The sequence below is a fragment of the Liolophura sinensis genome, chromosome 2 (genome assembly GCF_032854445.1).
Source record: "Liolophura sinensis isolate JHLJ2023 chromosome 2, CUHK_Ljap_v2, whole genome shotgun sequence".
In the NCBI taxonomy this organism is placed as follows: Eukaryota; Metazoa; Mollusca; class Polyplacophora; order Chitonida; family Chitonidae; genus Liolophura; species Liolophura sinensis.
The window spans coordinates 26590459-26712354 of NC_088296.1; the positions used below are offsets into that span (position 1 = coordinate 26590459).

The 121896-nt window shown below is 40.7% G+C and overlaps 3 protein-coding genes across 4 annotated transcripts; all 3 read right to left on the minus strand.

The window, feature by feature from the left end:
* Positions 1-13489: 13489 nt before the first annotated feature.
* LOC135462624 (retinaldehyde-binding protein 1-like) lies at positions 13490-21985 on the minus strand. Its single transcript, XM_064739848.1, has 6 exons — positions 21849-21985; positions 20745-21093; positions 17222-17337; positions 15848-16069; positions 14987-15097; positions 13490-13687 (listed from the first exon to the last, which is right to left on the minus strand). The coding sequence occupies exons 2-6, from the start codon at positions 21019-21021 to the stop codon at positions 13490-13492; spliced, it is 924 nt and encodes a 307-aa protein (XP_064595918.1). The 5' UTR covers positions 21022-21093; positions 21849-21985.
* Positions 21986-57248: 35263 nt separating this feature from the next.
* Positions 57249-91027, minus strand: LOC135462667 (LHFPL tetraspan subfamily member 2a protein-like). Of its 2 annotated transcripts, none has more exons than XM_064739892.1 (4): positions 90628-91027; positions 60780-61347; positions 58400-58513; positions 57249-57879 (listed from the first exon to the last, which is right to left on the minus strand). In XM_064739892.1, the coding sequence occupies exons 2-4, from the start codon at positions 61225-61227 to the stop codon at positions 57737-57739; spliced, it is 705 nt and encodes a 234-aa protein (XP_064595962.1). In that variant the 5' UTR covers positions 61228-61347; positions 90628-91027; the 3' UTR covers positions 57249-57736. The 2 variants fall into 2 exon arrangements, with proteins under 2 accessions (XP_064595962.1, XP_064595963.1); XM_064739893.1 differs by lacking the exon at positions 90628-91027 and adding an exon at positions 86052-86146.
* Positions 91028-98854: 7827 nt separating this feature from the next.
* On the minus strand, positions 98855-109158 carry LOC135462981 (cysteine dioxygenase type 1-like). Its single transcript, XM_064740305.1, has 4 exons — positions 108816-109158; positions 108031-108299; positions 104289-104458; positions 98855-99159 (listed from the first exon to the last, which is right to left on the minus strand). The coding sequence occupies exons 1-4, from the start codon at positions 109046-109048 to the stop codon at positions 99112-99114; spliced, it is 720 nt and encodes a 239-aa protein (XP_064596375.1). The 5' UTR covers positions 109049-109158; the 3' UTR covers positions 98855-99111.
* Between the last annotated feature and the right edge of the window lie 12738 nt (positions 109159-121896).

Consider the following 121896-nt stretch of genomic DNA (forward strand, 5'->3'; position numbering starts at 1 on the left):
CATACTGGTCCCTGGAAAAGATCAATCTCTCCCATCTTCATATCGGCTCATAGCTCTAACGTCATGCATCTGTAAAACTATGGAAAGAATGATTAATTCCCGTCTAATATATTTCTTAACTAAAAATAATGCTTTGAGCTCCGAGTGGCTTCCGGCTTGACATGTGTACTGCTGATCATGTGATAACACTCAAAACCGATATTCGTAATTGTTTTTCAGTTGAAGAATGTTTATTTGCTGTTTTTGGACATTCAAAAGGCATACGGTATGATCTGGAGGACAGATGCGTTGATGAAACTGAGGGATATTGCTATATGTGGGAAAATGTTCGTGAAAAAATCGTTTTATTTAAGTTCATGTCGGTCGGCATTTTTCTCATTTCTCTCTCTGTAGAGAATGGGGTGCTACAGGGTAGTGTTTTATTACCCACTCTCTTAAATATAGCTATTAATGATCTCCCGGAATCTATCCCTCCTAGCCTTAAATGCTCATTGTTTGCTGATGATAAAGCTTTATGGATTCGCTCTCGAAATATCATTGTTTGCAAGAGATATATTCAGCAAAGAACAGATGCCATCATCCAATGGAGTAATAAATGGGGGTTTAAATTCTCGTCTGCGAAGGCTGAAGATGTTATTTTTACCAAAAAAAAACTGTTAACGATGTGGTTGTCAAACTTAACAATTTGCCCATTAAAATATTAAATTCTTTCCGGTATCTTGGGGCATTGCTCGATAGGCATTTAACTTGAAATGCCCACCTCGAGCAAATAATTAATAAATCTCATAAAGAATTAAATATTATGAGAAGTGTATATCTGGGAAATCCTGGGGGGGGGGGGATGGGGGGGGGGGGTACAGATAGACAAATCCTTCTTTTGTTATTTCGTTTCCATAATTTGTTCTCAGCTTGACTACTGCCGTGAAGCGCGTACCTGTAAGACACTTAAGGGTGGGTTGAATTCGGTTCAATGCGCTGCGCTGCGGATTTGTACCGGAAGTTTACCATCGACGCCCTTAAACGTTATGTACGTTTTCTGTAAGGAGGGCCCCTTGTACATTCGTCGGTGTCAGCGCACTCTTAGATTGTCTCTCATCTTTAAGTAATAACTCTGCCTCTGCTGTTCGTCAGCCTTCATCTTGTGATTGTTTATAAGATTTACAGGGTTCTCATGCAATGCCTTTCAGTTTAAGATCCACACAAATTTGTTTTATTGTAGTGTAATGATTTAAATCTTCACTTATCTTTTGTACCTCATTTCCTCCTGTGAAAGCTGCACATACCATATACATCCACGGAACTACCCTCAAAGATCAGTAAATGTGACAATTCAGCTGTGTCTCTGTTATGTGCCAAGGATCAATCTCATTGTAATTGGTCACACTATCACTTTCCTTTCCTGACATTTCTATTCACGCTCCGTTAACTTTACCTGAACGTATTAGTTCTATTACCCCTATTTTTTTTGATATGGGGCAACGAGACTGGGGCAAGTCTGAAAAGGGTAGAATGTTCTATACACATAATTCATCCGTGTCTCTCGATTACAATTAACCCTTACGTTGCTGCCATGATGAAATCCTTGTTGTTAGATTATTATCTGGTCATATACCAACACATTTGTATTTATTTCGTTTTGCCGTCCATGACACAGGCCTCTGTGAGAAATGTGTTATAGAGGATAGCATTAACCATTTACAGTTCCATTGTCACCGTCACACATATCGTCGAAATTGACTTTACAGAGAATTACGTGCCCTCGATATTGTGAAGATCAATACAAGATCCAGTTTATGTCCCATCAACAACCACAATAAGGTTTTTCAGGCAGTTGCCATTTTTTAAAAACCCGTTGCCATCGATTTAACTTTGTCCTATGAAACAACATTCTTCTAGTCAATAACATAAGATATTATTATTATTGAGATATACTATTCATGCACAGTTTTTTAAAAATATGTTGGATAGTTATATAGTGCTATGGGAAACATTTGAACTGTGAATTTTAACTCTTTCCTCCGCTACCAGTTCAGCTCAACTATACTCTGTGTAGCTATGCATCTACATGTGTTTCCCGTATATGTCTTTAACTATGTATGCTAATATCTGTCCCCCTTTATATATATATATATATATATATATATATATATATATATATATATATATATATATATATATTCTACCTATCATCTCTGTAACTTAATTCTTCTGTTAAGGTCTGTTCCCATTATTATGTTTTGAAATTACACCCATCATGTTTAAAATTGAATTCTCAATGAGGTCTGCGTCCAGTGTTATACTTCATAATTACACCCATCGTTTCTAGAACTGAATTCGTGATTGAAATCTGCGTCCAATATTATATTTCATAATTATGTACATCATCTCTATGACTGAATTCTTCACTGAAGTCTGCATCCAATATTATGCTTTGTGGTATGTAATATATTTGTCATCTCTATAACCGAATTCTTCACTGAAGTCTGAATCCAATATCATGCTTTGTGGACATATAATATACGTGTCATTTCTATGACTGAATTCTTCAAGGTAACCAGTTGAATCCTTCAACTTGTTTTGGAGTTGTGAGAGGTTGATTTGCCAGTGCTCGGTATTCAGGCCACGTGTGTAGTCATATAATATTTTAGCAAGAAATTCTTGAGAAATTAAATATATGTACATGTACCTCTGAGTAACACCTGGTGTTTTCTGAATTTTGTGTAAGTTTTACGTACAGAATGGAAGACTCCAGGACGGGCTATAGAAAAAACCAAGTATGGAGGAGAACGTTAATTTGCTTTCTTCTGTGACGTAGTACAAGTATTTTACAGATACCGATTATTATGACGTCATAAAGGAAAGGACAAGAGTCCATGGCTTTGAACTCTTTTGTTACAGGCTGAGAGGACGGACGGATGCGCAATCATTGTGACTTTTGACCTTGGACCAGCCAAGTACAATCGTATAAATGAAGAAAATGACCTGCGCAGATCTTACTCGTATTTGATATGATACGGTTCAAGGCAATGATCATGTTTCACCCAGTCTACAAACCTTCGTGAATCCTTTCGGCCTAATAATACTCATGTGGATGAGCTAACAACCGCCCGGCGTTTTAATTCTGTGCATTTGTTGCTTTATTTGAATCATTCCTTACTTTTTTCTTTACTGGACTGATGTTCTACGTCGCATTCAATGCAATATCCCTGTCAAGAAATGGGCGACGAAGGCAAAAAACGGGCGACGAAGACAAGAAGAAGGAATACAGATTAAAACACCATACCCTGTCATATACCAGTATTTTTACACAAAGCCGTAGTGAAGCTACGGGAGCAAATTTCAAGAAAGTTATCAAAAGTTCCAAAGATTTGATATTCTGTACGACTGTTAAAATTCTGGTATGTTACATTTTCTTGATAAAACCAGGTTTAACAGTTTTTTTCATCCTTATCTCGATTATATCACTATAAACTGGCTCCTTATTCGTGTTAAAAAAGTCTCGGTCCCGCTGAAAACGTGTTACAGTTGTACATGTACAGAGAGATGGGTCTGTGGTCACGTGGTTAAAAAGCTTGCCTATCACGGACACTGGAGCGCACGAAGTGTGGGCACACAGTCGACACTGAACAGGGACAGTTGATTGGCTTTAATGGTTTGTGGGCGTCTTGGCAACAATCAGTTCGTTGCGCAACACATGGCGTACGCCAATCTGGCCTGCATAGTGTATATGTACGGCACATGTTGGAAAGTTTGTCAGTTAGTTGCCAAATTTGGTGCACATTTGTATACTTACGCACAGATGGCCAGTTGTTTTCTTACCAACGTCTCAATGTGCCACAGTATAATGACACACCTTCAACCAATACTTGGCCAAACATTTTGTGCTCAGCCTGATCGATTCATCAGATAGATACCGGAGAATATTTCACTAATATGACGGTGGCCAGCATTATGGTTGGTGGAACCGGATAGAGCCCGAGGAAAAGCCACGATCATCCGCAGGTTGCTGGCATACCTTCCCACGTGCGATCGGAGAGGAAGTCATCATGAGCTGGACTTGAGCTCACAGCGACTGCATTGTTGAGAAGTTCCTGGTACAATTTGTCACAATGACACGATTACCATTCCACCACACTTACCATTCCACCACGCTTACCATTCCACCACACAGGTCAAGGCTGGCGATTGCCGAAATCTCGGATATCCCAGTTTCAATGACTAAAGTGCACTCCATTTTTGTGAGCATTGTTGCCATAAAATTCAAGATGATGATGTTGAATGAAACGTTTGTACTCGTACAAAGTACAAGTTCCGCAACCTTGCGCTCGTTTTTCTCACTTTTCCTACAAGAAGTGCTGGGAACTGGCTGGGTAGCTATTACTCAATCAGATGAATGAGCTTTGACGGAGAATCGGTATGGAATTCCCCCACTCTCCTATCTTTGGATTACACTATGCTAATGTTTACAACGACAGGATGTATGCTTTAACTGTGCTTTAATCAAGCCAAGCACAACAAATATCACACGACAGTTACAGTTAATATATTGAAACCTGAATAGCAGCAACAGGCAGTTTCACATTCATGGAATGTACATTTCACCAAATGAAAGCCCGCAATGTAGTACATGCAATATATATATATACATACATTCTGTGATACAAGTAAAATATGTGGCAAGTAATTTTCATCAATACCTCCATAACATTAAAGCCACTAGATAACAAACATGTAAGTAAACATACAGTTGAAGCACAATATTGACACAGATTCAACAATAACAATCCATATTTTATGGAAAAGACCACAAAATATATAGAATTCTGATTCATTTTTTGATTTTTAATTTTACCCTATATAATACGCAAGGCACAAATACATTCTGCTTAATGAATTCCTGTATGTTTTGAGAACCTCACCTGTTCAGGCAGAGCACCTTTAGCCAATTTTGGCATTTTTCTGTAAAAGTTCATTTTTCAGCATTTTTTATAAGACTGTACCAAGTCACAAAAGTAATCTCTATGCAGAAAACGTACTATGAAAATACATGGACCTGACATCTCAAAACACAAGGAAAGAATTTTTAAAATCCTGTTAAGTACAAACATTCATTGGTTGGTATTCAGAATACTGATATTTGTGTACATTAAGGATGAATTGTCCTACAAGCAGGGAAGGATTACAATATCAACAAGAAGGATTACAACATCAATGGGAAAGGTTGCAACATCAAAGGGAAGGATTGCAATGTCAACAGGAAGGATTACAATATCAATAGGAAGTGTTACAATATCAACAGGCAGGATTGCCATATCAATAGGAAGTATGACAATATCAATGGGAAGGATTGCAATATCAACAGGAAGGATTACAATACCAATAGGAAGTGTTACAATATCAATAGGAAGTGTTACAATATCAACAGGCAGGATTGCAATATCAACAGGAAGTATTACAACATCAATGGGAAGGATTACACTATCAACAGGAAGGATTACAATATCAATAGGAAGAATTACAACATCAACAAGAAGGATTGCAATATCAACAAGAAGGATTGCAATATCAACAAGAAGGATTGCAATATCAACAGGAAGGATTACAACATCAATAGGAAGTATTCCAACATCAACCAGGAGGATTAAAATATCAGTGAAGAGGCTTGCAATAAGTACAGGAAGGATTACCATATCATGAAGCATTACATTACCACCAGACTGGATTACATTCATTACAATATCGACCAGAAGGATTAAAATATCAGTGGAAAGGCTTGCAATAAGTACAGAAAGGAGTACAACAAAAACAGGAAGAATTGCAACATCAACAGGACAGATTACAACATCAACAGGAAAGAACTGCAGTGTCAACAAGAACAACAGAAAGGACTGCCATACCATGAAGTATTACATTACCACCAGACTGGATTACAGTGATAAAATGAACGCTTGCAAGACCATCAGAAAGAATTACATCATCAATAAAAATGATTATGTATACCCACACTAACAGGAAAGAATGTATTAAATATAAAGGATAGCAATACCAACAAGAAGGATAGCAATACCAACAGGAGGGATAGCAATACCAACATGAGGGACAACCATACCAACAGGAAGGATAGCAATACCATCATGAGGGACAGCCATACCAACAGGAAGGATAGCAATACCAACATCGGGTTACAGCCATACCAACAGGAAGGATAGCAATACCAACATCGGGTTACAGCCAAACCAACAAGAAGGATAGCAATATCAACATCGGGTTACAGCCAAACCAACAGGAAGGATAGCAATATCAACATAGGGTACAGCCATACCAACAGGAAGGATAGCAATACCAACATCGGGTTACAGCCATACCAACAGGATGGATACCAATACCAACATCGGGGAACAGCCATACCAACAGGAAGGATACCAATACCAGCATCGGGGTACAGCCATACCAACAGGAAGGATAGCAATACCAACATCGGGGTACTGCCATACCAACAGGAAGGATACCAATACCAACATCGGGGTACAGCCATACTAACAGGAAGGATAGCAATACCAACATCGGGGGTACAGCCATACCAACAGGAAGGATAGCAATATCAACATGGGGTACAGCCATACCAACAGGAAGGATAGCAGTATCAACATGGGGGACAGCCATACCAACAGGAAGGACAGCAATACCAACATCGGGTTACAGCCATACCAAGAGGAAGGATAGCAGTATCAACATGGGGGACAGCCATACCAACAGGAAGGATAGCAATACTAACATTGGGGTACAGCCATACCAACAGGAAGGATAGCAATACCAACATCGGGGGTACAGCCATACCAACAGGAAGGATAGCAATATCAACATGGGGTACAGCCATACCAACAGGAAGGATAGCAATATCAACATGGGGTACAGCCATACCAACAGAAAGGATAGCAATACCAACATCGGGGTACAGCCATACCAACAGAAAGGATAGCAATACCAACATCGGGGTACAGTCAAACCAACAAGAAGGATAGTAATACTAACAGGAAGGATAGCAATACCAAAATCGGGCTACAGCCATACCAACAGGAAGGATAGCAATATCAACATGGGGTGCAGCCATACCAACAGGAAGGATAGTAATACTAACAGGAAGGATAGCAATACCAAAATTGGGCTACAGCCATACCAACAGGAAGGATAGCAATGTCAACATGGGGTACAGCCATACTAACAGGAAGGATAGCAATACCAACATCGGGGTACAGCCATACCAACAGGAAGGATAGCAATATCAACATGGGGTACAGCCATACCAACAGGAAGGATAGCAATACCAACACGGGCTACAGCCATACTAACAGGAAGGATAGCAATACCAACATCGGGGTACAGCCATACTAACAGGAAGGATAACAATACCAACATCGGGTTACAGCCATACTATCAGGAAGGATAGCAATACCAACATCGGGGTACAGCCCTACCAACAGGAAGGATAGCAATATCAACATGGGGTACAGGCATACCAACAAGAAGGATAGCAATACCAACATCGGGGTACAGCCATACCAACAGGAAGGATAGCAATACTAACATTGGGTTACAGCCATACCAACAGTGAGGATAGCAATACCATCATGAGGGACACCCATACCAAACAGTAAGGATAGCAATACCATCATGAAGGACATCCATACCAAACAGTAAGGGCTCCACTAAATATGAAGGATAGCAGGGCTCCACTAAATATGAAGGATAGCAATACCAAGAAGGATAGCAATATCAACATGAGGGACAGCCATGCCAAACAGTAAGGGCTCCACTAAATATGAAGGATAGCAGGGCTCCACTAAATATGAAGGATAGCAGGGCTCCACTAAATATGAAGGATAGCAGGGCTCCACTAAATATGATGGATAGCAATACCAAGAAGGATAGCAATACCAACATGAGGGACAGCCATGCCAAACAGTAAGGGCTCGACTAAATATGAAGGATAGCAGGGCTCCACTAAATATGAAGGATAGCAGGGCTCCACTAAATATGAAGGATAGCAGGGCTCCACTAAATATGAAGGATAGCAATACCAACAAGAAGGATAGCAAAACTAACAGGAAGGATAGCATTACCATCATGAAAGACATCCATACTAAACAGTAAGGGCTCCACTAAATATGAAGGAGAGCAATACCAACAAGAAAGATACAATACCATCATAAGGGAAAGCCATACTAAAAGTAAGGATATGAAAGATGGCAATACCAACACGAAGGATAGCAATACCAACATGAGGGACAGCCATACCAAAAGTAAGGGCTCCACTGAATATGAAGGACGGCAAAAGCAAGAGAAGGACAGCAAAACCAAGAGAAGGACGGCAATACCAACACGAAGGAGAGCAATACCAACAAGAACAATAGCAATACCAACAAGAAGAATAGCAATACCAACAAGAAAGATAACAATACCAACAAGAAGAATAGCAATGTCAATATGAAGGATTGCAATATAAACTGGGAAGATAGCAAACTAACACAGAAACATTTGTAACTGTTAAACATTTGTAACTGTTAAACACTTGTAAGTGGTAAACATACATATTTATCCAAACTGTTTTACGTACCAATTCAACGTTATAATCAAATGTTTTGATACCTTAAATTCATATTAAATGGTGAATGTATTATCACAATTGTGTGATTTGGTCTAATGCTGTTATAAACTGTTTCCACATCAACAATATCAGGTCTAAAACAAAGATTTACCAAAAACAAAAACACAAAATCCAGTTTTTTTTTAATAGATACGAAGCTGATATTCCAGTAACATACTGGTTCATTAAATATCACTTTTATTACTCCCCAAGCCCTTCAAAAATCTGATAAAATCTACACGTATTATATGTAAATACAGCTGTATTTCAATGGTGTTGATGCTTCATGAACATAATGGTGTTGATGCTTCAATAACATAATGGTGTTGATGCTTCAATAACATAATGGTGTTGATGCCTCAATAACATAATGGTGTTGATGCTTCAATAACATAATGGTGTTGATGCTTCAATAACATAATGGTGTTCAGGTTTAGAGATGCCAGCTGATATTCACCACTGACCTCTGACAATATTTTCTACTGCATTGTGTTCAGGCAAGATACTTTAAAAGTATCTTCACCATCTATTAAAAAAGGTCAGCCTGATACAACACATTTGGCAAGAAAAATGAAATATAAATATGTAAAATAAAGTATGTAATATTTTGATGTTTTAAGGCATGCTGGTGCTTTTCTAATCTGTAACCAAGGTAACATCCGAAACTGTCTTGAAGAAAATGTTACATATGCACAAGTTACAGTTTTCGACACCCAGCATAACAGTTGTGGGTTTTCATCTGACTGATCATTATAAACTGTGATAATAACACTGCATTTCGAGTTATTCAAAATGTAACAGTCACACGTAAAAACCTGCCATTAACATTACTGTCCCTTTTATAAAGCTTAATACTGCTGAAATCATTCTGGAAGCATTTACATGAAAAGTACAAAAATAATGAAACTCTAACAGAGAGAAACTGAGGAGAGGCTAATTTCCCTTATTACATACTTTATATCCATTTGCTAACTGTCACATTGTCTTATTACACACAAAAAAACTCTAACAAAGGTAAACTGAGGAGAGGTTGAATTCACTGGTTATGTATATCCATTTGCCAACTGTAACATTGTCTTATTACACACAAATAAAACTCTAACAAAGGTAAACTGTGGAGAGGCTGAATTCACTCAGTATGTATATCCATTTGCCAACTGTCACATTGTCTTATTACACACAAATAAAACTCTAACAAAGGTAAACTGAGGAGAGGCTGAATTCACTCAGTATGTATATCCATTTGCCAACTGTAACATTGTCTTATTACACACAAATAAAACTTTAACAAAGGTAAACTGTGGAGAGGCTGAATTCACTGGTTATGTATATCCATTTGCTAACTGTAACATTGTCTTATTACACACAAATAAAACTCTACCAAAGGTAAACTGTGGAGAGGCTGAATTCACTCAGTATGTATATCCATTTGCCAACTGTAACATTGTCTTATTACACACAAACAAAACTCTAACAAAGGTAAACTGTGGAGAGGCTGAATTCACTCAGTATGTATATCCATTTGCCAACTGTAACATTGTCTTATTATACACAAATAAAACTCTTAACAAAGGTAAACTGAGGAGAGGCTGAATTCACTCAGTATGTATATCCATTTGCCAACTGTAACATTGTCTTATTACACACAAATAAAACTCTAACAAAGGTAAACTGTGGAGAGGTTGAATTCACTGGTTATGTATATCCATTTGCCAACTGTAACATTGTCTTATTACACACAAATGAAACTCTAACAAAGGTAAACTGAGCAGAGGTTGAATTCACTCAGTATGTATATCCATTTGCCAACTGTAACATTGTCTTATTACACACAAATGAAACTCTAACAAAGGTAAACTGAGCAGAGGTTGAATTCACTCAGTATGTATATCCATTTGCCAACTGTAACATTGTCTTATTACACACAAATGAAACTCTAACAAAGGTAAACTGTGGAGAGGCTGAATTCACTCAGTATGTATATCCATCTGCCAACTGTAACATTGTCTTATTACACACAAATGAAACTCTAACAAAGGTAAACTGTGGAGAGGCTGAATTCACTCAGTATGTATATCCATTTGCCAACTGTAACATTGTCTTATTACACACAAATAAAACTCTAACAAAGATAAACTGTGGAGAGGCTGAATTCACTCAGTATGTATATCCATTTGCCAACTGTAACATTGTCTTATTACACACAAATGAAACTCTAACAAAGGTAAACTGTGGAGAGGCTGAATTCACTCAGTATGTATATCCATTTGCCAACTGTAACATTGTCTTATTACACACAAATAAAACTCTAACAAAGGTAAACTGTGGAGAGGCTGAATTCACTCAGTATGTATATCCATTTGCCAACTGTAACATTGTCTTATTACACACAAATGAAACTCTAACAAAGGTAAACTGTGGAGAGGTTGAATTCACTCAGTATGTATATCCATTTGCCAACTGTAACATTGTCTTATTACACACAAATGAAACTCTTAACAAAGGTAAACTGAGGAGAGGTTGAATTCACTCAGTATGTATATCCATTTGCCAACTGTAACATTGTCTTATTACACACAAATAAAACTCTAACAAAGGTAAACTGTGGAGAGGCTGAATTCACTCAGTATGTATATCCATTTGCCAACTGTAACACTGTCTTATTGCACACAAATAAAACTCTAACAAAGGTAAACTGTGGAGAGGTTGAATTCACTCAGTATGTATATCCATTTGCCAAATGTAACATTGTCTTATTACACGCAAATAAAACTCTAACAAAGGTAAACTGTGGAGAGGTTGAATTCACTCAGTATGTATATCCATTTGCCAACTGTAACATTGTCTTATTACACACAAATGAAACTCTACCAAAGGTAAACTGTGGAGAGGCTGAATTCACTCAGTATGTATATCCATTTGCCAACTGTAACATTGTCTTATTACACACAAATAAAACTCTTAACAAAGGTAAACTGTGGAGAGGTTGAATTCACTCAGTATGTATATCCATTTGCCAACTGCAACATTGTCTTATTACACACAAATGAAACTCTAACAAAGGTAAACTGAGGAGAGGTTGAATTCACTTGTTCTGTATATCTATTTGCCAACTGTAACATTATCTTATTACACAGAAATAAAACTCTACCAAAGGTAAACTGTGGAGAGGCTAATTTCCCTTATTACATACTTTATATCCATTTGCTAACTGTCACATTGTCTTATTACACACAAAAAAAAACTCTAACAAAGGTAAACTGAGGAGAGGTTGAATTCACTGGTTATGTATATCCATTCGCCAACTGTAACATTGTCTTATTACACAGAAACAAAACTCTACCAAAGGTAAACTGTGGAGAGGCTGAATTCACTGGTTATGTATATCCATTTGCCAACTGTAACATTGTCTTATTACACAGAAATAAAACTCTTAACAAAGGTAAACTGAGGAGAGGCTGAATTCACTCAGTATGTATATCCATTTGCCAACTGTAACATTGTCTTATTACACACAAATAAAACTCTTAACAAAGGTAAACTGAGGAGAGGCTGAATTCACTGGTTATGTATATCCATTTGCCAACTGTCGCATTGTCTTATTACACACAAATAAAACTCTAACAAAGATAAAGTTAGGAGAGGCTGATGGCTTGTGGGCAAGATCTGCCAGCAATCTGCGGATGTGGGTTTCCGCGGAGCTAAAATTCATGAGCTGGGCCTAAAACACCAAACAAATAAATAAATAAATAAATAACTATAGAAAAATCCATCTGTAGGAAAGGCTTGCCATGCACAGAAAATGTCTCCAGCTGGCTGAGCGGTGTAACAGGTCCTCCCTGTAGAAAGTTGGCTACCCTAACCAGCCCTAACAACTCCTGAACTACTGAAGTTAACATAAGGACGTAGTGTTGTACAATATTACAGTCATCACATCATACAAGTCTTAACTTTAATATTAATATACAGTAACATGTATAAATCACGAATGGAAGAAAAAGGAATGTATGAAACATAAGCTTGTGACAAAACAAAAGGAAACAAAACAATATCAGTGGAAAGGACAATAGCTGTGTAAATGTGGAAACGTAAATAAAATGGTCAGAAAAATAGTTTCACATATAAAAGCATAATGGACTGTACCTGATATAACTGATTCACTGTGTGGCTAACAACGCACTGGCCCTGACACATGAAGGATAGTCCAGCATAGGTGTGTGTCAGTGGGGAGTACAACTGTACAAGGGAAGTAACTCAGTCTTCGACACTTTAACACCAAACATGCCAAACATGCACCAGTCACTGACTTGATGTTATATAGCACATTGTAAGCATCATTTGTGACGTTCTAATAAGCAATAAAACTGGGTAAAATAAATAAGAATAACAAATATTAACTAAAGAGAAACCTTTAGGAGTAATTTCCACAAACATGCGACAACTTTGAACAAATGTGAAATAAATGTTCTTAAATCAGAGTTTATAGATAAACAAAAGAGCATTGTGAATCAACCTCAACTTTCTACCTTGGCACCGATGTACCTGCTGGTCGCATGAACATTAGTCAAGTGTTAACAAGGCTGATAGCCTACTGGAAAATATCTAACATCTGGTGCCAAATGGCATATTTCAGGACATTTCTTTGCCCCTCAACATGAAGTTTTTGGTACCTTCTCTTCACTAGAACAAGCTTTAGCAGAAAGACATTCTTCTAACTACTAAGGAGGACTACTTCTAAGCTTACAAACAGTCCCCTCGCGGAAGCTGTGCAATAGAGAAACTGCAATCTCAGTGGAAGGCAGACAGCTCAAGATAATACCACTTTTCTTCAGTGCAAGAAACAACTCAATCAGCGGAGATCTGAACCCCAGCCAATTTGGCAGTGATGTCGTCTTCCAGCTCTTTGTCCTTGATGGCCGTGTAGAGCTGCTCCGTCATGATCAGTGGGTCGTAGCCCTCAGCATTCCCACCAAACTCTACGGGAAGCTGGTCTCTGTCAAACAGGGAGTAGAACGCGTCCAGGTTGTAGCCATGGACGTGTACCTGTGAGGGGAGATTGAGTTAAATGTGACTGGTGTTTAACTCCATATTCATCAGTTAAACATCACTTAAACATCACTTAAACATCACTTAAACGATGGCAGTCAATTTTATGGGATTTCCTTCTGTAAGTAAATAGAAGTATCCAGTGTAAACCCCTGACCTGTTACTGAGGTCAGGGGTTTTCCCACATGTGATAAACCACCGAATTATGGCACGTTACTGATTAACTTTCCCACATGTGATGAATTGAGTTGAGTCTTAGACTTATGATAATCAAGGTAACTGGTCTCACAACTGTAAGATTTTATGGATGGTATCACAGTGGGTAAGGTGTGTCCGTGGAGAGGACAAAGGTACAAACTACAACACACATACCCTGTCAGCCAGCTGGGTAAGGTGTGTCTGTGGAGAGGACAAAGATACAAACTACAACACACATACCCTGTCAGCCAGCTGAGTAAGGTGTGTCCGTGGAGAGGATAAAGGTACAAACTACAACACACATACCCTGTCAGCCAGCTAGGTAAGGTGTGTCCATGGAGAGGATAAAGGTACAAACTACAACACACATACCCTGTCAGCCAGCTGGGGAAGGTGTGTCTGTGGAGAGGACAAAGGTACAAACTACAACACACATACCCTGTCAGCCAGCTAGGTAAGGTGTGTCCATGGAGAGGATAAAGGTACAAACTACAACACACATACCCTGTCAGCCAGCTAGGTAAGGTGTGTCCATGGAGAGGACAAAGGTACAAACTACAACATACATACCCTGTCAGCCAGCTAGGTAAGGTGTGTCCATGGAGAGGATAAAGGTACAAACTACAACACACATACCCTGTCAGCCAGCTGGGTAAGGTGTGTCTGTGGAGAGGACAAAGGTACAAACTGCAGCACACATACCCTGTCAGCCAGCTGGGGAAGGTGTGTCTGTGGAGAGGACAAAGGTACAAACTACAACACACATACCCTGTCAGCCAGCTAGGTAAGGTGTGTCCATGGAGAGGATAAAGGTACAAACTACAACACACATACCCTGTCAGCCAGCTGGGTAAGGTGTGTCTGTGGAGAGAATAAAGGTACGAACTACAACACACATACCCTGTCAGCCAGCTGGGGAAGGTGCGTCTGTGGAGAGGACAAAGGTACAAACTACAACACACATACCCTGTCAGCCAGCTGGGGAAGGTGTGTCCATGGAGAGGATAAAGGTACAAACTACAACACACATACCCTGTCAGCCAGCTGGGTAAGGTGTGTCTGTGGAGAGGAGAAAGGTATGAACTACAACATACATACCCTGTCAGCCAGCTTTTTCTTGAGGAATGGTTTTACCAAGGCATAAGTCCAGGTAAAGTACCAGGGCTGGTAGATGAAGTGAACACCCTTAAACCGAGCAGGGAAAGCCCCCTGGGGAAAACAAACAGGAAGCATTTAAATGGAAATTATTTTTTCATTGATATTATTCTATTTTCTTTCTATTTACATCTACGTATGATTAGAATTCATATAGTTACTAGGATCCCTTCTCGACAGTAAGGTAAGAGGCAAATGCTTTTTCTAACAGCTTCATTGAAACCTTTATTTGAAGCTATCTACATCCTTTTTTCTGCTTGTTTTTTGTCTTCCCAACATTAAAGATAAATTTGTAATTCAGTATTCTGCAATCACAGTAATTCTTCAAACTTTTCGCATGTTTGCAGGGTGTTTATTCAAGCATGTTACAAAGGCAATATCCTGCATGGATTGATAAAACTCTGGTGAAGACCTGAAATTGGCAAATCCAACTACTGTAGTTTTGTTCCCAAAATCAAATTAAAAATGTGCACAAACTGCTCTGAAAGTTGCTCTTTGATATGCAAAAAGTTTGAGGAATTCGGGTAGTTATCATTTACACAAAACATTTTCCTTCTCTTTTTTTTTTTTGGAGCAATCAAGTGTTGCTTCTTTACTGTATTTTGTTCGTCAGAGAACAACGTCCACTTTCCTCCATGCCAAATCCTAAACGCCGCAGTACACATACCTTTCCTGACTACATGTGTGACATATAGGTAAATATATACATGTAGAAAAATAATTCTTACAGTACTGGAGGGCATAAACTCGACAGGTAACTCTTACATTAAATTTGTAGCCACATAAATGCAAACTACATCCCACCTGCAACATATCCACCATCTTCTTCAGATCCGTGGGTCGCAGCGCAAATGCCTGCGCCATACTGTAATGCTTGAAGTTCTCAATAATGACGAAGCCGTTGATCTGCGCTGACTCGTTCTCCAGTAGCTGTTCTAACAGCAGGATGTACCCCTGAAGAACTGTGTCAAAGCTGTACAGCTTGCTGTCCCAGGTGCCTATAGCAAACACAAGCACTACATGGCCCTGGGAAATAGAGAGGATTTGATTTGAAATATATATATATATATATATATATATATACATATATATATATATATATATATTTAGGAGTTTTATTCTCAAGAATACAGAATGCAATATATGGACAAAAACTTCTAAATGGTACAAAAAGTTTGTAGACGACATGGAAATCTCCTAGATGTTGCAAAAATCTCCAAGATGTTACAAAAATCCCCAACAGGTTTCAATACTATCCTGCTACACAATATCCCCTAGATGCTACAAATATCTCCTAGATGCTACAAATATCGTCTAGATGCTACAAATATCGTCTAGATGCTACAAATATCTCCTAGATGCTACAAATATCGTCTAGATGCTAGAAGCTACAAATATCGTCTAGATGCTACAAATATATCCTAGATGCTACAAATATCGTCTAGATGCTACAAATATCGTCTAGATGCTACAGATATCTTCTAGAAATTAGAAAATAATTAGAAATAATCAATGCTTTAACTGAATGAATCACCTGGATAATTCTTACTTAGAAAATAGGGGTCTTTTCAAGGGCACAGTACCGGTTACCAGACCAAAAGTTGTTACCTGACCAAAAGTGGTTACCTGACCAAAAATGGTTACCAGACCAAAAGTGGTTACCTCACCAAAAGTGGTTACCAGACCAAAAGTGGTTACCAGACCAAAAGTGGTTACCAGACCAAAAGTGGTTACCTGACCAAAAGTGGTTACCTGACCAAAAGTGGTTACAGTGGTTACCTGACCAAAAGTGGTTACAGTGGTTACCTGACCAAAAGTGGTTACCAGACCGAAAGTGGTTACCAGACCAAAAGTGGTACCTGACCAAAAGTGGTTACAGTGGTTACCTGACCAAAAGTGGTTACCTGACTGAAAGTGATTACCAGACCGAAAGTGGTTACCTCACCAAAAGTGGTTACCAGACCAAAAGTGGTTACCTCACCAAAAGTGGTTACCTCACCAAAAGTGGTTACAGTGGTTACCAGACCAAAAGTGGATACAGGATCAATCCTTGCTTTGTTGTGTAAATTGTATTGTTGTGTAAAGACTAGACAGAAAACAGATGAAAAATCATATATGTCCCTTCTTTTTACATCAAATCTCCTTCATCAAATTGTCTGAAAGCATTCTACAACACACCTCCTTATCCTTGAATGGTAGAAGACCAGGGTAGCCGTTTTCCAAAGACTTCCTCACAACTTCCGATTGAAGGTTTTCTGATATCTCCGGATATTTTTCTCTAAATTTGATGAAACCTGTAACACACACAGAGACACAGTTGGTGACAGAACCTGAAACACGTATAAAAACACGTGTAATGACAAAACCTGTAACACACACAAAGCCATAACTGATGACGAAACCGGTAACACACACAAATCCGTAGCTGATGACAAAACCTGAAGGACACACAAAGCCATAACTGATGACAAAATCTGTAACACACACAAAGCCATAGCTGAGGACAAAACCTGAAAGACACACAAATCCGTAGTTGATGACAAAACCTGAAAGACACACAAAGCCGTAGCCAATGACAAAACCTGTAACGCACACAAAGCCACAGCTGATGACAAAACCTGAAGGACACACAAAGCCACAGCTGATGACAAAACCTGAAAGACACACAAAGCCACAGCTGATGACAAAATCTGTAACACACACAAAGCCACAGCAGATGACAAAATCTGTAACACACACAAAGCCATAGCTGAGGACAAAATCTGTAACACACACAAAGCCACAGCTGATGACAAAACCTGTAACACACATAAAGCCTAGCTAATGACAAAACCTGTAACGCACACAAAGCCACAGCTGATGACAAAACCTGAAGGACACACAAAGCCACAGCTGATGACAAAATCTGTAACACACACAAAGCCACAGCAGATGACAAAATCTGTAACACACACAAAGCCATAGCTGAGGACAAAATCTGTAACACACACAAAGCCACAGCTGATGACAAAACCTGTAACACACATAAAGCCTAGCTAATGACAAAACCTGTAACGCACACAAAGCCACAGCTGATGACAAAACCTGAAGGACACACAAAGCCACAGCTGATGACAAAATCTGTAACACACACAAAGCCACAGCAGATGACAAAATCTGTAACACACACAAAGCCATAGCTGAGGACAAAATCTGTAACACACACAAAGCCACAGCTGATGACAAAATCTGTAATACACACAAAGCCACAGCTGATGACAAAACCTGTAACACACATAAAGCCTAGCTAATGACAAAACCTGAAACTAACTACCGCACTACTACTATAGACATACAAATACCATGCCATACACTGGTGAGCGAGTTAAGTGCTACACTTACTGAATGAATGAATGAATGCTTACTAGCTGTATGAGTCAGTAAAAGTCCCAAATGATCCTTAAGGTATGTGCCCTGAAAATTCTGCAAGCTCATGGGGCTGACAAACTCACGGGGCTGACAAACTCACAAAGCTGACAAACTCACAGGGATGACAAACTCACAGGGCTGACAAACTCATGGGGCTGACAAACTCACGGGGCTGACAAACTCAAAGGGACAACAAACTCACAGGGCTGACAAACTCACAGGGATGACAAACTCACAGGGATGACAAACTCACGGGGCTGACAAACTTACGGGGCTGACAAACTCACGGGGATGACAAACTCACAGGGATGACAAACTCACAGGGATGACAAACTCACAAAGCTGACAAACTCACAGGGATGACAAACTCACAGGGCTGACAAACTCATGGGGCTGACAAACTCACAGGGCTGACAAACTCACAGGGGTGACATACTCACGGGGCTGACAAACTCAAAGGGACAACAAACTCACAGGGGTGACATACTCACGGGGCTGACAAACTCAAAGGGACAACAAACTCACAGGGCTGACAAACTCACAGGGATGACAAACTCACGGGGATGACAAACTCACGGGGCTGACAAACTCACAGGGCTGACATACTCATAAACCTGACAAACTCACAGGGATGACAAACTCACAAAGCTGACAAACTCACAGGGACAACAAACTCACAGGGGTGACATACTTACGGGGCTGACAAACTTACAGGGCTGACAAACTCACTGGGCTGACAAACTCACAAACAAACTCATGAGGGCTGACAAACTCATGGGGCTGACAAACTCACCCTGCCGACAAACTCACAGGGCTGACAAAGTCATGAGGGTTGACAAACTCACAGGGCTGACAAACTCACAGGGCTGACAAACTCACAGGGATGACAAACTCACAAAGCTGACAAACTCACGGGGCTGACAAACTCACAGGGTTGACAAACTCACAGGGGTAACAAACTCACGGGGCTGACACACTCACAGGGATGACAAACTCACAGGGATGACAAACTCACGGGGCTGACAAACTCATGGGGATGACAAACTCATGGGGCTGACAAACTCACAAAGCTGACAAACTCACAGGGATGACAAACTCACAAAGCTGACAAACTCACAGGGCTGACAAACTCACAGGGGTGATATACTCACGGGCTGACATACTCAAAGGGATGACAAACTCACAAAGCTGACAAACTCACAAAGCTGACAAACTCACAGGGCTGACAAACTCACAGGGGTGACATACTCACGGGGCTGACAAACTCACAGGGATGACAAACTCACAGGGCTGACAAACTCACAGGGATGACAAACTCACAGGGGTGACATACTCATGGGGCTGACAAATTCACAGGGCTGACAAACTCACAGGGATGACAAACTCACAAAGCTGACAAACTCACGGGGCTGACAAACTCACGGGGCTGACATACTCATAAACCTGACAAACTCATAAACCTGACAAACTCACAGGGATGACAAACTCACAGGGTTGACAAACTCACAGGGGTAACAAACTCACGGGGCTGACAAACTCGGGGCTGACAAACTCACAGGGATGACAAACTCATGGGGCTGACAAACTCATGGGGCTGACAAACTCACAAAGCTGACAAACTCACAAGGATGACAAACTCACAAAGCTGACAAACTCACAGGGCTGACAAACTCACAGGGGTGACATACTCACGGGGCTGACATACTCAAAGGGATGACAAACTCACAAAGCTGACAAACTCACAGGGGTGACAAACTCACAGGGATGACAAACTCACGGGGCTGACAAACTCACCCTGCCGACAAACTCACAGGGATGACAAACTCACTGGGCTGACAAACTCACGGGGCTGACAAACTCACAGGGATGACAAACTCACGGGGCTGACAAACTCACAGGGATGACAAACTCATGGGGCGAACAAACTCACTGGGATGACAAACTCACAAGATTGACAAACTCACAGGGCTGACAAACTCACAGGGATGACAAACTCACAGGGCTGACAAACTCACAGGGCTGACAAACTCACCCTGCCGACAAACTCACAGGGATGACAAACTCACGGGGCTGACAAACTCATAGGAGTGACAAACTCATGGGACTGACAAACTCACAGGGGTGACAAACTCACAGGGGTGACAAACTCATGGGACTGACAAACTCACAGGGGTGACAAACTCACACGGGTGACAAACTCACGGGGCTGACAAACTCACAGGGGTGACAAACTCACACGGGTGACAAACTCACGGGGCTGACAAACTCAACTGGTGGACTACACTATACTCACATGCCATCAGCTCGTAGGCTTTCTTCACATCAAACTTCCTGGCTCGCAGAAAACGCAGGAGAAAAGCGTCGTCCTTTCCACCAAACTTTTCCACAATTTTTGCTCCCTGCTCTGTGCTCTGCTTTTCCGCCATCATGGCTCTCAGTTCTCTGAACCCATTCTCCAGTGACTCCGGACTCTCATTCAGTTCACTGCATGCTTTCTCAATGTCAGCATCAGACAGCTTTCCCTCATTTTTACAGAAGAATCTTCTGTAAGCCTCCTTCTGGTTCTCCATTTTAAGTTTCAGTCAAATATCATACAACACGATGACAGGTTGTTGTACTGGCCATGTGCAAAACTGATAAACCTTTTATGTAACAAAAACAAAAAAAACGAGAAAATCCACAAATACTTGTCTGTAACATAAATGAACTTCACAATAACTTTAATTCTTCAATATTTTGGAATTTTTCCATATTTTGGATCAGCAATTTTTTCAGTCATTATCAATACTTCTCATCTTTTCTAACACTGACATCTCCATGAGGAAAGATTACATCTGTAGAAATGGTTAACATTCTAACATGTTTGATTATGTACATGTACCTTGAGGGGTTGGTAGGTTTATGGGGGGGGGGGGGGGTATGGGGTGGGGGCGGGCTGTGAAGAAAAACATGCAAAAATTATTCACACATTTATTTATTTAAATAGTGTTTTCTACTGAATCGAAATACACACACACTTCTAAATTTCCTCCCTGCAGGTACTGACAAATGCGCATGTGCGTAAAGAAAACGTTGGTACCATGAAGTCCATCAATGGTTAAAACATTGCACTTTTTTCTTGCACATCTATCACATCAATTTAAAAAAAAAGAAGAAGAAAAACAAATACTTTTAAAAATAATTGGTAAAACAAATTATTTTGCTCACAAATTTGGCCTGCAAAATGAAGTGTGTTTGTCAGATGCATTCAAAGCCTAGGTTGGTGTAGTCATGCCTACAATGGCCAACCGTCACACATGCCAATAGGCAATAATATCCATAGATGCAACAGGTTGCAGGCTTCCGCCGGAATAGAAGACGATAGACCTCAGAAGTGCTTGCACTGCTCTAGGCTTACCGGTCCCAGTTTCCCCCGTAGAATTGTCCTCGAGATTTTGTCGAGCTGACAGCCAGCATGCGTTCATCTCCTTGATGCCCTGAATCATAAGCCTGAAAATGAGCCCATGAAACACAATTAACCATCCCTGATCACATTATAATATAAACACATGTACAGTTCATATATTCACATTAACACCATTGCATAAACAAGTGCTCAACATCCGGGCGCTTGAATCACGACCTCAGGAAAACGTGACACTGAGAATCTTTTTGATTCGTTACTATGTTGCTGGTGCCAATATTTTTACCGAATGGATTGACCTGTTGTACGTAGGTGTTTTTATCATAGATTTCCATTGGTCGTATTGCGCAGCGACTACCCAATGAAAAGGCGTGTTACAACTCTCCTTCGGCCAAACTTAGCGATCTTTCGGCGTGTTAGGATTGTTACACATTCGAGGGGGAAAAACTTGCAAAACAAGATGCAGGGGCTTGGTAGTCGACTTTTGACGGTCAGTCGACGAGGATTTTCCACTTCTGCTGTAAGAAGTAGCGGCTGGCAACAGCATGGAATCCCCGGATCGGTAAGAAAGATGGAGTCAAATGTCGTAATCGATGTTGTTGTTGTTGTCTCAAGTGTTCCGTTTGTCTCAAGGTCAACAGAAATGGAACTTATCCAAAGGGGAAAAAAAAGCCCAAAATGTTAATGATAACATTTGCCTGAGATGTAACCTTCGTTTGTTGAGTTAACTTAATGCTTGAGGGTCATTGTGTGATCAAATTTGATGTCTTTTGTCCAAGTTTTCGTCTACCAGTGTGTATGAGGCAGGAACAAATACTGGATTGGCATGATTGGTAATTTGTAAGGCTGGGAATGCTGTCTGACGTCATTTCATTGAAGGAGCTGCTTTCCGCGACGCAGACCTGAAAAAGAGGTCGCTGACTAACAATACACAGCATCCTAGTCTTTACAATAACCCTGGATTGGACGGAGTAGCTGGATTGGATGGAGTAGCTGGAAATGCTCATTTAAATTCTGCATTGAGGTCAATTTTCAGCAATTTCTGCACTTCACCTACCTCAACGTTTTATCCTTAACTGGCCTGGTGCATAAGGCAAAAAAAAGTTGACGTTAAAATCAGCCCTGAAATGGCCAGACATGTGGATTTCAAGTGTCACTCAAAAAAAATTACCTCTTTAGGACTAGCTGTTTCTTCTAGGGTACCTGCACCTGATTCCTTCATTATCTCTTGACTTTCCCATTCTTAACCACATTATATCATTGTATGCCAGTGTGTATTGTATCTTAACCATGTTACATCATTGTATGGCAGTGTGTATTGTATCTTTACCACATTACATCATTGTATGGCAGTGTGTATTGTATCTTAACCACATTACATCGTTGTATGGCAGTGTGTATTGTATCTTAATCACATTACATCATTGTATTGCAGTGTGTATTGTATCTTAACCACAGTACATCATTGTATGGCAGTGTGTATTGTATCTTAACCACATTACATCATTGTAAGCCAGTGTGTATTGTATCTTAACCACATTACATCATTGTATGGCAGTGTGTATTGTATCTTAACCACATTACGTCATTGTATGGCAGTGTGTATTGTATCCATCAGATCATCAAATTCCCTGTCCAAGGTCCAGTTTGAACCCACCCATCACATGTTCTTGTGATTGAAAAGCAAGCACCTTAACCACTCGGTCATGGCCTGCTGCCACCTAACGGACAATAGGAATGTTGGCTATTTGTCATGTCCAGTTATGAGAAAATATAACTGGTGATTGTTTTCAGTAGGGTGCAAAGGTACCTAGATGTAGTGAAATGAAGGAACAGAACATGAGGTCAGCTGAAATTCAGGTTGGGAATTGTATTTTCACTCCTGAGTATTTTGTACATCCACCTGCTGCTGACCTAAGTCAGTGATTATCAGCTGCTGGTATTGCAAAGTGCTGGGACAAAAACGCATTCCCATCAAACATTGTCATGCATCTCATAGTTTATCTTCTACTGGCTACAAAACTTGTCAGATCAGGCTGTTCTTCCCTCAGTGCTGGATCAGAGAACGTGGAAAGTAACAAGTATGAGATGGGCAAACATTAACATATTATTTGTCAGTTACCCTGTTGGTAGTAATCATTTTAATGAATATATCAGACATCCAAATTTTTGTTAGTTGTGATGCTGTCTTTAAGTATTTGAGGGCCTTTCGCCCATATCACAAGATATAATTTGTCTGTAGTATACTGTAAAGTACTTAATTTTTGCGTGGAACAAATTTTTTTGCGGATTCCACAGTCAGTAATTTACCACAAAAATAATTGCAGCGAAAAAACTATCCAGTATTGAATCATATACAACAGGTAGTAGTAATAATGAATTGAAATCTTTGCCAGGCTGACGGGAGTAAAAATTAATTCCCACAAATATATTTTTGGAGAAAATCAGCTAAAATAAATTCCAGCGAATAATAAGTACTTTACAGTATACAATTTTAGAGACTCTATGTAAATTCATATGCATTATAAAAAATTACAGTTTTCCCGTTTTACCTGAGGTATAATTCTTTTTAATTGGTTTTAAACATGTCCATATTTTTTATTTTATTTTTGATGTTCTCCTTATCACCTCAAAAACATTTCACTGTTTTCTTGTTGGGCTTTATGTTCTGCAACATTATTGGCATTCAGTCATAATCGTTCAAACAACATAAGCGAGACATCACTAAAAAAGATTACCTTCTCAGAGATTAATACAAGTCGATTTCAGACTGCGGTATTCGGTGGTAAAATAGAGTTATCAACTGGAAATTTGGGTAAAGAAACTTAATTCTGTTTTTTTGGCACAAAGGCTAAAAATTTTGGATGAAAACAGAGTTGCTTTCAACAAAATATGGGTCACAGGGATGAGTGGTCAACTTCAGTCACCAACAACTGCATCCCTGACAAGCCGAAGTGGTCATGTGAATTTTAAATTAAAATTCGGTTTTAAATATATTCAAACTATGGTGGTAGGGTTTTGTGGGTATAAAACAAAATGGGAGTCCATTCATATTTAGTTTGATCAATCTTCGGTAGGCTTATGCAAGAAAAGTAGATACAACACATGCTAGCTTTCAAAAAATGTGGCTTTGATACACGCTATCCCATTGGGTGTGTCTCTCCTGTGGACTAATGCGTGAGCTGCTAACAAATTATGAACTGTGTACAACAAGGCAATGGCCGTTTGATAGCTACGCCATATTGGCAGTTTCTGACTGGCTAAAGAGAACGATTAAAACCAAAGTCATTCCAAAAATATTCGTGTTGCTTGACTGCGTGATTGAGGGGCTCCAATAATGGTGACTTTGTTCAGATGATGACCATTCACTTTGCATGCTGACTAAAAGTAGGCCTACTTGTACTCGCTCGCCAGTCAAAGGCCGGTACGAAAACAAGTGACACGTCTTAGTCTCATTGAATACTGCTCACAGTAGGTGTGAATGTCATCTTGTTACATAGCAGGAATCCATGCCCCGTTGGTTTAATCTCAGATCCAGATTACTAGAATTAGCAACGCCACAGGAAACAAAAAGAGGATTATAGCCACTCCTAATAACACCTGCTTGACGTGCTTGAGTAATTTCGGCCATGTTCCCTTGAATAATTACGTGACAATAAATTACCTCAACCCCATCTTTGAAGTAAATCCGCGAAAATAATTTCCAGGGAATAATAAATGCTTCACAGTATATACCTCTGATCAGAATAAACCTTGCCTTTTGTGTTTGAAGGCTTATATATATATATATGTTTACTCTTTCTGTACTATTAGTTCCTTTCTCTTTTCTAATATTTATAACAACCAACAACTAAACATGCATGGTTTATAAAGTTTACTCAGAGCAGAGTAAGCATCTGTGTTTTGATATAATGTTTGTTAGTTCCTTTCTTTCCTTTAATATAACAACTAACCATGATGAGAAACGAACCTCAAATGAAATTAAACTTTCTCTCACTCCTTTGTATACATATATACACAGTATATCATATATACTTTCGGGTTCACAAACTTACCGGTGGCTAGAGGGGACTTAAACTCTATATATTTATTTATTTATTTGATTGGTGTTTTATGCCGTACTCAAGAATATTTCACTTATACGATGGCAGCCAGCATTATGGTGGGAGGTAACCGAGCACAGCCCAGAAGGAAACCCACGTCCATCCGCAGGTAGTTGGCAGAGCTTCCCACGTATGGCCTGGGAGGAAGCCAGCATGAGCTGGAATTTATCTCGCTTTCAACCCCATTGGTGAGAGGCTCCTGGATCATTACACTCCGCTAGCACACTAACCAACTGAGCCACAGATGCCCCATAAACTCAGTACCAGGTTACAGTTGGTGACCTAAACTCAGCACCAGGTTACACTCAGTGTTTAAAATATAAATAAACTCAATCTCGAAAAGGAAAAAAAAAACTCAATTTTGAATATCAGGTGGTAAAAATTTGGACCTGGATGAATCCTTGCTTTTTAAATGACAGCCATAGACAAAAGGGGCATAAATTTTAGAAGAAATTAGGTAACTCCTACAAGTGTACAAAACACACAAACAGGGGCTAATGACAGCCTCTTAGATCATGAAGATGTGTGTCCATGTATGCATCAGGGTTTGCTGTTCAGGAAGATTTGAGTGCTGCAGATCTGGTAATCTGTCTGTCTTGGCATTGGTCATAACCATTGTTAATGGTTCACAAGAATAGATTTGCTCGCCAGAAACCTAGGCTTTTTGGTATGAAATTTACTCATTTGATAGTCTTAAATTCTTCAAGTCCTCTCACTTTCTAATTCAAAACTTAAATGCTATACATCTGAAGTTTTTCAGAATTTCAGAATTTAGCTTTCGACAACAACGGATACAAGCTGAGAGCATATTTCGTGCGGTTCTTTATCAAACACAAAAGTCTAAAGTTTTTTGGTCGTGATCTCAGAATTGGCCTCTTGACTTCAAGTGGAGTACCCAGCCAATGACAAATTTCTTACTATACTTGTTGTTCTTTAACAAATGTATGTACGACAACTGAAGGTATCCCCTTTGTGCTTTCAGAATTTACCTTTTGACATCAACAACAGATACAAGCTGACAGCATTTTTCTTGCTGTTTTTTGGGTCTGGGTTCAACGCCCCATTTTTCCTGGTCAGACATCAAGTCCTGAAGAAATAATGCAGTAGAAATCCTAGGAAATTATATTAGCATGGTGAGTACTGGTGTTTAAGCATGTATCCAAATATTCATGGCCCATGCTGGCTTCCTCTCCATCCATACGTGGGAACCTACAGGTGGTCATAGCCCATTCTGGCTTCCTCTCCATCCTTAAGTGGAAACCTACAGGTGGTCATGGCCCATGCTGGCTTTTTCTTCATCCTTATGTGGGAACCTACAGGTGGTCATGGCCCTAGCTGGCATCCTCTCCATCCTTACGTGGCAACCTACAGGTGGTCATAGCTCATGCTGGCTTCCTCTCCATCTATATGTGGGAACCCACAGGTGGTCATGGCCCATGTTGGCTTCCTCTCCATCCATACGTGGGAACCTACAGGTGGTCATGGCCCATGCCGGCTTCCTCTCCATCCATGCGTGGGAACCTACAGGTGGTCATGGCCCATGCCGGCGCCACCGCCGGTTTCATTACCCTGCCTGGCAGCTCTGGCTGATAATCCGTGCGACGTGGGATCAGGTGTCCCGACTCGTAAGCCCACACATACATCACTAATTATACCTCGCCATTGCATCGAAGAAACAGTCGATCTCTATTTTAAACCTTTAATTTGCCAACGCTGTATTGATCCATGACTACACCAAACAAGGAATCTTCATGCACAACGTACACAGCTGGCCTCAGTTTGAACGGCAAACCGATTATCATACATGGAAGTCACCTCAGACCAGTACCTGGTCAACAGTTGGCTGCTGAGCACCCTCATCATGCAACACCACAAACGAATTTCACTGAGAAATATGTCATCAGCTTCCGGTATTCATGTAGTTCCAATAAAGTATGTCAGTCTACTTGCCCATGTTGTGTCCTTCGTCCTCTTATTACAGAAGAGTTCCCTGTCCTGCATTTTATAGCGAAACCTCCCTGCAAACGCAGAAAATGTACTCCATGCAAGGTTTTCGAAAACTACCACGATTTACTTTGACCCCTTTTTCAGTAGCTTATCACCTTCAGTAAGAACGTTGATTATCTGTGAAGATATTCGAATACGAAGCTCCATGCAGTATTGAGCTAAGTTTCTAGTCACAAAACTTGAACTCGTTATATGTGGGAAGGGTTGCATGAAGTCCTACACTATTCTGTCCTACATGTAGGCCCATGCACCTATTCGTAGTTGTACGTAAAAATCAAAACAGGCCTATATTAGTGTTTTCTTCACTTACTGACTTTAAACCTATATTACCACACAGACAGGGATATGATCTCCAAGTGAAATACTATCACCTGTTTGTCAGCATGCATATGTCATGTTTCCCCCTCTCTCCCCCCCCCCCCCCCCCACCCCACACCAGTGAAGCATAATTACATTCTTGAACTGTCCACACGATACCCTGACCATCCCTGATGCTCTCCCGCGCAGAGTGGGAGTCGTGGGATACACCTTTCGATTTGTAGGGTGAAACGTAAGGTCATTTACTGCAGTGTCATGCTTTTAAATTTAAGTAAAGACTTATTTGTTTTGGTGATTGGCAAATCAGATGAGGATGGGGAGTAATCTGAATGCCTTGGTAAAGTAAAGGACAGCTAAAATTTGGATTATCTTTTAGACAATTGAAAATTATGCCTAAAAATACTTCCATTTAGTTTTCAAATTTTTTTAAGGGTGTTGAATGGCATTCAAATATTTGAAAAGTATGGTGGGCTTTGAGCCATACCGACGGTATCTAGGAACTCTGACATCAAGTCGCCTTTTTTTCCTGATGTTCACCAGAAGGGAGTAATTTTTAAGGACGTTCTTTTAGTAATCATGGGTAAAAAGAGTTATTCCAGCATTCAGTGTCGTGATTAGAGTTGGATAAACTTCCTGTGGCTTCAGAGTTCTTAACTGGTCCTTAAAGCTCACCATAGAGCTGAGATGTTTGAGTGTCATTAACTCTTAATTCATGCATAGCCTTAAGTGGTCTATTTAGTGATGCCTACTTCGATTTTTAGAGGTCTTTTCATTTAACTATAAAGACCTGTGCTACCCCGGTCCACCACAACAAATACTCAGATACGAAGAAAGTACACCCAACTTTATCAGTCATAAAAACGTGTGCCAGCAAAAACTGGTGTCCTATATACTAGTAATTTCTGTTTTCTTGTGTTTCAGATTTGTCAGTGTTTTTGTGAAGGGAAGTCCCTGTGGGTTACCTGTAGCCAGTTTGCATAACAGCTCTTACCTCAATAAACCGAGATTTTTTATGGAACAGGGTCTGGCAATCCCCAAAAGGATGTCTCATATTGCGCTCATACAAGTTTTAATCTCTTCTAAGTGCTATACTGATCTATTTTCCTGAAGCAGTCCGTGAATATAGAAGCAGTCCGTGAATATATAGAAGCAGTACAATAACCTGATGCATACATGCGTCTCTTGGCAGATGACTGTTCCAGTACACGACAAACGCCTGTCGGTGACGGCATTTGAATTTTCTTTTTTGTTGCAGTGTATCAGGGAAACTTTTTCTTCATTGAATAAATTATTTCAGACTTGATATTATTGTGGTTTTGACTTCATCATGCATTGTTCCAGACGTTCGGCTTTGGTTGGACAAGTTCTATTTCCTAGCTCATCTGGACAAAGTACATGTACAGGCATAGCTTATATTGTACCTTGAGCGTCGGTGTCGGCGTCCAATATTGGAGAAAGCAGTGTTATGGGTGGCACCTTAAAAAGCATTGCTAGTATTGAGCTCAGTGTTTGCACACATGTAGAACGGAATGGCACAGTGGGAGTATCCCATCGTTGAGTGGGCGTGTACATATTAAGTGCCATAAATTATTGAATTCCCGACTCCGTGTATTGCGTATTTGACTCTGTGTTGAACAAAATGTATCACGTTTGTATCCTAAAAAATACTGTTTGTATTGACCGGAATTTTTGTACACGTATAAAGCACAATCACGCTTGGGGGGTGTTCTGTCGCTGATGCGCTGTGAGTATTAATTACCGTAAATCACCAAATTTACGATTTCAGTTTTTTTATGCATTGAGCTGAAGTTTTGCTTTCAGGTGTCGTACAGGCGAGCTCTTTGGTATAGCCTTGGTACCAATTTAAAGTTATGAAAGATGTTTTTGGCCTACCCAAGAAAATCAGTCAATCAGTCTAATGCTGGCGTCGAAAATTTCCTCCAAATGGCTGATTCTTTGTCTTAATCTTGACAAGACACGATTTGACTCCAGGGCTTTTCTATTGACCGTACCCAGATAGCTCATACTGCGTGGAGCTATCAGTAATGCACATGGTAAAGAGCACATGCATAAATCCTCTAGCTCTTACGAATATAGGACTATACATTAAACAAAAGCTTATTTCTCCTCCATGGCCTAGCGGTTAGCCTGCCAGCGCAACACAATGGCCCATTAGCCTCTCACCATGTAATGTGGTCGCTGCGAGTTCAAATCCAGCTCATGCTGGCTTCCTCCCGCGTCGTGCGTGGGAAGGTGTGTCTGGTTTTCGTTCTAAAAGTGAAATGTTCTCGAGTACGGTGCAAAAGCACCAGTCAAATTAATAAATAAAAATGAAAGCAATCACATACCTGTGATACATACATACTGATTCCTGACGCAATGTTAACCAAAGGCAAGGCTTTAAATTTGCGGGCAATCTTAATTCTGTAAAGAAAATACGATGCCCGGTTTCAGATCGTTTCGAATGTTACAGAAATATGTGATTCCAGGGTTAGTATGTAACAGTTTGTTTCTTCAGATAAAGTACATGTATTTAGTTTTGTAGATTTCCAGTTACCAATATTCCGTTTGGTTGAAGTTTTTGTATCTTTAGCGACCGCTTCGGTAGTCTAATGGTTGCAACGTCGGGAGGTCTGATATCAAACCCGCCTCGGGTCATACCAAAGAAATGGTACTTGTTGCTGCATCGCTCGGCACACAGATTGACTCGGTGTCACTGGGTATGGTGTCATGTCTGGTGTCTTGGGCATGTTACATGTAAATTACTTTAGCAGCCTCATGGACTCGCCATGCCACAAGAAGACACCGTACATATACACTCTAACGACCCCTTGTCACCTGACATACATGTACATGCACATACATATGTATTTTGAACTAGCAGTTTGTTTACAAGATGATGGGGACCGTGACTGATCAGTGACGTCCTTAAGCGAAGGCCACAGGATCACGAAGCGATGTTAGACTTTTAAAGTCAAATTTCAAATCAGTTTAAAATTGATTCCTGTTTCGTCCGTCCATGGATGAATCCGACCGCTTTCATAGAAATAAAATTTGCCCTAGCGCGGCGTTAAACTTGTAAACCAAAGTAAATTTTCTCTTGCATGTGCACTTCTAGTAAAAATTCACTTAACTTGATTTCACCGAAAACAGATAGTCTACTTTTAGCACGTCTGTACAAAGTGGGGGCCCACAGGCGTACTTGTACTTGTTGGGTCGTTCCCTGAGCGTCTGTTAAGCAAAATGTTAGGCGTGGTGTCTTTAAAGTACAGCAGGTAATGAGCTCAGGGTTTGCATACATGTAGAGCACAACAACACGAGGGGGTATTCCACCGTATATTCTGCACGTGCATATTAAATACCACCAATTACTGGATTCCTCACTTAATGTAATGTGTATTAGAATCAAAGTTATACAAAATGTTACAGGTGGTATCTCAAAAGGTACTGCCTGTCATGAACTCCGACTCTGTAGGGATTCGATCGCCGATTCGCTGTGTACATAAAGATTACCATAAATTACCAAATTCACAACATCTGTACTTTATGTATTGAGCTGAAGTTTTGCATTCATGTGTCGCTCCAGGCGAGCACTTTGGTAGTCTTTCCTACCAAACCTAAATTCCGGACAACTAACTTTACGTGAAATTAATAATACGTATATTCTACCTATGCTTGATTACTAGAAGGGGGGCCTGCGCCCCAAAGGGTTTCCTGCGAAAGCTCCTTCTGAGTTTTAAGATACCATCAACTGCGTACCCTCTTATTATGCGGGTAACCCACATGCGTCACATGACTCATGACACATGTCTGTAATGGCGAAAAGCTCTCCATATCTCAGCCCACATCCTCGTACCCTTGTATGCTGAGAAAGATAACTACATCCCTGTGTGACTCTACCTGGAAGGCGGCCTACCGGACAGACTATTTGATGTGAGAATGACCAGTTGTCAGAAGCCTGTAGACATTCTCAAAGCGATCGTCGTTATCGACAATTGCTATCTGAATCTCTCTAATTTGCTAAATCGGGCAACTCATTCAAACAGAGTAAAAACATGTTTTCTGTTCCTCCGAATTATAAAGGCCTCAGTCGGCAGCAAAACTGCTGTATTTTCGCTGTTTTAGGTCATGTCTTCAGCAAGGAGGCAAGGCTTACTATCGTAATGTTTTAGGAAGCCATGGCCGGTTGTTCTATTACAAAGAACTTCAGAATATCGAGTTTACCTATTTTTGTTATCATAATGCAGGATAGCCTTTTCCTTTATGTCTTTTTCTGTCTGTGACGTATTTGTTAGTGCATGTTTATGTATTCTTCTGTCATCGCTATTCACCAAGCCTGCATTGTCATCCTGCATGTTACTTATGAGTATCCTTCTGTCATCGCTATTCACCAAGCCTGTGTTGTCATCCTGCATGTTACTTATGAGTATTCTTCTGTCATCACTATTCACCAAGCCTACATTGTCATCCTATATGTTACTTATGAGTATTCTTCTGTCATCACTATTCACCAAGCCTGCATTGTCATTCTGCTTGTCACTTATGAGTATTCTTCTGTCATCCCTAATCACCAAGCCTACATTGTCATCCTACATGTTACTTATGAGTATTCTTCTGTCATCACTAATCACCAAGCCTGCATTGTCATCGTGCATGTTACTTATGAGTATTCTTCTGTCATCACTATTCACCAAGCCTACATTGTCATCCTACATGTTACTTATGAGTATTCTTCTGTCATCACTATTCACCAAGCCTGCATTGTCATCCTGCATGTTACTTATGAGTATTCTTCTGTCATCACTATTCACCAAGCCTGTGTTGTCATCCTACTTGTTACTTATGAGTAATCTTCTGTCACCGCTATTCACCAAGCCTACATTGTCATCCTGCATGTTACTTATGAGTATTCTTCTGTCATCACTATTCACCAAGCCTGCATTGTCATCCTTTGTAACTTATAAGTATTCTTCTGTCATCACTAATCACCAAGCCTGCATTGTCATCCTGCATGTTACTTATGAGTATTCTTCTGTCATCGCTATTAACCAAGCCTGCATTGTCATCCTGCATGTTACTTATGAGTATTCTTCTGTCATCGCTATTCACCAAGCCTGTGTTGTCATCCTGCATGATATTGATGAGTATTCTTCTGTCATCGCTATTCACCAAGCCTGCATTGTCATCCTGCATGTTGCTTCTGAGTATTCTTCTGTCATACCTATTCACCAAGCCTGTGTTGTCATTCTGTGTTACTTAGGAGAATTCTTTTGTCATCCCTATTCACTAAGCCTACATTGTCATCCTGCATGTTACTTATGAGTATTCTTCTGTCATAGCTATTCACCAAGCCTGCATTGTCATTCTGCTTGTCACTTATGAGTATTCTTCTGCCATCGCTATTCACCAAGCCTACATTGTCATCCTGCATGTTACTGATGAGTATTCTTCTGTCATCGCTATTCACCAAGCCTGCATTGTCATCCTGCATGTTATTTATGAGTATTCTTCTGTCATCGCTATTCACCAAGCCTGTGTTGTCATCGTGCATGTTACTTATGAGTATTCTTCTGTTATCACTTTTTACCAAGCCTACATTGTCATCCTGCATGTTGACTATGAGTATTCTTCTGTCATCGCTATTCACCAAGCCTACATTGTCATCCTGCATGTTACTTATGAGTATTCTTCTGTCATCACTATTCACCAAGCCTACATTGTCATCCTGCATGTTACTGATGAGTATTCTTCTGTCATCACTATTCACCAAGCCTACATTGTCATCCTGCATGTTACTTATGAGTATTCTTCTGTCATCGCTATTCACCAAGCCTGTGTTGTCATCGTGCATGTTACTTATGAGTATTCTTCTGTTATCACTTTTTACCAAGCCTACATTGTCATCCTGCATGTTGACTATGAGTATTCTTCTGTCATCGCTATTCACCAAGCCTACATTGTCATCATGCATGTTACTTATGAGTATTCTTCTGTCATCACTATTCACCAAGCCTGCATTGTCATCCTGCATGTTACTTATGAGTATTCTTCTGTCATAGCTATTCACCAAGCCTGCATTGTCATTCTGCTTGTCACTTATGAGTATTCTTCTGCCATCGCTATTCACCAAGCCTACATTGTCATCCTGCATGTTACTGATGAGTATTCTTCTGTCATCGCTATTCACCAAGCCTACATTGTCATCCTACATGTTACTTATGAGTATTCTTCTGTCATCACTATTCACCAAGCCTACATTGTCATCCTGCATGTTACTTATGAGTATTCTTCTGTCATCGCTATTCACCAAGCCTGCATTGTCATCCTGCATGTTACTTATGAGTATTCTTCTGTCATCGCTATTCACCAAGCCTACATTGTCATCCTGCATGTTACTTATGAGTATTCTTCTGTCATAGCTATTCACCAAGCCTGCATTGTCATTCTGCTTGTCACTTATGAGTATTCTTCTGCCATCGCTATTCACCAAGCCTACATTGTCATCCTGCATGTTACTGATGAGTATTCTTCTGTCATCGCTATTCACCAAGCCTACATTGTCATCCTGCATGTTACTTATGAGTATTCTTCTGTCATCACTATTCACCAAGCCTGCATTGTCATCCTGCATGTTACTTATGAGTATTCTTCTGTCATCGCTATTCACCAAGCCTGCATTGTCATCCTGCATGTTACTTATGAGTATTCTTCTGTTATCGCTATTCACCAAGCCTACATAGTCATCCTGCATGTTACTTATGAGTATTCTTCTGTCATCGCTATTCACCAAGCCTGTGTTGTCATCCTGCATGTTACTTATGAGTATTCTTCTGTCATCACTATTCACCAAGCCTGCATTGTCATCCTACATGTTACTTATGAGTATTCTTCTGTCATCACTATTCACCAAGCCTGTGTTGTCATCCTGCATGTTACTTATGAGTATTCTTCTGTCATCACTATTCACCAAGCCTACATTGTCATCCTATATGTTACTTATGAGTATTCTTCTGTCATCACTATTCACCAAGCCTGTGTTGCCATACTGCATGTTACTTATGAGTATTCTTCTGTCATCGCTATTCTCCAAGCTTATATTGTCATTCTGTGTTACTTAGGAGTATTCTTCTGTCAACGCTATTCACCAAGCCTGTGTTGTCATCCTGCATGTTACTTATGAGTATTCTTCTGTCATCGCTATACACCAAGCCTACATTGTCATCGTGCATGTTACTTATGAGTATTCTTCTGTCATCACTATTCACCAAGCCTGCATTGTCATCCTGCATGTTACTGATGAGTATTCTTCTGTTATCGCTATTCGCCAAGCCTGTGTTGTCATCCTGCTTGTTACTTATGAGTATTCTTCTGTCATCGCTATTCACCAAGCCTGTGTTGTCATCCTGCATGTTACTTATGAGTATTCTTCTGTCATCACTAATCACCAAGCCTGCGTTGTCATCCTGCATGTTACTTATGAGTATTCTTCTGTCATCACTATTCACCAAGCCTGTGTTGTCATACTGCATGTTACTTATGAGTATTCTTCTGTCATAGCTATTCTCCAAGCTTATATTGTCATTCTGTGTTACTTAGGAGTATTCTTCTGTCAACGCTATTCGCCAAGCCTGCATTATCATCCTGCATGTTACTTATGAGTATTCTTCTGTCATCGCTATTCTCCAAGCTTATATTGTCATTCTGTGTTACTTAGGAGTATTCTTCTGTCAACGCTATTCACCAAGCCTGTGTTGTCATCCTGCATGTTACTTATGAGTATTCTTCTGTCATCGCTATACACCAAGCCTACATTGTCATCGTGCATGTTACTTATGAGTATTCTTCTGTCATCGCTATTCACCAAGCCTGTGTTGTCATCCTGCTTGTTACTTATGAGTATTCTTCTGTCATCGCTATTCACCAAGCCTACATTGTCATCCTGCATGTTACTGATGAGTATTCTTCTGTCATCGCTATTCACCAAGCCTACATTGTCATCATGCATGTTACTTATGAGTATTCTTCTGTCATCACTATTCACCAAGCCTGCATTGTCATCGTGCTTGTCACTTATGAGTATTCTTCTGCCATCGCTATTCACCAAGCCTACATTGTCATCCTGCATGTTACTGATGAGTATTCTTCTGTCATCGCTATTCACCAAGCCTACATTGTCATCGTGCATGTTACTTATGAGTATTCTTCTGTCATCCCTATTCGCCAAGCCTGCATTATCATCCTGCATGTTACTTACGAGTATTCTTCTGTCATCGCTGTTCACCAAGCCTGTGTTGTCATCCTGCATGTTACTTATGAGTATTCTTCTGTCATCGCTATTCACCAAGCCTACATTGTCATCGTGCATGTTACTTATTAGTATTCTTCTGTCATCGCTATTCACCAAGCCTGTGTTGCCATCCTGCATGTTACTTATGAGTATTCTTCTGTCATCGCTATTCACCAAGCCTACATTGTCATCCTGCATGTTACTTATGAGTATTCTTCTGTCATCGCTATTCACCAAGCCTGTGTTGTCATCCTGCATGTTACTTATGAGTATTCTTCTGTCATCACTATTCACCAAGCCTGCATTGTCATCCTGCATGTTACTTATGAGTATTCTTCTGTCATCGCTATTCACCAAGCCTGTGTTGTCATCCTGCATGTTACTTATGAGTATTCTTCTGTCATCACTATTCACCAAGCCTGCATTGTCATCCTGCATGTTACTTATGAGTATTCTTCTGTCATCGCTATTCACCAAGCCTGCATTGTCATCCTGCATGTTACTTATGAGTATTCTTCTGTTATCGCTATTCACCAAGCCTACATAGTCATCCTGCATGTTACTTATGAGTATTCTTCTGTCATCGCTATTCACCAAGCCTGTGTTGTCATCGTGCATGTTACTTATGAGTATTCTTCTGTTATCACTTTTTACCAAGCCTACATTGTCATCCTGCATGTTGACTATGAGTATTCTTCTGTCATCGCTATTCACCAAGCCTACATTGTCATCCTGCATGTTACTTATGAGTATTCTTCTGTCATCACTATTCACCAAGCCTGCATTGTCATCCTGCATGTTACTTATGAGTATTCTTCTGTCATAGCTATTCACCAAGCCTGCATTGTCATTCTGCTTGTCACTTATGAGTATTCTTCTGCCATCGCTATTCACCAAGCCTACATTGTCATCCTGCATGTTACTGATGAGTATTCTTCTGTCATCGCTATTCACCAAGCCTACATTGTCATCCTACATGTTACTTATGAGTATTCTTCTGTCATCACTATTCACCAAGCCTACATTGTCATCCTGCATGTTACTTATGAGTATTCTTCTGTCATCGCTATTCACCAAGCCTGCATTGTCATCCTGCATGTTACTTATGAGTATTCTTCTGTCATCGCTATTCACCAAGCCTACATTGTCATCCTGCATGTTACTTATGAGTATTCTTCTGTCATAGCTATTCACCAAGCCTGCATTGTCATTCTGCTTGTCACTTATGAGTATTCTTCTGCCATCGCTATTCACCAAGCCTACATTGTCATCCTGCATGTTACTGATGAGTATTCTTCTGTCATCGCTATTCACCAAGCCTACATTGTCATCCTGCATGTTACTTATGAGTATTCTTCTGTCATCACTATTCACCAAGCCTGCATTGTCATCCTGCATGTTACTTATGAGTATTCTTCTGTCATCGCTATTCACCAAGCCTGCATTGTCATCCTGCATGTTACTTATGAGTATTCTTCTGTTATCGCTATTCACCAAGCCTACATAGTCATCCTGCATGTTACTTATGAGTATTCTTCTGTCATCGCTATTCACCAAGCCTGTGTTGTCATCCTGCATGTTACTTATGAGTATTCTTCTGTCATCACTATTCACCAAGCCTGCATTGTCATCCTACATGTTACTTATGAGTATTCTTCTGTCATCACTATTCACCAAGCCTGTGTTGTCATCCTGCATGTTACTTATGAGTATTCTTCTGTCATCACTATTCACCAAGCCTACATTGTCATCCTATATGTTACTTATGAGTATTCTTCTGTCATCACTATTCACCAAGCCTGTGTTGCCATACTGCATGTTACTTATGAGTATTCTTCTGTCATCGCTATTCTCCAAGCTTATATTGTCATTCTGTGTTACTTAGGAGTATTCTTCTGTCAACGCTATTCACCAAGCCTGTGTTGTCATCCTGCATGTTACTTATGAGTATTCTTCTGTCATCGCTATACACCAAGCCTACATTGTCATCGTGCATGTTACTTATGAGTATTCTTCTGTCATCACTATTCACCAAGCCTGCATTGTCATCCTGCATGTTACTGATGAGTATTCTTCTGTTATCGCTATTCGCCAAGCCTGTGTTGTCATCCTGCTTGTTACTTATGAGTATTCTTCTGTCATCGCTATTCACCAAGCCTGTGTTGTCATCCTGCATGTTACTTATGAGTATTCTTCTGTCATCACTAATCACCAAGCCTGCGTTGTCATCCTGCATGTTACTTATGAGTATTCTTCTGTCATCACTATTCACCAAGCCTGTGTTGTCATACTGCATGTTACTTATGAGTATTCTTCTGTCATAGCTATTCTCCAAGCTTATATTGTCATTCTGTGTTACTTAGGAGTATTCTTCTGTCAACGCTATTCGCCAAGCCTGCATTATCATCCTGCATGTTACTTATGAGTATTCTTCTGTCATCGCTATTCTCCAAGCTTATATTGTCATTCTGTGTTACTTAGGAGTATTCTTCTGTCAACGCTATTCACCAAGCCTGTGTTGTCATCCTGCATGTTACTTATGAGTATTCTTCTGTCATCGCTATACACCAAGCCTACATTGTCATCGTGCATGTTACTTATGAGTATTCTTCTGTCATCGCTATTCACCAAGCCTGTGTTGTCATCCTGCTTGTTACTTATGAGTATTCTTCTGTCATCGCTATTCACCAAGCCTACATTGTCATCCTGCATGTTACTGATGAGTATTCTTCTGTCATCGCTATTCACCAAGCCTACATTGTCATCATGCATGTTACTTATGAGTATTCTTCTGTCATCACTATTCACCAAGCCTGCATTGTCATCGTGCTTGTCACTTATGAGTATTCTTCTGCCATCGCTATTCACCAAGCCTACATTGTCATCCTGCATGTTACTGATGAGTATTCTTCTGTCATCGCTATTCACCAAGCCTACATTGTCATCGTGCATGTTACTTATGAGTATTCTTCTGTCATCCCTATTCGCCAAGCCTGCATTATCATCCTGCATGTTACTTACGAGTATTCTTCTGTCATCGCTGTTCACCAAGCCTGTGTTGTCATCCTGCATGTTACTTATGAGTATTCTTCTGTCATCGCTATTCACCAAGCCTACATTGTCATCGTGCATGTTACTTATTAGTATTCTTCTGTCATCGCTATTCACCAAGCCTGTGTTGCCATCCTGCATGTTACTTATGAGTATTCTTCTGTCATCGCTATTCACCAAGCCTACATTGTCATCCTGCATGTTACTTATGAGTATTCTTCTGTCATCGCTATTCACCAAGCCTGTGTTGTCATCCTGCATGTTACTTATGAGTATTCTTCTGTCATCACTATTCACCAAGCCTGCATTGTCATCCTGCATGTTACTTATGAGTATTCTTCTGTCATCGCTATTCACCAAGCCTGTGTTGTCATCCTGCATGTTACTTATGAGTATTCTTCTGTCATCACTATTCACCAAGCCTGCATTGTCATCCTGCATGTTACTTATGAGTATTCTTCTGTCATCGCTATTCACCAAGCCTACATTGTCATCCTGCATGTTACTTATGAGTATTCTTCTGTCATCGCTATTCACCAAGCCTGCATTGTCATCCTTTGTTACTTATGAGTATTCTTCTGTCATCGCTATTCACCAAGCCTACATTGTCATCCTGCATGTTACTTACGAGTATTCTTCTGTCATCGCTATTCACCAAGCCTGTATTTTCATCCTTTGTTACGTATGAGTCAAGGGCAGAACAAGTCTCCCGGACTTTATCCCCGTATTCTGTCATATATTTTGTCATTGTAAATGCAACTTAATTTTAACGAATGAAGGCTCAGTCAAACAATTAAACAGACAATCAGTAAGTTAGAACGTCTGTGCGTGTAAAGCGCTGACCTACATGCACACTGGGCGCCCCTCACCCCCGGGCACTGAGACACAAATATACTACCTGTCGCTAGTCGGGGACAAACACTCTGTTATTGTTTTTTACGCTGAACTATTTACAGCGCAGTAGCTGTGAGGCATAACTGTTTTTCAACGACGTTAATAAAACAAGGACGATGGGTGGAGGTTATAAACAGGTTAGACGGTGAACAAGGAGACGACCCTCAAACATGATGGCCGACACGACACCCGTGAGTTTTCATTCCAAAGGACATGGAAGATTAGCTTGTATAGAGGAGGGAGGCGATAATGGGAATGGGTTTTGTGGGAGGGTGGTGTAAGGGTGGTGTGAAGGTGGTGTGAGGGTTGTGGCGCACACGATCCTCGCTTAAAGGGGTTTGTAAAAGTTTAGTTTGTCTTTAAAAAGTTTAATTGTCTGCTATGTTAAGCCAGTAAGTAATTTTGTTTGCTACATGTATGTATGTGTGTCTGCTACAGGTACATGCGTGTATGTTTGCGTGGTATAGGTACATGTATGTATGTTGGTATGCTACAGGTACATGTATGTATGTTTGTATGCTACAGGTACATGTATGTATGTTTGTCTGCTACAGGTACATGTATGTATGTTTGTCTGCTACAGGTACATGTATGTATGCTTGTATTCTACAGGTACATGTATGTACGTTTGTATGTTACAGGTACATGTATGTATGTTTGCCTGGTACAGGTACATGTAGGTATGTTTGTCTGCTACAGGTATATGAAGAGTGTTCGGGTACAAGTGCATATGTGTCCTCATCCGCACATAGCATAACCTGACCGTAGTTGTATGCAGGGCCTGTGTATGGTGTATATGTGACACATTCACCGAGGTGTCCCGCTAGGATACTAGAGTGGATCCTTAATGACAAAGAGAAATAGTGCATCCCGTGGACCAGTATCTCCATATGTTTAAATGTACGACCCATTACACCTAAATGTACCACCCATTACACTTATATGAACAACCCATTACAGTTATATGGACAACCCATAACACTTAAATGGACAACTCATTACACTTAAATGGACAATTCATTACACTTAAATGGACAACCCATTACACTTAAATGTACAACCTATTACACTTACATACACAATCTATTTCACTCAAATGTACAACCTATTACACTTAAATGAACAACTTATTACACTTAAATGAACAACCCATTACACTCATATGTGCAATAATAACACTGAAATGGACAACTCATTACACTTAAATGTACAATCCATAAAACTTACGTGAACAATCCATTACAATTAAATGTACAATCCATTACTTTAAATGTACAGTCAATTACACTTAAAGGACAATCCATTCCACTTAAATGTACAGTCCATTATACTTAACTGTACAATCCATTCCACATAAATCTACAACTCAGCACACTTAAATGTATAATCCAGTTCACTTAAATGGTAGAAAATCAGGTTTTTAGATCGGATAGAATCAGTTTCAGTAATCGTTACAGCTACAACAGGCGTGTACCTCACGCAGAGCTGTATTTGTGTACTTCACCTATAACTGAATTGTGTACTTCACTTATAACTGAATTGTGTACTTCACTTATAACTGAATTGTGTACTTCACCTATAACTAAATTGTGTACTTCACTTATAACTGAATTGTGTACTTCACCTATAACTGAATTGTGTACTTCACTTATAACTGAATTGTGTACTTCACCTATAACTGAATTGTGTACTTCACTTATAACTAAATTGTGTACTTCACTTATAACTAAATTGTGTACTTCACTTATAACTGAATTGTGTACTTCACCTATAACTAAATTGTGTACTTCACTTATAACTAAATTGTGTACTTCACTTATAACTAAATTGTGTACTTCACTTATAACTGAATTATGTACTTCACTTATAACTGAATTGTGTACTTCACCTATACCCGAATTGTGTACTTCACTTATAACTGAATTGTGTACTTCACTTATAACTGAATTGTGTACTTCACTTATAACTGAATTGTGTACTTCACTTATAACTGAATTGTGTACTTCACCTACAACTGAATTGTGTACTTCACTTATAACTGAATTGTGTACTTCACTTATAACTGAATTGTGTACTTCACCTATAACTAAATTGTGTACTTCAACTATAACTGAATTGTGTACTTCACTTATAACTGAACTGTGTACTTCACTTATAACTAAATTGTGTACTTCACCTATACCCGAATTGTGTACTTCACTTATAACTGAATTGTGTACTTCACTTATAACTGAATTGTGTATTTCACTTATAACTGAATTGTGAACTTCACTTATAACTGAATTGTGTAATTCACTTATAACTGAATTGTGTACTTCACCTATACCCGAATTGTGTACTTTAAGTAAGATTGTATTTCTTTAGAAATCTAGAGGCTTACCTTACAGCATAGGCAATTGTATTTGTGTATTTTACATAGAACAGTATTGGTGTACTTTAGGTAGAGCTGAATTTGTGTATTTTGTTCAGATTTGTATGTGCACTTGACGTCGGACACTACTGTACTTATTCTTAACTCTGTGCACTTCAAATAGATTCGCATATATGTACTCCACGTAGAATTCAACTCTCTCAACCTGCAATTATTTGATATGCTATTGCAAGGGTCATTCCTGTTAAATAATAAAAATGTATTTTATCGCGAAGCCTATGAATGTTTTTAAAAAGGAATTAAATAAGTGCGATAGGAATGAAAAAATACTTACAAACACTGTCATTTACGATAATTCTTTTCTGCGTTTAATGTTGTGTTAAAATGTCTATCGGATGAGCGTTATGCTGAGATATATGCTAAATTATTGATCCTGCTAGGTTTAGTTAATTAGCTAGAAAATTCACATTGATAAGCTGGATTTCGAATAACGTCGTCTACATCTCAGATTTGAACTGACGTGCTTACTTCTGGCTTCTTTACATGCCACGGTTCTTCAACTTTATCGCGTCTTTACAACATGTGTATTTGTGCATTTTCTGACTGAGGGCATTATTCTCTACACATTGCTAACATTATACGTTTTGCGAAGCCCTGGACTTGGCCAAACTCACCCAATGTACTTTTGTTTCCAAAATCAAAGTAGAAAGGTGCATATTTTTTTCATTTCTTTTACTTTACGGCAGCCACCTACGTACTCCGAGTTCTTATATGAGAATCGGGTTTACAATCCGGAAGACTCACCCCCCGGGGATATATCCACACCAGATCCCTGTCCTCACGGGCCGACTATCATCACGCCCGACCCCTCCACCGATGTAAAGTCTATTGTCATAGCCAACCCAACTCCCAAGAGAAAGAACCGAGCCGGCATACATGTTACCCCCGATGAACAGGTAAAGATTTGCGAGTGCTAGTGCGAGAGCGAGTGCTTGAGGTTTAACGTCGTACTTAACTTTTCAGTCACATGAAGACGAAACAGTCCTTAGAATGCATGTAATGCACCTCCTTGTTGCAGAACGGATTTCCACCGCTCTTTTATCTAGTCATGCTTCACTGAGACGACTTACCGAAGGTAAGTAAGCCACCCCACTCAAGCCATTGCACTGATACGCGTCAACCAGTCGTTGCACTTCCGCATAATGCTGTGCGCCATGCCAGGAAGCTACAACTCCCTCTTTTAAGGTTTTAGATGTGACTTGACTCAGGATTGAGCCTGGATCTACCGCCTCCCAAAGGTAATGGTTTGTATGTATATTCATAACAACTGCAAGTATATAGGGATGCATACGTGTACTTTGGGCCATGCCTTAGATTAAACAAAGCACTACATCTGGTCACCTGGATGTGTATATCACATGGATATACGTTAAACAAAGGGATTAAACAAGGCGCTAAATCTGGTCAACTGGTATACAGTACATGTGAATAAGCATGAGCCATTCTGGCAGAGTAGATAAATAAAGATAGATAAAAATAAATAGATAAAAAAAGTAGAGAAAAAATCTGGTCAAATGGATATATAGGCCTACTAGATGTATGAAGCAAAACTATAAATCTATAAGGTCAAACGGATCCACAGGCAATTTCTGACACACCCAAGTGTCTTCAACAGAAAAAGAGTTGGACATTTAAAGACACCGTACATATCCGTATACTAGTAACAGATGATGAAACCTGACAATAAAGGCTGTCAATGTTTTTCTCGACGTCAGAAATGACTTACTAAACCACTACATACAGTTGACCAGGAATAGCCTACCATGCAGTTTAGCTGAATAGCACCTGTACTGTATGATTCTTTTCCCAAATGCATCATATGAAGTAGGGCCTGAGGGTGGCTTTAGTTTCGACATGTCATTTGTTCGTGTGACGCCTTTCGCCCCAAGGCCCTGTTACAGCTACACCGGCAGTAAATTATATGTAGCCATATTAGATTAAGATAAATGTGACGTTAAATGTCACGCTTGACTACTGTTATAATTATAACGGCTAGAAGAAATCGTGTGCTCTATAAGGAGGCCTTACCACATTTGTTAGGCGTACAAGAGGACAGAGTCCCAGTAGGTCACTATCCCAGGGCCATTATCCCAGGGGGACATAACCCAGGTAATCAGTACCCCAGTCCAGTGTTTTAACTGTCCTCCTGGAATTATGATCTACACAAAGATACAAAGATGCACAGTTGGTTTACTTTTATTCTGGTCGTGTGAAGACCAGTATGAAGAGAAAAATCAGCACATATTTTGGCGAATATTATCGTCATGATACATCATAAAACAAAGCACTGTTGCAATAAATGTCGAATAATTGTCAATGTTTTTATGTCAGTACAAATTTAAATCTGTCCATCGGATATGGTGGGTTACAGTATTTAGTGTTTCAGCAATGGTCCGCGTCCTAGCTCTCAACTAGCTCTCTAGGTGATTATTTTATTATTTTTCTGGACAACTGACCTACAGAGTGTTGCATGATCGCAGCCAGTGCAACGCCATGCCCATCCTAAATGGAGGGGTGTGCATGTCCTACGTCATGTGAAAATGCAAGATTCGATGCTTCACATAGATCAAAGACTGTTTAAGAAAAAATCAAAGAAAATATAAACGATGATTTTGAAAAAATATTTTGATTCAAAAGTATAAAAGTACCCTCATTAAATGTCTGAATATTCCTATATAAATACGTTTAGATTAAATCAAATCAAAAATAAACAGATCTGAAATATTATTTACAAAACTATAAACTTGAGCAATATCTCGTTATTATGAAATGTCTAAATATACGTATATAAATACATATAAATACAATTAAATCAGAAATAAACAGTGATTTTAAACAAAATTTCACTTCCTGGAACTAAGTTTCAGAGTGAAATAAAATAAATTTTTATGTTTTACTAGCCCTCACCAATCATTCAACAAGCAAATAAATAAATCTTAAACGAATTTAACGTTTCATTCTCAGCCGCCGTCATATGACGCCTGTGTTGATCCAAACCGAGGTTCTACCGAGTCCACATGTGACGTCATCAGTACAGATAGCCCCAACAGTGTAGACAACGCCAATGACCAGGTGATATTTATATATTCTTAGAACCATGTTTCTAATAGAACCAGAGCCCATATTTTTCAAGCGCCTTAAGTTAAAATTGGTCCTTGAAAAGTTGAATATTTGTACACCGATTCTTTACTGCAGAGCAGTGTACAGTCATAACCTGAGCTCCTTGCCTGTTCTGAGTTTGGCTTTTAAAGCAATTGCAATTTTTGACTTAAGTCTTAGGAAGCTTGATAAATATGATTTTAACTTGCAGTGTTTTCCTGAACTTGTGCCCTGAACTTGAACGGAAATTTTCAATTTTGTACAAGAAGTGTTCGAAGTATTAACGGGAAAAATTACCAAAGGAAATTGCAATTTTAGCGCCGTCGATTGTTTGAAATGAATGAATGATTGTGGTTTTCGTGGCGATGAACTGTGTTGAAACTGAAACATACTGTGACATAAATCTAAGACCGCTTCATGGCTCATATATATTGGCGTAGAGAAAATCATGTCTGAGGAGGGTGCGCGTATCGTCTTCGTTCTTCTAACGCTTCGGTTGGTACTTTCAAAGTGACACCTGCGAACACCTGTCCTGTCAAGTATAGATATTTAGAAAGAAACACATGATAATATCCAGTGCCCATATAAATGTATGATCACTGATTACTATTTCCTGGAAGATAATGGATAGGTCGCACCCATTGTGAAGTTTCAGCAAGACACCTGACCCTCTGGTCTCAAAGCGATCGTAGATTTAGGTCATAATTTTAAATCACTTTAAAATTGATATTTCTAATGTTGGTCAAAATGTTGCTTGACAACGTAAATTTTGGATATGTTATTGCACAAAAATTTCTGTTAAAAAACGGAAATGAACATACCAAATTTAATGATTAACATTTTGACTTAAGTCTAAGATCGCCTGTTGATCCCGGGGGTGAGGTGCACTCCCCTCCTTGTTTTAGTCTCCAGACACTAACAAATAAAGCTGAATTCCAATATTTTTGTAATAATTGATAATGCTACATAGTCATCAGCTGAAACGAAACGTGTAGGCACATTTACGTCGTACTCTGCCACTGTTTGCTCCCATAATACAATCGCCATAGGTGGGCCTTTACAACTTATCGAGTTGAAATGAAAACATGTAAGTACTAATTTTAATCCAATGTGTTTCCATGCTGACGTTTTGGAATTGGACGAATAAATATTGTAGTGAAACAGTTGTTTTGACGTATGAGGTGACAGAATCTGTTTGTTTATTTACCATCTTACAATGTTATTGCCCAGGGAGAGTTTCCTCCCCGTGTCCAGACTGCAGAACGGACAGATGAAATGAACGGATGTGAGGAGAATGATGACGACGAGAACGGCGACGAGAATGAGGAGGGTAGCGAGGCTGACAGCGACGAGGAAAGCCTCAGCGACAGTGGCGAAGAGAGTGGAAGCGACGTCGACGACATACAAAGTGTGGATAGTACAGACGTGAGTATACACATACATCTACATGTTGTTCTAAAAACTGCAGAATGTTAAAATCAAAGATGCCAGTTTAGATCATTTGTAAATTTGACACGAAAATTGGAACGTCAGATCTCGATGTGAATATGAAAGGCAGGGTTTATTATGCGTAAACCCAATTCATGTCATCGGGGTTTATCATGCGCAAACCCAACTCATGTCCTCGTATATAGGGTACGTTCGGCTTCCATGCAAGGTTTTACTATTCCGTCCATTTATGCAAATTTTCACCAATAAGACGTCAGAGGAAGAATATTTACAATCTGTTCATGGACATTTATCAGCGAATTTATTTTAAATCTTCCACACTGGAATTTCATAGTAAATTTAAAAGCACATAAAATAATGGCAACTTCACTGTGTATTAAAATTGTGCGGGCTGCATTCACAATCTGGTTCACTATCGACATAACATATTTTCTTGAAATCGACAAGCTTCACAAGGTTTTAAAAGTATGGCGTGTTTGTAATGGTACATCTAGTGAATGGGTGGCCGAGGGAGATAGCGCGCCAGCACGGCGCAATGGCCCAGGAGCCTCCCACAAATGCGATCGCTATAAGTTCAAGTCCAGTTCATCCTGGCTTTCTTTCCAGCCGTACGTGGAAAGGTCTCTCCACAACCTGTGCATTGTCGTGGGTTTCTCCCGGGCTGTCCCGGTTTCCTTCCACCACAACGCTGTCCGAATTCGTATAAGTCAAATATTCTTGAGTACACCAATCAAATACCGGTAAATAAATAAGTCTACAGAATGGTGTACGGGAGGAGTATGAGGTGAGTAAACGTTAAATCAGTGAGGGGAGTGAGCGTAAAATCAATGAGGGGAGTGAGAGTAAAATAAATGAGGGGAGTGAGCGTAGAATCAATGAGGAGACAGATGGTTAAAACGCCGGATCACTGCGCCTATCAGACACCCGACCACGGAGATCGCGAGTTCAAATGCAGCCGCCGTCGTTTCGGCTGTGGTTTTGAAGCGAATGTCGATGGTTTTCTCCTGGCACTCCGTTTTCCTCCACCCATAAGCCAGACCACCGCCACATGTATAAGTGAACAATTTTTGTCAAACATCAACAAAATAAATAAATGCAAACTATTTCCAGTCTGACTTACAGGGATGGTGGATCTGCGGTGTCTGTTCTCGGTGAAAATCTTGGACTATTCGGAAATATGGAGCACGTGCTCGACGGGGATAACTTACAGAAATCTGCGGCCCGTGGGAAAGGATCTGAATCTCAAGCAACGTCACGTGTTCAAAAGAGACCGATATTAAAGGCACAGGATCACGATGTCTTCTGTGCACCTAAGTATATATCAGTGTGCTATTGTTTAGGTCATTGACCCCGACCTGCAGACCTGGGAATATGTCACTGTTCTGTTGTTCAGGCTATTGGCCCAGTCCTGCACACCTGGGGATATGTCACTGTTCTGTTGTTCATGTTATTGACCCTTGGGTGCACACCTGGGGTATGTCACTGTTCTTTTGTTCAGGCTATTTACCCTAGGATGCAGACCTGGGGATATGTTACTGTTCTGTTGTTCAGGCTATTGGCCCGGTCCTGCACACCTGGGGATATGTCACTCTTCTGTTGTTCAGGCTATTGGCCCAGTCCTGCACACCTGGGGATATGTCACTGTTCTGTTGTTCATGTTATTGACCCTTGGGTGCACACCTGGGGATATGTCACTGTTCTTTTGCTCAGGCTGTTGACCCTAGGATGCAGACCTGGGGATATGTTACTGTTCTGTTGTTCAGGCTATTGGCCCGGTCCTGCACACCTGGGGATATGTCACTCTTCTGTTGTTCAGGCTATTGGCCCGGTCCTGCACACCTGGGGATATGTCACTGTTCTGTTGTTCATGTTATTGACCCTGGGGTGCACACCTGGGATATGTCACTGTTCTTTTGTTCAGGCTATTGACCCTAGGATGCAGACCTGGGGATATGTTACTGTTCTGTTGTTCAGGCCAGTGACCCGGACCTGCAGACCTGGGGATATATCAGTGTTCTATTGTTCAGGTTGCAGACCCTGGAATGCAGACCTGGGGATATGTCACTCCTTTGTTGTTCAGGTTACAGACTCTGGGATGCAGACCTGGGGATTTATCACGGTCCTGTTGGTCAGGTTACAGACCTTGGGATGCAGACCTGGAGATACATCAGTGTTCTATTGTTGAGGTCACAGACCTGGGGATATGTCACTGTTCTGTTGTTCAGGCTATTGACCCTAGGATGAAGACCTGGGGATATATCAGTGTTCTATTGTTCAGGCTACAGACCCTGGGATGCAGACCTGGGGATGTCACTGTTCTGATGTTCAGGCTATTGACCCTAGAATACAGACCTGGGGATATATCAGTGTTCTGTTGTTCATCTTATTGACCCTGACCTGCAGATCTGAGATATATCAGTGTTCTATTGTTCAGGTTGCAGACCTGGGATATATCACGGTCCTGTTGTTTAGGTTGTAGACCCTGGGATGCAGACCTGGAGATATATCCGTGTTCTGTTGTTTAGGTTACAGACCCTGGGATGCAGACCTGGGGATATGTCACTGCTCTGATGTTCAGGTTACAGACCCTGGGATGCAGACATGGGGATATTTCACTGCTCTGATGTTCAAGTTACAGACCCTGGGATGCAGACCTGGAGATATATCAATGTTCTATTGTTCAGGTTACAGACCCTGGGATGCAGACCTGGAGATATATCAGTGTTCTGTTGTTCAGGTTACAGACCCTGGGATGCAGACCTGGGGATTTATGACGGTTCTGTTGTTCAGCTTTGTTGACCTAGGATGCAGACAGTTGTAGTGATGATATACAATTCCTGGAGATACGTTAACAGTCATTTGTAAATGAGTCAAAGAGCATAAACTATAGAGTATGGAAGCCGAATGCGGCCATGAGAGACATGGCCGCATCCGGCTTCCATAGTAGAGAGAATGGTGTGCTTTGCAAACATTATGAACAGTTTAGGTCTGCCGATAATTTCTCTGGAGAGAAGTCAATCAGATGTTTACGGAAGGTGAATGAATGGCGAGCTTTGGTGCAGGACTGACAATCATTCCCGCCATGTAATTATTACTTATTAGCTGGGATCTGCTAGAGAGATTAGTTAGCAAACTGCTTTATAACAGCGACATACAACGTGCATGAAGTAGCCCTCTTACAACTCTCATCCAATCAGTGGAATCTAAATTATAGAGATTAAAATTATGCATTAGAAAAAGCATTTTTCTTTGTGAAATATGGACGTCCCAGAACATTAATGTATACATTCGGGATATTATACATTTAGTAGCCAGTATGACTGATCTTACAGACAGCCGGATATAGGCGGCGGGCTAAAGGAAACGGACTATAGCATGGTACACGATTTGAATAATGATTTCACTCATTCGCCAATACCATTCCTTGCGTCTTTCAAACATCATTGCTGACTGTTCTAATTTCGTATCTCTAGGGCCGATCTACTTTCTTGATTCTTCGGTAGTTTCTGTTAAACGGCGTTTTGGAAATTGACCTTGCGATTGTTGACGGCTGGTACACGAATGTGTTTTGGGAATTGACCTTGCGATTGTTGACGGCTGGTACACGAATGTGTTTTGGAAATTGACCTTGCGATTATTGACGGCTGGTACACGAATGTGTTTTGGGAATTGACCTTGCGATTGTTGACGGCTGGTACACGAATGTGTTTTGGGAATTGACCTTGCGATTGTTGACGGCTGGCACACGAATGTGTTTTGACGCATAGATTCATATGGGCAAAACACCAACGGTTCAGAATGATTGATTAAGTAAGTGTATAATTGTTGACGTGGTTTTCCAGATGACAACAGTCCACATCACTGGACAATGCCACTGCATGCCACCCATAGCGCATTGGTGGATATCTAAATAGATGAATCAGCTGGTTAGCGTTAGGCTGGAATACAATCATGTGACAGTGCGGGCACAAAAACATATGGGCGTGCAGCTAAAGCCTCGGCTGATTTTATTTTTATATTTATTTGTTGCTTAACGCCATATTCAAGAATTTTTCACTTAGACTGGCGTAAACAGCCGACATTTGGAAAGTTACTGTCCAGCTGTAATCGCGAATATTTGTACAGTTACTGTCCAGCTGTAATCGCGAACATTTGGAAAGTTACTGTACAGCTGTAATCGCAAAATTGCGTTTATAGTTTGCACATTTCTCGTAAATAAACTTTCTATCCACGTAGAAGTCGAGAGACCTGGCATCACACCTGGGTCGCATCATACCAAAGACTCTTGGAGCTCAGCACTGAGAGGTTAGATCAAGGAATCAAGACTGGTTGGCCCAGTGTGAGCATAATGTGACTGGGTGGGGTGTCATGTCTGGTGTTTTCGGCATGATACCTCGGTGGTAGCAGCACTTTGGCGACATGGACTCGCCCTGTCACAGGACGACACTATATATGTGCAAACGCCTAATAACTCCTCGTTGTCATATGCTCAGTCAGTTAGCGCGCTAGCTCGGCGTAATGACCCAGAAGCCTCTCACCAATGCGGTCGCTGTGAGTTCCAGCCAGCTCATGCTGGCTTCCTCCCCGTACGTGGGAAGGTCTTTCAGCAACCTGCGTATGGTCGTGGGTTTCCCCCGGGCTCTGCCCGGTTTCCTCCTACCATAATGCTGGCCGCCGTCGTATAAGTGAAATATTCTTAAGTACGGCCTAAAACACCCCTCAAATAAATAAAAAAAGAAATTGTTGTCATATGATTGAAAAATTGTTAGGTACTACATTAAATCCCTAAACATAAATACGTACTTTCTGTGCGCAATAAATAAGTGACAGTGGTTCAGATTATGGACATACAATTTGATTTCTATAATCAATAAGTTGGTGACTTAGTGAAAGTACTTGTGCATGAAGAATACGTGTATTCAGTACTCGTATATTTCTACAGGTTCATAGTATCCTAACAAAATAGAGGCAAGAAATAATGTTATTTTATCCACAAGTAACTGATGCGTGTCCACAAGTAACTGATGCGTGTCCACAAGTAACTGATGCGTGTCCACAAGTAACTGATGCGTGTCCACAAGTAACTGATGCGTGTCCACAAGTAACTGATGCGTGTCCACAAGTAACTGATGCGTGTCCACAAGTAACTGATGCATATCCACACTGCGGTTTACAGAAAGATGGAATTATAATTACCTGTATACAGATCTACATTGACGTTGCCAGACCCGATTATCAGCAGTGCTAGCATAGGCAGATCACACAAAGTACATGTACATATGTCAGGCAGTGTAAGCCTCATAGAATCACGTAATGTACACATGATGGTTCTTTTCTATTCTAATGGGCAACTGATCCCGCGCAGTGACAACTCCGGTCCAAGCTGGATTAATGATTACTCATTGTTCTGAAATGCACGAGGGCTGCAATACCAGTCTGCCATGCATAAATCGTCATCGCAAAGGCGGCAATGAAACTGGGCAGACTGGTATGAAACTGGGCAGACTGGTATGATACCGGGCAGACTGGTATAACACTGGGCAGACTAGCATGATACCGGGCAGACTGGTATGATGCCGGGCAGACTGGTATAATGCTGGGCAGACTGGTATAATGCTGGGCAGACGGGTATGATGCCGGGCAGACTGGTATGATGCCGGGCAGACTGGCAGACTGGTATGATGCCGGGCAGACTGGTATGATGCCGGACAGACTGGTATGATGCTGGGCAGACTGGTATGATACCGGGCAGACTGGTATGATACCGAGCAGACTGGTATCATACTGGGCAGACTGGTATGATACCGGGCAGACTAGTATGATACTGGGCAGACTGGTATGTTACTGGGCAGACTGGTATGATGCCGGGCAGACGGGTATGATGCCGGGCAGACGGGTATGATGCCGGGCAGACTGGTATGATGCCGGACAGACTGGTATGATGCCGGGCAGACTGGTATGATACCGGGCAGACTGGTATGATACCGAGCAGACTGGTATGATACTGGGCAGACTGGTATGATACCGGGCAGACTAGTATGATACTGGGCAGACTGGTATGTTACTGAGCAGGATTTACAATCCGCCATTTTGCGGTGCACCATTCACAGTACTTATAGCAGGTACCCATTTCAGCACATTCAACGATACTAAAATGAGTAACTTGTCAATCGATTTTAGCTGAAAGGCACACAAACTGTATTAAACTGAGTTTGTCCTTCTTTGGTCTGAGTTTGTACTACTCTGCTGTCTCCATTGTTAAGCTGATAGGGCATATCATTTCACCACGTGGACACCATGTGTAAAGGCAGATGTGGCATTATCCAAGACGATGAAATAATACACTTATAAAAAACAAACAGGAAGTGAGCACAATGGTAACAGAACAAACCGCTTTTCCCAGATGGCAAAAACTGTCTCAATATTTATCACACAAATCTACCTCATTTTTGTAAGTAAGTAGTTCTTCAACACACGTTAGAAAATTACATGTACTGTCACGCAGAGTTAAGTATTGTCACGCAGAGTTAAGTATTGTCACGCTGAGTTAAGTATTGTCACGCTGAGTTAAGTAATCGATTCTTTTGTCAACATCACAATATTATTATAAATGTAACGGGGGTTTTGGCTTAGTCTTTTCCGATCATTTCAGCAGTTTTATTATTGATTCTTTACTTACAATATGCATAGTAACCTCACTCGATGCAATATCATTGGTTTCAAACGAAAGAAAGAAAAAATAAAATGACATAAGGTCCTTCCGACGGAGAAGTAAAAACTACGTATACGATGTTGTGAGTATAAATCCAATACATGCAAAGGCCTTGATCCCTGTGTGTATTAACAGATACGTAGCTGTAAACACATGTAATGGAAAAAAAAAAGAAAATGGTAATGAACAAAACTGATCTGTTTAACAGCCTCCGCTGCTATCCTCTATAATCATCCATAATCTATGAAAATGGATAAATCAAGAGTTACAGTATGATAAATCTTCAACCTTTGACAGAAATCTGGACAGGCCTGATGGATAAACCAGGAGTTACAGTATGATAAATCTTCAATGTTCACCAGAAATCTGGACAGGCCTGATGGGTAAATTAAGAGTTACAGTATGATAAATCTTCAACCTTTAACAGAAATCTGGACAGGCCTGATGGATAAACCAAGAGTTACAGTATGATAAATCTTCAACCTTTAACAGAAATCTGGACAGGCCTGATGGATAAACCAAGAGTTACAGTATGATAAATCTTCAACCTTTGACAGAAATCTGGACAGGCCTGATGGATAAATCAAGAGCTACAGCATGATAAATCTTCAATGTTCACCAGAACTCTGGACAGGCCTGATGGGTAAATTAAGAGTTACAGTATGATAAATCTTCAACCTTTAACAGAAATCTGGACAGGCCTGATGGATAAACCAAGAGTTACAGTATGATAAATCTTCAACCTTTAACAGAAATCTGGACAGGCCTGATGGATAAACCAAGAGTTACAGTATGATAAATCTTCAATGTTCACCAGAAATCTGGACAGGCCTGATGGATAAATCAAGAGCTACAGTATGATAAATCTTCAACCTTTAACAGAAATCTAGACAGGCCTGATGGATAAATCAAGAGTTACAGTATGATAAATCTTCAACCTTTAACAGAAATATGGACAGGCCTGATGGATAAATCAAGAGTTAAAGTATGATAAATCTCAAACATTCAACAGAAATCTGGACAGGCCTGATAGAGATAAATCAAGAGTTACAGTATGATAAATCTTCAACATTCAACAGAAATCTGGACAGGCCCGATGGATAAATCAAGAGTTACAGTATGATAAATCTTCAATTTTCAACAGAAATCTGGACAGGCCTGATGGATAAACCAAGAGTTACAGTATGATAAATCTTCAACCTTTAACAGAAATCTGGACAGGCCCGATGATTTTATTATTTATTTATTTCATTGGTGTACTCAAGAATATTTCTATTATATGGCAGTGGGAACATTATGGTGGGAGAAAACCGGGCAGTCGGTAAACATCTAATGGATGAAGAATCTTTGGCAACATTCCATCAGGTAAGAGAGTTAAAAGTACAAGTTGACAAAAACAAAGGTGAGAAACTGAATGATAAGTACAAAGCTACATAATCCCAACCCCATGATTATGGATTGGTTACACAGATGGCACAGCAATCAAAACAAATGCAAGAACAATAACCACCAAAAAAAACAAACAAACAAGACACAGGTAAAAAAAAAAGCACTTAAAACACAAGAACTCCAAAAACAGTCATAAATTACAATGTACATAGCATAAATAAATTCAGTTGTAGGAAATATTTATACAAATCAAAATGCCAGTCCAGACTGAAGCTCTGTGACCTCCCATGACATTTCCATGGTTTTGTTAGACACTTCTACTGTTTCTAGCAGTGGGTTGTTTTGATGACTTCAGTGTGCAATGCGATACTGCCTTGTGTGACTCTGCTTGTCCTTGTGTGACTCTGCTAGTCCTTGTGTGACTCTGCTAGTCCTTGTGTGACTCTGCTAGTCCTTGTGTGACTCTGATAGTCCTTGTGTGACTCTCCGAGTATGACTTTTCAACTCCAATGCAGACCAACCCATTTTTACTATAAACTATACCAATCTACATATATGTAGAGTTACACGTAACCTTTAAACCGTCCTCTGAACACCAATAGGCTACAATGTCATTCAAGACAACAGCAATATTCTTCAGAAACGCACTTGGTAAAGGTCAAGAGTGTTGGATGAGAATGTCAGCTGCTAGTACACATACACTTTACTCTGTCTGTCCCTTCACACCATTGATCTAATGTTAAGTTTGGCAAACACTTTGATTGGCCAAGGATGGCCCCAAACCAAGGTCTGAGCGTTCCAGTCACCAACACTTAAACACCTAATGCAACGACAAACTGCCACAGCATTTTACGCAAAAATTACTCATCAAATACATCTCCAGAACCTTAAATTTGCAGACACACAAAGTCACATGCTCCTTAACTTTTCATCTGTCGATCTATCGCAAGCAACAACAGCAATCACTTGTTTTTTCATCAATTTTTAAGACTGCATTGTCTCAAGACCCTTCGGTAATGCTCTCAAAGCCACCCACAGTGCTGTACTCAGTCTCAAAGCCACCCAATGTGCTGTACTCAGTCTCAAAGCCACCCAGTTTGCTGTACTCAGTCTCAAAGCCACCCACAGTGTTGTACTGAGTCTCAAAACCACCCAATGTGCTGTACTCAGTCTCAAAGCCATCCAGTGTGCTGTCCTCAGCCTCAAAGCCACCCACTGTGCTGTACTCAGTCTCAAAGCCACCCACTGTTCTGTACTCAGTCTCAAAGCCACCTACAGTGCTGTGCTCAGTCTCAAAGCCACCCACTGTGCTGTACTCAGTCTCAAAGCCACCCACTGTTCTGTACTCAGTCTCAAAGCCACCTACAGTGCTGTGCTCAGTCTCAAAGCCACCCACTGTGCTGTACTCAGTCTCAAAGCCACCCACTGTTCTGTACTCAGTCTCAAAGCCACCTACAGTGCTGTGCTCAGTCTCAAAGCAACCCACTGTGCTGTACTCAGTCTCAAAGCCACCTACAGTGCTGTGCTCAGTCTCAAAGCCACCCACTGTTCTGTACTCAGTCTCAAAGCCACCTACAGTGCTGTGCTCAGTCTCAAAGCAACCCACTGTGCTGTACTCAGTCTCAAAGCCACCCACTGTGCTGTACTCAGTCTCAACATATTGACAAGGGCAGGTAACCTATAACGGCCACATGCGCACGGACAAACCTGACGGCAGAGCAGTTTTGGACGGCCCTAAGGCAAATCACCATTCCACATGTAATCTGTAGAAGATTATCTCAAGTGTTCCAGTATACATCACCTATAACAGTCACATGGACACTGACAAACCTGATGTATGTGAAGAAACAGACAGTACAGACATTTACAAATCAGTATGAGAATGAGGTCAAAGGTCAAAGTGCAAGGGGGAAAATGTCATCTTCGAAACAGATCATGAGATAAACATTTTGTAATAACATATGTAACAAGTCTGAATATTATCATAACATCTGATTGATATTCATCACTAAGATGTAGCTGCTGAAAATCAAAGTTTCTGCTGAAAATCAAAGTTTCTGAGAACTTCAGGCTTTGATCAAGATTTGCTGGCTCTTCAGTATTTAGATGACACAGATGAGATTTTTGCCAGCTCTTCATTGTTTAGACGACACAGATGAGATTTTTGCCCTCAAGTATTTCCTCCTCGACTTTCTGGGAGGACGTCGAACTTTCAGCTTGTATGGAGAGAACAGCGCAGAGGAAGACCATCAAAGTACCCACAATGCAAAGGTAGAAGGCCCAGCCTGGTAAAAAAGACAAGGATTTCATTGGCAGACAAAGACAAGAACAACACAACAACCATACCATAAATACAAACACGGAAATTACGATAATGTCAAAATTTTTGGAGGCTCAGGAAAGAGACATCAGTCTCTTCAATTATTCCTCTGCTGGCCATGGTGCATGTTTAGTGGTTATAGGCCCTCATCTCTCAATTGTTAGGACAGATGAGGTGTGAGTTCAAACCCGACCTTCAGCAGGAAATTTGTAAACTTGCCTATTGTCACTGCTTGTGAAGCCTTGGTGATGACAAGCAACTGATGACACAAATCAAACTCTAAAGACATAACAGAATTGTCGCTGACTGGATGGTATGGGAGATAAAGGTAGGTAAAGTCCAATCTAAGGTTTTAAAAGCTGAATTTTAGGTGTGGCACATTTATTCAAGCATGACCAAGGGTGCAGGCTTTAACCCAGGAAACCCTATCTCCACTGTCAACCAATCAGCATCGACTAGGCATCCCTTTAAGATTTCTGCCTTACCTAAACTGCACTGATCAATGCCATACGCCGAGGCCTTGGGTCCACACAGATGCTGCAGCCTGTCCGATCCCCACCCAGCAGGGTACAACAACAACGCCAGGATGCAGAGTAGCCCTGCCAACACAGATGTCACATATATATATATATATATATATACAGTCCACTACAATAATAAGTGCTTTGATATTTGCTTTCACCATTGTCAAGTCTATTTTGTTGACAAGACTGTGAGCATGTTTGTACATGTGGTACTGTAATTCTTTAACCATTTCGCATGTTTGCAAGGTGGTTCATTCAAACATAGTCTGAAGGCCTTATCCTGTGTTGATGGATAAAATTATACTTTTTGAGAAGTTATCAAACTGGCCAATAGGACAAAGGTAGTTTTGTCTCCAAAATCAAATAAAAAATAGGCATAAATTGCAATCAAAGTTGCTCTTTCATGTATAAAAATGTTGAGGAATTAACATAAAAGGATCCAGGAATCTGAGCAGTGTCCTGTAGGAAATATCCACTGAACTCTGTCAAGAACCTGTAAAGCTGAACACAGTAAAGGCACATGTGGCATATGTGTGCTGGCACTGGAGGAAAGCCATGTTAAAGACACCAGACATGACACCTCACCCAGCCACATGTGGCATATGGGTGCTGCCACTGGAGGAAAAACATGTTAAAGACACCAGCCATGACACCTCACCCAGCCACATGTGGCATAGCCTACATGTCATGTGCATACCATGGAGGAAATGCACTGATACAGTATGTGGAGAGTTAGTGACCACAGCTTCATACATGTACATACATGTCAACAGCTTTGCCCAGCACAAATCCAACTGAATTGTTGCTATTATTTAAACATGGCCCAAATAACTACCTTTCACAGCTGTACATGTATGTCAGCCGGCCTCGTGCGTGCATGAGTCACCATTTAAAATGATGGACATTAAAGCGCCCAGAATTTATACACCGGTTCATACGTCACCATTCAAAGTGATGGACAACAAAGCGCCCAGAATTTATACACCAGTTCATACGTCACCATTCAAAGTAATGGACAACAAAGCGCCCGGAATTTATACACCGGTTCACATGTCACCATTCAAAGTGATGGACAACAAAGCGCCCGGAATTTATACACCGGTTCACATGTCACCATTCAAAGTGATGGACAACAAAGCGCCCGGAATTTATACACCGGTTCACATGTCACCATTCAAAGTGATGGACAACAAAGCGCCCGGAATTTATACACCAGTTCACACGTCACCATTCAAAGTGATGGACAATAAAGCTCCCAGAATTTATACACCGGTTCACATAACTTTTTCAATCCTTGAAATCACTATACAGAGAACATGTGTGACTCTGATATGCTGTATTTATTAAAAGGCATTAATTACAGCTAGGGGCCTCCATGGTTGATGTGGTAAGCATGCCAGCACGGAGCAATGATCCTGAAGCCTGCCACCAATGCGGTTGCTGTGGGTTCAAGTCCATCTCCTGCTGACTTTCTCTCAATCCAGAGGTTGTTAGCAGACTTTCCCACGTAAGGCCGTGGGTTTTGCCCAGGCTCTGCCCAATTTCCTTTCATCATAATGCTGGCAGCCATCGTATAAGTGAAATAGTCTTGAGTATAGTGTGAAACACCAATGAAATAAATACACAATTATAGCTATTTTATACAGAAAATTTGATGATTTTTTACCAAAACTGGTGTATCCCCTTTAATTATGTTGGAGAGAGATGTTAGGAATCGCTTTACGCAATCCCTCCCAGCTCAGTAACATGAACTACTAGTGACAGACTTGCCTGCCTATGTCATACGGATAGGGTACATGTGCCTTACTGAGTGTCTCTATTAATCATATCTAAAGCTCTATGCCTCACTCCCTACATACATGTACATAATTACTTTGACATGACTAATCAGTTACACTTTGTGCTATCATACTATACCCTATTTCTAATTTTGAGACACCTGCTCTGCTCATTTTAACCAATGTATATGTAACTCTAGCAGGAATAATGAGTTTCTTTTTTCCCACATGGTTAGACAATCTCATCAACAACATACTTGTATCTTTACTTTTCCAAAAGTCTGGTAAAGAAATGCAATATTCTACTTTCAACACTACTAATATCTGTCCCAAAATTTAAAAGAATTAGGGTAAACTGTGTATTATAAAATCGACACTGTAAAAATACTTTTCCCACACACGGACCGACACCAGAAAGACGGTTCAGCATGTCCATTGTATTTTACCAGTACTCACCAGCTATACTTTGTATCAAGCCTGACAATGTAAAAATACTTTTCCCACACACGGACCGACACCAGAAATACGGTTCAGCATGTCCATTGTATTTTACCAATACTCACCAGCTATACTTTGTATCAAGCCTGACACTGTAAAAATACTTTTCCCACACATGGACCGGACACAGAGACTGAATGTTGCCGTGACAACAGTGAATATCAACATGACACCAGCTGCGGCAAAGAACACCAGAGAGGCTTTCCAGTAGTTGGGGAAATCCTCAGGGTGCATATCAAAGCCCGTGACAAAAGACGCACAGTTGTCGTGGTAGATCCGCCCATATTTCTGCAGCTTGGTGCAGCGGTTAAACAGTCCAATCGTCGGCGTGAAGTACTCCTCATTTGTCGTGACTTCGTAAGGCGTTTCGTTCTTCAGACTCTCCAGTCCAAGCTTCTGTTGTCGCCCAATCAGCCACTTTGGTGTGATCACCGAGGCGATCATTGCCACTGCCGTTGCTATGGTGAGGAGGGTCCAAATGATAGATCTGGTCGTTATGACAACGTAACACATGATGCTGGATTTGTTTAGATATGAAATGAAAGGAGGATGTCTGTCATGTGAGGTCCAGATGGACAGCTATAGCTCTGTCATCAAACGCAAACTCCAATCATCCTCTGTGTAGAGAGATACCTGTTCAGGTAAAAAAAACAAAGAGTTAACTGTATGTACGTGAATAGACAGCTAGACATTCCAAAGAGTGTACACACCGAATATGTATAAAGTTTTCTGTGAATTTTATTTATTACAATGTATCTGACTACTGCTTCATGTTGTACCCATTATACCTTCAGTAAAGACATACTCTACCCATTATACCTTCAGTAAAGACATACTCTACCCATTATACCTTCAGTAAAGACGTACTCTACATACATGTACATGTTGGCCACATTTATATCATTTAAAAACACAGACATCAAAAGAAACGAGAAAAATAAAAATAAATATTTAACTGTGATATTCAGATTGAAATGAAAGTTAATTGTATCCTTAACTTCCTTGCTTCAACCATTTAAAATCTTCCCATTACTTAAATAAAGGGAGACGACTCATTCATGCATTTAATTGAATCGCACTGCTGAGCTATCTCCCTTGGCTCGGACTTCACAAAATATGGGACCACGAGACTTCCATAGGCAACTCATGCAGGCTATACCTACCTATACTACGAAAGCTTTGAAAGACTCTTAAAATTCTAAAAATCATCAAAATAACAATAAAAAAATGAACTGTCTTTCACTTTTGTCACATGTATATATATACAACATAAATTTAAGTTTAATAATAACCTTAGGACCCACTATCTGTCAAGGACAAAATTGTCACAATAACACAGATATTTATTTTGGAATTAAAGTTGACCCTGTGACACTGTTTACATTAGCTTCCTGTAGCCTCATCTCTGCTGTAAACAACCCATGGCTTTGTTTAAAGCTCCCCTGTCAGTTAGAAACCATATAGCTGGGTGAACCCTTGTCTGTTTAGAAATGTTTTCACTTTATGAAATAAACAGCCAGGCTTGAATCTTCAGCTCCCATGGGAAGGACATGGGTGGATTAACACAGGAAGGGGCCAGTACAATGGAGAATGTCAGGTCTAGCCACTGTACACACAGTCCAAAAGCCACAATATAGGCTGAGAGGAAATCTGAAACTTCATCACTCATTACACTCTGTACAATTTTTGACTGTTCAGAGATGAAATTGCAAAAATAATATACATACATGTACACCTACATGTCTACATGTACATAGACCTGCTGTGTATCTGCAGGAACCTGTCACAAATACGATTTCTATACATACATGTATTTACTTATTTGATTGCTTTTTGCTTTTTACCTACACTAAGAACATAGATATTTTTTCACTTATCGTGTGTAATGATGTGTTTGCAAAATGTATATGTATAGAGCTGCTGTACATGTACCTGACGAGACAAAAAGTGACATGTGATTGCTACATGTACATGTACACAGCTGCTGAACATACCTGATGAGACAAAACGTGATATGTGATTGCTACATGTACACATACCTGACAAGACAAAACGTGATATGTGATTGCTACATGTACATGTACACAGCTGCTGTACATACCTGACAAGACAAAACGTGATATGTGATTGCTACATGTACACATACCTGACGAGACAAAATGTGACATGTGATTGCTACATGTACACATACCTGACGAGACAAAACATGATATGTGATTGCTACATGTGCACATACCTGACGAGACAAAATGTGACATGTGATTGCTACATGTACACATACCTGATGAGACAAAACGTGATATGTGATTGCTACATGTGCACATACCTGACGAGACAAAACGTGATGTGATTGCTACATGTACATGTGTACACAGCTACTGTACATACCTGACGAGACAAAACGTGATATGTGATTGCTACATGTACACATACCTGACGAGACAAAACGTGACATGTGATTGCTACATGTACACATACCTGACGAGACAAAACGTGATATGTGATTGCTACATGTGCACATACCTGACGAGACAAAACGTGATATGTGATTGCTACATGTACATGTGTACACAGCTACTGTACATACCTGACGAGACAAAACGTGATATGTGATTGCTACATGTACACATACCTGACGAGACAAAACGTGACATGTGATTGTTATATGTACACATACCTGACGAGGCAAAAAGTGACGTGATTGCTACATGTGCACATACCTGACGAGACAAAAAGTGACATGTGATTGCTACATGTACACATACCTGACCAGACAAAAAGTGACGTGATTGCTCCATGTATATGTACATAAGATACCAACAAATAACAATATATACTCGTAGACCTACATAATGTACGTGTATTATAAAAATGTAGCACAATTTCCACAAACCTCATCACAACCTTACACCAAATTTTACATGTGTTACTTCTAAAGGTAATACATAATTCATTAAGAAAGCACTGGTAATACAGAAAAAAAACACTGAACAACTAAATGATGGCACCATTTTTCAAATTACGTATATCTGATCAGAAGGACTTTCCCAGACATTTTTGTTATGGTTTTATGCTTTGTTGGACATTTTCATTGTATAGTTCTATGGTCAATGAATGGCTGCAACTTGATTCATGATCGGCATGTTTTGTGAAAAATGAAAGAAACATTTTAGTTTTGAATTCTAAATATGTATAGCCATATATACATGTATATACACGCACATGTTCAATAACACTATCTACATTTTTCTAGCTATGTATTTCGTATAAACTGTGAAGTTTAGACTCAAGAGATTACATGTAAGTCTACCTACTGCGAGTCTGTAGACCAAAATATACCAGGTACATGTATTACACAGGAGCAACTGATCGGATGGCACCACAGAAGCAACTGATCAGATGACAACACAGGAGCAACTGATCAGATGACAACACAGGAGCAACTGATCAGATGACAACACAGGAGCAACTGATCAGATGACAACACAGGAGCAACTGATCAGATGACAACACAGGACAAATGTCACCAGTCGACATTTCCACTAATACTCCACCCTCTCTACACTCACACTTAAGTCTGGGCAAGCGCTAAGTGCCCCCTCGTTGAATAATAAAGTACAGAGATATCTGTACCCACTACACATATCCACAGTTACAAGTGTGTGTGGGTACAAGTGTGTGTGGTACAAGTACAGAGATATCTGTACCCACTACACGTAACCACGGTTACAAGTGTGTGGTGGTACGAGTACAGAGATATCTGTACCCACTACACGTATCCACAGTTACAAGTGTGTGTGGGTACAAGTACAGATATCTCTGTACGCACTACACGTATCCACAGTTACAAGTGTGTTTGGGTACAAGTACAGAGATATCTGTACCCACTACACGTATCCACAGTTACAAGTGTGTGTGGGTACAAGTGTGTTTGGGTACAAGTACAGATATCTCTGTACGCACTACATGTATCCACGGTTACAAGTGTGTGGTGGTACGAGTACAGAGATATCTGTACCCACTACACGTATCCACAGTTACAAGTGTGTGTGGGTACAAGTACAGAGATATCTGTACGCACTACACATATCCACGGTTACAAGTGTGTGGTGGTACGAGTACAGAGATATCTGTACCCACTACACATATCCACAGTTACAAGTGTGTGTGGGTACAAGTGTGTGTGGGTACAAGTACAGATATCTCTGTACGCACTACACGTATCCACAGTTACAAGTGTGTTTGGGTACAAGTACAGAGATATCTGTACCCACTACACATATCCACAGTTACAAGTGTGTGTGGGTACAAGTGTGTGTGGGTACAAGTACAGATATCTCTGTACGCACTACACGTAACCACGGTTACAAGTGTGTGGTGGTACGAGTACAGAGATATCTGTACCCACTACACGTATCCACAGTTACAAGTGTGTGTGGGTACAAGTACAGATATCTCTGTACGCACTACACGTATCCACAGTTACAAGTGTGTTTGGGTACAAGTACAGAGATATCTGTACCCACTACACATATCCACAGTTACAAGTGTGTGTGGGTACAAGTGTGTGTGGGTACAAGTACAGATATCTCTGTACGCACTACACGTATCCACAGTTACAAGTGTGTTTGGGTACAAGTACAGAGATATCTGTACCCACTACACATATCCACAGTTACAAGTGTGTGTGGGTACAAGTGTGTGTGGGTACAAGTACAGATATCTCTGTACGCACTACACATATCCACGGTTACAAGTGTGTGGTGGTACGAGTACAGAGATATCTGTACCCACTACACGTATCCACAGTTACAAGTGTGTGTGGGTACAAGTACAGAGATATCTGTACGCACTACACATATCCACAGTTACAAGTGTGTGTGGGTACGAGTACAGAGATATCTGTACCCACTACACGTATCCACAGTTACAAGTGTGTGTGGGTACAAGTACAGATATCTCTGTACGCACTACACGTATCCACAGTTACAAGTGTGTTTGGGTACAAGTACAGAGATATTTGTACCCACTACACGTATCCACAGTTACAAGTGTGTGTGGGTACAAGTGTGTTTGGGTACAAGTACAGATATCTCTGTACGCACTACACGTATCCACGGTTACAAGTGTGTGGTGGTACGAGTACAGAGATATCTGTACCCACTACACGTATCCACAGTTACAAGTGTGTGTGGGTACAAGTACAGATATCTCTGTACGCACTACACGTATCCACAGTTACAAGTGTGTTTGGGTACAAGTACAGAGATATCTGTACCCACTACACGTATCCACAGTTACAAGTGTGTGTGGGTACAAGTGTGTTTGGGTACAAGTACAGATATCTCTGTACGCACTACACGTATCCACGGTTACAAGTGTGTGGTGGTACGAGTACAGAGATATCTGTACCCACTACACGTATCCACAGTTACAAGTGTGTGTGGCTGCAAGTACAGAGATATCTGTACCCACTACACATATCCACAGTTACAAGTGTGTGTGGGTACAAGTGTGTGTGGGTACAAGTACAGAGATATCTGTACACACTACACATATCCACGGTTACAAGTGTGTTTGGGTACAAGTACAGAGATATCTGTACGCACTACACGTATCCACAGTTACAAGTGTGTGTGGGTACAAGTACAGATATCTCTGTACGCACTACACGTATCCACAGTTACAAGTGTGTTTGGGTACAAGTACAGAGATATCTGTACCCACTACACGCATCCACAGTTACAAGTGTGTGTGGGTACAAGTGTGTTTGGGTACGAGTGGATAAGAATTAACAAAAATGATTTCTTCTACATCTGGCCTGGAATTAATTTTGTTAATAGCAACCATAACAATTTGTTAATTAGGCACCCTAATACAAGGGTATTTATTTATTTATTTGATTGGTGTTTTATGCTGTACTCAACAAACACAAGGGTAATACAAGCACCCACTAATACACTCATGCATTGTCACTGCAGTGTTACAGTGGTACAAGCACCCACTGATACACCCATGCATTGTCACTACAGTGTTACAGTGGTACAAGCACCCACTGATACACCCATGCATTGTCACTACAGTGTTACAGTGGTACAAGCACCCACTGATACACCCATGCATTGTCACTGCAGTGTTACAGTGGTACAAGCACCCACTGATACACCCATGCATTGTCACTGCAGTGTTACAGTGGTACAAGCACCCACTGATACACCCATGCATTGTCACTGCAGTGTTACAGTGGTACAAGCACCCACTGATACACCCATCCATTGTCACTGCAGTGTTACAGTGGTACAAGCACCCACTGATACACCCATCCATTGTCACTGCAGTGTTAAAGTTTACCGCACACACGACATACATATACTCTATCTGCATGTACTTCTTGAGATCCAGTGGCCACTTCCCAAATGCTGGGAAGACCTGAGAAGTACAGTGTACCAGTCTTTTGTACAAAGTTTATATGGTACATTAGTAAACACATGATTGGTACATGTACATGTATGTTACAGCTATGTACAATAACATGTACTCTCTAAATGTAAACTTATTGATTTCAATTTATTTGACTGATGTTTTACGCTGTACTCAAGAATATTTCCCTTATACCACAGTGGCCAGCATTATTTTGAGAGGAAACCTGGAAGTGCCCGGAGGAAACCTATGACCATCCGCAGGTTTTGGCTGCTGAAAACGACAGCGTTTTTAAAGCACAATAAACATAAAAAGGAAAAACAAAATTTCATCACCAAGCAAATAAAAGTTGGTCCTTTTTTTTTGGAGGATCTGTTATTTTTGGCCCAACAAACATTTTTGATGACAACCTTATGCAAACATTTGCACATGCACTATCTACCTGTGCCTATATGTGCATCTGTACATACACTATCTACATGTGTCTATATGTACATACACTATCTACATGTGTCTACATGTACATCTGTACATACACTATCTACCTGTACATGTACATCTGTACATACACTATCTACACATGCCTACACATACATCTGTACATACACTATCTACCTGTGCCTACATGTGCATCTGTACATACACTATCTACCTGTGTCTACATGTACATCTGTTCATACACTATCTACCTGTACATGTACATCTGTACATACACTATCTACACATGCCTACATGTATATCTGTACATACACTATCTACACGTGCCTACACATACGTCTGTACATACACTATCTACATATGTCTATATGTACATACAATATCTACATGTGCCTACATGTACATCTGTACATACACTATCTACCTGTACGTGTACATCTGTACATACACTATCTACATGTGCCTACATGTACATCTGTACATACACTATCTACACGTGCTTACACATACCTCTGTACATACACTATCTACATGTGCCTACACATACATCTGTACATACACCATCTACATGTGTCTTTATGTACATCTGTTCATACACTATCTACCTGTACATGTACATCTGTACATACACTATCTACACGTGCCTACATGTACATCTGTACATACACTATCTACCTGTGCCTACATGTGCATCTGTACATACACTATCTACATGTGTCTATATCTACATCTGTACATACACTATCTACATGTCTATATGTACACCTGTACATACACTATCTACACGTGCCTACATGTACATCTGTACATACACTATCTACATGTGCCTACACATACCTCTGTACATACACTATCTACATGTGCCTACACACACATCTGTACATACACTATCTACATGTGTCTACATGTACATCTATACATACACTATCTACATGTGTCTACATGTACATCTGTTCTTACACTATCTACCGGTACATGTACATCTGTACATACACTATCTACACGTGCCTACATGTACATCTGTTCTTACACTATCTACCTGTACATGTACATCTGTACATACACTATCTACACGTGCCTACATGTACATCTGTACATACACTATCTACACATGCCTACACATATCTCTGTACATACACTATCTACATGTGCCTACAAATACATCTGTACATACACTATCTACCTGTGCCTACATGTGCATCTGTACATACACTATCTACCTGTGCCTACATGTGCATCTGTACATACACTATCTACATGTGTCTACACGTACATCTATACATACACTATCTACCTGTGCCTACATGTGCATCTGTACATACACTATCTACATGAGCCTACACACACATCTGTACATACACTATCTACATGTGTCTACACGTACATCTATACATTCACTATCTACATATGTCTACATGTACAGTGCATACGTTTACATCTACACAATGAGAAACATTTATAATATAGGCTAATACTACCTCAGTTCCTCAACAGTTTCACTTATAAAAGAGCAACTTTTAGTGCAATTTATACACATTTTAAATGTGATTTTGGAGAGAAAAACCACACTGGTTGGATTGGCCAAATTCAGAACTTCACGCTATGATTATCACAGTACCAGCTGTTCATCTACAATTTGCATGTGACTGACAATGTCTGTACAAAAAAAAATAGTTCATTAATCAAAAATTATGATTTAATCATAGCTAATTAGCTAGCACCAGATTATACCACAGAACAGGAAGTGTTAATTTTCATACAATGGTAATTCCAATCACTGCTAAGTTGATGTGGAGGATTAGCTCTGTACACAAAGCCTATGCTGATAATGGTGAGAGATTAGCTCTGTACACAAGGCCCGTGTTCATCACATACATACAAAGGCCTATCAACCCACATCCACTACAGCAGGAAATACTTCATAACAATCAACTGTAGGTTATAATTTCCTGTCTATGTAAGTACACATGCACAAAGGCGTTGTTCAGAAATGTACACTACAGACCTGCAGAAATCAAACATACCAGTGGGATGACTGAAGTATGTACATGCAAACATACTGAAACTTTTATTTAAAGTTCACAATGTTCCCACAATGAGTCATTTCTTGCTTTATTATCAATGTGTTCACAATAACATGGTCTAGGGGGAGATTACTATACAGTCCTAGCTCTCACATGAGGGGATTGAGTGTGAAAGGCTAACACACCCTTGACACTATGGGTGGGTAACACACCCTGGACACACTGGGTGGCTAACACACCCTGGACACACTGGGTGGCTAACACACCCTGGGCACACTGGGTGGCTAACACACCCTGGACACAATGGGTGGGTAACACACCCTTGACACACTGGGTGGGTAACACACCCTGGACACACTGGGTAAGTAACACACGCTGGACACACTGGGTGGGAAACACACCCTGGACACACTGGGTGGGTAACACACCCTGGACACACTGGGTGGGTAACACCCTGGACACAATGGGTGGGTAACACACCCTGGACACACTGGGTGGGTAACACACCCTGGACACACTGGGTGGCTAACACACCCTGGACACACTGGGTGGCTAACACACCCTGGACACACTGGATGGCTAACACACCCTGAAAGCACTGGGTGAGTAACACACCCTAAAAAAACTGCCTGGATGTGCAGACATGCACTGTGTGTACCAGACATGCACTGTGTACCAGACATGCACTGTGTGTACCAGACATGCACTGTGTGTACCAGACATGCACTGTGTGTACCAGACATGCACTGTGTGTACCAGGCATGCACTGTGTGTACCAGACATGCACTGTGTGTACCAGACATGCACTGTGTGTACCAGACATGCACTGTGTGTACCAGGCATGCACTGTGTGTACCAGACATGCACTGTGTGTACCAGACATGCACTGTGTGTACCAGACATGCACTGTGTTTACCAGACATGCACTGTGTGTACCAGACATGCACTGTGTGTACCAGACATGCACTGTGTGTACCAGACATGCACTGTGTGTACCAGACATGCACAGTCTGTCAATGAACATGAACATGTACTTGTATAATTATATTTGTAATTTGTATTTTTTGAAATTATTTTCTACATTGAATTTATTTATTTACTTAATACCTGCATTTTTTTTTATCAGAATGAAGAAAAATAATTATGCAGTAAAATGTGAGGTACATCTGCATTCCAAATTTCCGTTCTCTATACACTTCTGGTATACACATACTGTCTGCATGTTCATGGATTTCAGAAAGCCCTGTCAAATTTCCCTGTCCTCTATACACTTCTGGTATACACATACTGTCTGCATGCCCACGGATTTCAGAAAACCCTGTCAAATTTCCGTTCTCTATACACTTCTGGTATACACATACTGTCTGCATGCCTATAGATTTCAGAAAACCCTGTCAAATTTCCGTTCTCTATACACTTCTGGTATACACATACTGTCTGCATGTTCATGGATTTCAGAAAACCCTGCCAAATTTCCCTGTCCTCTATACACTTCTGGTATACACATACTGTCTGCATGCCCATGGATTTCAGAAAACCCTGTCAAATTTCCGTTCTCTATACACTTCTAGTATACACATACTGTCTGCATGCCCATGGATTTCAGAAAACCCTGAAAAATTTCCCTGTCCTCTATACACTTCTGGTATACACATACTGTCTGCATGCCCATGGATTTCAGAAAACCCTGTCAAATTTCCCTGTCCTCTATACACTTCTGTTATACACATACTGTCTGCATGCCCACGGATTTCAGAAAACGCTGCCAAATTTCTCTGTTCTCTATACACTTCTGGTATACACATACTGTCTGCATGCCCATGGATTTCAGAAAACGCTGCCAAATTTCCCTGTTCTCTATACACTTCTGGTATACACATACTGTCTGCATGCCCACGGATTTCAGAAAACCCTGCCAAATTTCTCTGTTCTCTATACACTTCTGGTATACACATACTGTCTGCATGCCCACGGATTTCAGAAAACCCTGTCAAATTTCTCTGTCCTCTATACACCTCTGGTATACACATACTGTCTGCATGCCCACGGATTTCAGAAAACCCTGCCAAATTTCTCTGTTCTCTATACACCTCTGGTATACACATACTGTCTGTATGCCTATAGATTTCAGAAAACCCTGCCAAATTTCTCTGTTCTCTATACACTTCTGGTATACACATACTGTCTGCATGCCCACGGATTTCAGAAAACCCTGCCAAATTTCTCTGTTCTCTATACACTTCTGGTATACACATACTGTCTGCATGCCCACGGATTTCAGAAAACCCTGCCAAATTTCCCTGTCCTCTATACACCTCTGGTATACACATACTGTCTGTATGTTCATAGATTTCAGAAAACCCTGCCAAACTTCTCTGTCCTCTATACACTTCTGGTATACACATACTGTCTGCATGCCTATAGATTTCAGAAAACGCTGCCAAATTTCTCTGTCCTATATACACTTCTGGTATCCACATACTGTCTGCATGCCCACGGATTTCAGAAAACCCTGTCAAATTTCCGTTCTCTATACAATTCTGGTATACACATACTGTCTGCATGTTCATGGATTTCAGAAAACGCTGCCAAATTTCCCCGTCCTCTACACACTTCTGGTATACACATACTGTCTGTATGTTCATGGATTTCAGAAAACGCTGCCAAATTTCCCCGTCCTCTACACACTTCTGGTATACACATACTGTCTGTATGTTCATAGATTTCAGAAAACCCTGCCAAATTTCCCCGTCCTCTACACACTTCTGGTATACACATACTGTCTGTAGGTTCATAGATTTCAGAAAACCCTGTCAAATTTCTCTGTCCTCTACACACTTTTGGTATACACATACTGTCTGCATGTTCATGGATTTCAGAAAACGCTGCCAAATTTCCCTGTCCTCTATACACTTCTGGTATACACATACTGTCTGTATGCCCATGGATTTCAGAAAACCCTGTCAAATTTCCGTCCTCTACACACTTCTGGTATACACATACTGTCTGTATGTTCATAGATTTCAGAAAACCCTGCCAAATTTCCCTGTCCTCTATACACTTCTGGTATACACATACTGTCTGCATGCCTATAGATTTCAGAAAACGCTGCCAAATTTCCCTGTCCTCTATACACTTCTGGTATACACATACTGTCTACATGCCTATAGATTTCAGAAAGCCCTGCCAAATTTCCGTTCTCTATACACTTCTGGTATACACATACTGTCTGCATGCCCAAGGATTTCAGAAAACCCTGTCAAATTTCCCTGTCCTCTATACACCTCTGGTATACACATACTGTCTGCATGCCCATGGATTTCAGAAAACCCTGCCAAACTTCTCTGTCCTCTATACACTTCTGGTATACACATACTGTCTGCATGCCCATAGATTTCAGAAAACCCTGTCAAATTTGCGTTCTCTATACACTTCTGGTATACATATACTGTCTGCATGCCCACGGATTTCAGAAAACCCTGCCAAACTTCTCTGTCCTCTATACACTTCTGGTATACACATACTGTCTGCATGCCCACGGATTTCAGAAAACCCTGCCAAACTTCTCTGTCCTCTATACACTTCTGGTATACACATACTGTCTGCATGCCCATAGATTTCAGAAAACCCTGTCAAATTTCCGTTCTCTATACACTTCTGGTATACACATACTGTCTGCATGCCCATGGATTTCAGAAAACCCTGCCAAATTTCTCTGTCCTCTATACACTTCTGGTATACACATACTGTCTGCATGCCCACGGATTTCAGAAAACCCTGCCAAACTTCTCTGTCCTCTATACACTTCTGGTATACACATACTGTCTGCATGCCCATAGATTTCAGAAAACCCTGTCAAATTTCCGTTCTCTATACACTTCTGGTATACACATACTGTCTGCATGCCCATGGATTTCAGAAAACCCTGCCAAACTTCTCTGTCCTCTATACACTTCTGGTATACACATACTGTCTGCATGCCCATAGATTTCAGAAAACCCTGTCAAATTTCCGTTCTCTATACACTTCTGGTATACACATACTGTCTGCATGCCCATAGATTTCAGAAAACCCTGTCAAATTTCCGTTCTCTATACACTTCTGGTATACACATACTGTCTGCATGCCCATAGATTTCAGAAAACCCTGTCAAATTTCCGTTCTCTATACACTGCGGGTATACACATACTGTCTGCATGCCTATATATTTCAGAAAACCCTGCCAAACTTCTCTGTCATGTATACACTTCTGGTATACACATTCTGTCTGCATGCCTATATATTTCAGAAAACCCTGCCAAACTTCTCTGTCATGTATACACTTCTGGTATACACATACTCACATACTGTCCGCATGCTGTAAACTCTGATAACATCATTACTTAACTAAGATGAATTGTAAGTACAGCTTTATAGAGTACCAGCTAGGCCATGTGACAGCACAACAGCTGTACATGTATGTACATGTACATCACATGTATGGTTGTAGGTCAGGACTGGAGGACTGGCAGATCACTCTTAAGTTCACCCCTCAACAACCCTGAAGTCACCTACATCTCTAGGTTACAAGCATCTTGTTTTAGAATCTCCTGGAGAAATAAACAAGCCATCATCATGATCAAGTCAGGGCTCTATGAGAACATTGTCAACAACTGCTCCTGCTGAGAATGGTGGGGAAAGAAGTCACCATATGGACCCTGTGCTAGCTATCGCCATGGAAACTGGTGGTTACTGCCCCCATCTTCATCACCCACAACAAAAAACCCCATCAACAGTGGCTCTGTATTCTAAACACATTCAAGATGGTGTTTCATGGGACCTGACCTGTGAAAACACTAGATGATTCACGGCCTTACAACCCTGTGAACACAAATGGAATGCTCCATCATAAACATTAGGGAGAGTCTAAGGAAAGGGCTGTGAAATTTGCCATGGTGATGGATCAGTCCATTTGAATAGCAATGGGTCCACACCCATATCCAGTGCTCTGTCCCAGATCTTGATTTCCATTAACTCAGTTTCAACTGTTGTACATGAAGTCTGATATATTGGTGCAGCATGTGGCTGCTATTCCTACCCAGCCCTCTGTTTACATTTGACATGCTAAAATACTTCCATCCATACATGTCGCATTCCTCAATAGGGCTTTTTTTATCCAAAATATTTTTCTTTTCTTCCATCAGCCTTCATATTTTTTTTTGTTGGTCAACTGAATACTTGTTTGTTTTACACTACTGCTTTCAGATTCAAGAAACCTGAGTATATGTACATTAATTTTTTCCTTAGCTTTAACGTTTTACAAACACTTTTTTTTTCCACACACCAAATTTCTCAGCATTGAATTTCGAACTGAAAGTGTCAACAACACATCAGGATTAGAAAAAAAAATAGCTCCTCAGAAAAAGCAGGGGCCTCAGAAAGCATCTGCTCTACATGTAAACTAAATCAGGAACTGCTGGAAAACCTCATTCTAAGATTTTACAGAGTAAGTCCCATTTGGAGTCTAGAAGCTAAAACATGACCTTTAATTTCACATCTGGCTTACATGCAGTTATACATTTTGTCAGATTCTATCGCTCAATCCCCACCGGCAGTGCATGGGACAGTCTGCAGTAACCTGTGGATGGTCATGGGATGATAAGCAAAATATTCTTAAGTATGGCGTAAAACATCCATCAAATAATAAAACAATAATCTATTGATCTCAAAAAGGTTTGTGTTTTGAGGTTTCTGTGGACGACCAATGTAGGATTATGCCCTGCAAGGATGTCAAACTGACTTAACCGATGGCCATATTACAAAAAATGTCATAAATACTAATTTGCTGTCATTTCATTTAAAATGCATTTTCCACAGGACATATACCAATCTGAAAATGATCTTGTCATCCTTCACAAAATGTTTACATACACGAATACATGGAAATCAAGGCCCTGGATCACTAAGTGACCATTCTGCTTGACAATGTACATGTAAATTCTGCTTGACTGTACATGTAAGTTCTGCTTGACTTATATATGTAAGTTCTGCTTGACTATGTACATGTAAGTTCTGCTTGACTATGTACATGTAAGTTCTGCTTGACTATGTACATGTAAATTCTGCTTGACGATGTACATGTAAATTCTGCTTGACGATGTACATGTAAATTCTGCTTGACGATGTACATGTACATGTAAATTCTGGGTAAGTCATTGCAAAAGACATCTCAGTTGAAATAACAGAAAGGAATAGACCAAATTTAACGACCAAAATATTAACTTAAGTATATAAAGATCACTTCATCATCTCGCGCCCAGTGTCTTGATAAAGGTAGTACAGGCTGCTTAAACCTGTTTTAAATAAAATCTACTCAATCCCTTTGCAAACTGGCTCTACTACATGCACAATTACGTGTATAAACACACATACAGTAAATCCCACCCATAGTCACCACGATATGGCGGAAATATTGCCCAGGTGTTGTTAGGCCACAAGTCCATTCACTCATCCTAGCCCTCGCAATACCTGTATATACAGGTACAGGTAGGTACATACGATCTTGTGGGCCCTGCACCCCTCGATCTTGTGGGCCCTACACCCCTCGATCTTGTGGGCCCTACACCCCTCGATCTTGTGGGCCCTGCACCCCTTGATCTTGTGGGCCCTGGACCCCTCGATCTTGTGGGCCCTGCACCCCTTGATCTTGTAGGCCCTGCACCCCTTGATCTTGTGGGCCCTACACCTCTGTGTACCACATACCATATATGTACACATGTACTATTCTGTACAAAGAAAGGGTACAGGTTAGCATAATACACACTGTTTTGTGTATACCTGTTGAGATATATGTCAGATATTGCAGACAAATTTAGACTATCCCCTCCATGTTGTAGCCCCTACAACCCTGTGTACCACATACCATGTATGTACATAGTGTATGTACTTTTCTGTACAGTACCCACATGGCTACCAGCCTTTCTTATCTACAGGTAATCAGTTATTTCACCTGAAGTTTGGCCTGTAATATGCACTTTCAGGAGGCCTTGAAATGATACCTTTGATGCAAACACTTTTAAATTTTTGATAAGAAATTAACCAACTGCAGAAAATCCTTCAGGTGGTCCTACATACAGTGGATAACTCAAATCAGAATCAAGCAGAATGTGTCACTGGACACATGCTAAACTTGAGGGGAATTACTGTACCTACTGTAGATGTGTGTGTACAGCATTCCAGCATAGCTGTATGCATGTATGTGTCACTGGACACATGCTAAACTTGAGGGGAATTACTGTACCTACTGTAGATGTGTGCGTACAGCATTCCAGCATAGCTGTATGCATGTATGTATCACTGGACACATGCTAAACTTGAGAATTACTGTACCTACTGTAGATGTGTGTGTACAGCATTCCAGCATAGCTGTATGCATGTATGTGTCACTGGACACATGCTAAACTTGAGAATTACTGTACCTACTGTAGATGTGTGTGTACAGCATTCCAGCATAGCTGTAGAGCATTCCAGCATAGCTGTAGAGCATTCCAGCATAGCTGTATGCATGTATGTGTCACTGGACACATGCTAAACTTGAGGGGAATTACTGTACCTACTGTAGTTGTGTGTGTACAGCATTCCAGCATAGCTGTATGCATGTATGTGTCACTGGACACATGCTCAACTTGAGGGGAATTACTGTACCTACTGTAGTTGTATACGTACAGCATTCCAGCATAGCTGTATGCATGTATGTGTCACTGGACACATGCTCAACTTGAGGGGAATTACTGTACCTACTGTAGTTGTATGCATACAGCATTCCAGCATAGCTGTACAGCATTCCAGCATAGCTGTATGCATGTATGTGTCACTGGACACATGCTAAACTTGAGGGGAATTACTGTACCTACTGTAGTTGTGTGCGTACAGCATTCCAGCATAGCTGTATGCATGTATGCGTCACTGGACACATGCTTTACTTGAGGGGAATTACTGTACCTACTGTAGTTGTATGCGTACAGCATTCCAGCATAGCTGTATGCATGTATGTGTCACTGGACACATGCTCAACTTGAGGGGAATTACTGTACCTACTGTAGTTGTATGCGTACAGCATTCCAGCATAGCTGTACAGCATTCCAGCATAGCTGTATGCATGTATGTGTCACTGGACACATGCTAAACTTGAGGGGAATTACTGTACCTACTGTAGTTGTATGCGTACAGCATTCCAGCATAGCTGTACAGCATTGCAGCATAGCTGTATGCATGTATGTGTCACTGGACACATGCTAAACTTGAGGGGAATTACTGTACCTACTGTAGTTGTGTGCGTACAGCATTCCGGCAAAGCTGTATGCATGTATGTGTCACTGGACACATGCTCAACTTGAGAATTACTGTACCTACTGTAGATGTGTGTGTACAGCATTCCAGCATAGCTGTATGCATGTACGTGTCACTGGACAAATGCTAAACTTGAGAATTACTGTACCTACTGTAGATGTGTGTGTACAGCATTCCAGCATAGCTGTACAGCATTCCAGCATAGCTGTACAGCATTCCAGCATAGCTGTATGCATGTATGTGTCACTGGACACATGCTCAACTTGAGGGGAATTACTGTAGTTGTATACGTACAGCATTCCAGCATCGCTGTATGCATGTATGTGTCACTGGACACATGCTCAACTTGAGGGGAATTACTGTACCTACTGTAGTTGTATGCGTACAGCATTCCAGCATAGCTGTACAGCATTCCAGCATAGCTGTATGCATGTATGTGTCACTGGACACATGCTAAACTTGAGGGGAATTACTGTACCTACTGTAGTTGTGTGCGTACAGCATTCCAGCATAGCTGTATGCATGTATGTGTCACTGGACACATGCTTTACTTGAGGGGAATTACTGTACCTACTGTAGTTGTATGCGTACAGCATTCCAGCATAGCTGTATGCATGTATGTGTCACTGGACACATGCTCAACTCGAGGGGAATTACTGTACCTACTGTAGTTGTATGCGTACAGCATTCCAGCATAGATGTACAGCATTCCAGCATAGCTGTATGCATGTATGTGTCACTGGACACATGCTCAACTTGAGGGGAATTACTGTACCTACTGTAGTTGTATGCGTACACCATTCCAGCATAGCTGTACAGCATTGCAGCATAGCTGTATGCATGTATGTGTCACTGGACACATGCTAAACTTGAGGGGAATTACTGTACCTACTGTAGTTGTGTGCGTACAGCATTCCGGCATAGCTGTATGCATGTATGTGTCACTGGACACATGCTCAACTTGAGGGGAATTACTGTAGCTACAGTAGTTGTGTGTGTACAGCATTCCAGCATAGCTGTATGCATGTATGTCTCACTGGACACATGCTAAACTTGAGGGGGAATTACTGTACCTACTGTAGGTGTGTGTGTACAGCATTCCAGCATAGCTGTATGCATGTATGTGTCACTGGACACATGCTCAACTTGAGGGGAATTACTGTAGCTACAGTAGTTGTGTGTGTACAGCATTCCAGCATAGCTGTATGCATGTATGTCTCACTGGACACATGCTAAACTTGAGGGGGAATTACTGTACCTACTGTAGTTGTGTGTGTACAGCATTCCAGCATAGCCATATGCATGTATGTGTCACTGGACACATGCTCAACTTGAGGGGAATTACTGTACCTACTGTAGTTGTGTGTGTACAGCATTCCAGCATAGCTGTATGCATGTATGTGTCATTGGACACATGCTCAACTTGAGGGGAATTACTGTAGCTACAGTAGTTGTGTGTGTACAGCATTCCAGCATAGCTGTATGCATGTATGTCTCACTGGACACATGCTAAACTTGAGGGGGAATTACTGTACCTACTGTAGTTGTGTGTGTAGAGCATTCCAGCATAGCTGTATGCATGTATGTGTCACTGGACACATGCTAAACTTGAGGGGAATTACTGTAACTACTGTAGTTGTGTGTGTACAGCATTCCAGCATAGCTGTATGCATGTATGTGTCACTGGACACATGCTAAACTTGAGGGGAATTACTGTAGCTACTGTAGTTGTGTGTGTACAGCATTCCAGCATAGCTGTATGCATGTATGTGTCACTGGACACATGCTAAACTTGAGGGGGAATTACTGTAGCTACTGTAGTTGTGTGGGTACAGCATTCCAGCATAGCTGTACAGCATTCCAGCATAGCTGTATGCATGTATGTGTCACAGGGCACATGCTCAACTTGAGGGCAATTACTGTAGCTACTGTAGTTGTGTGTGTACAGCATTCCAGCATAGCTGTATGCATGTATGTGTCACTGGACACATGCTCAACTTGAGGGCAATTACTGTACCTACTATAGTTGTGTGCGTACAGCATTCCAGCATAGCTGTACAGCATTCCAGCACACATATAACTGTATGCATGTACATGTACATGTATATGCATCACGATATTTGCAATTACCATTGTCCTTTGTACATTTATTTTTATTCTGAAAGAAAAACCGGTTCAAGCGCAAATTTTCAAGAAAACCTGTCAATAATAAAATCATACAAGTTGAGATATAACACTGTTTTAGTCAAGCTTTTCCCTGCAAATTACAGTCAAAAGACCAGTGACAAGCTGGCATGGAGATAGGCTCCAGATGCTGAAGGACTGCATGCTGCCACAGGAGTTATCACTGTGATGTTTTATCAGTTACCACAGGGGGCTCCAGAGGGCGGTACTTATCTTGTCAGGTCAAATGACAGGTTGACCTTAAACATGTCAGAGGCTAAAGAGGAGGGGTCACACTTTGTGGGCCAGGCACTGTGGGGCACACTCTGTGGGGCAGACACTTATTGCCTGATTATATCCAGAACAATTCTAATACTACACTTACAGTTTTTAAACACACATATATTTTCAAAATTTCACACTTTTATTCCTGTGTACATGTACATGAAGGAAACTGTCAGAAAAAATTGGGAAGGAAAGTTTAGAATGGGAGAGTCGAGGACGAGCTAAACAGAAGGTCCAAATGACAGTAGAATGCATCATTTTTTTCCTTGACGTTGCCGTGGGCGTGTACTTCAGGTATGTTGTATGACCACACCCACAGCGATAATTGTGATGTAATAAAGGAGAGAAATGATTTTTCAGCTCTGGGCCCTCTTGATACAGGCCAGAAGGAGTTTTAGGAGTTCCCCATTTGCTCCAAATCAACAATGACTGGGTGGAGTAAGAATTGCCTGGGTGGAGTAAAAGGTGGTTGGGTGGCGCAAGAATTGCCTGGGTGGAGTAAAAGGTGGTTGGGTGGCGCAAGAATTGCCTGGGTGGAGTAAAATGTGGTTGGGTGGCGCAAGAATTGCCTGGGTGGAGTAAAATGTGGTTGGGTGGCTGTAACATGTGATGTAGCTGCTCACTCGCTATTGTGTACACACTAACAATGTACAAGGCTATGTACGAGTTGTTAAGGTTCCCAGTAAAATCTTGAATAACAAGCTGAACGTGACTCGTCCTGTTACATCTCTGCAATGGCACAAAGACTCTCATACAAGTGCTACAGTGGCGCAAGAATTGCCTGGGTGGAGTAAAATGTGGTTGGGTGGCGCAAGAATTGCCTGGGTGGAGTAAAATGCGGTTGGGTGGTGCAAGAATTGCCTGGGTGGAGTAAAATGTGGTTGGGTGGCGCAAGAATTGCCTGGGTGGAGTAAAATGTGGTTGGGTGGCACAAGAATTGGTGGAATAACTACATGAGCTGAACTGAATTTTAAACATGATAAAATATGTCACGGGCTTCAATAAAAATGTGGACGTAGAAAAAAAAAAAGGAAAAAAGGGGAAAAAAAAACCATCCCTATTATAAACCATGTCAATTTATAACCAATCTGACAAATTACACCTGAACATTCTTTTCTTTCTTGAAAACGTTGTAAATTTACTCCCACAGAAAAACATCAAGTTGAAAGTTAATATTAACAAACTATTACCAGTACTTAACTTGAACGTACATACCTGTTGGTTTAGCTAGAAAAGTGCAGAGAGCCCATATATACATGTATATAAGCCATGCATTACCAATCTTGGGATAAAAAAAGAAAGAAAGGCAACGACAATGCTATGATGATACATGTGGTATAAAACATGATTCGAGGAATACTGTATACGTCATCACGTGGAACTTATTTAGACGGTACAATGTATACTCTCAATAAAACAAAGTCAGAGAAAATGTTAAAACCTGCAGATATTGGCTACATCCACATTTGTGATGGTTAAACGTAGCAGATATTGGCTACAATCACATCAGTGATGGTTAAACGTAGCAGATATTGCCTACAACCACATTAGTGATGGTTAAATGTAGCACATATCGGCTACAACCACATTAGTGATGGTTAGATGTAGAAGTACAGATTGTTTCATCAGCTACTGTATGTACTGGAAAATCACCTAAAACTGTATGTACTGGAAAGAGTGAGTGAGTGAGTGAAAGTTTTAACGTCGCCTTCAACAATATTTCAGTTTTATCGTGACAATAAAACGTCAAGTTGTCGATCTACTACAGATAAGTCATTTACTAGTCAGTCACAAAAGGACATCAGAAGTCACATAACAAACACAGACGGTAGTTTAAAATCACAGCTTTCCTGCCATACCAATGGTAAAGAGAAAATCAAAAATAGTATCACTTTCTACAGAATTGAAAAGTTCTGCAAGATAGCTCACGTGAAAAAAGGAATCTCGTGCAGGAGCAAAGTCGCCACAGTCAAGCGATATGTGCTTAACTGTGAACGGTTGATTACAAGCAAAACAATGAGGTGCATCTTCTCCTTTCAACAAATACCCATGTGTAGCACGTGTGTGGCCGATACAACACCTCCTCAAAATGCAAGAGCGGAGACGATGCCGTGAAAGGGAAGGTGCTGGACCAGCAAACTGACGAATATCATGCAGTTTGTTGGTTGTCTGGTCATCCCATTGAGTCTGGAACAAGCGCTTGATATAGGAGCAAATAAGTGAACGCAAGTCGGAATATGGAACGTCAGTTTGAGTAGTAATGGAATGCCTTCGCGGCTTCATCTGCACCAGTATTCCCAGGGATACCCATGTGCCCGGGCACCCAACAAAAAACAATGATAAAGTATGTACTGGAAAATCACCTAAAGCTGTATGTAATGGAAAATCGCCTAAAGCTGTATGTACTGGAAAATCACCTAAAGCTGTATGTAATGGAAAATCGCCTAAAGCTGTATGTACTGGAAAATCACCTAAAGCTGTATGTTCTGAAAAATCACCTAAAGCTGTATGTACTGGAAAATCACCTAAAGCTGTATGTACTGGAAAATCACTTAAAGCTTAAGCAAATGTACATCAGGATAAATGCACTTCAGCATATGGCAAATGTATCAAGATGTCAGGCTCTGTGAGAGCAATCTTGCTAGTACAAGACACCAGAATCTCTACTCTACCGTTCAGTCAGAGAGGTTTGTATCATCAGTGATACCACAACACCATATCACACAGCTACGACCTGTCACAGTTGAGTTCTACCTCACTCCTAATCAGGGGCTGAATTAGAAAAGAAACTCTGAGTGCACTACTGTGTTTACCTGTAAATTTACAAAATAGCTGCACACGTAAACTTTATTATTTATGAAAGTGATCAGTAAGATCTGTACCTGAGTGACAAATTACGTATTTATACAACTTAGAACATTTTATCACTTATTTACCTGAAGAAATCATAGGGCAGAGATCAAAGAGCAATTTGAATATACAGGGGGGGCCTCCGTGGCTCAGTTGGTTAGCGCACTAGCACAGCATAATGACCCAGGAGCCTCTCACAAATACGGTCGCTGTAAGTTCAAGTCCAGCTCATGCTGGCTTCTTCTCCGGCCGTACGTGGGAAGGTCTGTCAGCAACCTGCAGATGGTCGTGGGTTTCCCCTGGGCTCTGCCCGGTTTCCTCCCACCATAATGCTGGCTGCCGTCGTATAAGTGAAATATTCTTGAGTACGGCGTAAAGCACCAATCAAATAAATAAATAAATGAATATACAGGAATCTAAAAGTGGATTTTGATGCATTGTTGCGACATGACAATGAATGAATATGTTTGGATTCTGGCAGAATTGGCAGAAATGAACTTTGGTACATGTAGTTCAATCACAATACTACAAATTATACAGGTACCATCTCACCACACCCCTTCATCTACATGTCTATACATGTATGCGTAATCATTTATTTATTAATATTTATATATTTGATTAATGTCAATTGGTTAATTTACGCCATACTCAAGAATGTTTCACTTAAACTGTGGCGGCCAGATTTGTAGTGGGAGGAAACCGGCCAAAATCGAGCCAGGGGGAAACCCATGATGATCCGTAAGTTTCTGGCGATTCCTTTATGCATATGCCCACAGAGGAAGTCAGCATGCGTTGGACTGATATGCACTGGTGACAGGCTCCAAAGTTATTAAGTCGCGGTCTGGCACACTAACCACTCAGCCACACTAACCGCTCCGCCACGCTAACCGCTCCGCCACGGGGGTCCCCATGTGTAATGAAGTATGTATTCAGTAATTATCTGAAGATTAGGAAATGCACATAAATGGTCCACAGGTTGCCTTGTTCTGAATCAGAAATTGCCTTGATTTTAACCAGCAGCAGTCTTTCCAACCCAACACAATTCCTTGCTAATAATTAAAACACGGTGGAATTACATGCGTAACTTCCTCGAGCGCTTTAATACCGCCTTATTTACCATCCACACAAAATAACCATCATTACAGACATTTAAATGCAGCACAAACAGGAAACAGAAAGCAATATAAGTTTTAAACTTAACTGGATACAAAAATTATGACTAATTTTACATGTGCTATCAACTACATATGTAATCAGACTGCCAATATCATAGATCATGTGGACATGTGGATGTATGACAGAGGTCAGGGAGGTTACACGGACACAAACACGTCTTCAAACTCTCAATAACTACCTACTCAATTAACTCGCATATTTAACTTGTGTTTATCGCTGTGCTGTCATTCTTCAACCTTGCTGTGTTCACGTGCAGATGTTTGGGATCAGGGCTGATCGACCATGTATGGTCTTTTTGGCATATATACCCACGTAAATGCATGACAAAAACAAAACACTGCTTCCAAACATGTATATGGATGTGACAAGGTTGGAGAAAATGTCAAAGTAAGTTATTTTTGTCTTTTTATTTGCTTGGCTTAATTCTAGCATGCATGTTTGTCTGCTTGTCTGTCTAAGTTTTCTATTCTTTTTTAATTCAACATTAGCTCAGCAGAGGACATCGGACAGGACATCTCACCCAGGAATATTATATGGGATTGATGGCACAGAAAGGGCACGTCAATGAGGGTGGTGTGAATGCTGAGCGCCAATCAAAGTGCAACTGTAAGTGTGACTACAAAATATAAGTGTGGTTACAAAGTCTAAGTGTGGTTACAAAGTCTAAGTGTGGCTACAAAGTGTAAGTGTAGTTACAAAATGTAAGTGTAGTTACAAAACGTAAGTGTGGTTACAAAGTGTAAGTGTAGTTACAAAATGTAAGAGTAGTTACAAAACATACATGTAAGTGTGGTTACAAAGTGTAAGTGTGGTTACAAAGTGTAAGTGTGGTTACAAAGCGTAAGTGTGGTTACACACTATGACTGTAAAATTTGACTGTAAGTTTTCAGCTTAAGAAGAATTTCACTTGAGGCAGCACTAGCTCATGCATCCAACACAGGACCAGACGGCTAAGATGGGTAACATTCTATAAAGTGTCAAAACATTCTCTGCCCAGGTTTTAACACCACTGCACAGGAAAATACAGGTAAGTTCCTATTGTCTAGTATAATAAACTAAGCCTTTACTGACTATATTCAGTAAAACTTCATTGTAAATCATGTACACATTACAACTGCTGAGTGCAATGGTGTTAACAGGTAGAGCCGCAAAGTTTAATACATGTACCTGCCATATATGGGCGTTACATAAAGGTGTAACCTACGGCAACATTACCAGTATGTTTTCCGATATGATACCTGTGTGGTTTCTAATATGCTACCTGTATGTATTCTAATAAACTAATATACTTCAGTTCACAGGCACCTGATATTAGAATACACATCCATGTACATACCTGTATGGAATGAGCTATCCTTATTCTAAGCTGGGAGAATTATCTTGCTTAATACAGCAGGTAAGGTTTCCATATAAACCTTTCAGCATTTAATCCGCATTCTGCTACAAAGTCCATGTATGTGTAACGCAGGCTAAACCCAGCATGTCCACACCTGGACCACTTTTAACCACCTGAATGTACATGTACATGTATATCACGGTACATGTCCAGGTCGGTATCAAAGTGCATGAAGGTAAATTTTACTTGTGCTATGTAATTTCATCAATTCATCAAATGAATAATCATGGTATACTAAAAGCGACCTTTCATACCTCCTTGTTTTGAGATTTCTTTCTCCAGGTGTGTTAAAAATAAGCAGATGACACTGGTCCCTGTGTTATGTATTTACACTGTCCAGGTCCATGTGTTCATCAACAAGGCACTTTAAGGCTGTGAGAGCCATACTTAACACGTAGCCAGGCAACCTGTGTTGTAGTAGTGATCCAAGCACTTCTCACATACTTCCTATCTTCATTCATCAGCCCAGTGTGTGTACCTACATACCTACTACAGCTGAGTCATACATGTACATGTAGGCTACACATCCCCCCCCCCCCCCCCACTTCCCAGGTGGAGTAAAATCAGGATGGTATACATGTGTGCCTGTGTGTGTGTGCTAACATCTGTAAGTCTACAGAACCTGTACTACAGCTCCCTTATACAAGCCCAAACTGAACCCATGATATAGCCCCATGAGGAGTGAATCTGCAACGCAAGCCTTACCTTAGTTACACCTACAAAGAATTTACAATCCTCCGCATTTTAGGATCTACCTTGTCTTTTGTATAGCATGAATATTAAATATTTCCGTAGTTTGCAATAGGGATTACTTCTTAAGTATTTAACTACCTTGCAACTTCTATCATAAACATGTTGTTGTTTAATACTATGTATAATGTTTAATTCTACATGTGCCTTAAATTACAACTGAATACATATGTTGATGCAGGCACCTGTAATTAACACACCTCCGGTACAGGTGAAAATGAGGAAAATCCTAAATCAGTCCTGTCAGACATCTGCTCAAGGGATGGCCAAAGTTGCATGCATTTCCTGACAGAAATAAAGCAATCATTTTCATTTTAACAAGCAATGATATACATGCAAAAAGGTGGTTTTCATTTTCTTAAAAATTTTTTTTTTCTCTAAACTACATACAACTTCAACTTTCAATAAAACAAAAATGTAAACAAAAAATACCTATTAAAATTTCATCAGGTACCAATGTACCGTGTAATGAGTGGGCTGCAGTGTAAGGAGTGGGCAACTGTGTACACACTGTAACGAGTGGGCAACTGTGTACACACTGTAATGAGTGGGCTGTTGTGTACACACTGTAATGAGTGGCTGCCGTGTACACACTGTAACAAGTGGGCTGCTGTGTACACGCTGTAATGAGTGGGCTGCTATGTACACACTGTAACAAGTGGGCTGCTGTGTACACACTGTAATGAGTGGACTGCTGTGTACACGCTGTAACGAGTGGGCTGCTGTGTACACGCTGTAACAAGTGGGCTGCTGTGTACACGCTGTAACGAGTGGGCTGCTGTGTACATGCTGTAACGAGTGGGCTGCTGTGTACACATTGTCAGTCTATATGTTAAACACACTGAGTATACACCAATATCTATTCATTAATCTACCACAAGATTCTGACATATAAATTGTGTTATCAGATCCATGATTTACATGTAAATGTTTATCATTGATATGAATGAATGAATTATTATGGCTTAACGCCAGTTTACCATTGATATGAATTACATATATAGAAGCTTTGATCAACATGTAACCTTCAGAAAGGCAACAGGCAGTAGATCAGGTAATAACAGCGGGTATGTAGACAAGAACATGCTGACAAGAAAGCTTAAAACCGAATTTGATTACTTTGTATTAAAATTCTGTCCAGTAGTTCAGGAGATATCTTTAAGACAGGCAGCACACAATGAGAACTGCGAAAAATAGACAAATGAACAGGCAGACAGACAGGCAGACAGACAGGCATGATGTTGTAGTTATGGTCATCGTAATTTAGTTTGCAATCACATTTGCAGATGAAGATATCTTCAATAAATACTCTTAATATCACAGGGATGCTAGCTGGTATGGGATCGACACGGGAAGATGCACCCCACCCCCCCCACCTCCACCGCCTCCAGATATTAAGTTGAATGGAACATACATAATGATGTAAGGACCACATGTCCATGTACACTGTACAGAGGCTGGGTTGTGCTGAAGACGGATGGATCTCAGTCAGTTATACATATATATATATATATACATTCATTCGGGTACACTGTGTGACATTTACATACATGTACATTGATCACTAAAAAGTCTGTAATGGATATTCCAACTGGCTTTCCATAAAAGCCATTAGTCCAAAGTTTTTTACTGGAATTCTGATTGAAGTTTGTCTTACTTTGCACTTGTTTTTTCTTTTCGTCTCTGTGTTAAATTCCTTAACATCCTCATCTTTTATTTCATTATCCAGCATACTGTGACTCTTGGCACATCTGGTTTGTATACTTAAGACATGGCAAAGTTGAGGTAAAATACAGCACAATACCAGAATGTTTGGTATTGGGCTCTGAGTCAAACCATATCAGACTAGTTACTTCTCCTGACTTCATGTTACAGGGCACTTCATGTTACAGGGCATTTCATGTTACAGGACACTTCATGTTACAGGGCACTTCATGTTACAGGGGACTTTATACATACACCACAGGTACACATACAGCACACTTGATATGTGCCAGGGCTGTTTCTGAGGGATCAATGTGACCTTTACCAAAGGTCATCTCCCTGGGAGTGGTCAACACTATAAGGTCATTCCATGCACCCTGACTGGTCTAAGGCCTGGGAGGAGTGTGTCTGCCCACTGATGACCACACAGAATCCTGTACTGTTCAGATGTGCATGTCTTTCACAGTCAAATGGGGTTAACAAACCCCCCAAATCCCATGGCACTGATCAGTCCATCAGATATCCCACAATGCCGAGTTACATGTAAATCCAGTAAACTTAACACAACCTTGGTCCTAAACTGAAAACCCACAGACTGGCTACACTAAAGGTCCAACCTGCAGTAGAACAAGTTGCTTTCTTTTGTGAGGCTACAGTTCCCGTGCTTGATAAACCCCTCAAAAAATGTGACACACATGTAATAAAGGAAAGAACACAAGAGTTCACAGCAATTTGGACGACTCTGTCACAGGTGGGAAGGAGTTTTACAAGTTTTCCATTGGTATGCATGACCAAAGATGGGGTTTGAACTCTGGCCAGGCCACCCCTAGTAGTATACATCATGGAAATCCACCCAGCCTGTTTGCATTCGCTTGTCATCATACCCACCTAAGCCTACACTGACTACACAATGTTATTATGCGCATACATACCTTCAGGCCTATATATTTAACAGGCATGGGTCCAGCCATACGTGGGAAGGTCTGTAGCAACCTGCGGATGGTCGTGGGTTTCCCTCGGGGGTCTGCCCAGTTTCCTCCCACCATAACGCTGACCGCCGTCGTATAAGTGAAATATTCTTGAGTATGGCGTAAAACAGCAATCAAATAAATAAATAAATAAAATTAACAGTCATGGGAATTGGAGGTCAGACAAAAGTCTGAAGTTCCTCAAAAACATTTGAAAATACCTTAGCCTACCTGTAAATTACATGTAATTATTTGCTGAGATGAAATCAGCAGCTTTCTCTTTTTCACATTTTAAACATGAAAGCCTGCAATCAGCAAAATGATGAAACATTCCCATGCTCCATATTATAAGGCCACCTGAGTGACTACGAATCAAATGTGTCTACATGAAAATTTGTGATTTAACAACACATAATCTACCTATCAATTCCTTACTACAATGCATTGTACATGTATATATATATATATATATATATATATATATATATGTATGTATATATATATATATATACACATGTACAAAGCATTGTATTAAGGAATTTATAGGTACATTGATAGGTACAAAAAAACAAATATATAGCAGCCTTCCACAAAACAATCATTCTGATACCAAGATAATCTAATTTCCTGGACCCACAGCCCGCAGTCTCTGTCCTACATAACTATGTGTAATTTTAGCTACGAGAGCTCGCAAATGAATTCTAATTTGAATTTGATAGCTAGCTATGATGAATCACATACCAGTGCTGTAATTTATAAACCTCATGTGTGCATTAAAAGTACACACCCTATAGCCACGTACTGGTGAAAAAAGCCTTCCACACGCCACATGTATTAAATGTCTGCACAAACTTAACAAGTGTTTTTTCAACTTCCTTATTTGCCCGCTGGCACCTGATAAAGGTCAGTTTGACTCGAACGTATACTTCGTCACTGGCCTCAAGATGAATAAATAAAGCCTTGTTTATTATTTCAAATTGTGTCAGAAATCACAAAGCCATGGATGTGTGCCTACCTATATCATATATATGTATACTTTTTCTGTTATCTGTGCATTTATAATGCTGGTAACAAAATGTACTGCTACACAGATGAGGTCCATCAAAATGTGCACACATGGCTGACAGACTGGGTTTGTAGCTACTCTATGTAACTGTCAAACTGCTGTCCCACTTCTGAACTTGATTTTGAATTCGAAACTAAGGTAACACCAGACAACAACATTGGAACAAACCAAGAAGTTCAGTAAGTTTTACACAACGTTGTTTGAAATGACACCATATATCTCCTGATCTCTGATGAACAGCACACTTATTAAGGGTCAGGGAAAACGAAACTAGGAAAGAGTAAACAAAGAACAGGTCAGCAAAACGAAGACAATAAAGCGCAATAAAGACGACTTGCTTACCTTCGCTGTAATAACAACCAGCGGAGCACTAGGTACTCGTAGCGAAGAATTTCTGGAAAATACCACAAAAATGTCACAGCTCCCGTCTGCTGGGTTCTTTATATCGAGTTCCAGAGAGTGAAATGTCAAAGTTTACGGCTGGTTTGGGCGACGGTTGCTGAATGAGTGAATATAAATCCGAGCGTGCAATTTGACTCCAGACCGGCCGATACTTGCTGATTTTCTCCACAACTTCGCTGTGAAATGCTGTCGTTTTCTTATCCGCCTGCAATCATAGATCTGCGTACACCATCCCTAACTCAAGCCGCCAGTCACTCGACAGCTCACTTAGCCTGCTATTAGTGAAACTTTCACATAAATTGACGGAGAAATTTCTCAGGCTGCTGTTTAGAAAATCAGTTCGTACAGCTCACGCGGAGCTAAAAATAGGCACCTAATCTTGCAGCTGGAAATGATTTATCAGAATTTTTGGATATTTTTAAAAAAATTCTGTGTCACAAAGTAAAATATAAATGAAATCCAAAAGACACTTTAAAGGCGTACACAGGGCTTTAGAAACAGCGGTTGCAAGAATAATCATATCCCCTCAAGAAAGTAAATTTCTTTTATTCGATATCAACAAAGGTAGGGGATTCCCATAAGAAGACTACTCGCTTATCTCCCTTTGAGACCAATGCAGGAAAGAGTTTCAGAGTTATGTACCTTGAATTGATACTTTTTAAACCCATCTTTATTAGGTCGGTTTTTCCTTTCCTTTCTCCAGAGCTTTTTTCAACATGTTAAGAACCCAGAGAAATCCTGATGATGACTAACACAGGAATTGCCAGGCAAATCACAAATTCTGATTATGGTAAATACCTGGTCCGAAGTTTTTAACTAGAGCTATCAGCAGATATTAATTTAGTATAAGCTTTTTTATTATTGACACAACATTTACGTCTGCCAGCAATATGGTCGTGGGTTTCTCCCCGACTCCGTCCGTTTTTCTCCCACCACAATGGTGGTTGCCGTTGTACTGATTTCTGTAGGCCTATTCTTGAGTGAGGCGTAATTCAACAATTGCATAAACAAATAAATATTTTATTGACAATTATTCAAATGGATTGGATGGAAGGTGCTACGACTAACACAACCATATCCTTACAACATTTTATACAAGAGTTGACGAACACACTGTTGTAATGTAATGATATAGCAGAAAAATACAACACGGGGACGGAGTGTTAGCAGAAAAGTATAGACGGGTGGGAAAACAAAAGGTGGGTAGCCTATAGTGTGAGTTAATACGGGAGCGCATTGAAAATCAAAATGCACCACTAGTTAAATAAGTTAGGTAAAAGATCTATTTGCAATACATTTATGTACGCTACAGCATTGAAAATCATTGCACTGTTGCCATGGAGATGTTCTGCCACAGTGTTACATCATGTACGCTGGATTACCGCCCATGATGACTAGTGGTGTTAGTTGATCTGGGACCCGTTTCACAGAGCCCATGTAGTGGTACGTCCTCGTAACTACCACGGAGACGTAATAACTACAAGCCTGGTCGACATGGAAGTTAATGCACGTAACGTTACGTGCACTTTGTGAAACGGGCCCTAATGTCCTTGATTGGTACGCGTTGGGTCCTACACATCAAAACTGATAGTAATATACATGTTAAAACAAAAACAGCTGTCTGACCACTGTAAAAGATATTTGTCACAAATATCCCGTTCACATGGGCAAAATTTAATCGAAAGCCAGTTGTAAAAATGCGTGCATTCACAAGACCATGTGGCCAAGCCGGTTTTAAGCCAGTTCAGGAAATTGCCCGTTCACAGGGTCACATTTAAGCCGGTTTGGTAATTTGCAACGTCATCCTGACCTCCACGTATTTTGGGCACAGGGCACAGACAAACAAACTCAAGCCCTGAAACTGACTTAAAACCTCGTCCCTAGCTGGGCTAATATTTTCTGTAAAACACCAATGTTTTGGAGAAAACGTGGAAATGATTTACTGAAAATTTAAATGTGATAGAAAAGATGCTAGCCCTAAACGTATGCGTGTGTATAGGTCCACGATATATATGTTACTAACACATTAATGCGTGTGTCTTTATAAATACATGCCATGTGTCGTTAATATCTGCAGTGTGCCATCTAAACAGTAATTCATAAACTGATGACACTCCGTGTTGAAGGCTTAAGCTAAACCACTAAAGATTAATCAGGAACTATCACCATTAGTTAACCAGAGACTAAAATGTACATGTACATGTATGTATGCTTGGGGTTTTGTCAGTCATGTCACGACGTGGAATCATTAGGCGTGTGTACATAATGTGTCTTCTTGTGGCAGAGCGAGTGCTGCCGCCACTGAATTATTATGCCGAAGACACCAGACATGATACCCCACCCAGTCACATTGTACTGACACCCGGTCAATCAGTCATGTTTCTTTGCTCTGACCTCTCGGTGCTGAGTGCAAAGCGAGGCAGCAGCAAGTACCATTTTGAAAGTCTTTAGTATGACCCGCGTTTGATCCCTGAATCTCTTGACTTGGAAGTGGACGCTTTAGCTATTAGACCACCGAATCGGTTGCGAATAAAATATTTCGATTACTCTGGACTGGTACTGATAAAATAATGCAAGTTATTGATAATAAGTAATTATTTATTTACTTATATATCATTCTTGTCATGAATTTTCCAATGCATGACAACTTGGGCCATAATGCTGTGATTGCTTCCTCTTAAATTGAGTCTACCATAGAGGGCTTTCTTGTTTTTGGAGTTACAAATGTTGCTTCCCTTTAAATGAGCCATGCTATAGTGGGCATTCTTGTTTATGGAGTTACAAATATTGCATCTCTTTTAATGAGCCATGCTGTAGTGGACATTCCTGATTTTGGAGTTACAAAGATTGCTTCCCTTTAAATGAGACATGCTGTAGTGGACATTCCTGATTTTGGGGTTACCAATGTTGCTTCCCTTTAAATGAGCCATGCTGTAGTGGACATTCTTGTTTTGGACTTACAAACATGGCGTCTCTTTGAAAGAGCCATGCTGTAGTGGGCATTCTTACTTTTGGAGTTACAAAGATTGCATCTCTTCAAATGAGCCATGCTGTAGTGGACATTCCTGATTTTGGAGTTACAAAGTTTGTAACTGTGCAGACGGTCTCTTAACCGTATTTATTATTTCACACAGATTTCTGGAATCTGACAATTTAATATCACTTTTATAGGCGACATGTAGCTAACATAATACAACTATCAACAAAATTTGACACACATCGACCATGTCTAATAACATGTTCGACTTTAAATTCATTTTTTTATTTTTTAAGTCAAAATATCTTATAAAATGTACCACCATGATGTGTAGTCCAAATTTTCTATATTTGGCTGTCTTTTAAAAACACGCCCTACTTACTGAAGGCCTAAGTCAATGGCATCTGCTTCTTTTGAAAACAGTCCACCTTGGTTAAAGATCCAAAGACGACTTCATCTGGTCATCTTTCTTATAAAAGTGTTCAACCCAGATTTAAAGTAGACAGACGTACAAATCACTTTAGGTTATCTATTGCTAAATTTCTTGTGAAAACAAAGGTCTACATGTATGTGCCTTTGAAAAGTATAAGTAAGGAAGCAAAACGACGATGCATGATGTTATGATTGGCGGGGAAAAGAGCGAGATGAAACCGAGGCTAGAGTGATAGTGAGCCGAAATGGAGGCTACTGTGTTAACACGAAAGTGTTAGCACCTGGAAAGTAATACGTAGATCTATTTCTGTGACCACAATCAGAAAAGCTGAAACTCAAAAAAGTTCAGAAAATTGGTCTTGATTAAGATCTGCCACTAGTAGCCTTGCATAGCAACTATCCCGGCCTCAGCCACCACCCTTTCCAGAAATGCTGCCACCACTTCCACAACCAAGACGTCCACGTCCACAACACGGCCCTCCACCTCCACAAGTCACGCCTCCGCCTCCACAGCCGTCTCCTCAGCATCGTCATCCCTCGCATTCGTTTAAGCCGCATTCTCCAAATTAACGTCAAAAGGTGTGTCTTCCGCATTTCTTCCACCGAATTTACCCTTGCCGTTCACAGTTTCAAAGCCCATGTAAAGCAGCCATCCACGAGTCCCCGAACGGTTTGTGTGAGCGTCGGCGTGCCCTGCCGTTACAGTAGGACACAGACGGTGAACTGGGACGTAGTGAAGTGTATGACATCGAATCAGTGACGCAGAAGATTCCACTGCAGCGTCAACAGCTTGACGTCACACACGTCACATACGTCACACAGAAATATGCAGAGTGTTCTTCATAGATGAGTCCCCAGCACGTACTACGTTTGACGTCACGCATCAAATAATTACGGCATGGAAATCCTGCATCAGCCTTAAACCATGGTGGTTAAGTGCCTCTCCAGGAACGATGATTGAAATGTAATAGACATATCAATGGACACTGGAATGTAACTGAAAGTATAATTTAAACAAAAAACTTCTGCCAATTTTTGTACGATGTGTTTCATGTGGTGGAAATATACCCCATCGCGGACAATTTTACTTTCCAGTCTATCAATATTGTTAGGAAATATATCATGAAAGTTTTGGTATTACATCTAGAAAGGTGGGGCTCATTTAAAAAAGCTGCCACAACCGCTTTGGTGACCTAATGGTTAGAGCGTCAGCCTCGAAGTCGGGAGATCCAGGATCCAAGATCCGATCATACCACAGACTTTGAAAATTGTATTTGTTACTGACTGGCGCTCAGCACAGAGAAGTTAGAGCACGGAAATATGACTGGTCGGTCCGATGTCAGTATAATGTGACTGGGTGAGGGGTGTCATGTCTGGTGTCTTCGGAATGATGACAGCAAGTAATTTGGCGGGATGGCCTCGACCTTCTACAAGAAGACAAATTACCGGTATATGTACACATATCTAATGACTCGTCATTCGGCTGAAAAGGTACGACGTAAAACCCCAAGCACGTTAAAGCTGTCACAACACTTCGCCCAGTGCGTTTACTCCGGACACTGGGCAACAGCGGTCATATAGTGGGCGTTCACATTCTCTCACCCTATATGAAGGTTACTGAGATCATATGTGGCAAATAATGTATATAAAACAAGAAAGCGCTGGAACAATCTTGGCTTCGATCCGGTAATTTGAATGGATTACATTTTAACTTGATCATGGTATGACATCAGTGCGAGTGCAGCTGTAATTTCACTAAGAGTTAAGTACGAAAAATTAAATGATTAGTCCAGCCATTTTCTATTTCCATCCAGCATTTTGTCGGTTGTGTTGACCATTCAGCTAATGACATTTCAGGAGTATGGTGCTGTCTATCATCAACATTCAAGTACAATTTGGTAAGGGTGATACTCTGTAGACATCAGACTGTGTGCAACAGACAACGCTTTGCCTTCAACATGTAAAGTGATGACTATATGTAAAGTGGTGTACATGTATGTATTTATACATCTGTGACTGCTGCAATGGCGGCCAGCATTATGGCGGGAGGAAATCGGACCTGGGGGAAACCCACAATCATCTGCTGGTTGCTGGCAGACCTTCCCACGCACGACCGGAGAGTAAGCCAGAATGAACTTGAACTCAGAGCGACCACATTAGTGAGAGGCTCCTGGGTCATTGTAGCGCGGCGGCACGATAATCACCTCGGCCACGCCGTTCCCTTGGTGTTTATCTACAGGTGTATACCGATATGCTGTTGTCAGGCAGTGGTGGGGGATGCTCTGAACGGTTTATTTATCATTCTCAACCTGCACCCACAGCTATGTTTTAAACTCTAAATCATGTTAAATATTTGCTGACGATAAAGCTATAAACATGTAGCGCATAATGAAAATATCCGGTTACTGTTTTGTGAGTGAGTGCTTGGGGTTTAACATCGTATTTAACAATTTTTCAGTACTATGACGACGAAGGAATCCTAAGAGTGCATGTAATGTGCCTCCTTGTTGCAGGACGGATTTCCACCGCTCTTTTATCTACTGTTGCTTCACTGAGACGACTTACCGAATACAAGTAAGCCGCATCGCCCGAGCCATTATTCTGATACGGGTTAACCCCAGGATCGACGCTGGATCTACTGCTCCCGAAGCGGACGCTCTACCAACTGTGCTAGAAGGTGGGGGGGGGGGGGATCTGCTGTTTTGTGAATGGGGGGGGGGGCGGTCTGCTGTTTTGTGAAATGTCTCTCTTGAATATTTATTGATCAGTAAAATTCCAGATAAAGATAATGTAAAGGAAACATTGATGAGAATGAATGAAAAAATTTGGTTTGCAACATTTGTTTTAACACAGTATTCTATGCACATTTTCGCCGTACATCGTATGTTCCCGTGATGCATCCTTAAAGAGGTGGTTCTAAGGTAAAAGTGGTAGCTGATAATTTTTCTACTTTCGAAAGGTCTTTTATGCATTAAAAGGGAATTTAAATTTCTTACCTAGATGTGTGGATTGGCCTACCATATAATGCTTTTGGATTTAGTGTTTCGGTATTTGTCAGGTGAGACTCCTTATCCACTTGTGAAAACTTTCAGGTATAGTGTTGGAATTTTTGAATGTTGTCCATTAAGTAGAAATCTATACACACGGAGAAAAATGTCAAACCGCTGGAAAAACGCAAAAATATACATGATTTCATTCTGAATTTTTGGTAATCTGTAGCCACTGTATACCTGTGCTGTACCTGGTTTCCTCCCACAATGATTCTGGCCGCCGTCGTATAAGTGAAATAGTCTGGTTTCCTCTCACAATGATTCTGACCGCTGTCGTATAAGTGAAATAGTCTGGTTTCCTCTCACAATGATTCTGGCCGTTGTCGTATAAGTGAAATAGTCTGGTTTCCTCCCACAGTGATTCTGGCCCCTGTCGTATAAGTGAAATAGTCTGGTTTCCTCTCACAATGATTCTGGCCGCTGTCGTATAAGTGAAATAGTCTGGTTTCCTCTCACAATGATTCTGGCCGCCGTCGTATAAGTGAAATAGTCTGGTTTCCTCTCACAATGATTCTGACCGCTGTCGTATAAGTGAAATAGTCTGGTTTCCTCTCACAATGATTCTGGCCGCTGTCGTATAAGTGAAATAGTCTCTATTACGGCGTAAAACACCAATTAAATGAACAAATACATGTATAGTAACCACTGCAGGCTTGGTGTAAACCTGAACAAATCCGCCACGTTATCAATCAATGTTTAAACCAATCAGTTGAGGGCTATTTATATATGCAAAGAAAGCACCTGTTTCCGCAAACACTCTCGCAAAGTCTGTTTCTCGCAAACACTGTTTTGCCCGGAGTACGAATGGCACGACATGGTGATTCTGCTTTGTTTATCGTGCCGTGTCCTTTAAGAGTTCCAGACTGACCGTTGATTTTAGTTATTGAACAAATTGGCCGAGGTTGTTTAGATCTGTTTGCAGCATTGTCCCGAAAATGTTATGTTTATATCATTTCTTGTCTTTTCTTACGCGACTGTCCTGCACGAGTTAACTGGTTAAGTTTATTAACCCCAGCGAGAGTATCGAGAGGGTGATTCGAACCTTTGACATCTATTATATTGATGATTAAGGCGTTAAAACTCTCTTTTATTGCATATCTATAATGTTTCTATGTAAATTCTTCTTATATATTACGTAGCAAAATGTCGATAATAAACTTCATTAAAGGCTTGAATCGAAGGATTAAGGATCACCCTAAGGAGTCAGACTGACGGGTAACCAAACCCAAGCTGAACAAGTGTGACAAACCACTAGCGGCCTGGTCGTATATCCAAAACAATACTTGGTTCAAAATTGTCTCGAACTTGTATCTGAGTAAAGCTGGGTAACCGAGGCTCATCCAATCAGTGAATGAGGAAGTATCTTTCACAACCAGTTCGCTATGGTATAAAAGACCTATCACTTTGGCTGATTTCATTACTGATTGCGAAAGCCTGTGTTCTTTATGTCAGTAACTCAGATACGGGTTAACTCGCTAGCTCTCACTTAACATTATGTGTTTAATCAAATATAGCATACAACACGTATATGAATATATATATTTATACTACATATTATTGTTACAATTATGGCATTTGTAAATTGTGAATTTAAATTCACAATTTAAATTGTGTGTTGTATGTAATATTACCATTTACCACAGATGTTCAGGTTCCAGAAAAAGACCACACAAATGTGACAAACCAGCTGGAATTTTAATTTTACAGGGTTGTCTTCTCTTGTTACTGTTACAGTTGTATTAAATAACAAACAAGTGAAAGCCGAAGCAGTAGCATACATATACACATGTAAATGTCAAAACTGTGACATATTTTGTGGCGTTCCCTTTACATTCAGTACTAATCGTATCCGTTCTCTTGTTTACACATTTCTAGAAAAATAAATGGTTGAAATTCAAGCCAGGTTCATATGTCTGATCTGTGGCATAGGATCTGTGGTGTTTACCGTCGTCCCAAGGTAGACTGCTAGTTGTTTTCAGCCTGTTGTTGTTGTTTCTCTACAGATGATGGAATCTAGAAAAAAAGGGAAAAGAAAAAATAATAATAGTGATAATACAACAGATAAGTAGAGGGCACTCCAAGAGTGCAAACGTCTGTACGCATGCGCATAACGAGACAGACATACAAACGCATGCAAAGACATAAACGTCTCGGCAGAGGTTGATTAGTGACTATTGCTCACGTGTTTTAGACGACTTGAGGCAGCCGACGGTGCGAAATAACTCATTTCACCATCTGAAAAGTTCAGATTGATTCTTTCATATTTTACGCTATTAATTCGGTGATAAATATAAGAGCATACCCCAAACGAGCAAATAACCCAGCACACAAGCTGAAGCCTAAACACAATGACTAATACATAGGATACTGGCTGGCCGAGATTTCTAATGCGAAATCATTTAATGATCTGAGCCACCGAGGCAACGTTTTAATTGTCTGAGCCAGCAATGTAATCATTCAATGATCCCAGCCAAGCAGGCAACGTTTTAATTGTCGGAGCCAGCAAAGAAATCATTTAATGATCTGAGCCACCCAGGCATCGTTTTAATTGTCGGAGCCAACGAAGAAATCATTTAATGATCTGAGCCACCGAGGCATCGTTTTAATTGTCTGAGCCAGAAGAGAAATCATTTAATGGTCTGAGCCACCGAGGCATCGTTTTAATTGTTTGAGCCAGAAGAGAAATCATTTAATGATCTGAGCCACCCAGGCAACGTTTTAATTGTTTGAGCCAGAAGAGAAATCATTTAATGATCTGAGCCACCGAGGCAACGTTTTAATTGTTTGAGCCAAAAGAGAAATCATTTAATGATCTGAGCCACCGAGGAAACGTTTTAATTGTTTGAGCCATAAGAGAAAGCATTTAATGATCTGAGCCACCGAGGAAACGTTTTAATTGTTTGAGCCAACGAAGAAATCATTTAATGATCTGAGCCACCGAGGCAACGTTTTAATTGTTTGAGCCAGAAGAGAAAGCATTTAATGATCTGAGCCACCGAGGCAACGTTTTAATTGTTTGAGCCAGAAGAGAAATCATTTAATGATCTGAGCCACCCAGGCAACGTTTTAATTGTCTGAGCCAGAAGAGAAAGCATTTAATGATCTGAGCCACCGAAGCATCGTTTTAATTGTTTGAGCCAGAAGAGAAATCATTTAATGATTTGAGCCACCGAGGCATCGTTTTAATTGTTTGAGCCAGAAGAGAAAGCATTTAATGATCTGAGCCACCGAGGCAACGTTTTAATTGTTTGAGTCAGAAGAGAAATCATTTAATGATCTGAGCCACCGAGGCATCGTTTTAATTGTCGGAGCCAACGAAGAAATCATTTAATGATCTGAGCCGGCCAGGCAACGTTTTAATTGTTTGAGCCAGAAGAGAAATCATTTAATGATCTGAGCTACCGAGGCAACGTTTTAATTGTCGGAGCCAGCAAAGAAATCATTTAATGATCTGAGCCACCCAGGCATCGTTTTAATCGTCGGAGCCAACGAAGAAATCATTTAATGATCTGAGCCACCGAGGCATCGTTTTAATTGTCTGAGCGAGAAGAGAAATCATTTAATGGTCTGAGCCACCGAGGCATCGTTTTAATTGTTTGAGCCAGAAGAGAAATCATTTAATGATCTGAGCCACCCAGGCAACGTTTTAATTGTTTGAGCCAGAAGAGAAATCATTTAATGATCTGAGCCACCGAGGCAACGTTTTAATTGTTTGAGCCAGAAGAGAAATCATTTAATGATCTGAGCCACCGAGGAAACGTTTTAATTGTTTGAGCCATAAGAGAAATCATTTAATGATCTGAGCCACCGAGGAAACGTTTTAATTGTTTGAGCCAACGAAGAAATCATTTAATGATCTGAGCCACCGAGGCAACGTTTTAATTGTTTGAGCCAGAAGAGAAAGCATTTAATGATCTGAGCCACCGAGGCAACGTTTTAATTGTTTGAGCCAGAAGAGAAATCATTTAATGATCTGAGCCACCCAGGCAACGTTTTAATTGTCTGAGCCAGAAGAGAAAGCATTTAATGATCTGAGCCACCGAAGCATCGTTTTAATTGTTTGAGCCAGAAGAGAAATCATTTAATGATTTGAGCCACCGAGGCATCGTTTTAATTGTTTGAGCCAGAAGAGAAAGCATTTAATGATCTGAGCCACCGAGGCAACGTTTTAATTGTTTGAGTCAGAAGAGAAATCATTTAATGATCTGAGCCACCGAGGCATCGTTTTAATTGTCGGAGCCAACGAAGAAATCATTTAATGATCTGAGCTACCGAGGCAACGTTTTATTTGTTTGAGCCAGAAGAGAAATCATTTAATGATCTGAGCTACCGAGGCAACGTTTTAATTGTCTGAGCCAGAAGAGAAATCATTTAATGATCTGAGCCATCGAGGCATCGTTTTAATCGTCTGAGCCAGAAGAGAAATCTTTTAATGATCTGAGCCACCGAGGCAACGTTTTAATTGTTTGAGCCAGAAGAGAAATCATTTAATGATCTGAGCCACCGAGGCATCGTTTTAATCGTCTGAGCCAGAAGAGAAAGCATTTAATGATCTGAGCCATCGAGGCAACGTTTTAATTGTCTGAGCCAGAAGAAAAAGCATTTATTGATCTGAGCCATCGAGGCATCGTTTTAATTGTTTGAGCCACAAGAGAAATCATTGAATGATCTGAGCCACCAAAGCAACGTTTTAATCCTTTGAGCCAGAAGAAAAGCATTTGATGATCTGAGCCATCGAGGCATCGTTTTAATTGTTTGAGCCACAAGAGAAATCATTTAATGATCTAAGCCACCGAGGCATCGTTTTAATTGTTTGAGCCAACAAAGAAATCATTTAATGATCTGAGCCATCGAGGCATCGTTTTAATCGTCTGAGCCAGAAGAGAAATCATTTAATGATCTGAGCCACCCAGGCATCGTTTTAATCCTCTGAGCCAGACGAGAAATCATTTGATGATCTGAGCCATCGAGGCATCGTTTTAATCGTCTGAGCCAGAAGAGAAAGCATTTAATGATCTGAGCCATCGAGGCATCGTTTTAATCGTCTGGGCCAGAAGAGAAAGCATTTAATGATCTGAGCCATCGAGGAAACGTTTTAATTGTTTGAGCCACAAGAGAAATCATTTGATGATTTGAGCCATCGAGGCATCGTTTTAATCGTCTGAGCCAGAAGAGAAAGCATTTAATGATCTGAGCCATCGAGGCATCGTTTTAATCGTCTGAGCCAGAAGAGAAATCATTTAATGATCTGAGCCATCGAGGCAATGCTTTAAACGTGTGAATCATTAGGGATAAGAATCTCTTAATTAATATAGTTTTATCTTGGTGTATTCATTCAAAGTTAATAACTGTCATGTATAGTCTTTCATACAAACAACACAGAGATGACAAAGTTTACACAACAATATTTTCAACAATTTTTAAAGCCAAAATAGTAATCGGCACAGTGTGTGTTTTATGTCACGTGATCATTGATGTTACCAGATATCACATGGTCACAAACGGGCAGCTGTTGACCTTCAACAAGAAATATGGCAGCATGTCTGGCCGCGTGATCACCAGTTTTATCCGGTTATCGCTGTCACCCATATACTCCTCTGTGGGTGTCATTTACTACCGTTCTTCTGTTTTGGTAAATTTCCTAAAGTGTCTTAAAGTGCAAAAGTACGATATTGCGCATCTATGTCGACCTTGTCTTTTCCCTGACACATGCTCAGTGAATGCTCACGCCCATTTTTGCTGAACTTTATGTTTATGTTGGGTTTATTATAAATATATACAGAAATAGTACGACTTGATGAAGTCACGAACTGGCCTGGATTTGTGTGACAAAGGAAGGATCTAGTCAGTAAACTTAGGTTAAATATAACGGTGTGAAATTTTGATCAGACAGGGATAGAACAAGCTCACAACGATTTTATTCCTGCCTTTCCAACTAACATCACCAGTGAACATGTTGTAAATGTCTGGCCAAATAAAAATCAAATATGTACCAGACATATCCTAAACAATTAAAACGCAAAATATGAAAACATAAACATCTTCAAATTGTTGAAACGATAAATAAAGCAAAATGTCTTAGTTTGACATTAACGTAGCGCAGAGTTTTCATTTTGTGTAGGATTCAATTTATATTGCTGTAAGACGCATTAATTAATTGGCAGCATTGCCAAAATGTTGGATTTACCTTTACTTTAAGCATGTAAGCATGTACGGCATAGATTAGGCCTGCAAGCCTAATTTCTTGGGACGTTTAGTAGGTCAGACCGTTAATAACATATCAAACAGAGACACACTGACCGCCAATGATAACATTAGGAAGACAGCGAATGTGGTCACGGGGTCAAAAGGTAACGGAATAGAAGTGCGGAGAATGTCGCGGCCTTCAAAAGCCTGGTTAAAATGGTTCCATAAATGTGGGATCAATATACACCAGTTGTTGTTTGGACAAAAAGCACGACCCGCAATCACAGAGTCTTGTTTACTTCAATAAGACTGTGACATACCTTAGGAAATTATACCCTAATACTTAAAGTTTAACTTTAACGACAAACCTGAAAATTAGTGTTTAGTTTAAATACGACTTTAGGAATAATTCCATCAGTTTACACTATGTCTAACTTGAGTCTAAGGCGGGTCTTCCCTGACCCAGAGAGTTACGACGCTAGCGCATCACGATGACTCAGGGGCCTCCTACTAATGCGGTCGTTATGAGTTCAAGTCCAACTCATGGTGGCTTCCTTTCCGGTCGTACGTGGTAAGGTCTGACCGCAACATGTGCGGATGGTCGTGGGTTTCCGCCGGGCTCTGTCTGGTTTCCACCCACAATAATGCTGGCCGCCGTCGAAGAAGTGAAATATTTCAGAGTTCGGCGTCAAACACCGATCAAATAAATAGATGTCTGTGACAGCTGAGAAAATGGTTTAAAGAGCACATATTGGCCAGCCTTGGACACCATTCATACAGGGTAAAATGCACTGCTTTTCAACATGAATTTTCTGCAAAATTATACACTCTTAATTATTGATAACATGAAAATCTCGCCTATAAAGCGTAATTTCGTCTTACATGAATTTCTCGGCACTTTCTCAACATGGGTGCTGAAATTTTGGTCAGTCAGCCCTTCCATAGTAAGTACTTACAAATGGTGTGCGCCTTCCCTTCTGGCTGTAGAACGTCACGATGGACGCTCTCCTCCGCCCGGTTCTTTGGTCGAAAGTGTCACAAGCATCGAATGGTGGAGAATACAAGTGGAGAGTGACGGCCGGGTCTGTGTGACTCGGATTCTCCACGCGATGAAGGCCGATGTCATCTGAAAAGAGAACCACTGATGTTAATGAATAAATGATGGAATGAATCACGATGTTGCTGGCTAGAATTGCCTTAAGAACAATATCTTCTTCTGGTTGAGATACTGAGGCTAACAGCAACACTAGATGAAGCAATACTTAGCGTAATAAGCAAAAAGAAATTGATTCATCAGTTCTGTTGACTAGGTTAATTTCACTGAAGAATCGTCAAAAATGTAAATATAATTGTTGAATCACCTGACAATAGACATAAGACAGCAGGCGCAGTTCTGCCAGCCTCCGTGGCTCAGTCGGTTAGCGCGCTAGCCCAACGTAATGACCCAGAATCCTCTCACCAAAGTGGTCGCTGTCAAGCTCATGCTGGCTTCCTGTCCGGCCGTACGTGGGAAGATCAGACACCAACCTGTGGATGGTGGTGGGTTTTCCCCAGGCCCTGCTCGGTATCCTCCACCGTAGTGCTGGCCGTCGTCTTATAAGTGAAATATTGTTGTGTACGGCGTAAAACACCAATCAAACACATATATAAATCGTTGATTTTACACACAGACAAAGTCGTGCATTGTACCTTATACGATTTAGATTTATTTATTTATTTGATTGGTGGTTTACGCCGTACTAAAGGATATATCACTTATACGACGGCGACCAGCATTATGGTGGGTGGAAACCGGGCAGAGCCCGGAGGAAACCCCCGACCATCCGCAGGTTGCTGAAAGACCTTCCCACGTGTGGTCGGAGAGGAAGCCAGCATGAGCTGGACTTGAGCTCACAGCGACTTCATTGGTGAGAGACTCCTGGGTCATTGCGCTGCACTAGCGCGCTAACCAACTGAGCCACGGAGGCCCCCCATACGATTTAGAAGAGATGAAACTCCTTAAATTGGAATTCCAATTCATGGCATTACGAGAGGGTGCCACACGTCACTTTGGCCTTATACTTTATTTCACAATCAATTCCTGTTAATGGGAAACATTGCTTGTAATTTATCTCTCCCTCGTCCACAGGTATACACTACCTTTGCGTCGGCTTTAAATTTTGACACACGGAATAAAACTAAAATTTTGACGCAACAATCGGGTGCATATGTACTTTTGCTTACGACATTTGACCTTTGTGAACGTAACACTACACGTTTTTATAACGCCTCATTAGACTATAACATCGGTGCTGTAATATTATGCAACCAGTGCTCCAATACTCTTCACTTTTCGGCTACAAGGTTTCCAACCAACTGCGCATGTGTAACGTGGACATCTTGTTACAACTGCGACCCGCTCATCACGGGCAATGTTTCATACAACAGTACAAGACACATACACATGTAGTAAACACGTAATTGGATATGTTGGCAGTTATACAAGCTCACTGTCCGCCCCAGAAGTCATCCAGTGTGTACTTTCGCTGTCCTATCTTGGAGTTACACGCAAAAATACCATGATCCTTGTGTGACAATCGGGTCATCTGTATTATAACGGCTTCCATGCTAAAAGGCTGAGTGACTGCTGATACTGTAGTTGTGTGACGGTCTCCTAACTACCCTAGATACACATGTATCATCCTCCCCAACAGAGGTAGAATAGGGTCATGTTGTTGTTGTTGTTTATCTATGCAAATGATATCTATAAAAGACTATGATGAGATTGGCGTGACAGTCACGTGAACATTCGGCGTAGCTATTTTATTCTCCTCTCGTAGCGATAAAGTCGGGTATTCAAATCCAGCTCTCGCTCGTTTGGCTGCAAATATATTCGGCCTCGGGGTCCATACATTTCCAGTAAGAAACATTTTAGCAATTTTTTTTTTAAATTCTTTTGCTCCAGTATTATGAATTTTGCACACCAGTCTGGAATGAGCCCTTTGAGTTCCCTCCCGCGACCTGTCAATAGCGTGACTCCCACAGTTCCCTTGCTGAGGTTTCACCTGAGGTTTTCCAAGTTTTTAGTCATTTAAATTATTTAATAGGTCTTTAAAACGCACACGAAGCAGAATCTTCCGTCAATTTTTCCAGGTTTTTAGTCATTTAAATTATTTAACAGGTCTTTAAAAAGAACACGAGGCAGAATCATCCGTCAATTTTTCCAAATTTTTAGCAATTTAAATCATTTAATAGGTCTTTAAAACGCACACGAAGCAGAATCTTCCGTCAATTTTTCCAGGTTTTTAGTCATTTAAATTATTTAATAGGTCTTTAAAACGCACAGGAAGCAGAATCTTCTGTCAATTATTTAGTCAAACCAAGCAGAAGGAAAAAAAGGCAATTCCTTGGGCAAAAAAGCACCGAAAAAAGCAGTGCATATGGGAACTACATCTGTGGAATTATCAAGACGAGCATGTCGGAAGTTACCGAACTGCTTTGAAAAAAGTCCAAATAGATTAGAGTGTGAATAAAATTTCAGAGGCGAGGATTCAAAGCTTCGAATTGAAACATTCGTGTACCACTCGTAATAAATATTGCACAAGTTGAAAACTGCAAAACCCTAAAATTCCCAAAGATTGTGTGAGAAATTATTATACAACTGTTAAATAAAGCAGGCAACAATGTAAAAGAGAAATTGTCGTCAATTTTCAATGACGCGGTCAAAACTGTGGTCAGTTTTCAATGACGCAGTCAAAACAATCGTTAGTTTTCAGTGACGCATCAAAACAGACGTCAGTTTTCAATGACGCGGTGACAACAGTCGTCAGTTTTTATTTTAATGACGCGGTGACAACAGTCGTCAGTTTTTAATGACGCGGTGAAAACAGTCGTCAGTTTTCATTGACGCAGCCAAAATAGACGTCAGTTTTCAGTGACGCAGTCAAAGCTGTCGATTTTCTATGAATGGTACATATCTAAATCAAATCTCAAACTTCTAGTCCTTCAATAATTTCCAGGATCAACACCACTGTTATAGGTATCTCAATCGCATTTTGATGGCAACTGTTCGTAGCAGCCACCATGTTGATCTTATAAGCATGGGAGCGTATATACCTCCTAGCCCGGGCTGAGCGGAATGAAATACATCTATGACACAAATCGGGGGAGATTATGAAAGTCCTGTTCATGCTTACCAGCAACAGTGATATGCTTACCGTACGTTCAGAAACTTACAGTGATGGTGTTTGTTAGAGTATTCATGTACTTGAGACGCTAGATCCTTCATAACATATAACAGAGGGCCTACCAAATACAGCAAGCCGAGATATGTATACGTCATGTTTGGAGCCCTGTGTAATGGCACTACACATATTGCGGAGGCCAATCTTGTGGTAAGGTTGGCGAAAGGAGTGTATCAAAAACTAGCAGATCAGTTCTAACAGAGAAGAAGGTTAAGCCCATCTGGTGAGAAAACATGAAATTTTAAGAGGAGCAAAACGATGGTAGGATGAAGCGTGCGTGCGTTCAATTGAGAGGGACAGATCACCCCAGGCAAATCCCGTATAAGAAGTGGGCGTTGCAAGGACTCTTTTCCAACTTCATGACCATCATATAAGTGAAACATTCCTCAGTATGAGGTAAAACCCAGTTCAGTTTAATCAATAAATAAATACAGTAGTTTATCCTACTTCGTTGTGGGAGTAAACAATAACATACCGTTAATGTAAGTCACAGCCTCGCTTTCGTGTATCATGATCTCACGCGGCACCATTTTCTCACTGACCCCGTCAGTGACCTCCGTGTCAAGGTCGTGATCTGTATCCTTTGGCCAGTCGTACATTTCCTCCTTGACGGAACCTTGCATGACCTTGAGGAAGCAGTGGGAGTTGGCGTGAGAGTGAATGCTGCTACCCTGACTCTCGTTCCAGCAGAGGATCATCAGGTTAAACTTCCCATTGCCAGAGTCCACCAGATTTCTGGTGTACCTAAACAGAATGAAGACCCTTCCACACCTATTGCACTGGTATTTATTTATTTGATTTGTGTTTTACCCCATACTCAAATATATTTCACTTACACGAGTGCGATCTGCATTGTGGTGGGAGGAAACAAGACAAACCCAATGGGGAACCCATGATCATCGACAGATTGCTGTGTACCAGTATAAATAAAGAGGAAAGTAGAACATCACGGTGGGATCGACAAGTAAATAAGATTGGACAAAACTGAACTTTGGACAAAAAAGCAGCTATGTACAACAGAACAGGATGGGTTATGACAGTATTGGCACGGGTCACGCAGCGAAGACCGGCGGACAGCCTCATCCAGATGTGATGCACGCTGGTTCACTTAGATGTACTTCTTTGCAGGAAGCATTACACTTTCAATATGGCATTTACTCTAGCTCATCTATATAAACACGAAACATACAATTTTGCATTTTTACATAAACCCAATAATGGCGCTAGACAAACGTAATAAGATTTACACAAAACTCTTACCTAAAAGGGTCAAACTTGGCGTACTTTTTCCACTCCTTTTTCACGCTTTTAAACTGGGACATGAGATGTTTCACGTAGTCAATGTCCACACGATCGGATGAAAACACGTTGTGCAGCTCTCTGATGAGTTCTTTCAATGAGTTTGGAGCTGTCGTGGTTTTTTTGCGGTCCGTTTCCTTCGCCAAGGAAAGCGTCCGTAGCGCAGACGCGCTGGATTCTTCAATGGCTTCCATGCTGTAATACGAAGTAGTTAGTATATCAGCCCAGGGAATTGTGACATGTTAGTCCGAGATCCTTGGACCTGAGTTAAACATTCGGACAGACCAGATGTCATTTCCAAGACGTCGACTATGGTTGGCAATAACCTACTTGTCATATCACCAAACGAATATGTAAAGTGGGTCGAGCACTGGTAACGTGACAGAGGACTGAGAACAGAGTGGTTCATTGTGGGTCATTTAGATGGTGGTGTCGCATATCTACAGGTGCCCGTACTATGGCAACGTGAAAGAGAGCAGAGTGGTTCATTGTCAGTCATTTAGCTGGTGATGTCACGTAACTACACTTACTCGAACCATGGTAACGTGAAACTACATGTACCTGAACTATGGCACCGTGAGAGAGAGCAGAGTTGCTCATTGTCAGTCATTTAGCTGGTGATGTCACATAACTACACGTATCCGTACTATGGGAAAATATGCTCATGGTGTCGTGGGGATAATAAGCTATCGACGACGCCAATGAGGTTATTTTGCGCCATCGAGCATTCGTTAAAGACCAGTGTCAAAGAAAAATACGCGTTTTAGCATCAAAGGTGATACTTTATGACCTTTATTTGCCTCTAAAATGCATTTTTATCCAATCGTTTCTCCAACACTCCTCATCAAGTGTAACCTCTGAACGAATAATCTTAAAGTCTTACTAATATGTAACCCGTCTGCCATTTTCTATGACTAGATGTTCTTCCCGACCACACGTGAGAAAGTCAGTTTGCTCGTTTTGAAATAGAAACCAATTTGGAAATAAAGCTTTTAAAATAAATAACTTTTCTGGAAATAATCCATTTGATTACTCTCGAATTAATATTTTACCAATTTGAGATAAAAAAAGCACTTTTTTCATACTGTTAGCCAGTACATAAAAAAGCGGCTATTGTTTTCCTGTGAACTGTATTACTTAGCTTTCAAGTTTCATTAAGCCTTTGTCTCATTAAGGGATTGTTCATACTGATATACTTATTTCTATTTTAATGCCTACATGTTCATACTGATATACTTATTTCTATTTTAATGCCTACATGTTCATACTGATATACTTATTTCTATGTTAATGCCTACATGTTCATAGTGATATACTTATTTCTATGTTAATGCCTACATGTTCATAGTGATATACTTATTTCTATTTTAATGCCTACATGTTCATACTGATATACTTATTTCTATGTTAATGCCTACATGTTCATAGTGATATACTTATTTCTATGTTAATGCCTACATGTTCATAGTGATATACTTATTTCTATTTTAATGCCTACATGTTCATAGTGATATACTTATTTCTATGTTAATGCCTACATGTTCATACTGATATACTTATTTCTATGTTAATGCCTACATGTTCATAGTGATATACTTATTTCTATTTTAATGCCTACATGTTCATACTGATATACTTATTTCTATGTTAATGCCTACATGTTCATACTGATATACTTATTTCTATGTTAATGCCTACATGTTCATACTGATATACTTATTTCTATTTTAATGCCTACATGTTCATACTGATATACTTATTTCTATGTTAATGCCTACATGTTCATACTGATATACTTATTTCTATGTTAATGCCTACATGTTCATACTGATATACTTATTTCTATTTTAATGCCTACATGTTCATACTGATATACTTATTTCTATGTTAATGCCTACATGTTCATACTGATATACTTATTTATATGTTAATGCCTACATGTTCATACTGATATACTTATTTCTATTTTAATGCCTACATGTTCATACTGATATACTTATTTCTATGTTAATGCCTGCATGTTGTTTTATAGATTTGCCGAGTTGTATTAAAGCATCACTGATGGAGAAAAAATCGAGCGGAAATATAGTATAGCTCTGATGAAAGATAAATCAAACATTGTCACGGAAAGTTCGCATACATTTGAAACATTTTCTAGCGGAGTAAAATGTTGCTGAATCATCAGATTCCACAGTGATCGGATGGAACTTATCGTGGCTATTGTCTTTTGCTTTAAATTGCTTGAAATATTTCATTTCATGATTCGTTGAAGAATGTATTCATGGTTGCCTCTAAATATATGAATGTTCATTGCTCAAATCTAATATTACGTGCGCATTTCGAAGTAAAAATCCGTCATTGGCCACAACGGTGAAAACTCGCCACGATAGAATCCAGTGCCTCAAGTGCATTTAAACTGTGGGTCAAACAGATCTGAAGAATAAACCGAACTATATTTCTGAACAGTGTTTCAGAAAGGTCAAAGGTCGACACGTCGTCTGCTGTCATCGTGGATTAAGTTTATTTTGCTTGCTGTATGGCTGCTGACGTTTTGATTGTCTCTGTGTATAATTTGACCAAAAAGGACAGTGTATCAAATTAATCATCCCACTTAAACCTAAAGCAGATTTATCTTGCGAAAATTCACATAATTGTTTCTTTCTTGGTATTCTATACTACATGTTAGAGTGGTAAATGTATTTATGGTTGATATGATGAAGTAAACACGCATGACGGAGTAGTCTCCCCTACGATCATGTTTTCCCAATGTTCCTGAAAACAACGATGTAGCTTTAGAATCGCCCTAGGTACAACCCGGGGCCCAGTTCCACAAAGATGTAGCCTTAGAATCGCCCTAGGTACAACCCGGGGCCCAGTTCCACAAAGATGTAGCCTTAGAATCGCCCTAGCTACAACCCGGGGCCCAGTTCCACAACGATGTAGTACATGTACTATAATCGCACATATAGGACAATAGTACAGTAAAAGTGACGTACAAAATATCAAACGACAAATGTACGATAAAAAATGTCCTACACCGCTGTGTTCACCTGGTTCACGTATACTTTCGTAATAACTTAGCCGTGATATTAAGATGTTACATCAAAATGATTCCCACTCCAGCCGTACTTATAAACTTAAACCGACATTTACATGGCAAATCGCTGCACTACTAAAATGTAAGATTAAAAATGAGATAAAACGAAAATTTACAGTTGTATAATGATCATCTTACTATCATTTAATCGTGGTCTAAATCTAAGATGATGAGCTTCACAGGGGAAAAATTGCATACGTAAAGATATCGTCCGCAAATATAAGGCCTGCGATTGGCCAGTCAGATAAAGGGCCTGTGATTGGCTGACCAGACATTGGGCTTGTGATAGGCCGATCAGATATAAGGCCTGTGATAGGCCGATCAGAAACCTGTGGATGGTCGTGGGTTTCTCGGGCTCTGCCCGGTTTCCTCCCACCATAATGCTGGCCGCCGTCGTATAAGTGAAATATTCCTGAGTACGGCGTAAAACGCCAACCAAATAAATAAATAATTAAATAAATCACTTAATTGATTCATTCATTCAGCGTACACAGAACTGAAACGTATCCATAAATTGAATAGTTGAATTATTTAATGTACACAGAAGTGAAAACACAACAACGAATTGAGGGGCCTCCGTGGCTCAGTCGGTTAGCGCGCTAGCGCAGCGTACTGACCCAGAAGCCTCTCACCAATGCGATCGCTGTGAGTTCAAAACCAGCTTATGCTGGCTTCCTCTCCGGCCGTACGTGGGAAGGTGTGCCAGCAACCTGCGAATGGTCGTGGGTTTCCCTCGGGCTCTGCCCGGTTTCCACCCACCATATTGCTGGCCGCCGTCGTATAAGTCAAATATTCTTGAGTACGGCGTAAAACAACAATCAAAAAAAAAATCATTCAGTGTACATAAAAGTGAAACGACAACAAAGAATTAATTCATTCATTGATTCAGTGTACACATTAAGTGAAATAATAAATTGAGGCATGCATTAATTGTACACTGAAGTGAAACCGCAATAATGAATTGATGTATACATTAACAGTACACAGAAGTGAAACCGCAATAATGAATTGATGCATGCATTAACAGTACATAGAAGTGAAACCGCAATAATGAATTCATGCATGCATTAACAGTTCACAGAAGTGAAACCGCAATAATGAATTGATGCATGCATTAACAGTACACAGAAGTGAAACCGCAATAATGAATTGATGCATGCATTAACAGTACACAGAAGTGAAACCGCAATAATGAATTGATTCATGCATTAACAGTACACAGAAGTGAAACTTCAATCATAATTGATTGATTCATTCATTGCACACAGGAGTGAAATCACGATCATGAATCAATTCTTTCGCTCCATATGCGATCCCGCGATTTACGTGAGAATCATAGAACACGTTCTGAACAATGGATTATCATAGTCACGCATGCGAAGTTAACAATTCAATCGGTTGTTTATCATCAAAGCTTTGCGATCAGAGCTGGGCAATCTCAGCACTCTGCTGCAGTACGACATTTCACTGTTCACCTGAGCACCATTTTTCGCCTTTGGGGCGGATATAGCAGCACGTTTCGACGCAAAATCGGTCCCGAAATATCAGACCTCTGGTCACAACTGTCGCCTTAGGTCGTTACATCCGGTTACTTCAGCTGAACATGTAGCTAGAGTAACTGTTATGGGAAGAGTGTCGGCACAGACTATCTATAATCGCTTTTAAGAGTTTCGGCTTGCACGAGCCTACGCTGTGGCCCAGGGCTGAAACAACGACATCGGCATGAAAGAATTCACTGGGACAACACAGTACCCAGAAATAAAACCGTTTTGAAATATTTATGCGTTTAATTTATAACATATGTATACATGTATGTCTATAGGCCTACAGTAGCTTCTCATAGGCACAAGTATAAACGCGTGCTGTGTAAAAACTGTGCTTTTTATTTACATGTAGTTAATTGTACTTGATTCAACTGGAAAGACGATGGCCAGGTCAATTAGTAAAAGGAAACCGAAGAAATCCAAGGAGAAATCACCGCAGTTCGTCACGCCCTGACAAACATCTTCACTTAAAGCCGTAGACCGGTCAAAATAGCTGTTGATTATGATAGTGAGCTGACTGGTCTGGCATAGAGGTCGACGCTTTAGACGATAGAGTTAGCCAGCAGGCGATTGTCACGGCGGAGAGACTGGCGGCTATAGCGAGGTCAACGCTTTAGACGATAGAGTTAGCCAGCAGGCGATTGTCACGGCGGAGAGACTGGCGGCTACAGCGAGACCGACGCTATAGACTGTGGGTCAGCCGGCAGGCGAATGTCATGGCGGAGAGATTAACGGCTACAGCGAGGTCAGCGTTATAAACGATGGAGTCCACCAGCAGGCGATTGTCACGGCAGAGAGACTGGCGGCTACAGGGACGCTGACGCTATAGACTGTGGGTCAGCCGGCAGGCGATTGTCACGGCGGAGAGAGTAGCTGCTATAGCGAGGTCAACGCTATAGGCGATGGAGTCCACCAGCAGGCGATTGTCACGGCGGAGAGACTGGCGGCTACAGCGAGACCGACGCTATAGACTGTGGGTCAGCCGGCAGGCGAATGTCATGGCGGAGAGATTAGCGGCTACAGCGAGGTCAGCGTTATAAACGATGGAGTCCACCAGCAGGCGATTGTCACGGCGGAGAGACTGGCGGCTACAGGGACGCTGACGCTATAGACTGTGGGTCAGCCGGCAGGCGAATGTCATGGCGGAGAGATTAGTGGCTACAGCGAGGTCAGCGTTATAAACGATGGAGTCCACCAGCAGGCGATTGTCACGGCGGAGAGACTGGCGGCTACAGGGACGCTGACGCTATAGACTGTGGGTCAGCCGCAGGCGAATGTCATGGCGGAGAGATTAGCGGCTACAGCGAGGTCAGCGTTATAAACGATGGAGTCCACCAGCAGGCGATTGTCACGGCGGAGAGACTGGCGGCTACAGGGACGCTGACGCTATAGACTGTGGGTCAGCCGGCAGGCGAATGTCATGGCGGAGAGATTAGCGGCTACAGCGAGGTCAGCGTTATAAACGATAGAGTTAGCCAGCAGGCGAATGTCATGGCGGAGAGATTAACGGCTACAGCGAGGTCAGCGCTATAAACGATAGATTTAGCCAGCAGGCGATTGTCACGGCGGAGAGAGTAGCGGCCATAGCGAGGTCGACGCTATAGGCGATGGAGTCCGCCAGCAGGCGATTGTCACGGCGGAGAGACTGGCGGCTACAGCGAGGCCGACGCTATAGGCGATGAAGTCCGCCAGCAGGCGATTGTGGTGGCGAAGAAACTGGCGGCTGCAGGGACGCTGACGCTATAGACTGTGGGTCAGCCAGCAGGCGAATGTCATGGCGGAGAGACTAGCAGCTACAGCGAGGTCAGCGCTATAAACGATAGACTTAGCCAGCAGGAGATTGTCACGGCGGAGAGACTAGCGGCTATAACGGAACCGACGCTATAGACGATGGAGTCAGCCAGCAGGGGACTGTCATGGCGGAGATATGAACGGCTACAGTGAGATCGACGCTATAGACGATGGAGTCAGCCAGCAGGCGATTGTGGTGGCGAAAAGACTAGCGGCTACAACGAGGCTGACGTTATAAACGATGGGTCAGCCAATAGACGGTTGCGACGGCGAAGAGACTGGCGGCTACAGCGAGACCGACGCTTTAGACGATGGGTCCACCCAGTAGATGACTGCGACGGCGAAGAGACTGGCGGCTACAGCGAACCCGACGCTTTAGACGATGGGTCAGCCAATAGACGAATTGTGACGGCGAAGAGATTGGTGGCTGTCAGCCAGAACTGTAACCATATGCTGCCTTAACTTTGAACTGTTTGGTACCGCCTGTTTGTAATTGTAGAAACGTCTAATACTATAAGTATGTACAGGACACGTGTCGCCTAACTGACAACCGTGTACTACATGTATACACCACGTGACACGGGCAATGTGCACCATCGTTGACAAGTTCCACATCAGCCTGTGCCCAGTGTAGCCACAGCTTCTTGTCCGTTCAGGTAGGTGTTCAAGATGTATACACAGAGCTCAGCTCCTGGAATATGTATGTAATGGTGACGTAGTTTGTGCCAAAGTCTTTTATCTAGTCAAACTGATAGTATAGGCTGCAGCTGTATATATCACCGTATTTTACTCAGGACGTACATGTATGGCGTCGTTCGGTGAGTACGGGAAGATAACTATTCCCCTGCTGTCGTTGACAAAAGTAACTTCTACAATGCTAATAGAACATTTTTTAAATGACATGAAAATAACTGAATTTCATATTTAACAAAAATGCTGATATATGTAACAAGGCTGAGACTGATCACTCAGCCGTATTCCAGGGAAAGTTTCGAGCCCCCTCCACTCCTCCCCCCAACACACACACACAAATAAATTAATGATTCAAAGTTATACTTTATTTCGGAGATGAAGCCGGTATTAGCTGGATTTGAACTCACAGCGGCCACATCGATGAGCGGTTCCTGGATTATTCTGCTGCGCTAGAAAGCCAACGCCAAAAGCCAGAGAGGGGGGAGGGGGCTTCGTGGCCGTGGTGGTTAGCATGTCAGCGCGGAGCAATGATCCATGGGCCTCTCACTAATGTGGTCGCTGTGCGTTCAATTTCAGCAGACGCTGGGTTCCTCTCTGGCTGTACGTGAGAAGGTCTATCAACAGCCTGCCGATGGTCGAGGGTTTCCCCGAGTCTCTGCCCGGTTTCTTTTTACCACAATGCTGGCTGCCATCGTGTAAGTGAAATATTCTTGAGTACGGCGTAAAACACCAATGAAATAAATAAATAACTAAACCAACCCACTAGTATCGAGGCACCACCCAATTCTTTATGAGATTTTCCGCACAACCCCGACAGAAATCCCGTCAGTTATAATGGTATCCCCTACTTTACTCTGATATCAAAAATGCGCGATCGTCAATATATTAAGACGTACATCAAGTCTTATACCGTTGGTTGGCACCATTATAAATATTGAAAGACTGATGGCGTATCAAAACTGGATTTATTAGTGGGTTATTTTTGTTGGTTTCTGCTGTTTCGACATTATTGTTTTTCTTGATTCATGTCGAATTAATTTTTAAAATTGGAAATCATAATTGTACAGATCGGCCGTAATTTTTTCTTCCTATTTTTTCCTGTGTTCTTTCTTTCTCTCTTTAGTTAACTGAAGCTACACTAGGATGAAAGCTGAACTTACAATTTACAAGCCTCCATTGTAATACCCTGTTTTACTCATGTACTCTTTGACTCAGTGAACACTGGGTTGTTTTGGCTGGCTCTGTTCATGTTTTGAAAGGATAGGTAATATCGTTTGTAAACATCGCAATCTGTGTTGGGCATTTCTTGTACATAAAGCAAGCGCTGAAATTTTCCAACCATCACATTCAGGTGTAGACTTTGTGCGGTTTTGTTGTACACTCCGTGCATCGTAACCTTGCACTCCATGTACTCAATGTACCAAGACATCAATCCGGTATTTTCAGTTTCCTACATTGGTCTGTCGAGTTCAGATGGAATAAACCATTTCATAACGAAGGATTTCGCTTTTATTTTACAGAAGGAAAGTGAAAGAAATAATCTTAGAATCAGCTAAGTGTGATGGTAAGATAATACAGATTGTATATAAGTCGTGCGTGTGAAGGTCTGCTAGAAACCTGCGGATGCTCGTGGGTTATCCCCGGTTCCTTCCACCATCATGCTATTGACGGTCGTACATGTATAAGTGTACACTCTCTCACCAATTGATCAGCCTTCGCAATTCATATCCAAAAGCGCTTTGCTGCGGCTATACATCATCACATCGTCGCGGCAATACTTGCTGGAAAGGCAGGAAAATTGCCATTTCTTTCCAGACAAAAATGCATAACATTTTACAGGTACTAGACGAAAAAAATAATTTTTAAATGTAAATACGTGACTAACCAATTAACATAGTTCTAGAGTGCTGCGTTTTTTCTCTCTCTCTCGAAACAGGTACAAGGAATCATAAAATATCCTCTGTCAACGTGTATTGCTTCAGGATTTCTACGAATACATATAGATCGTGTTATTTTCACGATCACTAGCTACACTAACTGCAGTATATACGTTTTGTTCAGTTATCAGTGTGTTCCGCTTAAGTATATGCACTGCTGACAACGAAACCATTTGTTTCAGAGGTATTTTTACTTGTATCTGGTCCTGAAGTAGTCTTACTTGTATGTACCTGTAACAGTCTGGTCCTGAAGTAGTTTTACTTGTATTTACCTGTAACAGTCTGGTCCTGAAGTAGTCTTACTTGTATTTACCTGTAACAGTCTGGTCCTGAAGTAGTTTTACTTGTATTTACCTGTAACAGTCTGGTCCTGAAGTAGTTTTACTTGTATTTACCTGTAACAGTCTGGTCCTGAAGTAGTCTTACTTGTGTTTACCTGTAACAGTCTGGTCCTGAAGTAGTTTTACTTGTATTTACCTGCAACAATCTGGTCCTGAAGTTTTATTCCATCAGTCCAGTAAATATGTAACATGAACTCAATTTTGTAGAAATCTTCCATTAGCGTGTAGTAACCTACATGCCAACATGCGAAGCAAAGTGTTAGGCGAGGTATGAACAGGTTATCTTTGTTCAGCATCCAATTCAATTTTTGTTTTATTCATAAACTCCGACGTATGGCCCAAATGATATTTTGCAGAGCGTAAGAAGCTAGTTTGTTTTAAAACCCAAGAAGAAGCGATTTATTTGGCTGCTGTATTTGTGCGTTGGCCATGTAGGGAAGTTTGTCACGAAAACGCGAATATTTAAACCATGTTTTAGGATGTAGATGAGTGCTCAGTTTTGGAAAAAAGTGGGGTTTTTTTCTTATTTTAAAAGTTAGCTGTCTCTAATTAGCTGTCTCTCTTTCCACACAGAGTTGCAAATTTTACACGTGTAGTAAAGTTGCTATGTTTTCTTGCATATATATGTGTTTTTGTTGCATATATATGTGTTCTGTATATATATGTGTTTTTGCTGCATATATATGTGTTTTTGAGACATTTTAATAATTAAAGTTCAACACAGAACTAAGTATACTGACGAAATACATTTGATCATGGCAGTGCATGCAGTAGTTACGCTCCACTAACTCTCTGGGATTCAGTTTCATTGTGTATATTGTAGTTTTCACTATGTGCTAATGTCGCCGCGTAATTGTGTGTTTATAATGAAGGTTCTGAACTTCTGTTATTGAAAACATCGTACTTGTCTGACCACAGAAGTGGGAGTGGCATGGTAATTATGCTGGGAACCTGTCAGCAAGGTGTTCACGGCTAAGTGCGCTCTCTGTCTCTAGAAACTGTGAATTTCCAAACCCTCTGTTACTAACTAAATTTACGTTGTACTAGAGACTTTTGTGTTACGTACAAGAGATTATACCCTAGATAATGTCTGGATAGATCTTTGTCAGATTAGTTCCACTCTGATGCCCAGTAGGTCTATTAAGCCTACTGTACAATTCAATGTTTTTGAGCTACGCGCACGAGGTCTCCGGAGTGAAAAGTATAGGTCCTCAGCTTTCTACAGACAAGCTTGGCGTGACAGGCCCTAAGCCCTCCTGTTGGGGGTCCGCTAAACAGAATACCGGTCCTGGAGGGTTACTGGCCATACTGTAAATAAATATCTTCATTCGTTTAAATGTATCCTTTAACTATATAGTTAAGCGATATATTTAAACGCATGGCATATAAAGACATGGCATATAAAAAGTATTTAATGAGATTTCCAAATTATACACTCAAAGAATTAATCTGTTAATTTTAGCATAAAGTCTGTTGTCAAAGTAATGCTAGAATATATTCTGTTATTATAACCTAATAATATGTCCAATTCAACAGAATATCCTGTTAGTCTAATGAAATCTTTATCTTGAATTAACAGAATATGTGTGTTATATTTAACACAATAATCTGTTGCAATAGCAGAATACATTCTAGCGTCACTCAGACAACAAACTTTCTGTTAAAATTAACACATTAATTTTTTGAGTGTAGACTATTTCTGTTTTGGAGCCGACATTAAAAGCGTGTTGTTTCCCTTTGTGCTGATTTTGGATGTTTACCATTCACAGTTAGCTGTTAGCTGCCTCCGGACATGTGGAAGAGTTTTCATCACCCTCCCGCGATAACAAAAACAGACTGTGCACTCTACCCATATACTTTAATTCGTGTTTTATTTACACATGTTTTAATCATGACTTAAGATAAATAGGAAAATTAATCTGGACATCTGAAGATGATAAGGGGAAACAAAAATATTAAAAAACAAACCCACACCCCATCTCCATGGGGCAAGAGCTGAGATCATACTAATAGGGAAATCTGGACTCTGTTGATGATAGGGCAAGAAAAATTAAAAACACAAACCCACACGCCATCTTCGATTTACAAGGGTCATCCCCCGGTACGCGTGAGGTCTAGGACAAGGCTGTTGCAGTACTCTCTACTTCCCATACTCTCAGCGCAGCAGGCTATTATGCGTTTGTGCGCATGTCTGTGAGCTGCACCATACTTTACAAATGATGATACTGATGATGACTGCACACCCATCACTGTAACTGTATCGCTTTTTTTGATAGGAAGTTTTCGATAAGCTGAGGTCTGAGATCTGGAGGGTCTTGTGGGGTGGTAAGGGCGGGTTGGGGGGTGGGGTGGGGGTGGGGTCGGGTATACTGGACGAGTAGTGTGATCTCATCTGTCGCGCCATGGAGATGGGGTGTGAGTTTGTTTTTTAATTTTTTGTTTCCCCTTGTCATCTACAGATGTCCAGATTAATTTTCCTATTTATTTTCAGTTACGATTAAAACATATGTGAAAAAAACACGAAATTAAAATATATGAGAAGAGTACAGAGTACCATTGTGAATGGTAAACATCCAAAATCAGAACAAAAGGGAAACAACACGCTTTTAAAGTCGGCTCAAAAACAGAGATAGTCTATACGCAAAAAATTAATCTGGGTGTGTATACTGGAGGGTTAATAGGAATATCAATCACTACTGCTACCCCCTCCCCTCCCCCCTCCCAAACACACACACACAATATGTCTAGATTTGTATTTATAAACCCTGACCCAGGCTTTTCCAAGGTGCGTGAGCCCGCGCTGACAATCGCGCGTGCATTCTGTTTGCTTTGTATTTCCGGTCATTGTGACTGACCTGGCGATCTACTGACCGCTGCGTCGGCCTCATGAGAGTAGTTATACGACAACACGCACCTGGTTTCCATCGCCTGGTATAGCGGCCGTCTGACCTAAAGAGAAGGGCCACGAGGATAAACCGTCAGCGAGCACGCACATATGAGGCACGCTTCATGAAACCGGTCCTCACACTAACCCTAACAACTGCCCAGACTGGACGCCTGTAGCACATTACTGAGGCGGCCCCTAATCCCAACATAACACCAGTTAACGCTGTGGCTGTGAGTATACAGATTTATATATCAATATCTAATACTAAACAAATTACCTTAGCCGAATTCTGTATTGTTCTTCAGTGAAATGTTGTAATCCAAAGAACATTATGCATGCATAGGTGTTTCATAATGTTCCCTGTAACAAACAAGTAGCAATAGCTTGTGTTTTAAGTTTTAATATACTCAGTTCACAAGTCTTGGATTTTCCAGCATATGTCATTGTGTAATGCACCACGTACGCTGGATAACTCTGTCATTCATTAACCATGGATACCTCTGTTATTCATTAAGCGTGGATACCTCTGTTATTCATTAAGCGTGGATACCTCTGCCATTCATTAAGCGTGGATACCTCTGTCATTCATTAAGCGTGGATACCTCTGCCATTCATTAAGCGTGGATACCTCTGTCATTCATTAAGCGTGGATACCTCTGTTATTCATTAATCGTGGATACCTCTGTCATTTATTAACCATGTATACCTCTGTTATACATTAAGCGTGGATACCTCTGTTATTCATTAAGCGT

What these genes read in the sequence shown, in the direction of transcription:
- LOC135462624 (XM_064739848.1), bottom strand. Translation starts at nt 21,021, where the DNA reads ATGGAGAACCAGAAGGAGGCTTACAGAAGATTCTTCTGTAAAAATGAG. An exon ending in AGCCTACGAGCTGATGGCAT is followed by an intron (nt 17,338 to 20,744) that starts GTGAGTATAGTG and finishes TGTGTGTTACAG; the next exon opens with GTTTCATCAAATTTAGAGAA. An exon ending in TACCATTCAAGGATAAGGAG is followed by an intron (nt 16,070 to 17,221) that starts GTGTGTTGTAGA and finishes TCTATTTCCCAG; the next exon opens with GGCCATGTAGTGCTTGTGTT.
- LOC135462667 (XM_064739892.1), bottom strand. Translation starts at nt 61,227, where the DNA reads ATGTGTTACGTTGTCATAACGACCAGATCTATCATTTGGACCCTCCTC. An exon ending in CTTGATACAAAGTATAGCTG is followed by an intron (nt 58,514 to 60,779) that starts GTGAGTATTGGT and finishes CTGTGTTGGCAG; the next exon opens with GGCTACTCTGCATCCTGGCG. An exon ending in CATTGATCAGTGCAGTTTAG is followed by an intron (nt 57,880 to 58,399) that starts GTAAGGCAGAAA and finishes CTTTTTTACCAG; the next exon opens with GCTGGGCCTTCTACCTTTGC.
- LOC135462981 (XM_064740305.1), bottom strand. Translation starts at nt 109,048, where the DNA reads ATGGAAGCCATTGAAGAATCCAGCGCGTCTGCGCTACGGACGCTTTCC. An exon ending in GCCAAGTTTGACCCTTTTAG is followed by an intron (nt 108,300 to 108,815) that starts GTAAGAGTTTTG and finishes CATTCTGTTTAG; the next exon opens with GTACACCAGAAATCTGGTGG. An exon ending in AGGGAAGGCGCACACCATTT is followed by an intron (nt 99,160 to 104,288) that starts GTAAGTACTTAC and finishes CTTTTTTTCTAG; the next exon opens with ATTCCATCATCTGTAGAGAA.